Source organism: Mus caroli, unplaced genomic scaffold (genome assembly GCF_978045245.1).
Source record: "Mus caroli unplaced genomic scaffold, Mus_caroli_1 scaffold_8, whole genome shotgun sequence".
In the NCBI taxonomy this organism is placed as follows: Eukaryota; Metazoa; Chordata; class Mammalia; order Rodentia; family Muridae; genus Mus; species Mus caroli.
Window position 1 is genome coordinate 130372044 of NW_028227263.1, and position 108583 is coordinate 130480626.

Consider the following 108583-nt stretch of genomic DNA (forward strand, 5'->3'; position numbering starts at 1 on the left):
ATTGTGTGTAACCGCACCAATTTCTCCTATCCCCTGACTTTTTTTCTATATAAACCCCTAACTTTTGAGCCTCAGGGTCGATTCCTCTGTCTCTTGCGTGAGACACATGTCAGCCTGGAGCTCCATCATTAAACTACCTCTTGTGTTTATATCAAAAGAAAAAAAAAAGAAAAAAAAAAGAAATTCCTTCCAACACATAATAATCAGAACATCAAATGCACTAAACAAAGATTGAATATTAAAAGCAGTAAGGGAAAAAGGTCAAGTAACTTATAAAGGCAGACCTATTAGAATTACACCAGACTTCTAACCAGAAACTATGAAAGCCAGAAGATCCTGGACAGATGTTATACAGACCCTAAGAGAACACAAATTCCAGCCCAGGCTACTATACCCAGAAAAACTCTCAGTTACCATGGAAGGAGATACCAAAGTATTCCATGAAAAAAAAAAAAAAAACAAAACAAATTCACACAATATCTTTTCATGAATCCGGCCCTTAAAAGGATAACAAAGAAAAAACACGCCAATATAGGAGGGATATTAAGCCCTAGGAAAAGCAAAAAAGTAATTCTTCAACAAACCTAAAATATGATAGCTGCAAGAACAGAATTCCAAATTAACAACAAACATAACAGGAAGCAATAAAGACTTTTCCTTAATATCTCTTAATATCAATGGACTCAATTCCCCAATAAAAAGACATAGACTAAAAGACTTGCCATGTAAACAAGACCCAACTTTTTGCTACATAAAGGAGAACCAACTCAGGCATAAAGGCAGACACTGCCTCAGAGTAAAAGGCTAGAATACAATTTCCAAGCAAATGGTCCGAAGAAACAAGATGGAGTAGCCATTATAATATCGAATAAAATTGACTTCCAACCCAAAGTTATCATAAACGACAAGGAGGGCACTTCATACTCATCAAAGGTAAAATCTTCCAAGATGAACTCTCACTTCTGAATATCTATGCTCCAAATGCAAGGGCAGCCACAATCATTAAGGAAACTATAATAAAGATCAAAGCACATATTGCAACACACACAATAATAGTGGGAGAGTTCAACACCCAAGAGATCATGGAAAGAGAAACTAAACAGAAACACATGGAAACTAAGAGAAGTTATGAAACAAATGGGTTTAACAGATATCTACAGAAAAGTTGATCATAAAACAAAAGAATATACCTCCTTTACAGCATCTCATGGTAAATTCTCCAAAACTGACCATATAGCTGGTCAAAAATATTGAAATTATCCCTTGCATCCTATCAAACCACTACAGACTAAGGATGACCTTCAATAACAACATTCAATTCAAGCCAATATTCACATAGAAGCAGAACAACTCTACTCAAGGATAACTTGGTCAAGGAAGAAATAGAGAAAGAAATAAAAGACTTCTTGGAGGTTTCTTAGATATTTTCTTCATTTACATTTCAATTAGTATCATGAAAGTCAACTATACAGTCCCCCTGATGTGATCCTCAATACACCTAATCCAAATTCCTTGCCCTGGCATTCCCATGTACCTGGACATATGATCTTCGCAAGACCAAGGGCTTCTCCTACCACTAATGGCAGATTAGGCCATCCTCTACTATATGTGCAACTAGAGACACAGCTCTAGGAGGTACTGGTTAGTTCACATTGTTGTTCCTCCTATAGGGTAGCATACCCCTTTAGCTCCTTGGCTACTTTCTCTAGCTCCTTCTTCAGGGGCCCTGTGTTCCATCCAATAGATGAAGGTGAGCATCCACTTCTGTATTTGCCAGGCATTGGCATAGCCTCACAAGAGACACCTATATCAGGGTCCAGTCAGCAAAATCTTTCTGACCTATCCAATAGTGTCTGGGTTTGGTGGTTGTTTATTGGATTGAATCCCCTTGTGAGACAGTCTCTGGATGGTCCTTACTTCTGTCTCAGCTCTGAACTTTGTTTGAGTAACTCCTTACATGAATATTTTGTTGGCCAACCTAAGAAGGAAGGAAGCATACAAACTTCGGTCTTCTTCTTCTAGAGTTTCATCTGTTTTGTGAATTATATCTTGGCTATTCTAAGTTTCTGGGCTAATATCCACTTATCAGTGAATGCATATTATGTGTGTTCTTTTGTGATTGGGTTACTTCACTCATGTAGTCTCTCTGGCAAGGATCCACAATGGACAAAAATGTAGATAATAACAGAAAGGTACACAACCCCAACTGATATATCTGAAATAAATCCCTACAACCTAAGAGGCTCACAGAAAAAGTTACAGAAGAGGGTACAGAGTTCCCCCAAATACCAAGGTTCCTGTTGATACAATATGTCTCTCTATGACACAACAGGAAAATAGACACATGAAATTTTAACAGTGTAGTTACCCAAACAAACCAGCATAATGGTACTAGTAGGTATACTAAAGAGGCCAGGAGAAATTCTATATATTTTTACCTTATAAGAAGAAATACTTCATATCAATTTTTGCTAAAATATGGAGAATAGGCTGTGTCTGAAGATGAAATCTCCCATTGATTTTTCTAATCTCAACTGCACACCTCAGGATACATCGTGTAAACCTTAAGTGCATGAACTCAGTAGGTTGACTATATATGTGTGCATATATAAATAGCAACAAATATTAAAGAGATCAAAAATATGGGAAAAGGAGGGAAGGCTTTGAGGGGAAGAAGATGGGCAGTTAATGAACTATGAGTTTCTCAAAAGCAACCACTATTAAAAAAAAAAAAGAAATTCCATGGAAAGGTTCTGTATGATCTCTGTAATTTTTCTGCATATTCAAAATCATTCTGAAAGCTAAATTATATTACTAGACATTTTAAATTAACTTGGATTTCTATGTCCTATTATGTCTTCATGAGTCACCGATTTGGGGTCATGAAATTGGTCTCACAAATTCTGCAGAATGTTATTTGTACAACTTTAAAATTGCTCAATATAGTAACCTTTGGCTGTAGGTGACAATTTTTATTTCTCCCCATCAGTAAATATTTCAAAACACATAAAAGAATGTTAATGATTTTTTACTTGCACTATAAATCTTACCTCTCAGAATTTGTTATAAGTTAAATAGGTGTCCTGGGCTGGAATCCTAACATCACCTAGAAGGAGCTATTCATGATGTCAGACTATAATTGGTTTAAAGTGATACCTCTTCCTGCCAATACATATCAAAAAGTATTTTGGAAGATATTCGTAATAAGTTTGTGGTGAAAGAAGAAGACTTGTTGATATTGACTTACCCCAAGTCAGGTAAGGATCATCAGTAAGACTAATTCTGAAATGTATAAGGGAGATTAGTATTTTGATCCTAATTCATTTTGGGTGACGAGTAGAGTGTTCTATATATTTATGTGTAAAATGAATTGTAAGCATGGAGATTTCTGTGTGTTCCACTCAGACTGACCTATGTGGGCAGAGTAGATCAGCTATGGCACCAGAACAATGATAATGTTCCCTAAAGCAGAATATGCCTTTGGTCCCTCTCTCTGTGGAAGAGATAGAAGAGTGAGAGTGGTGAGAATAAATACAAGAAATAACATTAAGAGATAAAGACATGTAAGTGAGGATATGGGGAGGAGAGGACAGATTCAGGTAAAATTACTATGGACTTTGTCCAGGACATAGAAATAGTCTTTAAAGTCAAGAAAGCAAAAAGCAACATCATGGTAGTTTGGGGTATAGATGATTGCTGTGCGGAAGAAGCACTGAAATTTGAGTAAGTATTAGGTTGCTGACATTGAAAGGAAAATGACACAGAAATTCCATAGGCAGTGGGAATACAGGAAAAAAGGACCAGACAATAACTCTGAGAAGGAAGCTAGAGAAACATCCACTGACAAATGAGCACATAAACACAAATCAACTGTGTGTGATAAATATGCACAAGGGAATTGATTCACCTTAAAAAGTAGAAGTACTCAGTCATACACTGGGGCATGGGTGAGTCTCAGTGACAATGAATTAAATTAAAGGAGGTAGTCTCAGAGGGCATGTGCTATGATTACAACATTCTGAAATATCTGGGATAGTCAAATTCATTCCACCAGAATGTAGAATGATGTTGGCCCAGGGCTGGAGGAGAAATTCCATTGCTAGGTTTCTGTTTACTGTGTATAGGGTCTCTGTTTTGCAAAATGAAGTCTAGAATATGATGAGTGAATATACTTTTCACTTATGTCACATGGACATTGTGTACACAAGTCTGTGTGCTTGAAATTGGGCAGCACTCTAAATTGTATGGGCATATATTCTACTTGAGGCTTTTTCACAAGTAATGTTGAAATGAGTAACAGTCACTTTTCCTTTTCATTCAGGAATGAACTGGCTGATTGAGATTGTCTGCTTGATTCAGACCAAGGGAGATCCAAAGTGGATCCAAACTGTGCCCATTTGGGAACGCTCACCCTGGATAGAGATTGATTTAGGATATCCTACAATAATCAATAAGGAAGGACCACGACTCATATCCTTCCATCTTCCCATCCATCTCTTCGCCAAGTCTTTCTTCAGTTCCAAGGCCAAGGTCAGTGTCCAGTGATTGAGATTTTCTTTGACTAAACACTCTTTCAACTTATTTTACCTGAGAAGTCCTGGAGGTCTTGCTGAAATGTGAAGATGGGATTCTCATGCACTAGGTGATGCTGATGTTTCCCCATCTCAGAGACAGCTCCTTACAGCATGTACTTCTTGGCATCGACAATAGTGTCTTGGTTTGGTTACTGAATACGGGATCCATCGCCAGATGGAGCAGTATCAGTATTGTCTTTCCTTCAGTCTCTGTTCCACAGTTTGTCTCCATTTTTCCTCCCATGAGTTTTTTGTCCCCCACCCCTCTAAGAAGGATGGAAGTATCAACACTGGTCATCCTAGAACTTCATGTGGTCTGTGAATTATATTTTGGTTATTCTGACCTACTGGGATAATGTCCACTTTTCAGTGAATGCATACAGTTTGAATACTTTTGAGATTTGTTTACCTCACTCAAGATGATATTTTCTATTTCTATTCATTTTCTTATGAATTTCAAGAAGTCATTGTTTTTTTATTGATGAGTAGTATGTCATCATGTAAATGTACCACATTTTCTGTATCCTTTCCTCTGCTGAAGGACATCTGATTTATTTCTAAATTCTGTCTCTTATAAATACGGCTGCTATGAACGTAGTTGAGCATGTGTCCTTGTTATATGTTGGAGCATCTTTTGAGTATAAACTCAGGAGTGGGTCCTCAGGTAATAGTATGTCCAATTTCCTTAGAAACCACCAGACTGATTTCCAGAGTGGTTGTACCAGCTTGCAATCCCACCTTTCAGATATAATTTTAATTCCTCTCTTTCATATTTAATTTTTTCATTGATTCATGTTGCATATATATACATATGAACATACATATATATTCCTAAATATATTCCTATGTTTATGTATTCCTATATAGATATATATTTACATGTTTTTAATGTATACAGTATATATTCCTAAATAAATAAATAAATAATCAATAAATTCCTAAATGAATCTGTATATCCCAAATTACTTCAGTACACCTTTCTCAGTCACTAGAGTATTACCTGTATGTGTATTTTACAGGCTTGGCATTTGTTGTTGGATAACCAATTGTTATTGGAATCTTTAGAACTGTCGAATCAGTCTGTGATATTTTACACTACTAATGAACTAGTCATTTTGTTGTTCCATTTTTACAAATCAAATAAAATTAGAAAGGGGGAATTATGATTATAGATTTTTCACTTGTGTATATGTTTTGCCCACAAAAAAATAACAAATGTTTTTAGAAACCCTTAGATATTAGAATATTGCATGTAAATTATGACAGTCAAAAGGTGAGAATAACTTTTGACATTCATTTACATTTTTGTCCATTCTAGGCGATCTATCTCATCAGAAATCCCAGAGATATTCTTGTGTCTGGTTACTTTTTCTGGAGTAACACAAACCTTGTGAAGAATCCAGGGTCTTTTGGAACTTATTTGAATGGTTCCTCAAAGGAAATGGTGAGTAATCTATGAAATATAGGAGGTGGGGGAAATTAGGAGACATTTATTTCATTAATTAATTTGTTTATTAATACATATTATATACTATAAATTTATTTATTTATATTATATCACAATATTCAGAACACATCTCCTCTTAATGACCCCTACTCACAGCTCCTATCCCCATCGTCTTCTCTTCTGAGAAGGGATAGTTGCCCCTAGGGTACCTCCCTACCATGACACAACAATTCTCCCCAGGACTTGGTGTGTCTTCTCCCACTGAGACAAGACAGGGCAACCCAGATAAAGGAATAGGATCCACAGAGAGGAAACATGTTCATGGAGAGACCCAGCTCCAGTTTTTGGGAGATCTGCTCAAAGACCAAGCTATACATCTGCTACATATGTGCAGGACCCCTAGATCTAGCTCATGGTAGCTTTTTGGTTGGTGGTTCAGTTTCTAAGAGTGATAAAAGGTTCAGGTTAGTTGACTCTTCTGGTCTTCATCTGGAGTTCTTAACCCCATTGGGTCCCTCAAATCTTTCTCAAACTTTTCCAAAAGACTTCCACAGCTCTAACTAATGTTTGGCTGTGGATGTATACAATCTCTTTTACTCAGCTGCTGGGTGGAACCTCACTTATTCTGGGCTCTTGTAGGCATGCATATCAGAGTAATAGTGTCATGGATTGTTTCTTGCCCATGGTGTGTGTCTAAATTTTGGCTAGTCAATAATTGCCCATTTTTTCCATCTCTGCTCCATCTTTGTTTCTGGACATCTTCTGTTTAGAACACATTTGGGGTCAAAGGTTTTCTGAATGTGTTGCTATTCTTATCCCTCCACTGGGAATCCTATCTGCCTACAGGAGGTGGCATTTCAGGCTTCATGTCACTTACTGTTAAGAGTTTCAGATAGAGTCACCACCATAGAGACTCTGGAGTCTCCCCAGTTCTAGGTCTCAGAGTAATTTTTTTAAAAAGACAAAGTGAGAGATGACTTAGGTTGGCCTTGAATTCTCTATATAGCTTGGGGTGACCTTGAAGTGTGGTTCCTTCTTCTGATACCTCTTAAGTTCTAAGTCTAAAAGCACCTACTCTATACTCTACTTATTTGATGCTGGAGCTCAAACCCACAATTTTATGTATGATACTTAACTTGTCTTCATCTCTAGACTTTTAATATTCTGTAGGCTCCATTTTATCTCTCTACATTCAACAAGTCTATGGGCCCAGGACTCATAATCATTTCAACACTGATTGTGAAGTCTTTCTGTTCTCACACACCACCACATTACAGGACACAGCCACACACTGCCCCGTGTCATAATATTTAAGCACCATTTGGAGTATCTAGTCTTTACAGACCTAATCTTGATATTGACATCGGTCCTCATTTGAGTATGAAATGGCCCACATAGGCCCCCATATTTCAACACTTGGTTTCCAATTGGTGGCACTTTTTCAGAATGTTTATGAGGCACTGACTGGTTGGAAAAAGTATTCCATTCAAGGTGGGCTTTGAGAGAACAAACACTCAAACCAATTTCAGTACACTCCATTTGTCTCCTGAATGTAGTTGAGGAAATGAAATCCCAGGTTTCCCTTCCTATCGTTCTGCCTGACACAAACAAGCTCTCTCTTCCTTAAGTTGCCTTTGATCATGGTGTTTTATCACAGAACAGAAAAATAACAAATGTTGCTTACTTCCTACCATGCTTTTCATTTGTCAATTTTCTTAGTCTTTTTGTAATTGCTTCTTATGCATCTTATATATTAGCCTGATCATCCAGCATTTTCTTAAATGGCATTTTTCTAAATATTATAAGTACCAATCTCCTATTTGCCTCTAAAATATTTTCAGAGGTGAGGTAGGGGATTCTTGATACACTGTTTTGATTTATATATTTATTAAAATATATTAATCACGTATAATAAGTGTTTTATTATTGATATTTCCATACATGTATACAGGGATTTTGATCTCAATAATAGCCCACTTACCATTCTTGCTTTTTTTCCATTCTAGCTGATTTTATTCCTTTTTCCAACTACCTCTTTATTTTTTTTAATCCTTTATGATATATTTTCTTTATGTACATTTCAAATGTCATCTCCTTTCCTAGTTTCCCCTCTGAAAATCACATAGACCCACCCTGCTCACCCTGTACCCCAACCCACAGAATCCCATTCCAAGTCCTGGTATTTCTCTATACTGGGGCATAGAGCCTTCACAGGCCCAAGGGTCTCTCCTCCCATTGATGACCAACTAGGCCATCCTCTGCTACATATACAGCTAAAGTAACAATCTCCACTATCTGTTTTCTTTGATTGGTGGTATAGTTCCAAGTAATTCTGGGGGTATTGTTTAGTGCATATTAATGTTCATCCTATGGGGCTTCAGACCCTTTCAGCTCCCTGGGTACTTTCATTATCTCCTTCACTGTGGACCTTTTGCTCCATCCAATGGATGACTGTGAGCATCCACTTATGTATTTGCCTAGAACTGGAAGATCCCTCAGGAGAAAACTATATCAGGCTCCTCTCACAAAGCTCTTATTGGCATCTGTCATAGTGTGTGGGTTTGGTGATGGTTTGTGGAATGAATCCCCAATTGGGGCAGTCTCTGGATGGTCGTTCCTTCAGCCTCTGCTCCGAAATTTGTCTAACTCCTTCTATGAGTATTTTGTTCCTCATTCTAAAAAGGATTCTGAGACTCAGGGCTAATATCCACTTATCAGTGAATTCATATCATGTGTGTTCTTTTGCGATTGGGTTACCTCACTAAGATGATATCCTCCAGATCCATCCATTTGTCTAGAAATTTCATAAATCCATTGTATTTTTTAATTTTTATCATATATTTTCTTCAATTTTATTTCAAATGCTATCCCGAAACTCCCCTATACCCTCCCCCAACCCTGCTCACCTACCCACCCACTCCCACTTCTTGGCCCTGGTGTTCCCCTGTACTAGAACATATAAACTTTACACGAAGAAGGGGCCTCAGTTCCCAATGATGGCCAACTAGGCCATCTTCTGCTACATATGCAGCTAGAGACATGAGCTCTGGGGGTACTGGTTACTTCATATTGTTGTTCCACCTATAGGGTTGTAGACCCCTTCAGCTCTATGGGTACTTTCTCTAGCTCCTCCATTGGGAGCCCTGTGTTCCATCCAATAAATGACTGTGAGCATCCACTTCTGTATTTGCCAGGCACTGACATAGCAACACAAGAGAAAGGTAGATCAGGGTCTTTTCTGCAAAATCTTACTGACATATGCAAAAGTGTCTGTGTTGGGTGGCTGACTATGTGATGGTTCCCTGCATGGGGCAGTCTCTGAATGGTCAATCCTTTGGTCTCAGCTCCAAACTTTTAATTCCTTCCATAGGTGTTTTGTTCCCTATTCTAAGGAGGAATGAAGTATTCATGCTTTGGTCTTCTTTTTCTTGATTTTCTTGTGTTTTGCAAATTATATCTTGGGTATTCTACCTTTCTGAGCTAAAATCCACTTATCAGTAAGTGCAAATCAAGTGAGTTTTTTTGTTTTGGTTTGGTTTGGGTTTTTTTTTTTTTTTTTTTTTTTTTTTGATTGGGTTACTTCACTCAGGATGATATCCTCCAGATATGTCCATTTGCCTAAGTATTTCTTAAATTCATTGTTTTTAATTGCTGAAGAGTACTCCATTGTGTAAATGTACCACATATTCTGTATCCATTCCTCTGTTGAGGAACATATTGGTTCTTTCGAGCTTCTTGGCTAATATAAGTAAGACTGCTATGAACATGGTGGAGCATGTGTCCTTATTATCAGTTAGAATATATTCTGGGTATATGCCTAGGAGAGATATTGCTGGATCTTCTGGAAGTATTATTTCCAAATTTCTTAGGCACCAACAGACTGAATTCCAGAGTGGTTGTAAAAGCTTGCAATCTCACCAGTGATGGAGGTGTAATCCTCTATCTCCACTTCCTCACCATCATCTGCTGTCAAATGAATTTTTGATCTTAGCCATTCTGACTGGTGCAAGGTGTAATCTCAGGGTTGTTTTAATTTGCATTTGCCTTATGATTAAGAATGTTAAATATTTTTTCAAATGTTTCTCAACTATTTGGTATTACTCAGTTGAAAATTTCATTTTTAAGCTCTGTATCCCATTTTTTAATGGGGTTATTTGATTTTTTGGAGTCCAGCTTTATGAGCTCTTTGAATAAATTGGATATTAGTCCCCTATCAGATTTAGGATTGGAAAAATCCTTTCCCAATCTGTTGGTGGTCTATTTGTCTTATTGACACTGTCTTTTGCCTTACAAAAGCTTTGCAATTTTATGAGGTCCCATTTGTCAATTTTCGAACTTACAGCACAAGCCATTGCTGTTCTGGTCAGGAAGTTTTCCCCTGTGCCCATATATTTAAGGCTTTTCCCATTTTCTCCTCTATAAATTTTAGTGTCTCTGGTTTTATGTGGAGTTCTTTGATCCACTTAGACTGGAGTTTTGTGCAAGGAGATAAGAATTTAAATCAATTCGCATTCTTCTACATGATAACTGCCAGTTGTGCCAGCACCATTTGTTAAAAATGCTGTCTTTTTTTCAACTGGAGGGTTTTAGCTCCCTTGTCAGAGATCAAGTGATCATACGTGTATGGGTTCATTTCTGGGTCTTCAATTCTTTTCCATTGATCTACCTGTCTGTAGTTGTACCAGTACCATGCACTTTTCATCACAATTGCTCTGTAGTACAGCTTGAAAGCAGGCATGCTGATTCCACCAGAGGTTCTTTTATTGTTGAGAATAGTTTTTGCTATCTAGGTTTTTTACTATTCCAGATGAATTTGCAAATTGTACTTTCTAACTCAGTGAAGATGTGAGTTGGAATTTTGATGCAGATTGCATTGAATCTGTAGACTGCTTTCAGCAGGATAGCCATTTTTACTAGATGAATCCTGCCAATCCATGAGCATGGGAGATATTTTCATCTTATGAGATCTTCTTCAATTTCTTTCTTGAGAGACTTGAAGTTCTTATCATATAGGTCTTTCACCTCCTTAGTTAGGGTCACACCAATATATTTTATATTATTTTTTACTATTTTGAAGCGTGTTGTTTCCCTAATTTCTTTCTCATCCTGTTTATCCTTTGTGTAGAGAAAGGCCACTGATTTGTTTGAGTTAATTTTATATCCAGCTACTGCACTGAAACTGTTTATCAGGTTTAGGAGTTCTCTGGTGGAATTTTTAGGGTCACTTATATATACTATCATATCATCTGCAATAGTGATATTTTGACTTCTTCCTTTCCAATTTGTTTCCCCTTGATCTCCTTTTGTTGTAAATTTCTCTGGCTAGGACTTCAAGTACTATATTGAACTGGTACGGACACAGCCTTGTCTAGTCCCTGATTTAGTGAGATTGCTTCTAGCTTCTCTCCATTTAGTTTGTTGTTGGCTAATGGTTTGCTGTATATTTCTTTTATTATGTTTACTTATGGGCCTTGAATTCCTGATCTTTCCATGACTTTTATCATGAATGGGTGTTGGATTTTGTCAAATACTTTCTCAGCATCAAACAAAATTATCATGTGGTTTTTGTCTTTGAGTTTGTTTATATAGAGGATTACATTGATGGATTTCCGAATATTGAACCATCCCTGCATCCCTGGGATGAAGCCTATGTGATCATGATGGATGATTGTTTTGATGTGTTCTTGGATTCTGTTTGTAAGAATAGTATTGAGTATTTTGCATCGATATTCATAAGGGAATTTGTTTTTGAAGTTCTATTTCTTTGTTGGATCTTTATGTGGTCTAGGTATCAAAGTAATTGCAGATTCTTAGAATTGTGTAGAGTACCTTCTGTTTCTATTTTATGGAATAGTTGGAGGAGAGTTGGAATTAGGTGTACCTGGTATCTGTCTAGGAAATTGTCCATTTCATCCAGGTTTTCCAGATTTGTTGAGCATAGCCTTTTGTACTGGGATCTGATAATGTTTTAGATTTCCTCAGGTTCTGTTGTTATGTCTTCTTTTTTATTTCTGATTTTGTTACTTAGGATACTGTCCCTGTGCCCTCAAGGTATTCTGGCTAAGGGTTTATCTATCTTGTTGATTTTATCAAAGAACCTGCTTCTGGTTTGGTTGATTCTTTGAATAGTTCTTTTTGTTTCCACTAGGTTGATTGCAGCCATAATTTGATTATTTCCTGTCTTCTACTCCTCTTGGGTGAATTTCCTTCCTTTCCGTCTAGAGCTCCTAAGTGTGCTGTCAGGCTGCTATTGAATGCTTTCTTTAGTTTCTTTATGGAGGCACTCAGGCCTATGAGTTTTCCTCTTAGAACTGCCTTCATTGTGTCCCAAAAGTTTGGGCAAGTTGTGGCTTCAATTTCATTAAACTCTAAAAAGTCTTTAATTTCTTTCTTTATTTCATCCTTAACCAAAGTATCATTGAGGAGAGTGTTGTTCAGTTTCCACATGAATATAGGCTTTCAATTATTCATGCTGTTTTTGAAGATCAGCCTTAGTCCATTTTAATGTGATAGGATGCATGGGATAATTTCAATATTTTTGTATCTGTTGAGGCCTGTTTTGTACCTGATTATATGGTCAATTTTGGAGGAGGTACCATGAGGTACTGAGAAGAAGGTATATCTTTTTGTTTTATGATAAAATGTTCTGTATATATCTATTAAATGCATTTTTTCAGAACTTCTGTTAGTTTCCATATGTCTCTATTTAGTTTCTGTTTCCAGGGATCTGTCCATTGATGAGAGTGGTGTCTTGCAGTCTCCCAGAATTATTGTGTGAGGTGTAATGTATTCTTTGAGCTTTACTAAAGTTTCTTTTATTTTTTTTTTATTTTTTTTATATATTTATTTTATTTTGTTTTGGGTTTTTTGAGACAGGGTTTATCTATGTAGCCCTGGCTGTCCTGGAACTCACTTGGTAGACCAGGCTGGCCTCGAACTCAGAAATCCACCTGCCTCTGCCTCCCAAGTGCTGGTATTAAAGGTGTGCGCCACCATACCCGGCTCAAGTTTCTTTAATGAATGTGTCTGCCCTTGCATTTGGAGCATAGATATTCAGGAGTGAGAGTTCATCTTGGTAGATTTTAACTTTGATGAGCATGAAGTGCCCCTCCTTGTCTTTTTTGATAACTTTGGGTTGGAAGTAAATTTTATTCGATATTAGAATAGCTACTCCAGCTTGTTTCTTCAGGCCATTTGCTTGGAAAATTTTTTACAGCCTTTCACTATGATGTAGTATCTGCCTTTTTCCCTGAGGTGGGTATTCTGTAAGCTGCAAAATATTCAGTCCTTTGAAGGGCTGGATTCATAGAAAGATATTGCGTGAATTTGTTTTTCTCTTGGAATACTTTGATTTCTCCATCTATGTTATTGAGAGTTTTGTTGGGTATAGTAGCCTGAGCTGGTATTTGTGTTCTCTTAGGGTCTGTATAATATCTGTTCAGGATCTTCTGGCTTTATTAGTCTCTGATGAGAAGTCTGGTAAAATTCTAATAGGTCTACCTTTATATGTTACTTGACCTTTTCCAATTACTGCTTTTAATATTCTATATTTTTTAGTGCATTTGATGTTCTGATTATTATGTGTTGGGAAGAATTCCTTTTATTGTCTAGTCTATTTGGTGTTCTGTAGGCATCTTGTGTGTTCAGGGCATTTCTTTCTTTAGGTTAAGGTAGTTTTCTTCTATAATTTTGTTGAAGATATTTGCTGGCCCTTTAAGTTGAAAATCTTCATTCTCATCTACTTCTATTATCCATAGGTTTGGTCTTCTCATTGTGTCCTAGATTTCCTGAATGTTTTGGGTTAGGATCTTTCTGCATTTTGCATTTCCTTTGATTGTTTTGTCCATGTTCTCTATGGAGTCTTCTGCATCTGAGATTCTCTTTTCCATCTCTTGTATTCTGTTGCTGATGAATCATCTATGATTCCTGATTTATTTCCTAGGGTTTCTATCTCCAGAGTTGTCTGCCTTTGGGTTTTCTTTATTGTTTCTACTTCCCTTCTTTTGATCTTGGATGGTTTTGTTTAATTCCATCACCTTTTTGGTTGTGTTCCTGTAATTCTGGAAGGGATTTTTGTGTTTCTTCTTTAAAGACTTCTACTCATTTAGGAGTGTTTTCCTGTAATTCTTTAAGGGATTTTTGTGTTTCCTCTTCAAGGCCTTCTACCTCTTTAGCCACATTCTCCTGTATTTCTTTAAGTGAGTTATTAATTTCCTTCTTAAAATCCTCTACCAGCATCATGAGATACTATTCTAAACACGAATCTTGCTTTTTGGGTGTTTTGGGGGTATCCAGGACTCGCTGAGGTGGGTGTGCTGGGTTCTGAGAATGGTGAGCCGTCTCGGTTCCTATTAGTAAGATTCTTATGTTTGCATTTTTCCATCAGGTAATCTCTGTCTCTGGCTGTAGCTTGTTCCTCCTGTGATTCTATTTGCCTCTGTTAGCACTCCTGGAAGGCCAACTCTTTCCTGAGTCTAAGTGGTCAGAGTACTCTCTTCAAGGCACCTTTCCTCTGATATGGAAGGAGCACTGATATCTGGAGCTCAGAACTGCTTCCTGGCTACAGATGAAGGCCCGAAGGGGGCCTGTCCCAGAAGCTATGTTGCTTCTGCAGTTTGCAGGATCTCCTGCACAAACTGGTCTCTGAGGGACCTGGGATACAAAATCAAATTCTTTGTCTTTAATAGCTGCATAGTACTCCATTCTGTAAATGTACCACATTTTCTGTATCCAGTCTTCTGTTGAGGGATATCTGGGTTCTTTCTAGTTTCTGGCTATTATAAATAAGGCTGATTAGCAGATAAAAAAATACTGAAGTAATCCCATACATCCTATCAGATCACCAGAGACTAAGGCTGATCTTCAATAACAACAATAATAAATGAAAACCCACATAAACGTTGAAGCTGAACAACACTCTACTCAATGATAACTTGATGAAGGAAGAAACAAAGAAAGAAATTAAATGCTTTTTAGAGATTAATGAAAAGGAAGCTACAACATACCCAAACTTATGGGCCACAATGAAAGCAGTCTTACGTGGAAAACTGGTGTCTATGTCTTAATAGGGCATTGTGAACTTCCAGGTGTACTGGAAACGGGATACTTGTCCTATAGAAGAACAGGGAACGCTTTGAACTGCTGAGCCTTCTCTCCATATGTACCTTATTAGTTGTTTTAAATGGAATATTTATCTCATTTTCATATATATATATATACATATATATATATATATATATATATATGAATTCATCCATATCTTTTATGTTTTCAAGTATAGTAATATATGATTTTTAAGGTAAACTCTAAAAATTTTCTTAATTTCATTTGTGCTGTGATAATGACTTCCCTTTTGTGTTTTACTCTATTAATTTTGGCATTTGCTATTTCTTTTGGTGAGCTTAGATAAGATTTGATCAATACTCGTTATATTTTGAAGGAAAAAACTGCTTCATCAACTCTCTACGTTGTTTTCCTTGTTGCTGCTCTTTCCTTCTTTAATTTCTACACTGAGGTCCCTGATATCTTTCCAGCTACTAAGTTTGGTGTTTGCTTTGTTCTCTTTCCAAATTCCCATGGTGAACATTAACTACTGTATTAGAAATCATCTTGATTGGTTAATGGAGGAAATTTGAACTTTAAATATCCCTCTTAGTGCTGCTTTCATTTTATTCCACATGTTAAATGCTGTTATGTTTTCACCTTCATTTGATTATATGGTTCCTTTTTTTCTCAACTTCTTTAACATTCACTTGTGAGTTGTTAAATCTCCATGAGTTAGTTTGCATTCGGGAGATTCTCTTTTCATTTACTTGTAACCATTTTATTGTTGCTAAGTAGAATATAAGAAATTATTTTAATTTATATTGGATAATAATTTCTTCATATATATATTTGAGTGATAGCTCCATAGGCTGCTGAGAACATTGTGTATTCTGCACTGTTTTGATTTAGTGTTCTATAGATGTTGGTTAAGCCTGCTTTATCTGGGACATCATTTAATATTGTTTATTTTTTAATAAGATGATGTGTTAACCATTCAGATTGAGACTACTGTTTGTTACTGTATATCTAGTAGTATATTCCGTGTGGAACTAGTTGGACCTGTAATTACAACTGTACTGTCCTCTCCATGTATTATTCCTTTAATTAATATAAAGTGATGTTTATCATTTCTCACCAGAATTGATTCAAGTCAACTATGATTTTGTACATTACATCAGCAATATTTGCTTTTAGTAGTTACATTGGCCTGAAACACTTTGTTTAATCATTTCATTATTAGTTCCCATCTATCTATTATGATAACATACAGCAAATATATTCTTCTCAATTTTTGAAGCAATCTCATAGCCTATGTCATTTGTTTAAAGAATTGACATTAACTTTCTGGGATGGTGCCCTGAGAAGACTTTGGGTGCAAACTCTGAAGCCAGCCCCACAATGCCCAGAGGCATCTCTGCTCCCAAATGTTCTAACACATACAGGATCATAGAATCAGAAGTGAGAAGGACACAACATATGTCACAACACCGGGAGTATCTGGGACCAGCAGGAACTAGGCAGGCAGGAAGTCTTCCAGATCAGTGGCTTGGCCTCTTTCCAGTCTGTCTGGGCCAGTGACCTAACAGATCTTGGGCATAAACTATGCAGCCAACCCCACAACACCCAGAGGGATCTCTACTCCCAGGCAGTGTAACATACCCAGGATCACAGGATCACAGGATCACAGGATCACAGGATCACAGGATCACAGGATCACAGGATCACAGGATCACAGGATCACAGGAGCTTGGTCACACCAGTATCTCAGGTTCCCAGAGGGAGCTTCACTTTCAGAAACTCAGATACACCCAGGACCTCAGGATTACAGGATTCCAGAAAAACAGGGTCACTGATACAGCTAGACTTTGAGAAGTTCTGACACAACGAGGATCACAGGAAGGATGGGATCCAGTCAGGCATATTCAGAGCAGGTAGCACTAGAGATAAACATATGACTGGAAGCAAGCTTAAGAACACAATCAACAGAAAATAAGGTTACATGGCATCATCAGAACCCAATTCTCCCACCATAGCAAGTCCTCAATACCCCCAACACACTAGAAAGGCAAGATTCAGATCCAAAATCATTTCTCATGATGATTATTTAATAAAGGATGTAAATAACTCCCTTACAAGAAATACAGGAGAACACATGTAAGCACCTTGAAGCCGTTAATGAGGAAACACAAAAATCCCTTAAAGAATTATCAGGAAAACATAATGATACAGCCAAATGAAAGTAACAAAACCATCCAGAATCTAAAAATGGAACAAGAAACAATAAAGAAATCAGAAAGGGAGACAACCCTGAAGTTCAAAAACCTAGGGAAAAAAATCAAGAGTCATCACCAAGAGAATACAAGAGATAGAAGAGAGAATCTCAGGTGCAGCAGATACTATAGAAAACATTGACATGACAGTGAAAGAAAATACAAAATGCAAAAAAGCTCCTAATCCAAAACATCCAGGAAATACAGGACACAATGAGAAGACCAAGCCTAAGGAATATATGTATAGAAGAGAGTGAAGATTCACAAATTAAAGGTCCAGTTAATATCTTAAACAAAATTATATAAGAAAACTTCCCTAACCTAAAGTAAGAGATGCCCATGAACATACAAGAAACCTACAGAATTCAAAATAGACTGGACTAGAAAAGAAATATCTCCCTCCCATCACATAATAATCAAAACAGCAAATGCACTAAACAAAAAATTTTAAAAGCATTAATGAAAAAAGGTCAAGAAACATATCAAGCAGGCCTATCAGAATTACACCACACTTCTCACCAAAGACTATGAAAGCTAGAAAATCCTAGGCAGATGTCATACAGACCATAAGAAAACACAAATGCCATAGACAGAGAAAACAAGATATTCCATGACAAAATCAAATTTATACAATATCTTTCCATAAATCAAGCCCTACAAATGATAACAGAAAACACCAATACAAGGAGTGAAACTACACCCTCAAAGAAGCAAGAAAGCAATGTTTCAACAAACACACACAAACATAATTCCACCTCTAACAACAAAAATAACAGGAAGTAACAATCACTTTTCATTAATATCTCTTAATTTGAAAATTAATATTACCAACATATCCTAATTGATTGAAATTAAAAAATATAAATAAGAAATTTGTAAGCTTAAATCCAGTGGCCTCTCTAGTTTGGTAATTGGAGAAATAGGTCTAAAATTATACAATCCATATAAACTTTCTGCTTGTTTGTACATGACTGTATCTTTCCATGTGCTTCTCCTATCTGAATCTCTCTATTAGCACGGTTGTTTGTGTTTTTTTTTTTTTTTTTTTTTTTTTACTACACTATGATTTTCAGAACAGGTTACATATTTCAAAATTATTTATGCAGCCAAAAGAAATAGACAACTAATTTGAAAGATGGCTTATAGGAGAACAGCAAAGATTGAGACGAAATGCTTTGCTTGAATACTTATAATTATTGTATCCATTTTTAAGAAAAGGGTCGTATAAGTTCTTATTCTGAGATGTATGCTTTTCAAAATCATCACAGCAAAGGAACCAGTATCATAACCTCACAGTATATCTGTGCCACCCTCCAAGCAGAACCATTCTACATTGAAACCGTTCATGAATGACTTCATCGATAGACCATCTTAATACACACACCATTACTTAAATGAGTGTAACCTGCTCCTTGTGGGCTAAGAATGAAGACAATCACTCAAGTCAAATAGCTTTGACCATAGCAGGAAATCTGTATCGAAAAATCATGCCTACAATTCATTCCTTAGCACAACTGAATTTTCAACTCTTAGCTTAGCTAATATGGAGGTATAACCTTTCGTTATGTGAGGAACATTGAAGTACAGCCTTATTACAAAGACCTCCAATGTCCAAAAATTGTTCTTATTGTGGGTTTGCACCACAGTATGAACAATATCTTGTTCATTTAAAAAAAGACTAGCAGTGATGTTATTTTTTACTTTTTTATGATATGTGTTCTTTATTTAAATTTCCAATGTTTCCTAGTTTCCCCTCTGAAAATCCCCTATCCCTTCACCCTGCCTACAAGATATCCCACAAACTCTCATTCCTGGTGCTGAAATTCCCCTATACTGGGGCATAGAGTCTTCACAGGACCAAGGGTCTCTCCTCCCATTGATGACTGACTAGGCCATCCTGTGCTACACATACATCTAGAGACACAAGTTCCATAATGTGTTTTCTTTGATTGGGGGTTTAGTTCCAAGGAGCTCTGGGGGTACTGGTTAGTTCATATTGATGTTGCTTCGATGGGGCTTCACCCCTTCAGCTCCTTGGGTACTTTCTCTAGCTCCTGTATTGTGGACTTTGTGCTCCATCCAATGGATGATTATGAGCATCCACTTCAGTATTTGCCAGGCTCTAACAGAGCCTCACAAGAGACAGCTATATCAGGCTCCTGTCAGCCAGCTCTTGTTTGTATCTGCCTCATGTCTGGGTTTGGTGGTTGTTTATAGGATGGATCCCCGTGTTGGAGAGTCTCTGGATGGTCATTTCTTCAGGCTCTACTATGAACTTTGTTTCTGTAACTCCTTTAATGGGTAATTGGTTCCACTTTCAAAAAAGGATTCTGAGATTCTGGGCTAATATCCACTTACCAGTGAGTGCATAACATGTGTGTTCTTTTGTGATTGGGTTACATGATATCCTCCTGATCGATCCATTTGTCTAGAAATTTCATGAAGTCATTGTTTTTAATAGCTGCATAGCACTCCATTCTGTGACTGTACCATATTTTCTGTATCCATTCCTCTGTTAAAGGCCATCTAGGGTCTTTTCAGCTTCTGGCTATTATAAACAAGGCTGCTATGAACATAGTGGAGCATGTGTCCTTACTACATGTTGGAGCATCTTCTGGATATATGCTCAGGAGTGGTATTGCAGGATCTTCGGGTAGTACTAAGTCCAATTTTCTGAGGAACTGCCAAACTGATTTCCAAAGTGGTTATACCAGCTTGTAATCCCACCAGCAATGGAGGAGTGTTCCTCTTTCTCCACATCATCTCCAGCATCTGCCACCACCTGAGTTTTTGATCATAGCTATTCTGACTGGTGTGAGGTGGAATCATGGGGTTGTTTTGACTCGTATATATTTCCCTGATTATTAAAGACATTGAACATTTTTCAGTTGTTTCTCAGCCATTTAGTACTCCTCAGTTGAGAATTCTTTGTTTAGCTTTGTACACCATTTTTAAATGAGGTTGCATAGTTTTCTGGAGTCCAACTTCTTGTATTCTTTATATTTATTGGATATTAGTCCCGTTTCCCCTTTAGGATTGATAAAGATCTTTTCCTCTCTCTTGGTTGTTTTGGTCTTATTTTCAGTGTCCTTTGCATTTTATGAGGTCCCAATTCTCTATTCTTGACAAGCGATTGGTGTTCTGTTCAGGAATCTTTCCCCTGTGCCCATATCTTCGAGGCTCTCCACCACTTCCTCCTCTGTAAGTTTCAGTGTCTCTGGTTTTATGTGGAGTTCTTTGATCCACTTAGACTTCAGCCTGCTATATCTATCTCCTGAGAGGCTCTGCCATGCCTGACAAATACAGAGGCAGATGCTTGCAGCCAACCATTGGAAGGAACACTGGGTTCCCAATGGAGTAGCTTGATCAAAGAATGAAGTAGCTAAAGGGGTTTAATATTCCACAGGAAGAACAACAATATCTACCAACCAGATCCCCAGAGCTCCCAGGGCCTAAACCATCAACCAAAGTGTACACATGGAGGGACTCATAGCTCCAGCCACATATGCAGCAGAGGATGCCCTTGTTGGGCATTAGTGGGAGGAGAGGCCCTTTGTCCAGTGAAGGCTCAATGCCCTAGTGTTCAATGGCACTGTGGGGAGGTAGGGGTGGGTGTGTGGGAGAACAACTTTATAAACCAGTGTGAGAGGGGATGGTATAAGGGGATTTCCGGGGAGGGGGAGGTTACCAGGAAAGGTGATGACTTTTGAAAGGTAAGTAAAGAAAATATCTAATAAAAAGAAAGACAAAAGGAAATATTCCAGAATAAATATATCACAGTTTGCTTGCTTGAAAGAGATGTCCCCTCTATATTTCAGGCATTTGAATATGTAATGCCAAAGTGGTGAATATTTTGTGAGGATTATGAGCTGTGAACTTGCTTGAGGAAATATGTCACTGGAGGTGAGATTTAAAGTTTCAAAACTGGCACCGTTTTGAGTGATCTCTCTCCCTCCGGCTTATGGATTCACATGTGAGATGTAAATTGCTGCTCCAATACTCTGTCTACTTGGATGGTGTCATACTTCTAACCATAGTAATGATGATATACCCTTGTCTCTCTAGATCCATAAGCCCCAAACAAGTATTCCTTCTATAGGTTGCCCTGTTCATTGTGTTTTGTCACAGCAGTAGAAAACAAATTAATACAAGAAAGAGGTGACATAAGTTTTAACATGGTGAGGCAGACACTAGGCAGTGGAAAGTAGTCTCCTTCTCTAAGGCTAGGAGACTTAGTGTTACAAAAAATTGTCATTCCTCCAAAAACAATGTACAGATCCAACACAATCCCAGTCAAAATTTCAATGTCATTATCCACAGAATAAAAAAAAAAACTTGAATTCATACAGAATGGTAAGATGTTCATTCCTACATGGTACATTATACAACCACCTCTCATGCTCAGAGATTATTGCAGAGGAGATGTTGGAATTAATGTAGGAGCTGAAGGTAAAGAGAGAAGTGTTATAAAATGCTGGCTTGTGAGCATGTCAGAGTAAATGCAGCAAGTAATATCATCTGAAGCTGCTTGCAATGGGTCTGCACAAGACTGGCATTCATCAATAATTAGTCATAGGTTGGGGAGGAGACTCATGGAACATCACTAATCCCTGCTGAAGTGCCAGATACTGAGGGATTCTGGGTCATAGGAAGCCACTGTCTTCAGTTGTATACCAACTGAGGTTCCTACTAGGTTTCAATGGGTAGTTCAACTCCACAGTTTCACAGAAAATCCTATTCATGGTCATACTAATGGGTCATGAATAAAGAGATATGAGTGTTTTAAAAAAGAACTATAGGGAATGGAGGTTAATAAAGAGAGAGTGAGATTGGAGAGCGTGAATGCTATCAATAATTAGAATGTAATTTATACATGTATGAAATTTCCAAAAAACAAATTCAGTAATATATTCATATGAAAGCAAATAAAAACAATCACTCACATAATCAAACTGATTTTGGAAAAAACAGTACCTTATTTCAAGTTATACTACAGAGATATTAATTAAAGACAGCATTGGACTGTTACAAAAACAGGCATAGAGATTAATGGAGTAGAAAAAGAAGACAATATGTTAATACAACTGATGGCTCTTTATGTTTGGCAAAATAAAAAAAAATACATTTAAGAAAGACAAGTTCTCAAGTAAATGGTGCTTTGGTAACTGGATTGCTCTATGTAGAAGAGTGAGTTTATTTCTTCCTTTTCATTTTATTTTTTATTAGATATTTTCTTCATTTACATTTCAAATGCTATCCCATTTCCTACATTTCTCTGAAAGTCCCTTATACCCTACCCCTTCCTGCTCCCCAACCCACCCACTCCTGCTTTCCTGGCCCTGGCATTCCCCTGTACTGGGGCATATAATCCCTCATCCCTCAAACATATAAACAGTGACACACATAGTCAGACCAACAGACACAGCCTGACAGACACACACCAATATCAAGTGGATCAAGAACCTCAACAGAAGACTCAAATCTATGAAACTGCTAAAGGAAAAGGTACAGGTAAGTACTAGCTAAATAGGACTCATCCCACTCAGACAACAGGGCAAATAATGGACAAGTAGGACCTTACTCAAAGAAAAGAATTCCATTAACCAGTATAACTCATTTGTCATGTGAAGATGCAGGCTACAGAATGGATGAAAACCTGTGCAATCTACATGTTCATGGTCTGTGGTTGTCTAGAGTCTAAAAGATTTTTAAAAATTCAAAATCCAGGAAAAAAAACTGAGCAAAACCTGTATCATGGAACCTAATAGTGCTACCAAAACAAGAAAAACAATTCCTCATCTCCAATTTTTTAACCATTCAGCATTATTAGCCATCATGGAAATGCAAATAAAATCTACTTTGTGAGCTCATCTTACTCCAGTCAGAATGGACATTGTTAAAAGACAAAATATTTATGAAGCCTTGGGAAAATAAAAGAAAGCATAAATATAAAGGGATGAGAAAGGATTTGTTGCAGGTAATTTGAAAAAGTGTTGAAAGAGAATGCATGGCTAATTATTGTTTTAGTTCTAAGTCTGTTAACACAGTTTTGCTTTTGGTAGGGGCAGTAAATTGAGGTGATGTTGAAATTGTAATATTTAATGTGAAGGTTCAAATATTCTTTTATGCCAATTCTTTTTTATTGGATATTATCTATATTTACATTTCAAAATGTTATCTCTTTCATAGTTTCCCCTCTAAAACTCCCCTATCCCCTTGAACCTCCCCTACTCCCCAACCCACCCACTCCTATTCCAGTTCCTGGCATTCCCCTATACCGGGGCATAGAACCTTCACATGACCATGGGCCTGCTTCTCCTCCCATTGATGATTGACTAGGCTATCCTCTGCTAAATAAACATCTAGAGCCACAAGTTCTACCATTTGTTTTCTTTGATTGGGGGTTTAGTTCCAAGGAGCTCTGGGGGTACTGGTTAGTTCATATTGATGTTCCTCTTATGGGGCTTCAAACCCCTTAAGATTCTTGGATACTTTCTCTAGTTCCTTCATTAGGGATCTTGTGCTCCATCCAATGGCTGATTGTGAGCATCCAATTCTGTATTTTCCAGGAACTGGAAAAACCCCTCAGGAGACAACTACATCATGCTTCTGACAGCAAGCTCTTGTTGGCATCTAACACAGTGTCTGGGTTTGGTGGTTGTTTATGGGATGGATCCCCAAGTGGGGCAGTCTCTAGATTGTTGTTCCTTCAGGCTCTGTTCTGAACTTTGCCTCTGTAACTTCTTCCATGGGTATATTGTTCACCTTCTAAGAAGGATTCTAAACTTATGGGTAATATCCACTTATCAGTGAGTGCATATCATGTGTGTTCCTTTGTGATTGGGATACCTCACTTAGGATGACATCCTCTGGATCCATCCATTTATCTAAGAATTTTATAAATTCATTTCTTTAATACTGCATAGTACTCCATTCTGTAAATGTACCACATTTTCTGTACCTATTCCTCTGTTTGAAGTTTCTGTATAATAACCTTAAAATGCTTAAAAATTTTATAAGAACTTATTTTTAAAAGTAAATAGAAAATGTGGGGAAAGAGAAACACTGGTGGTAGTTCACACTTGTACCATCACTATTGAAATCACTATGGAGTTCACTCTGAAAGCTAAAAACATATTTTCATGTAACCCATCTGTCCAATATTAAGTACATACCCATACTACTTAGATGTATACTACTATATATCTAGGTATATATTGCCATGCAATTAGGTATATAATACTGCAGACTTAGAAGCACACCTAAGTGCACACTACTATATACTTAGATATATAATACTACATCCTTAGGTATATGCTATTGTGTAGTTAGGTATATATTCCTACATACGTAGATATATACTACTAATAGGTAGTTGAACATCTGTGCTCATTTCAACTCTACCCAACCAGTATAGCCAGGTTCAGCCTATGTGCCCATCAACTGAAAAACAGATAATGAAATTGTGATGTGTGTACACTACAGAATGAAATTTCATTCAGGTATAAAAATAACACTTGAGTTTCTTTGGAAAGTAGATACAATTGGAAAATATACTTAATGAGGTAACCTAGGCACAGATAGACAAATAGTATTTGTTGTTAGTCATAAGAGTATCCTACATAACTTCTTATTGTGTTTAAATCAAAGTGCATATAAAGGACAGAAATCAGCAAGGAGACATTAGAAGAACAAGAAAGAGACATTCCCAAATACTTTAATATGAGAGTGAAGGAATGAATATAAGAGTGGGGTGGTATATGCAAAGATAGGGTTGTAAGATGAAGGATATAATTAATCAAAACAAGAATATATGAAAATGCCTTATGGAAACTCACATGTTTGGAAGCTCATTAATATACTAGTCAAGATACCTTATACAGGTAGAAAAAACTGCCTGTAGAAGTCATAGCTTGTTAAATGAAAGCTCCATTGCTGGTGTTGGAAGACATCCCTCCCTAGGAGTTTTTGCCTGGAAAATGCCCGAGGATTCAAATAATATGAGCAATTGTCACTGTTGTCAGCTGCCCATCAAAAAGTAGTTGGTAAGACACTATTGCTACAGACATCCTTATGTGCTTGTCATGGGACATGAAGGAAGAATGCTGGGAGTCAGCTGCACTGTGCCTTCCTGCTGAATAGCCCTCACAGTGTCAGTCAGGATGTTATTAGGAGATTGTCATTAACACTTACTCAGCTGTGGACACTGTCATCTATACTTCAACCATCTTCACAACATATGCTTAATAATAGCTATTGTGTTCTGGGGTTAAACAGTCCTTTTTTTTTATTTTCATTGAGAAGATTTCACATCATGTTTATTCAACATGGTTAAATATCCACATTTTGGAGGGAATAGATCATAGTGTTGAAGCTGTCATTGTTATTCTGGTAAATATATATGATGTGAACATCAACTTGTCTTCTAAATAACCATGATTTTCTGCTAACATATCTCTACCATCACCTTGATGTAAAAATGCTTCTTGTAATAGGCAATGGTAATTTCAGACTAGCCAAAACTCAAAACTAGCCAAAGTGCTGAGAATAAGTACCCTTTTAGTGCTCACCATAAATGAGACATCTATAGCCCATAGTATAAATTTAGGAAACATCACGGAAGAAGGTATGATATAAGAACCTAAAGATGGGATAGAATGATGTGGAACATTGATTTGTAGATATGATTTGGCCACAGCACTCTTGGACTCATATTATCTGTGATTACTGCTCAAAACTTCCAAAAGGTGATCCCTTCAATATCCTATCAAGGAGAGAGGAGGTGCTCACAAACCCCTTACCCATTTCTTGAGGATTTATAGGCAATTATTAGTAGATAGGGGCAGGGCTCATGAGATTGTCCTCTTTCCAGCCTCTATATCATGTTAGTGGCTTCTGATGGAGGGAGGTTATTTTTTAAGTAGATTAGCTATTGATAAGGTACCCATGTTAATAAAAATGACTCCTTTCCTTTATTCCAGTAACAAACACACACACACACATGCACACACAGACACACACAGACACACACACACACACACACACACACACTAAGAAAAGGAATATGAAAGTAGAAAGGAGAGGTAGTAAAACTTCTTGAGTTCCTTATATATATTGGATATTAGCCCCCATCTGCTTTAGGATTGGTGCAGATCTTTTCCCAATTTATTGGTTGCCTTTTGGCTTTATTGAGAGTGTCCTCTGCCTTACAGAAGCTTTGCAATTTTATGAGGCCAAATATGTTAATTCTTGATAATACAGCACAATCCATTGGTGTTCTGTTCAAGAATCTTTTCCCTGTGCCCATATCTTCAAGGCTCATCCCCAATTTCTCCTCTATAAATTTCAGTGTCTCTGGTTTTATGTGGAGCTCATTGATCCACTTAAACTTAAGCTTTGTACAATGAGACAAGAATGGGTCAATTAGCATTATTCTACATGCTAACCACCAGTTGAGCCAACACCATTTTTTGTAGATGCTGTTTCCTTTCCACTTGATGTTTTTGCTCTCTTGTCAAAGATCAAGTGACCATAGTTGTGTGGGTTCATCTCTGAGACTTCAATTCTGTTCCATTGATCTACCTCTCTATCACTGTACCAGTACCATGCAGTTTTTAATCACAGTTGCTTTGTAGTAAAGATGAAGTCAGGGATTGTGATTCCACAAGAGGTTTTTTTTATTATTGAGAATAGTATTGGCTAACCTAGAATTTTTGTTATTCCAGATGAATTTGAAAATTGCCCTTTCTAACTGGGTGAAGAATTGAGTTGGAATTTTGATGGGGATTGCATTTAACCTGTAGATTGCTTTTGGCAAGATAGCCATTTTCACTATATTAAGCGTGCCAATCCATGAGCATGGGAAATGATTCCATCTTCTGTGATTTTCATTGATTTCTTTCTTCAGAGACTTGAAGTTCTTATCCTACAGATCTTTCACTTCTTTAGATAAAATCACACCAAGGTATTTTATACTATTTCTGACTATTTTGAAGGGTGTTATTTCCCTAATTTTTTTCTCAGCCTGTTTATCCTTTGTCTAGAGAGAGACCACTGATTTGTTTGAGTTAATTTCATGTCCAGTTACTGCACTGAAGTTGTTTATCAGGTTTAAGAGTTCTCTGGTGGAATTTTTAGGGTCATTTATATATACTATCATATCATCTACAAATAGTGATATTTTGACACCTTCTTTTCCATTTATATTCCTTTGATCTCCATTTGTTGTCTAATTGCTCTAGATAGACTTCAAGTACTATATTGAACAGGTAGGGAAAGAGTGGGCAGCATTGCTTAATACCTGATTTTAGTGGGATTGCTTACAGTTTCTCAACATTTAGTTTGATTGTGGCTACTGGTTTGCTGTATATTGCTTTTAGTATGTTAAGGTATGGGCCTTGAATTCCTGATCTTTCCAAGACTTATCATTAAGGGGTTTTAGACTTTGTCAAATGTTTTCTGAGCATTCAATTAGATGATCATATTTTTTTTAATTTTTTTATATAGGGGATTATGTTGACAGATTTCTGTATATTGAACCATCCTTGCATCCCTGGGATGAAGCCTACTTGATCATGAAGGATGATGGTTATGATGTTTTCTTGGATTCGGTTTGCTAGAATTTTATTAATTTTGCATGGATATTCATAAGGGAAATTGGTCTAAAGTTCTCTTTCTTTGTTGGGACTTTATTTGGTTTGGGTATCAAAGTAATTCTGGCTTTATAGAATTTACTGGGTAGAGTACCTTCTGTTTCTATTTTGTGGCATAATTTGAGGAGAGTTGGAATTAGGTCTTCTTTAAAGTTCTGATAGAACTCTGCACTAAACCCATCTGGTCCTGGGCTTTTGTTTTTGTTTGGGAGACTATTAATGACTGCTTCTATTTCTTTAGGAGAAATGGGATTGTTTAGGTCATTAATCTGAACCTGATTTAACTTTGGTACCTGGCATCTGTCTAGGAAATTGTCCATTTCATCCAGGTTTTCCAGTTTTGTTGAGTATAGACTTTTGTTGTAGGATCTGAGGATTTTTTGGATTGCCTCAGATTCTGTTGTTATATCTCCCTTTTCATTTCTGATTTTGTTAATTAGGATACTTTCCCTGTGCCAATTAATTAGTCTAGCTAAGGGTTTATGTATCCTGTTGATTTTCTCAAAGAACCAGCTCTTGATTTGGATAATTCTTTGTATAGTTCTTTTTGTTTCCACTTGGTTGATTTCAGCCATAAGTTTGATTATTTCCTTCCACTCACTCCTCTTGGGTGATTTTGCTTCCTTTATTTCTATAGCTTTTAGGTATGCAGTTGAGCTGCTAGTGTATGCTCATTTCAGCTTCTTTTTGGAGAAACTCAGAGCTATGACTTTTCCTTGTAGGACTGCTTTCAATGTGTCCTATAAGTTTGGGTATGTTGTGGCTTCATTTTCATTAAAATCTAAATAGTCTTTAATTTCTTCCGTTATTTCTCCCTTGACCAAGTTATCATCCCATAGAGTGTTCTTCAGCTTCCATGTGTATGTGGGTTTTCTATTATTTATGTTGATATTGAAGATCAGCCTTAGTCCATGGAGATCTGATAGAGTGTGTGGAATTCATTCTATATTTTTTGTATCTGCTTAGGCCTGTTTTGTGACTGATTATATGGTCAATTTTGGAGAAGGTAGCATGACATGTTGAAAAGAAGGTATATCCTTTTATTTTTGGATGAAGTGTGTATAGATAGCAGTTAAATCCATTTGTTTCATAACTTATGTTAATTTCACTGTGTATATGTTTAGTTTCTGTTTTCAGGAACTGTCCTTTGATGAGAGTGGGGTGTTGAAGTGTCCCACTATTATTGTGAAAGGTATAATGTGTGCTTTGAGTTTTAGCGAAGTTTCTTTAATGAATGTGGATGCCCTTACATTTGGAACATAGATGTTTATAATTTAGAGTTCATCTTGTAAATTTTACGTTTGATGAATAAGAAGTGTCCCTCCTTATCTTTTTTGAGAACTTTAGTTTGAAAGTCCATTTTGAGTTGAAGGTGAGGAATTCTCACTTCTTCCTGCACCATGCTTACATAAATACTTCCATATTCCTGCCTTGATGATAATGGACTGAACCTCTGAACCTGTGATACAGCCCCAATTAACTGCTCTTCTTATAGGAGTTGCCTTAGTCATGGTTTCTGTTCACAGCAGTAAAATCCTAACTAAGAAACCCTGTGCTGATCCCATTCCAATATGTTGCTTCTGTTTGAGGACTAAAGAGTCAAATTGTGAAAAGAAACCAGAAGAACTTGTTTCTTGTGCTGATTGTGGCAACAGTGGATACCCATCCTGTCTGAAGTTTTGTCCTGAATTAACCACAAATGTTAAGGCCTTGAGGTGGCAGTGCATTGAGTGCGGGACATGCAGCACATGTCAAGTCCAGGGCACAAATGCAGATAATATGCTCTTTTTGTTATTCCTGTGATAGAGGATACCATATGGAGTGTTGTGACCCACCACTTTCCAGAATGACAAAAGGTCTGTAACCAGTGATGAAGTATCCATGAGTGCATTCACAGGAATGGGGTCACCTGATACTGAAATTAAAATAAGCATCAAAAAAGAAAGTACAGATGTAAGTCTGATGGGAAACAAGGATATCCCGACTGAAGAGGATCTGGAAATTTTTAAGCAGGCCCAGGACTGTCTTGGGGGAAAATAGAGTGTGAAAGTGGAGTGGAAGACTGTGGTCACTACCCCTCAGTAATAGAGTTCAGAAAATATGAAACCCAAACCTTGTACTCCTTGCCTTACCCACTGGAATATGCAAGATTACCAAAGTTTTACCTGTGTAAATTCTGTCTTAAATATATGAAGAGTGAAAATATTTTGCTACGACACTCAAAGAAGTGTGGATGGTTTTGTTCTCCAGCAAATGAGATTTACTGAACGAAAGACCATTCAGTATTTGAGGTTGATGGGAATATGAGTAATATGTATTGCCAAAACCTTTGCTTGTTAGCCAAGCAATTCCTGGACCACATTGTATTATGTTGTTGAGCCATTCCTTGTTAATGTCCTTACAAAAAATGATGAAAAAGGCTGTCATGTGGTTGGATACTTCTCCAAGGAAAATCTCTGCCAACAGAAGTATAATGTGGCCTGCATAATAATCATGCCCCAGCACCAAAGGCAAGGATTTAGACGCTTTCTCGTTGATTTCAGCTATTTGCTTTCTTGAAGAGAAGGCCAAGCAGGGTCTCCCGAAAAGCCACTCTCTGACCTGGGCTGGCTCTCCTACCTGGCCTACTAGAAAAGTGTCATCTTGGAATACCTCTACCACCACCACGAGACGCACATCAGCATCAAGGTCATTAGCAGAGCCACAGGTATGTGCCCACATGTCATTGCCACCACTATGCAGCACCTCCATATGATTGATGGACAGATGGCAGGTTTGTCATCATTAGAAGGGAAAAGTTGATATTGAGCCACATGGAAAAGCTGAAGAACTGTTCCCGACCAAATGTACTTGATCCAGAGAATCTAAGATGGAGTCCAATTTTAATTTCTAATGCTGTGGTTTCTGTGGAAGAGGAGACTGAACGACTAATGGATAAGCCAGCTTCTGGGAGAAGAAGAGAAACAGATCCTGTTGTCTAGAGATACCAGTAGGCAATCATCTGCAAAAGTACAATAAAAAGAGTAAATACCTGCATTCTCCAGAGAGGCGACCAGTGGCCGGGGAGAGAGGACAGTTGTTAGAGTTGTCCAAAGAGAGCAGTGAGGAAGAGGAAGAGGAGATAGAAGATGACAAGGAAGAGGAAGAAGATGAGTAAGAGGAGGAGAGCATTCAGACAGCTCCTGCACGGTTGACTAAGCCATAGTTAGTTTCCATTAAAAGAAAGAGGACTTTTGTAGTAAAGAAGAAAAGAGGTCATAAATGCAGGAGGATCAACAGCAGTGTAACCACTGAGACCATTTCCAAGAGGACAGAAGTGCTAAATGAGCCCTTTGACAACTCAGATGAGGAGAGACAAATGCTGCAGCTGGACCCTACCTGTGGGATCCCAGTGGAGGAGGGGGACAGGAAGCCAGTTCTGAGGAAAGCATTCCAACATCAGCCAGGGAAGAAAAGACAGACAGAGGAAGACGAAGGAAAAGACAATCATTTCTTCAAAAACACTGAGCTTTGTAGAAAAGATGTAGATAATGATGCAGAACACTTGCAAGAAGGCAGCAAAGACAATCCTGAGCCTCTAAAGTGCAGACAAGTGTGGCCAAAAGGAGAGAAGCAAGGGCTCTCCAAGTGGAAGAAAAGCAAGTAGAGGAAGATGGGGTTCAAGCTGAATCTGTATGAGCAGAATAGGAGGAGGAGGAAATTGGAAAAAATACTTTTTTAATTTCTCCATCAGTTATGATAAGTAGCAATGCTAGATATACTACTCTGACATGTAAATGGTTAACTCTTTAGAACTTGAAATACTGATTTCCAGACTTCCTTCCCTTTAGAATTGTTAATGAGTCTCTTTTTCTGAGATGCCTTCCTTTATATTTGGCTTAGCAGATCTCTCACTGATTTTTATTTACTTTCTTTGTTTACACAGTCATGAACAAGAAGAGAGTAAATGTATAGGCCATGGCTTTTTGGACTTCATTTAGATTTTTCCTCCATTTATACTTCTCATGAACCCACTAAGTAAGGAATGGTGCTGCCCACAATATACATTATCCTTCTATATCATCAATTAACAATTAGGACAAAGTTTAAATGCATACACACATGCCAATGGTATCTACATTATTTCTCATTAAGTCTGTCTTCTGGGGTATTTATAGATTGAATCCAGTTTCCTATTTCTTTTTTCCTTTAATGATATTTTCTTTATTATTATCTGGGTTGTATGTGTGCATAGTGTCTGTGTGGATACACACATGTCACAGAACATCAGTGATGACTTGAGGGCAACTTTGTGAAGTCAATTATTTCCTTCTATTTATTCAGGTTACAGAAAATGAGATCTCCTCATAAGGCTTATATGATAGACACTTTTATACCTTGAGCCATAAAACAATCCCTTCATTCCCCTTTGTAAATCTATTCATTTCATTCAAAATTTTGAATTTGTGTTAATTTCTACTTTTACTTGTTCAATAAAGTTGCTCATATCTTTCTTTTAAAAGTGATACCATTAAGAGCTGGAGAGAAGGCTCAGTGATCTATAGTACTGGCTGCATTTTTAGAGGAGTAGAGTCTGGTTCCCCACACTCACACCCCTGTGTAGGTCATGATTTTCTATAACTCCAGATTCAGAGTAACTGACATCCTCCTCTCTCCTTTGCAAATATAACCACACAGACATGCAATCTCACAAACATCGCATAGGCATATACAAAACTAAAAAATAAAATAAATCTTTATTAATGACTTCATTAACTTCAACTTTCTAGGGCTTACTATTCTCTCTGAATCCCCATGTATACAGTTCTAAATTGAGGTATTCTTTTCATTGATCTTCCAACAGGCTACAAAATTAATGTTCTTTGAGTAAACTCAGTTTATCTGTGATCATTGTATAAAATGTCTTTAAATATATCTTTTAACTGTTTGATAACTCCATACATTGTGTTTTTATCACATTCATTCCCTTTCCTGATTCCTCCTGTATACTGCTCTAATTCCATAAGCACCCAACTTTGTATATTATCATTTTAAGATTTAGGTTTTTTATGTCTAGGTGCCTTTTATCTGCATGTGTGTATGTAAATCAAAATGAGAGCATTTCTCATAGTGGCCAGGAGTATAAATTGTCTTCTAGAACTGAAGTTACAGAAGATAGTGAGTTACCATGTTGGTACTGGGAACTGAACCAACATCTTCTGTGGGAGCAGCAAGTGTTCCAAAATCCTGCGCCATCTCTCCAGTCCTATTGCTTTTTAAAACCATCCATTCCAATTAATTCTGCCTATACATTTTTGGGTGTATGAATATTCACTGTAGTTGAATAAACACTCATAAATAAACTGACTTTCTTCAGGAAGTTATCAATCACTAGTAGTTCCTCATACTTGGCACATCATGACCAACCTCTTGCTCCATGCAGGGACTCTGTCTGGCTTAAGCTTACACAGGTCTTGCACATACTGTCACAACTGCTGGGTTCATGTGTCCAACTGCAGTGAAGTGCTCAGAAAACACTGTTTTAGTGAAGTCATCCACCACCTCTGCCTCTATAATATTGCACATCCACATCCAAAATGATCCCTGAACATTGGAGCTAAAGGTTTAATATAGAAGCCAATTTTAGTGCTTACTACTCCCTTACAAACACACACAAGGTCTCTCCCTTACAAACACACACACACACACACAGACACACACACACAAACAAAAACACACACACACACAAAGGTGCCTTATCCCCTTTACTAATTTTGTTGATGTGATTATTAATGATGTCATATAGCTTTGATTCATACATCTATTAGATTTCTGCCAGTAGGTTGCTGTATTGATGGAAATCTTTCTTTCCAACACCATATAAAATACTGTTCTCCCATCTCTGTTATCAAATATTTCTGTTGACTTCATACACCTCAGCAGGAGGCTGGTACTTACAGAAATCACCTCTGGATTGCTGTATTGGTGTGATAGATTTCCCCCAGCACACACCTCTGTCCTTGCACCTTGGCAGTAGAATATCTCATGGCATCAATGGTAAATCTGTGTGGTAATGAGTTTGGTAATGAACTTGATTTTATCAGTTCTCTATTTGTGTATTAACCTCAAACATCATGTTTAATGCTATAAATACAGACTACTTACATTTTTCTTAGTGAAGCTTTCTGCTGCTGCTTTCAGAAAATGAAGACAGTCAAGCAGACCCTGTGTTAGTGCTTTGTAATTGACACTCTACTTCTCCCTGCACACAGTCAGATATGGATCATGGTTTGAGCATATCTGTGGCTGGCTGTCCATGAGAGAATGGGACAACTTCTTGGTACTATACTATGAAGACATGAAAAAGGTGAGCTTACAGTTATCACTCAGTTACGAACAAGAACCTATTATTGAGGAACATTACTGAGAACTGTGATTGGTTTGTTTGTTTTGACTTTTATAAAAATTATCACCTGAAAGAAGTGAACTTTATTTTATTTATTTATTTATTTATTTATTTATTTATTTATTTATCATGTATTTTTGCTCCTGTTTTATTTTCTTTTAAATGTCACAGTTGAAATTTTGGAATTGTATATTTTTATTAAGCTAATAAAAATATATTTTAAAATATGCAACTCAGTATTAGCATTTTTTACTTTATTTTCCTAATTTTTTATAATTAAAGAATTAATTTATTTTTTACACTCCATATTTTATTCCGCCTTCCCATCCATCATCCTACGCTTCCAACATCCCATACCTCCTATCCACTGCATGTTTCTCCATGCCCACGCAACCTGACCGGAAAATACCCTAGGGCCTCCAGTCTCTTGAGAGTTAAGTGCATCATCTCTGAATGAACACAAGCCTGGAAGTCCTCTACTGTATGAGTGTTGGGGGCCTTATATCAGCTGGTTTATGCTTCTTTCTTTGTGGTCCAGTGTTTGAGATATCTCAGGGGCCCAGATTAATTGAGACTGCTGGTCCTCCTAAGGGTAGCCCTACTCCTCAGCTTCTTTCAGCTGTCCCTAATTCAACAACAGGGGACAGCTGCTTCTGTCCATTGGTGGGTGCAAATATCTTCATCTTACTCTTTCAGTTGCTTGTTGGTTCTTCTGGAGTGAGGTCATGCTAAGCCCCTTTTTGTGAGCACTCAATAGCCTCAATAATAGTGTCAGGCCTTGGGAACTCCACTTGAGTTGGAGCCCACTTTGGGTCTGTTGCTGGACCTTCTTTTCCTCAGGTTCCTCTCCATTTCCATCGGTAATTCTGTCATAAGGGAGCAATTATGGGTTATAGTTATGACTGTGGGATGGGCCCACTCTCCCTCATTTGATGCTCTGTCTTACTGATGGAGGTAGGCTCTATGAGTTCCCTCTCACTAATGACTGGCATTATCATCTAAGTTCCTTCCCTTTGAGTCCTAAGAGGCTCTCAACTCCCAAGTCTCCAGTGAATTCTGCAGGGTCCCCCCAATCTCCTAGTTTCAGCGGATGCCTGTTTCCATTCTTTCTGCTGGCCATCAGAGTTTCAGTCCTTTCTCTTTACCCAATACCAGATCAGAAACCCTGTTCCACCTCACTCCCCCATTCCATTTCCCTCTGAGATTTCTCCTCCCTTCCCAGTTGTGAATGCTTTCTTCCCCCTCCCAAGTGGGACTGAGGCATCCTCACTTGGGCACTTCAATTTGTTGGCCTCTTTGAGTTCTGTGAACTGTATCTTTGGTACCTGTATGGTTTATTTATTTTTTATTTTTTTGGTTATCATCCACTTATTAGTGAACATTAACATTTTTGAACGAATCAAAAAATTTACAGTAATTTATTGTAGTTAAATGCCTCTTGAATTTGTATGATATCTTTGGAAGTTAAGAGTAATATACACTCAGTCACTTATTGAAATATATTTGGAACTTTAAACATGATAGAAGTAGAAAAAAATCTGTAATGAAATCCTCTATGAAAGGAAATTGTGACAAGTTCCTGATTAGACAGAAACAGATCCATCGCCAAGAGAAAATACACAGTGTACCTGTGGCTTCATAGAATGAATTAGTGTTCCTTCTCTTTCTATGTTGTGGAATAATTTGAAGAGTACTTGCATTAGGTCTTCCTTGAAAGTCTGATAGAATTCTCCACTAAACCCTTCTGGTCCTGGGCTTTTTTTGGCTGGCAGAATTTTATTGACTGCTTCTAATTCTTTAGGGGTTATGGGACTGTTTACATGGTTTAACTGATCCTGTTATAACTTTGGGATCTGGTATCTGTCTAGAAAATTGTCCATTTCATCTAGATTTTCCAGTTTTGTTGCATATAAGCTTTTTTAGTAAGATCTGATGTTTTTTTTTTTTTTTTAAATTTCCTCAATTTCTGTTATATCTCCCTTTTCATTTCTGATCTTCTTAATTTGGATAATGTCTCTTTGCCCTCTGATTAGTCTGGCTAGAGGCCTATCTTAATCTTGTTAATTTTCTCAAAGAATCAGCTCCTGGTTTTGTTGATTCTTTATATAGTTCTTTTTGTTTCCACTTGGTTGATTTCAGCCCTGAGTTTGATTATTTCCTGTTGTCTACTCCTCTTGTGTTTATTTGTTCCTTTTTGTTCTAGAGATTTTAGATATGCTGTCAAGCATCTAGAGTAAACTTTCTCCAGTTTCTTTTTGGAGGCACTCAGAGCTAGGAGTTTTCCTCTTAGGACTGCTTTCATTGAGTCTTATAAATTTAGGTATGATGTGATTTCATTTTTATTAAATTCTAAAATTTCTTTCATTTCTTTCTTTATTTCTTCCTTGACCAAGTTATCATTGAGTAGAGTGTTGTTCAACTTTCATGTGTATGTGTGCTTTCCTTTCTTTTTTTTTTTTTTCTTGGTATTGAATTCCAGCCTTAATCCATGGTGATCTGATAGGATATATGGGAATTTTTTCTATCTTGTATCTGTTGAGTCCTGTTTTGTGACCAATTATATATGGTCAGTTTTAGAGAAGATATCATGAGATCCTGAGATGAAGGCATATTATTTTGCTTTAGGAAGAAATGTTCTGTAAATACCTGTTAGATCCATTTAGTTCATAACTTCTATTAGTTTCACTGTGTCTCTGTTTAGTTCCTGTTTTTGTGATCTGTCCATTGCTGAGAGTGGGGTGTTGAAGTCTCCCGCTATCATTGTGTGGGATGCAATATATGTTTTGGGCTTTGCAAAGTTTCTTTTATGAATGTGGCTGCCCTTCCATTTGGAGCATAGATGTTCAGAATTGAGAGTTCATCTTGATAGACTTTTTTCCTTTGACCATTATGAAGTTTCCTTCCTTATTTTTTTGATAACTTTTGGTTGATATTTGGTTTTATCCAATATTAGAATGGCTACTCTAGCTTGTTTCTTAGGATAATCTGCTTGGAAATTTGTTTCCAACATTTTATTCTGAGGTAGTGTCTATCTGTGTCGCTGAGGTGTGTTTTCTGTATGCAACAAAGTGCTGGGTCCTGTTTGCATATTTAGTCTATTAGTCTATATCATTTATTGGGAATTAAGTCCATTGATGTTAAAAGATATTAAGGATAAGTGTTGAACGATTACTTTCTGGCTTTTTCTAGGGTGAAGTTTCCCTCCTTCTGTGTGTGTTTTCCATCTATGATTCCTTGTATAGCTGGATTTGTGGAAAGATTTGTGTAAATTTGGCCTTGTCATAGAATATCTTGTTTTATCCATATATAGTAATTGAGAATTTTGCTGAGTATAGTAGCCAGTGCTGGGATTTGTGTTTTCTTAGGGTCTGTAGGAGATCTCTGCAGGATCTTCTAGCTTTCATATTTTCTGGTGAGAAATCTTGTGCAATTCTGATAGGCATCCCGTTATAAGTTACTTGACTTTTTCCTTAATGCTTTTAATATTCTTTCATTGTTTAGTTCATTTGGTGTTTTGATTATTATGGGACTGGAAAAATTTCATTTCTGGTCCAGTCTATTTGGATTTCTGTAGGCTTCCTGTATGTTCATGGGCATCTATTCAGAGGACAGAACTTTAATTATGAAAATGCTTCCATAATATCAGGCTGTAGGCAAATCTGCAAGGCACTTTCTTAGTCATTGATTGAAGATGGAGAGCCCAGCCTCTTGTGAGAGTTGCCCTCTTTTAGTTCTTTTAGAAAACTGGTTGCCTGAGTAAGGTAACCCACTCACAAAAGAACACACACGGCATGTCCTCACTGATACCTGCATATTAGCCCTGAAGTACTGAATACCCAAGACACAAATCACAGACAATATGAAGCACAAGAAGAAGAAAGACCAAAGTATGGATGCTTCAGTCCTTCCTAGAAGGGGGATCAAAACACTCATGGGAAGTGATACATAGACAAAGTTTGGAGCAGAATCCAGTGACTGTCCCATCCAGTGACTGAATTCCTCCAATGGTGAAAAATGCTGTGTAAGTGTAAGCCAAATGATGTGTGATAAAGTGTAAATTATAACATTGAAGTGAGACAAGTCAAACCAAAAAAAGTAAAAGAATCTTATTGAAAGCATGAGGATCAGAAACACACTCCTTTACTCCCTCAGGATTCTCATGAAAACACTTAATTTTTGGCAATGTTATAGAGGTGGTGTATGTGGGAAAGAACCATCCAAGGTCTGTCCATGCTGCTTCAGTCTCCAAGAGTTCATATCTCTTGGTGCACTCAATTTTCTCTTTCTTTTACAGTGTTACAGCTTCTTCTTCTGCTGCTGCGACTGTTGCTTCTTCTTCTTCTTCTTCTTCTTCTTCTTCTTCTTCTTCTTCTTCTTCTTCTTCTTCTTCTTCTTCTTCCTCCCCCTCTCCCTCTCCCCCTCCCCCCCTCCCCTCCCCTTTCATTCTTATACTTATTCTGGGTTCTCTGAGATCTGGAAAGAGGGATTTGATGGAGATATCCATTTATGATGTATCACTCTCTATAATGTATGGCTGTAAGATCCTATATTTGTCTCCATCTACTACAAGAGGAAGTTTCACTAATAATGTGTAAAGAAGGCACTGTTATATGCATATATCAGAATATCATTAGGACTCATTTTGAGAGTATTTTTTTCTTTTTCCATTTTAAGAACATTATTTGGTCTCAGGTCCTTGGTCACCAAACAGTTTAGCATATGAGCTCCATCTCATGCAATAGGACCTAAGTCAAATCAGTTCTTTTTTCCTTATTCCTATAACTTTTGAGCCACTAGTTATCTAACTTGTCTCAAAAGTAGTAAGTACCCACTATAGATAGAAACATTTGTGTCTAGTATTGTGTATATATTTCTCCTTGTGGAGCATGCACAGTGCCTTTCTATATTAAGACACTAGGATGTGAGAGTGAAGGTTCTCTGTAGGGACAATCTTGACATTTTCACATTCAGTATTTTGTATTGGTGTAGTCTATAGCAATATGGGGCTTGCTGTCAATCTATAGAGGGCAATTTATACTCCTAGTAAAAGTGTGGTGGTTTTGTTTTTGTTTTTGTTTTTGTTTTTTGAGAGGAAGTCCCATGGGGTCCATTTGACCAACAACTCAATTAATTGTGACCCAATTCTAGTAATGGAATTTTTCATTCTTTTTCCTTCCTGACATGACATGGGCATTATTTGGGGATTTCCCTTTGATTTACCTTCACATGTGCATAGATTTTAGGAAGTTTCCACTGTACTGGGTTTCAATACCTTTCTCAAACAACTCTTAATTTTACCTGTCTCTCCCTGTACTCCCTTCCACAACCCCCTTTCCTTTGCCCTTTCCTACTTGATTATCCCCCTCCTAGCCCTTGCACATCCTTTTATAATTTGTTCTGTACACTTAATGGTTTGATTATTATGTGCTCAGCAGACTTTCTTACCTGGTATGATCTACTTTCTTCACAGTATTTTTTTCTATGATTTTCTTAAAAATATTTTCTGTTTCTTTAACATGGGTTTCCTTTTCTTCTTGTATTCCTATTGTTCATAGATCTGGTCTTTTCATAGTAGTGACCTAGATTTTCTGGATATTATGTGCCAGTAGTATTTTATATTTAATAAGTTCTTTAATATATTTATTTCTTCTATCATATCTTCAATAACTGAAGGTCTCAGTATATTGTACTTGTTAGTGAAAATTGCCACTAAGATACCTGTTTGAGTTCCTAAAATTTTCATTTTGAGACTTCCTTCAATTTGGATTTTTTGAATTGATTCTATTTCTACTCTGGTGTAAATCAGTTTAATACAATACTTTCCACGATTTCTTTGTGGTTCCATAGAATTCTTTAAAAGATATATTCATTTCCTTTTAAAAGACCACTATCATATTCATACAAGTTGTTTAAAGGATTTTTTTCTTGTGCATCAGCTATGGTAAAATATTCAGGACCTGCTGTGTTATGATTGCTGGAGCCTAGTGAAGATATATTGCCCTGGTTGTTATTGATTGTATTTTTATACTGGCATTTAGGCATACTAGATTAGGAAGATAATAATTCTAGGGGCTGATATATGGTCTTGTCATTATTGTATGGGAGTTTTGTTATCTGGCTTCTGTTTAACTTTGGTTATTATGAGTTTGAGGTGGCCCTACATACCCTACAGGAACTATATTGGGCTACCAGGTAAGATGAGTTTATGGGTTGGGAGATCTGAGAGTTAGGAATGGGATGGGTTGGCCATGGCAGAGGGACTTCTAAAGAGGGAGGAAAGCAGGGTGTTCCACTAGAATCTGCTTAGACAATCTCCAGGGAAGAGAGCCATATGTTGAGAAGAGACCACAGCAGGAAGTTTGGTAAACAGGATTGGTAAACAGGAGGGGATGAGACTTAGGGATTGAATTTGAAGAATGGAGGGAGAGATGAAGATCTGAAGGTGTAACCTAATTGCTTCCTTTGTCGTAATGTTCTGTGGCTTCCTTAGTGTGCACTCTGGAGTTGGGGCATAGCAATTCACCCCCCAAAGTTTGGTGTTCTGCTGCAGAGAAGTATGAGTCTGGGTGGTTGGACTATGAGACAAGTAGGGGAAACTAAAAATCTATCTGCTAAAAGCCTACCTCTTTCCCTGGCCAGAGTAGTTTGTGAGTTCCCGAATGATTTGAGGGAGCAATTTAAGAAGGGAGAGACCTTTGGATCCACTAGAAAGGGAAATGATGCCAAAAACTTTCTGCTGCATAGCTAAGGATGAGAATTGGAGGCCAGGCATGGTGGAGCATACCTTTAATGTCAGCACTTCGGAGGCAGGGGCAGGCAAATTCCTGAATTTGAGGCCAGCCTGGTCTACAGAGTGAGTTCAAAGGCAGCCAGGGCTACACAGATTAACCCTGTCTTGAGAGAAAAAAAAACAAAACAAAACATGAACAACAACAAAAAAAAAAGATGCAAATTGGGCATGGGATCTAGAAAAATAGGGAGAAAGCCGAAGATCTGTTGTCAGCCAACCTACTTCCCTCAAGAGATGGAGAAAAATATATATTTAAAAAAGTAAAAGTGCAACCAGACAAAAATTGAAAGTTGAAACTATTCAAAAATAAATTTGACCTCATAGTGTTATCTCTCAGGAAGCAGGAGGGAGGAACCTGGGAGGGAAAGTGTATGGGGGGACTGGGACGGAGAGGTGAACCTGATACAGTATTGGGTGAAGGAAAAGGACTGAAACTCTGATGCCCAGCAGAATGAATGGAAACAGGCATCCTCTGAAAATAGGAGGTTGGGAGCGACGCTCCAGAATGCAGAATGGTTAGTTCATACTGTTGTTCCACATAGAGGGTTGCAGATCCTTTTAGCTCCTTGGGTAATTTCTCTAGCTCCTCCACTGGGGGCCCTGTGATCCATCAAAGAACTGACTGTGAGCATCCACTTCTGTGTTTGCTAGGCCACGGTATATTCTCACAAGAGATATCTATATCAGGGTCCTTTCAGCAAAATCTTGCTAGTGTGTGTAATGGTGTCAGTGTTTGGGGTTGATAATAGTATGGATCCCTGGGTCTGGCAGTCTCTAGATGGTCCATCCTTTCATCTTAGCTCCAATCTTTGTCTCTGTAACTCCTTTCATGGGTGTTTTGTTCCCAATTCTAAGAAGGAGCAAAGTGTCTACACTTTCATCTTCATTCTTCTTGAGTTTAATATGTTTTGCAAATTATATCTTGTATCTTGGGTATCCTAAGTTTCTGGGCTAATATCCCCTTATCAGTGATTACATATCATGCGACTTCTTTTTTTTTAATTTTTAATATTTTTTATTACATATTTTCCTCAATTACATTTCCAATGCTATACCAAAAGTCCCCCATACCGCCCCCCACTTCCCTACCCACCCATTCCCATTCTTTTAGCATTCCCCTATATTGGGGCATATAAAGTTTGCAAGTCCAATGGGCCTCTCTTTCCAGTGATGGCCGACTAGGCCATCTTTCGATACATATGCAGCTAGAGACAAGAGCTCCGGGGTACTGGTTAGTTCATCATGGTGTTCCAAATATAAGGTTGCAGATCCCTTTAACTCCTTGGGTACTTTCTCTAGCTTCTCCATTGGGAGCCCTGTGATACATCCAATAGCTGACTGTGAGCATCCACTCCTGTGTTTGCTAGGCCCCAGCATAGTCTCACAAGAGACAGCTATATTTGGGTCCTTTCAGCAAAATCTTGCTAGTGTATGAAACGGTGTCAGCGTTTGGAAGCTGATTGTGGGATGGATCCCTGGATATGGCAGTCTCTAGATGGTCCATCCTTTCATCACAGCTTGAAACTTTGTCTCTGAAACTCCTTCCATGGGTGTTTTGTTCCCAATTCTAAGACGGGGCATATTGTCCACACTTTGGTCTTCATTCTTTTTGAGATTCATGCGTTTAGCAAATTGTATCTTATATCTTTGGTATCCTAAGTTTTGGGCTAATATCCACTTATCAGTGAATACATATTGTATGAGTTCCTTTGTGATTGTGTTACCTCACTCAAGATGATGCCCTCCAGGTCCATCCATTTGGCTAGGAATTTCATAAATTCATTCTTTTTAATAGCTGAGTAGTACTCCATTGTGTAAATGTACCATGATTTCTGTATCCATTCCTATGTTGAGGGGCATCTGGGTTCTTTCCAGCTTCTGGCTATTATAAATAGGGCTGCTTTGAACATAGTGGAGCATGTGTCCTTCTTACTGGTTGGGACATCTTCTGGATATATGCCCCGGAAAGGTATTGCTGGATCCTCCTGTAGTACTATGTCCAATTTTCTGAGGAACCGCCAGACTGATTTCCAGAATGGTTGTACAAGCTTGCAATCCCACCAACAATGGAGGAGTGTTCCTCTTTGTCCACATCCTAGCCAGCATCTGCTGTCACCTGAATTTTTGATCTTAGCCATTCTGACTGGTGTGAGGTGGAATCTCAGGGTTGTTTTGATTTGCATTTCCCTGATGATTAAGGATGTTGAACATTTGTTTCAGGTGCTTCTCTGCTATTCGGTATTCCTCAGGTGAGAATTCTTTGTTCAGTTCTGAGCCTCAGTTTTTAATGGGGTTATTTGCCTTTCTGGAGTCCACCATCTTGAGTTCTTTATATATATTGAATATTAGTCCCTTATCTGATTTAGGATAGGTAAAGATCCTTTCCTAATCTGTTGGTGGTTTTTTTGTCTTATTGATGGTGTCTTTTACCTTGCAGAACCTTTGCAGTTTCATGAGGTCCCACTTGTCAATTCTCGATCTTACAGCACAAGCCATTGCTGTTCTAATCAAGAATTTTTCCCCTGTGCCCATATCTTCAAGGCTTTTCCCCACTTTCTCCTCTATAAGTTTCAGTGTCTCTGGTTTTATGTGAAGTTCCTTGATCCACTTAGACTTAACCTTAGTACAAGGAGATAGGAATGGATCGATTCGCATTCTTCTACCTGTTAACAACCAGGTGTGCCAGCACCATTTGTTGAAAATGCTGTCTTTCTTCCACTGGATGGTTTTAGCTCCCTTGTCAAAGATCAAATGACCGTAGGTGTGTGGGTTCATTTCTGGGTCTTCAATTCTATTCCATTAGTCCATTTGTCTGTCACTATACCAGTACCACACAGTTTTTATCACAATTGCTCTGTAGTAAAGCTATAGGTCCGGCATGGTGATTCCACCAGAGGTTCTTTTATCCTTGAGAAGAGTTTTTGCTATCCTAGTTTTGTTGTTATTCCAGATGAATTTGCAGATTGCACTTTCTAATTCGTTGAAGAATTGATTTGGAATTTTGATGGGGATTGCATTGAATCTGTAGATTGCTTTTGGCAAGATAGCCATTTTTACAATGTTGATCCTGCCAATCCATGAGCATGAGAGATCTTTCCATCTTCTGAGATCTTCTATAATTTCTTTCTTCAGAGACATGAAGTTTTTATTATACAGATCTTTCACTTCCTTAGTTTGAGTCACGCCAAGATATTTTATATAATTTGTGACTATTGAGAAGGGTGTTGTTTCCCTAATTTCCTTCTCAGCCTGTTTATTCTTTGTGTAGAGAAAGGCCATTGATTTGTTTGAGTTAATTTTATATCCAGCTACTTCACCGAAGCTGTTTATCAGGTTTAGGTGTTCTCTGGTGGAATTTTTAGGGTCACTTATATATACTATCATATCATCTGCAAAAAGTGATATTTTGACTTCATCTTTTCCAATTTGTATCCCTTTGATCTCCTTTTGTTTTCGAATTGCTCTGGCTAGGACTTCAAGTACAATGTTGAATAGGTATGTAGAAAGTGGACAGCCTTGTCTAGTCCCTGATTTTAGAGGGATTGCTTCAAGCTTCTCACCATTTACTTTGATGTTGGCTACTGGTTTGCTGTAGATTGCTTTTATCATGTTTAGGTATGGGCCTTGAATTCCAGATCTTTCCAAGACTTTTATCATGAATGGGTGTTGGATCTTGTCAAATGCTTTTTCCGCATCTAAGGAGATGACCATGTGGTTTTTGTCTTTGAGTTTGTTTATATACTGGATTACATTGATGGGTTTCCGTATATTGAACCATCCCTGCATCCCTGGGATGAAACCTACTTGGTCAGGATGGACAATTGTTTTGATATGTTCTTGGATTCGGTTAGCAAGAACTTTATTGAGGATTTTTGCATCAATATTCATAGGGAATATTGGTCTGAAGTTTTCTATCTTTGTTGGGTCTTTTTGTGGTTTATGTATCAGAGTAATTGTGGCTTCATAGAATGAGTTGGGTAGAGTACCTTCTGTTTCTATTTTGTGGAATAGTTTGTGAAAAACTGCGATTAGATCTTCTTTGAAGGTCTGATAGAACTCTGCACTAAACCCATCTGGTCCTGAGCTTTTTTTGGTTGGGAGACTATTAATGACTGCTTCTATTTCTTTGGGAGATATAGGGCTGTTTAGATCATTAACCTGATCTTGATTCAACTTTGGTACCTGGTATCTGTCTAGGAACTTCTCCATTTCATCCAGGTTCTCCAGTTTTGTGAGTATAGCCTTTGGTAGAAGGATCTGATGGTGTTTTGGATGTCTTCAGGATCTGTTGTTATGTCTCCTTTTTCATTTCTGATTTTGTTAATTAGAATGCTTTCACTGTGCCCTCTAGTGAGTCTGGCTAAGGGTTTATCTATCTTGTTGATTTTCTCAAAGAACCAGCTCCTTGATTGGTTGATTCTTTGGATAGTTCTTGTTTCCACTTGGTTGATTTCGCCCCTGAGTTTGATTATTTCCTGCCGTCTACTCCTCTTGGGTGAATTTGCTTCCTTTGTTCTAGTGCTTTTAGGTGTGTTGTCAAGCTGCTAATGTGTGCTCTCTCTAGTTTATTTTTGGTGGCACTCAGAGCTATGAGTTTTCCTCTTAGAAATGCTTTCATTGTGTCCCATAAGTTTGGGTATGTTGTGGCTTCATTTTCATTGAACTCTAAAAAGTCCTTAATTTCTTTCTTTATTCCTTCCTTGACCAAGGTATCATTGAGAAGAGTGTTGTTCAGTTTCCACGTGACTGTTGGCTTTCTATTATGTATTTTGTTATTGAAGATCAGCCTTCGTCCATGGTGATCGGATAGGATGCATGGGACAATTTCAATATTTTTCTATCTGTTGAGGCCTGTTTTGTGACCAATTATGTGGTCAATTTTGCAGAAGGTACCATGAGGTGCTGAGAAGAAGGTATATCCTTTTGTTTTAGGATAGAATGTTCTGTAGATATCTGCCAGATCCAGTTGATTCATAACTTCTGTTAGTTTCACTGTGTCCCTGTTTAGTTTCTGTTTCCATGATCTGTCCATTGGTGAAAGTGGTGTGTTGAAGTCTCCCACTATTATTGTATGAGGTGCAATGTGTGCTTTTAGATTTACTAAAGTTTCTTTAATGAATGTGGCTGCCTTTGTATTTGGAGCATAGATATTCAGGATTGATAGTTCCTCTTGGAGGATTTTACCTTTGATGAGTATGAAGTGTCCCTCCCTGTCTTTTTTGATGACTTTGTGTTGGAAGTCAATCTTATCAGATATTAGAATGGCAACTCCAGCTTGCTTCTTCATACCATTTGCTTGGAAAATTGTTTTCCAGCCTTTCATTCTGAGGTAGTTTCTATCTTTTTCTCTGACATGAGTTTCCTGTAAGCAGCAAAATGTTGGGTCTTGTTTGTGTAGCCAGTTTGTTAGTCTATGTCTTTTTATTGGGGAGTTGAGTCCTTTGATATTAAGAGATATTAAGGAAAAGTAATTGTTGTTTCCTGTTATTTTTGTTGTTAAAGTTGGCATTCTGTTCTTGTGGCTGTCTTCTTTTTGGTTTGTTGAGGGATTACCTTCTTGTTGTTTCTAGGGCGTGGTTCCTGTCCTTGTATTGGTTTTTTTCTGTTATTATCCTTTGAAGGGCTGGATTCGTGGAGAGATAATGTGTGAATTTGGTTTTGTCGTAGAATACTTTGGTTTCTCCATCTATGTTAATTGAGAGTTTGGCTGGGTATAGTAGCCTGGGCTGGAATTTGAATTCTTTTAGTGTCTGTATAACATCTGTCCAGGATCATCTGGCTTTCATAGTCTCTGGTGAAAAATCTGGTGTAATTCTGATAGGCTTGCCTTTATATGTTACTTGGCCTTTTTCTCTTACTGCTTTTAGTATTCTATCTTTATTTAGTGCGTTTGTTGTTCCTATTATTATGTGTCGAGAGGTATTTCTTTTCTGGTCCAGCATATTTGGAGTTCTGTAGGCTTCTTGTATGTTCATGGGCATCTCTTTCTTTAGATTTGGGAAGTTTTCTTCTATAATTTTGTTGAAGATATTTGCTGGTCCTTTCAGTTGAAAATCTTCATTCTAATCCACTCCTATTATCCGTAGGTTTGGTCTTTTCATTGTGTCCTGTATTTCCTGGATGTTTTGAGTTAAGATCTTTTTGCATTTTCCATTTTCCTTGATTGTTGTGCCGATGTTCTCTATGGAATCTTCTGCACCCGAGATTCTCTCTTCCATCTCTTGTATTCTGTTGCTGATGCTCGCATCTATGGTTCCAGATTTCTTTCCTAGGGTTTCTATCTCCAGTGTTGCCTCATTTTGGGTTTTCTTTATTGTGTCTATTTACCTTTTTAGGTCTAGTATGGTTTTGTTCATTTCCATCATCTCTTTGGATGTGTTTTTCTGTTTTTCTTTAAGGACTTCTACCTATTTGATTGTGTTATCCTGCTTTTCTTTAAGGACTTGTAACTCTTTAGCAATGTTCTCCTGTAATTCTTTAAGTGAGTTATTAAAGTCCTTCTTGATGTCCTCTACTAGCATCATGAGATATGCTTTTAAATCCAGGTCTAGCTTTTCAGGTGTGTTGGGGTGCCCTGGACTGGGCGAAGTGGAAGTGCTGGGTTCTGATGATGGTGAGTGGTCTTGGTTTCTGTTAGTAAGATTCTTATGTTTACCTCTCGCCATCTGGTAATCTCTGGAGTTGTTATAGTTGTCCCTGTTTAGAGATTGTTCTTCTGGTGATTCTGATTACCGTCTAGCAGGAGACCTGGAAGACAGGCTCTCTCCTCTGAGTTTCAGTGGTTAGAGCACTCTCTGCTGACAACCTCTCCTCTTAAAGGGAAGGTGTACAGATATCTGGCGTTTGGACCTCCTCCTGTCCGAAGAAGAAGGCCCAAAACAGGACCTTTCCCAGATGCTGTGTTGCTTTGGCATGTCACAGAAGCTGTCAACTTCTGTGGTGCACACTCTCACCTGTGCAGACTAAGTTCCTAATTTCGGCGGAGTCCCAGATCCAAGATTGCGCTCCCTGCTTCTGAGGCAGTGGGCTCCCCATGCAGGGCAGACCACTGTCTTCCGGCTGGGAGGGTGCCGGGTGTCTGCGGCCCCAAAAGGGTGCTGCCTCAGCAGCTCTGTGGCTCCCGCCTGTCCCAGAAGATGTCTGCATCTGTGGTGCTCACTCTCACCTGTGCAGACTAAGTTCCTAAGTTCAGCAGAGTCCCGGAGCCAAGATGGCGCTCCCGTGCAGGGCGGACCACTGTCCTCTGGCTGGGAGGGTGCTGGATGTCTGCGGCCCCAAAAGGGTGCTGCCTCAGCGGCTCTGTGGCTCCTGCCTGCCCCAGAAGCTGTCTGCCTCTGTGGTGCTCACTCTCACCTGTGCAGACTAAATTCCTAAGTTCCGCTGAGTCCTGGAGCCAAGATGGCACTCCATGCAGGGCGGACCACTGTATCATTTGACTTCTTTTGTGGTTGGGTTACCTCACTCAGGATGATGCCCTCCAGGTCCATCCATTTGCCTAGGAATTTCATAAATTCATTCTTTTTAATCGCTGAGTAGTACTCCATTGTGTAAATGTACCACATTTTCTGTATCCATTCCTCTGTTGAGGGACATCTGGGTTCTTTCTAGCTTCTGACCATTATAAATAAGGCTGCTATGAACATAGTGGAGCATGTGTCCAAATTACTGGTTGGAACATCTTCTGGATATATGCCCAGGAGTGGTACTGAGGAATTCTCCAGTAGTACTATGTCCAATTTTCTGAGGTACCACTAGACTGATTTCCAGAGTGGTGTACAAGCTTGCAATCCCACCAATAATGGAGGAGTGTTCCTCTTTCTCCACATCCTCGCCAGCATCTGCTGTCACCTGAATTTTTAATCTTAGCCATTCTGACTGGTGTGAGGTGGAATCTCAGGGTTGTTTTAATTTGCATTTCTCTGATGATTAACGATGCTGAATATTTTTTGAGGTGCTTCTGAGCCACTTGGTATTCCTCAGGTGAGAATTCTTTGTTAAGCACTGCACCTCATTATTAATGGGGTTATTTGATTTTTTTGAGTCCCCCTTTTTGAGTTCTTTTTATATATGTTGGATATTAGTCCCCTATCTGAATTAGTATAGGTAAAGATCCTTTCCCAATCTCTTGGTGGCCTTTTTGTCTTATTGACAGTGTCTTTTGCCTTACAGAATCTTTGCAATTTTATAAGGTCCCATTTGTTGATACGCCATCTTACAGCACAAGCCATTGCTGTTCTATTCAGGAATTTTTCCCCTGTGACCATGTCTTCAAGGCTTTTACCCACTTTCTCCTCTATAGGTTTCACTGTCTCTGGTTTTATGTGGAGTTCCTTGATACACTTAGATTTGACCTTAGTACAAGAAGATAGGAATGGATCAATTCGCATTCTTCTACATGATAACAACCAGTAGTACTAGCACCATTTGTTGAAAATGCTGTCTTTTTTCCACTGGATGGTTTTAGCTCCCTTGTCAAAGTTCAAGTGACCATAGGAGTGTGGGTTCATATCTGGGTCTTCAATTTTATTCCATTGGTCTACTTGTCTCTCGCTATACCAGTACCATGCAGTTTTTATCACAATTGCTCTGTAGTACAGCTTTAGGTCAGGCATGGTGATTCCAACAGAGGTTCTTTTATCCTTCAGAAGAGTTTTTGGTAACCTAGGATTTTTGTTATTCCGGATGAATTTGCACATTTCCCTTTCAAATTCGTTGAAGAACTGAGTTGAAATTTTGATGGGGATGGCATTGGATCTGTAGATTGCTTTTGGCAAGATAGCCATTTTTACTATATTGATCCTGCCAATCCATGAGCATGGGAGATCTTTCCATCTTCGGAGATCTTTAATTTCTTACAAAAAAGACTTGTAGTTTTTAATCATACAGATCTTTCACTTCCTTTGTTAGAGTCACACCAAGGTATTTTATAATATTTGTGACTATTGAGAATGGTGTTGTTTCCCTAATTTCTTTCTCAGCCTTTTTATCCTTGGTGTACAGAAAGACCATTGACTTGTTTGAGTTAATTTTATATCCAACGACTTTACTGAAGCTGTTTATCAGGTTTAGGAGTTATCTGGTGGAATTTTTAGGGTCACTTATATATATTATCATATCATCTGCAAAAAGTGATATTTGGACTTCTTCCTTTCCAATTTGTATCCCTTTGATATCCTTTGGTTCTCGAATTGCTATGGCTAGGACTTCAAGTACTATGTTGAATAGGTAGGGAGAGAGTGGGCATCCTTTTCTAGTCCCTGATTTTCCTGGGATTGCTTCCAGTTTCTCACCATTTACTTTGATGTTGGCTACTGGTTTGCTGTAGATTGCTTTTATCATGTGTAGGTATGGGCCTTGAATTCCTGAACTTTCCAAGACTTTTATCATGAATGGGTGTTGGATTTTGTCAAATGATTTACCTGAATCTAAGGAGATGATCATGTGGTTTTTGTCTTTTGAGTTTGTTTATATACTGGATTACATTGATGGGTTTCCGTATATTAAACCATCCCTGCATCCCTGGAATGAAATCTACTTGGTCAGGATGGATGATTGTTTTGATGTGTTCTTGGCTTCAGTTATTGAGAACTTTATTGAGTATTTTGGCATCGATATTCATAAGGGAAATTGATCTGAACTTCTCTATTTTTATTGGGTCTCTCTGTGGTTTAGGTATCATAGTAATTGTGGCTTCATAGAATGAATTGGGTAGAGTACCTTCTGCTTCTATTTTGTGGAATATTTTGTGAAGAACTGGAATTAGATCTTCTTTGAAGGTCTGATAGAACTCTGCAATAAACCCATCTGGTCCTGGGCTTTTGTTGGTTGGGAGATTATAAATGACAGCTTCTATTTCTTTAGGGGATATAGGAGCGTTTATATCATTAACTTGATCCTGATTTAACTTTGGTACCTGGTATCTGTCTAGAAATTTGTCCATTTCATCCAGGTTCTCCAGTTTTGTTGATTATAGCCTTTTATAGAAGGATCTGATGGTGTTCTGGATTTCTTCAGGATCTGTTGTTTTGTCTCCCTTTTCATTCCTGATTTTGTTAATTAGGAATCTGTCCCTGTGCCCTCTAGTGAGTGTGGCTAAGGGATTATCTATCTTGTTGATTTTCTCAAAAAAATCAGCTCCATGTTTGGTTGATTCTTTGAATAGTTGGTTTTGTTTCCACTTGGTTGATTTCCCCCCTGAGTTTGATTATTTCCTGCTGTCTACTCCTCTTGGGTAAATTTGCTTCCTTTTGTTCTAGAGCTTTTAGGTGTGTTGTCAAGCTGCTAGTGTTTGCTCTCTCTAGTTTCTTTTTGGAGGCACTCAGTGCTATGAATTTTCCTCTTAGAAATGCTTTCATTGTGTCCCATAAGTTTGGTTATGTTGTGGGTTTATTTTCATTAAACTCTAAAAAGTCTTTAATTTCTTTCTTTATTCCTTCCTTTACCAATGTATCATTGAGAAGAATGTTAATAAGTTTCCACGTGAATATTGCCTTTCTAAAATTTTTGTTGTTATTGAAGACCATCCTTAGTCAATGGTGATGTGATAAGATGCATGGGACAATTTCAATATTTTTGTATCTGTTGAGGCCTGTTTTGTTACCAATTATATGGTTTTTGGAGAAGGTATCATGAGGTGCTGAGAAGAAGGTATATCCTTTTGTTTTAGAATAAAATGTTCTGTAGATATCTGATAAATCCATTTGTTTCATAATTTCTGTTAGTTTCACTGTGTCCCTGTTTAGTTTCTCTTTCCATGATCTGTCCATTGATGACAGTCGTGTGTTGAAGTATCCCAGTATTATTGTGCGAGGTCCAATGTATGGTTTGAGTTTTACTAAAGTCTCTTTAAGTAATATGGCTGCCCTTGAATTTGGAGCTAGATATTTAGAATTGAGAGATGTGAGGCCCTTTCTTAAGAAAAAACATAAAAAAACCTCAATATACTGAGTGACTGTGTAAGCACATACCTTGATCTCAGCACTATGGAGATAGAAACAGGAGGGTCTGAAGTTCAAGGTCATGATGTTCCAAAAAGCAGTTTAAATTTAACCTTGGTTTTATGAGAACCTCTCCTCCCTAAAAAGAATCCCCAGCCTTTGTCTTTCAGAGACCATAGATGAGCCACATTGCAAGCTCACTCAATATATAAATGTTAAGTGTGAGTCCTTCCTCCTTTTGTTCCATTTCTTTTATTGCCTAATTCCTTTCATGCTCTCTCATTTAATGATGCCCTTTTCACAACGCTTTTATCATCCCCATCCATAGATCCTATTTTTGAATCCTTTCTCTCAGTGTTCTCTGTTTATTGCCCTCATTTCAGTTTCTTCCTCTTTTAGGATACAAAGGGAACCATAAAGAAGATCTGTGACTTCCTAGGGAAAAAATTAGGGCCAGATAAGCTGGATCTCGTCCTCAAGTACAGCTCTTTCCAAGCCATGAAAGAAAACAGGATGTCTTGTTTACATCTCATTAAGGAAGATCTGGTTACTATTGGCTTGAAACTCATGAGAAAAGGTAAAGAGATTGTCTACCTTCAGAATATGTCAGAACATGTGAAGGGCTTGTTGTGCCAATGAAGCTCTAAGTAGTTGTTGAGAATGTACTGAAAGTCACTGCTTATCACTGATAGCTTCTCACAGACATGACAGGGAAGGTTTTTATGGAGAAGATGTGGGTTTAAGACATTCTGCAAAGTTGATTTATTCTGGGAAATAAACTTGAGATTGCAAATGGTCATGTCCAATAACTTCAATGAAAAAAAAATGGGAAAGTAGTCAGTGTTCTATGAGGCATTGTAAAGTTCCCTGTATCCTATTCCTCATCTCTAAAATATAATATAAAAAGTGTAATGCAGGAGACCAAGATATATCTAATATGATAACCATAGAACCACAAAAAATCACATTAACAGCTGGAAAAGATTTTGAACAGGTCAAGATTGCTGCCCAATGTAAGGCAAGATTATACTCCAATAGAATTTTAAAAAGTCTCTAGTGTTAAAATTTGATGTTATTTGCCATCCTATGTTTAGATTACTTTATGTTCATGAACCTTCTCTTCTTTGGAATTTCCTGTCCTGGGAGGGGAATTTCAATCTTCGCTATTATGTGCCAACTGCTCTCTATTCTGTGAGCAGATTTTGTGTGTGTGGTTTCATTTGTGTACAGTTCTAGAGTGACTTTGCCAAAATGAATCAGACCTTGAGGCTCACCCAGACCTAATTAGATAATGATAGGTGAAGAGTAGAAGAAGGAAGGTGTCAGTCATCAGATATTTAGCAATGAATAAAACATGGGTATAAATTAATGAAGTAAAAAGCTATGAGTTTAATTTTCATTATCCATAATTAAAATGTTTCAGTCTTTACCTTCAATTGACTGATTTGGAGTGTGAGATTTGGAAACTAACAATATAAGGATATCAGAAGTTTTGGTAGAAAAAAGGAAATCAAAGTAGTTACCAGATTGTATTTAATCCAGTAGTCTTATTATCCAAATAATAGGAAATTGTGACTGAGATGTAAACATAAAGATATGTCAACACTAGCTAAAAGAAAATGGAAATCTATACACTAAAGATCAAGGCATGTAGAAGAATAAACTGTTCTTGCCAGCTGCCCTCAGAATCGTGCACTCCAGATTCTGTGGAGACATATTTCTCTGCACTAGAAATGAAAGTCTCACCTAAGCAAAGTGGTCTGTTCCTAGATTTCCTATAATGAATGAGAATTTAGCAGAGTTAACACAGTGTAAGAAAATAAAAGTCTGTTATTACATACCTAAAAGAATGAATTAGCTCTGTTATTAGCAAAAGAATAAGGAACCTGGCAAGCAAAATCATTAGCATAGACAAATCAGAGCAGATGGAATAGAATTTAAGACAAAATTCCATGAAGACAACTGTTGTTTCAGCTTTTCCAGGAAGATTCTTTTAGGATGAGACCACACTTGGATTTAATCTCTTCCAAATACAAATACTATTTGTCATGCAGCACAGATGATAGCAGGAATACTTATATAAATACATACACTAGTTATAATATAGTTCTACCAAAATACTTGATAAGACTTCATTAGTCTTTTGAAATTTAATTATCCTAGTGATTTTATGTAGCGTTTTTTTTCATTTGAAGACAGCTTTTTTTGGGGGATTATTTTTCTTATACTAGTGTGACACCAATAGCCAGTAAGCCACCTAACTCTGGAAACCAGGTCACTGATGGGGAACACAAAATACATTACCCACTTGCTTCACTAATTCATTATAGAGAATGATGAAATGGATATGTCTGGAAATAACATTGAAAGGAAAATGTATATAAAGATAATATTTATCTTCTAAATTCCTCTATCAGATTGGTGCCATTTTTGAATCATCAAAATATGAGCAAATAAAAGAAAATGATAAACAAAGTTCATTATTTACCATTAGATAACCTAATTCCCTAAATCATAAAGCATTAAAAAGCTGTATTAAGTGTTAGACTTGCCTGAGCCAGGAGGAATTCACTAGATGTATTTTCCTTATCCTTTAATTGTTCTTATCTCAAGACACAAGAAATTATCTTTTATTGCCTCTGTAGAGCTACTTTGTAAGATTTATCCCAGAGACTCAATCATTCAAGTTATTGAGATGTATCTGGTTTTAAACTCCAAGTGATGATTTTCCACGTGCATTTGTAGTCATTGTAGTTCAATATTTAGACTCTGTAGGAAATGCACACTAGAGAGATATTCAGCCACTGTTTGGTTGACAAGACTTTGTAAAGGCAATGCCACAATAAAGACATGTATAGGAAATATATTCTGGCAAACCTCAAAATTCCCAGCCCTGATTACTTCACAGTACATGTTTAATGGACCTTCAGAAGGCATTATTCAGAGTCAAAAAGGGAAAATGACCCAAAGACAACGGAAGAAACCGGTCATCTTCAGGCCAAAAAGAAAATCATACAAAGATTTATACAATACTCTGATGTGAAATCTGCAGCCTTTAGAATTATGAGGAAGTTCTTTTTCAACAAGAGTTAAGCCAGGACAAGTCCCTTCCAGTAGGAGCCAGCACCAGGTCACCTTTGGCGCGGATTCCGCGGACACCCCCAAGGTCCCCTACAGGACTCTCCACCCGATCTTAAGACCACCAATGAGTGGAACACAACTTCTACTCCTATGCAATTGCTCAGAACCTGAGACAGCATTAGGGAAGTAGAAAAGCTGGCCTGACCAGGGTCACAAGTCCCTTCCAGTCAGCTCTAGCACTTGGTCACCAGGGCTCAGAGTCAGCGGACACCCACAAGGTCCCTAGAGTACAGCTTCTGAGACAGACCCCATTTCAGGCTCCAGACATCTGGGAACCTCCACTGCCAGAGAAGAGATGTCCGCTCTGCCTGGGAGGGCTTTGCCGGAGCTCCTGGGGGATCCATCTTGGTTCCTGGATCCCTCTGAGACTAGTCTGTGCAGGTGAGTGTGGACTACAGAAGCTAACAGCTTCTGTGACAGGCAGAAGCAACACAGCTTCTGGGACAGGTCCTGTTTTGGGCCTTCATCTTCTGCCAGGAGGGAGTCCCAAACACCAGGTATCTGTGCACCTTCCCTGTAAGAGGAGAGCTTGCATGCAGAGAGTGCTCTGACCACTGAAACTCAGAGGAAAGAGCTAGTCTCCCAGGTCTGCTGATAGAGGTTAACAGAATCACGGGATGAACAAGCTCTAACCAGAGACAACTATAACAACTAATTCCAGAGATTGTCGGATGGTGAAAGGCAAATGTAAGAATCTTACTAACAGAAACCAAGACCAATCACCATCATCAGAATGTAGCACTCCCTCCTCCCCCAGTCCTGGGCAGCCCAACACACCCGAAAAACTAGACCCAGATTTAAAAGCATATCTCATGATGATGGTAGAGGACATCAAGAAGGACTTTAATAACTCACTTAAAGAAATGCTCGAGAATACTACAAAGAGTTACAAGTTCTTAAAGTAAAACAGGAAAACACATCCAAACAGGTGATGAAAATGAACAAAACAATACTAGACCTAAAAAGGGAAGTAGACACAATAAAGAAAACCCAAAGTGAGGCAATGCTGGAGATAGAAACCCTAGGAAAGAACTCTGGAACCATAGATGCAATCATCAGCAACAGAATAGAAGAGATAGAAGAGAGAATCTCAGGTGCAGAAGAATCCATAGAGAACATCTACACAACAATCAAAGTAAATGCAAAATGCAAAAAGATCCTAACTCAAAACATCCAGGAAATCCAGGACAAAATGAGAAGACCAAACCTACAGATAATAGGAATTGATAAGAATGAAGATTTTCAAATTAAAGGGCCAGCAAATGTCTTCAACAAAATTATAGAAGAAAACTTCCCAAACCTAAAGAATGACCTGCCCATGAACATACAAGAAGCCTACAGAACTCCAAATAGACTGGACCAGAAAAGAAATACCTCCCGACACATAATAATCAGAACAGCAAATGCACTAAATAAATATAGAATATTAAAAGCACTAAGGGAAAGGGGTCAAGTAACACATAAAGGCAGGCCTATCAGAAATACACCAGACTTTTCACCAGAGACTATGAAAGCCAGAAGATCCTGGACAGATGTTATATAGACACTAAGAGAACACAAATGCCAGCACACGATACTGTACCCATCCAAACTTTCAATTACCATAGATGAAAAAACCAAAGTATTCCACGACAAAACCAAATTCACATATTATCTTTCCACAAATCCATCTCTTCAAAGGATAATAACAGAAAAAAAAAATACCAGGACAGAAACCACGCCCTAGAAAAAGCAAGAAAGTAATCCTTCAACAAACCTAAAAGAAGACAGCTACAAGAGCAGAATGCCATCTCTAACAACAAAAATTATAGGAAGCAACAATTACTTTTCCCTAATATCTCTTAATAGCATTGGACTCAATTCCCCAATAAAAAGACATAGACTAACAGACTAGGTACACAAACAGGACCCAACATTTTGCTGCTTACAGGAAACCCATCTCAGGGAAAAAGACAGACACTACCTCAGAATGAAAGGCTGGAAAACAATTTTGCAAGCAAATGGTCTGAAGAAAGAAGCTGGAGTAGCCATTCTAATATTGAATAAGATCAACTTCTGTAGCCTCCCCTCCCACAGCCTTAATGGTTCTACTGTTTACACCTGGATGGAGCTTCCTGCTCAACCATTTTGCCATGCTCACTGCTGGAACCTGCTGCTTTGCCGTTCAGAAGCCATCACGTGATCACCCTGCTACTAGACCCCAAGATTATTTGGCGGAAATTGGGCCCCTCCCCCTTCCTTTATAACTGAGTGCCAAAATAGTAAAAATTGAACCTTGAACGGAGACTTTTGTCTTAGTTCCTTCCTTATCTCGCAAACTTCCAACCCAAATTTATCCAAAAAGACAAGGAGGGTCACTTCATTCTCATCAAAGGTAAAATCCTCCAAGAGTATCTCTCAATTCTGAATATCTGTACTCCAAATGCAAAGGCAGCCACATTCATTAAAGAAACATTAATAAAACTCAAAGCACACATTGCACCTCAACAATAATAGAGGGATACTTCAACACACCACTTTCAACAATGGACAGATCATGGAAAGAGAAACTAAACAGGGACACAGTGAAAGTAACAGAAGTTATGAAACTAATGGATCTAACAGAAATCTACAGAATATTTTATCCTAAAACTAAAACTTCTCAGCACCTCATGGTACCTTCTCCAAAATTGACCATATTATTGGTCACAAAACAGGCCTCAAAAGATCAAAAAAATATTGAAATTGTCCCATGCATCCTATCAGATCACCATGGACGAAGGCTGATCTTCAATAACAATATAAATAATAGAAAGCCAACATTCACGTGGAAACTGAACAACACCCTTCTCAATGATACCTTGGTCAAGGAAGGAACAAAGAAAGAAATTAAAGACTTTTTAGAGTTTAAGGAAAATAAAGCCACAACACACCCAAACTTATGGGACACAATGAAAGCATTTCTAAGAGGAAAATTCATAGCACTGAGTGCCTCCAAAAAGAAACTAGAGAGAGCACACGGTAGCAGCTTGACAACACACCTAAAATCTCTAGAACAAAAGGAAGCAAATTCACCCAAGAGGAATAGACAGCAGGAAATAATCAAACTCAGGGGGAAAATCAACCAAGTGGAAACAAGAAGAACTATTCAAACAATCAACCAAACAAGGAGATATTTCTTTGAGAAAATCAACAAGATAGATAAACCCTTAGGCAGACTCACTAGAGGGCACAGGGACAGCATCCTCATTAATAAAATCAGAAATGAAAAGAGAGACAAAACAACATATCCTGAAGAAATCCAGAACATCATCAGATCCTTCTACAAAAGGCTATAATCAAGAAAACTTGAGAACCTGGATGAGATGGACAAATTTCTAGACAGATACCAGGTACCAAAGTTAAATCAGGTTCAGTCAAAACAGTCCTATATCCCCTAATGAAATAGAAGCAGTCATTTATAATCTCCCAACCAACAAAAGCATTGTACTTGAAGTCCTAGCCACAGCAATTTGACAATAAAAGGAGATCAAGGGAATATAAATTGGAAAGGAAGAAGTCAAAATATCACTTTTTGCAGATGATATGATAGTATATATAACTGACCCTAAAAATTCCACCAGATAACTACTAAATCTGATAAACAGCTTCTGGGAAGTAGCTGGATATAAAATTGACTCAAACAATTCAATGGTCTTTCTCTACACAAAGGATAAAAAGACTGAGAAATTAATTAGGGAAACAACACCATTCTCAATAGTCACAAATATTGTAAAATACCTTGCGTGACTCTAACTAAGGAAGTGAAAGATCTGTATGATAAGAATTTCAAGTCTCTGAAGAAAGAAATTAAAGAAGATCTCAGAAGATGGAAAAATCTCCCATGCTCATGAACTGGCAGGATCAATATAGTAAAAATATCTATCTTTCCAAAAGCAATCTACAGATCCAATGCCATCCCCATCAAACTTCCAAGTCAATTCTTCAACGAATTAGAAAGGGCAAAGTGAAAATTCATCTGGAAAAACAAAAAACCTAGGATAGCAAAAGCTCTTCTCAAGGATAAAAGAACCTCTGTTGGAATTACCATGCCTGACCTAAAGCTGTACTACAGAGCAATTGTGATAAAAACTGCATGGTACTGGTATAATGACAGACAAGTAGACCAATGGAACAGAATTGAAGACCCAGATATGAACCCACACTACTATGGTCACTTGATCGTTGACAAGGGAGCTAAAACCATCCAGTGGAAAAAAGACAGCATTTTCAACAAATGGTGCTGGTACGACTGGTGGTTATCACGTAGAAGAATGTGAATTGATCCATTCCTATCTTCTTGTACTAAGGTCAAATCTAAGTGGATCAAGGAACTCCACATAAAACCAGAGACACTGAAACTTATAGAGGAGGAAGTGGGGAAAAGCCTCAAAGATATGGGCGTAGGGGAAAAATTCCTGAATATAATAGCAATGGCTTGTGCTTTAAGATTGAGAATCAACAAATGGGACCTCATAAAATTGCAAGGCTTCTGAAAGGCAAAAGACACTCTCAATAAGACAAAAAGGTTACCAACAGATTGGGAAAGGATTTTTACATATATATATATATATATATATATAAAATCCCATATATATAAAGAACTCAAGAAGGTGGACTCCAGACAATCAAATAACCCCATTAAATGGGGTGCAGTGCTAAAAAAGAATTCTCACCTAGGGAATACCGAGTGGCTGAGAAGCACCTGAAAAAATGTTCAGTATCCTTAATTATCAGGGAAATTCAAATCAAAACAACCCTGAGATTCCACCTCACACCAGTCAAAATGGCTAAGATTAAAAATTCAGGTGACAGCAGATGCTGGCTAGGATGTGGACAAAGAGGAACACTCCTCCATTGTTGGTGGGATTGCAAGCTTGTACAACCACTCTGCAAATCAGTTTCGTGGTTCCTCAGAAATTTGGACATAGTACTATCAGAGGATCCAGCAATACCTCTCCTGGGCATATATCCAGAAGATGTTCTAACCGGTAAGAAGGACACATGCTCCACTGTTTATAGCAGCCTTATTTATAATAGCCAGAAGTTGGAAAGAACCCAGATGCCCCTCAACAGAGGAATGGATTCAGAAAATGTGGTACATTTACACAATGGAGTACTCCTCAGCTATTAAAAAGAATGAATTTATGAATTTCCTAGGCAAATGGATGGGCCTGTGAAAGACTCTAAGACTCACAAAGGGAGACACTCACTCAAGCCTCGGGGCAGCCGCGCACCCAAGAAGACACTGAGACCGAACTTAAGATGTATAGAGAGTAAGATTTAATACAGCAACGACAAGAAAGCACATAAAAAGCACATATACCAGATATCTGGGGTCGAAACTCATGCAGCCAGCAAGGTGCAGAGGAGATTCGGCGACTAGCCCAAATTTTCACAGGCTTTTATAGGAAATAGCCAGGGGAAAAGTACAAGTTTTACGTCACCAAGGGGCTTTGCCAAGGGGCTTTACATAACCAAGGGGTCGTGTCCTATATTTTGGCAATGTACTCGATCTATTGGAACATTCTGGGGTAGTACCAGGAGGCCCCTATCTCAAAAATGTTCTTGGAACAGTCCTCAGTTAGGAGGGGTAGGACTAGGTTTGTTCCAGAAGACCCCTTATCTAAAAAATGTTCCCGGAGCAGTTTCCAATTGGGAGGGGGTACCTTGGGGTAAAAAGTTCAGGTGTGTTCCTGGAACAATCTCCAGATGGGAGGGGTAAGAGGACCCTGAGCTGAAGAGTTCATGGAGAGTTCAGCTTTTCTTCTTTCACCTGGAGGGCATCATCCTGAGTGAGGTAACCCAATCACAAAAGAACTCACATGATATATACTCACTGATAAGTGGATATTAGCCCAGAAATTTAGAATACCCAAGATACAATATATAATTTCCAACCTCATGAAACTGAAGAAGAACGAAGACCAAAGTGTGGACACTGTGCCCCTTCTTACAATTGGGAACAAAACACCCATTGAAGGAGTTACAGAGACAAAGTTTTGGGCTGAAGCAAAAGGATGGACCATCTAGAGACTGCCATACCCAGGGATCCATCCCATAATCAGCCTCCAAACGCTGACACCATTGCATACCCTAGCAAGATTTTGCTGAAAGGACCCTGATATAGCTGTCTCTTGTGAAATTATGCTGGGGCCTAGCAAACACAGAAGTGGATACTCACAGTTAGCTATTGGATGGATCACAGGTCCCCCAATGGAGGAGCTAGAGAAATTACCCAAGGAGCTTAAAGGATCTGCAACCCTATAGGCAGAACAACAATATGAACTAATCAGTACCCCCCAGAGATCGTGGCTCTAGCTGCGTATGTATCAGAAGATGGTTTAGTCAGCCATCATTGGAAAGAGAGGCCCATTTATCTTGCAAGCTTTATATGCCTCAGTATAGGGAAATGCCAGGGCCAAGAATTTGGGTGGGTAGGGGAATGGCGTGGGAGGGTATGGGGGACTTTTGGGATAGCACTGGAACTGTAAATGAAGAAAATATCTAATTAAAAATAAATTAAAAAATAAAAATAGTTCACTTTAATTGAAGTTAAACTTTGCATCACCATGGGGCTACATAAAATATTTTTTAAAGGAAAATCAAACAATCCACAAGTATAACATGAGCAACATAGTCTATTATACTGATTTCCCTCCCAACGTGCCAAATGCATTTGAAATTCACTTTTACGATATTGAAAGATACCAAGAGCTTTCTATCTTACAGGGCTCATCCATGTCACTCTCAATCTCTTCAAGGAACAAGAATCATCACAAGAGTGGGAAGATAAGAGATAGAAATCAGGGAGCACTCCAGCAAAATGATGTTTATCAGACTCGACAAGGGTGCTGTAGCCATGAACTATAGATGCAAGACATGAATAAGCCATCTAAATACCCAACTCGGATAGGGATGGGCCTTCTGAAGTCCCACCCCTATCTGAAAAGCTATTGGACACTGATGTCCTGGAAGTGGGGCAGACATCAGTTTGCTTCAGGGATGTGATCCCTAATAAGTTGCTCATGCTCCAGTGAACGCAACGGAACTATGTGCATACTATCAGCGTCAAGCAGACCCTTGGTGGCTTTTAAAAGAATACAGGAAATAGGGGAAAGTGATGTGGGGAAAATAAAAGTAACTGGAGGGGAGAGAGTGGGGGGGTGGATTTGATTAAATCAATTATACACGTGTATGGAATTTTCAAGCAATAAAATTAAAAATGATGAATACAAAATTTCCAAAGTTAAAAAAAAAGAGTTAAGACACCACATGCTAGGGTTATCCTGCCATCTGACATACAAAAGATTGGAGAGATTTTTAGAAACAAGGAATGAAAATAAAAGTGCATCAATAAGGTGCAAAGAATTTGCACACAGGTGAACTTACAACTCCATGTGTGTTCCTCCAAAGATGTGGTTTCTCAGATGGACTGATTTATTCCATTGGGAATCCATATTGAGTTTGTTGAGATGCTTGTAGTCTAGCAACATCTGGTTTGGCTTATCAGGATTCAGGCATGCTGTCAACAACCATAAGAAAACATGTTCGAATAAAGAAAAGAAAGAACCTGAGAGCACAATGAATATTAATAGCTACCCATCTCATTAGATGACACTTTTATATTCATATAAATTATAGTATGTTATTTTAATATGCTGTATCAGTGATTTACATTTTTATGAATTCTTTATATTTTCTTTAATATAGCTCTCTGGGGAATTAAAATTAACTTATGTGATGATACAGAAAGAAAGTAATGTGATAAAGAAGAGAATGGCTTCTATTGTCATTGTTTTTGGATTCAAATACACATCTATCACTGTCATACTGGTAATATCTCAAAGACTAAATTTTCCTCATCAGCAAAATAGGAGCACTGCCTATACCATTCTCAGGTATTCACGAATTTATTTAAAAATCCCACACTGAGTATGTCCAATATGTCTGGCACTCTTTTTAAAATGAACCATTTAGTAATTTCAGAAACATTTTCTATTCAAATATATTAGATACATGTTCTGTGTGTATACTAAAAGCATAAATGCATAGTACACATTACAGTGTCACAGCTAGAAAATAGAGCAAGGATGGAGCCTGCTGTGTTGTAAATGGAGGAAAGATGGTAAGAGAAGGTTACAGTGTCATTAATAAGGAGACAAAGAGCAAGATGTAAATATATGAAATATATTAGCCTTCTAGAGTGAAGGAAGATACAACACAGCGTGAGCGGTTGATTAATCTCTAAGACTCAAACTAAAGACATTCTGGAATGGAGTGGTGAAAAACATTATATGGTGAGAAAACACAGTGCTACACAGCAGGAGCTGAAATTATACAGATCTTCATGCATCACCAAACACCATGGATGAGTGAAACAAAGTCCTGCAATGCCCTCAGCTGGGAGGGTCTGTGTCTACTGTATCTGGTGAGAAAATCAAGACAGCTGAAAGGCTGCTCATAACTGTGTGTATCTGCAGCATTCGTGAACCCACACACACACAAGTAGAAACTACTTTAAGATATTGGTTAAAAGTTGCTTTTAAATTATTTACTTCTATAAGTAAATACTAAGATGTAGACAGAACGGTTGAACTCTGTTTGAATCATTGAGATGATAAACACTTCTGAGTAGGATAGCATGATAGGAACAAGTTTGATGGGAAGCAGGAATAATCTGAGTATATATAAAATGATCAAGCCAGTGTTGCTGCTGTTAGATTGTCTAGGATATAGGTTGGGAGAGGAAATGTAGGACATAATTTAGACAGAGGTAGAAGTTTGTATATATGATCTCAGGACTGAAGAAATTTTCTAGAGAAAATGGTAGTTTTATTTATTAATGCCAGGGACCAGGCTCAGTCAGCATCTCTCAATCCATGGGAATGAAGGTTTCAGCAGGTGGGCATGGAGTCTAAGAGAATTTACAGACAGACACAGACAGAAAAGAGTGTGCTGAATCTGAATGTATTGTCACTAATGGAACACCAGTCTTATATAATACAGAAAACAAAGGAGTAGGATGTCACAGCAGGCAAAGTACATTGAAGTATCTGACACAAAACAGAGAAATGACTTCAAAATACTTACAGGAACCAGGTAATATTTACAGTAAAGATAAAACAGCCCTGCCTAGAGTCAGCTAATGACAGGTAAGGATTTCATACCCTAGTCACAATTTGTGCTACTCCCGTGAGCCTTGTGAAATCTATCACCAGGGGGTTCTGCTCTAGCAGACCTTCTCATGAAAAATGCAATATCACAACCCTCCTATTTCCCAGACCTTGGTAAATGCTTGCATATGAGTGTAACTTGGATGTTCTTTTAAGTATCTGTAGGGAATTCATCACCTTGCTTCTAATATGCAGTGTAACCTGCTATACCTGGCTGTTATGAAGATTCTAAGTATACTTTGCTAAGCTAGCCCTGAGACTTCTAAATCTTTTCCAATAAAATACCATAAGAAAACATGCAAGACCCTCCACAATATTGCAGAAACAAATCTGGGGCATTCTAGTTATGGGAATGCCAAGGTTCCAGGAGGTTCTTTCATTGAAACTGTGCCTCAGGATTGTTTACAGATTTCTAAACCTGTAATGTGAGTCACTACTGGAGTGAATGTAGCATAGTAACTGGGTGATCATTATCAAACAGAAGGTAAAAGCATATGATGGGAAGAGCTAGTGCAGTGTTACAACCATTATTATTCCACCTATGTGTCTCCTTCACATTTTATAGGCACAACTGGGGACTGGCAGAATCACTTCACAGTAGCCCAAGCTGAAGCCTTCGATACAGTTTTCCAGGAGAAAATGGCCGGATTCCCCCCAGGGATGTTCCCATGGGAATAAGTTTTCAAAACATTTTAATATTATATGAACACTGATGTTTATGTTCCTGTTATTTTATATCTTGATTACCTGGATATGGTCATAGAATAAATCCTGTTGTGGAATTGTGAGGGAGATTTTTTAAAAGCTTGTCTTACTAATACTAGTAGTAGCAACAGTAGTGGTGGTAGTGCTGGTGTGTATACCTTTCTGTTTGTAGTACCATCAAAGGCCAGAAGAGTGCCTTGGTTCCGAGGGACCTGCAGTTGCATGTAGCTGTAAACTTCCTTCTTTGGGTCCTAGGAACTCATCTCAGGTCCTCTACCTAAGCCATACAGTACTACTAATATTTCTCCATCTTTGAGAGTCATCTCTTCAGCCTAGAACCATGGAATCTTGAGTCATCATATATTTGTTACTATTATTATTGTCTTGTTGTGTATTATCAGTAAATTCCAATTCACTTTATAGAATTCCAGCTTTAAAACATTTTATTTTCATTTAAATAGGTCATTTATTTGTAGTTTTATTGAATGAGATTGGACATGAAAATTTTTCTAAGTGTGACACTATGGAAATTGCACAAGAATTACTCAGTATTTGTGCATTTATCATACTTTACATGAATACCAGCTTCTTTATTTGCAAGGAAATATATATATTCTTAATGTTTTCATTTGTTTATTTATTCTATTTACATCCTGCTTGCAGCCACCTCGCTACTCTCCTCCCAGCTGCACACTTACAACTTCCTCATTCTGTCCCCTCTCCTCAAAGGAAGGGGGTTCCCTTGCATTCACCCACTCAGGGACAAACCCACCCTGGTGCATCAAATCGCATAGAACTAAGTACAACCTCTCCCACTGAGGCCAGAAAGGGTAGCCCAACTTGGGAAAGGGATACAAAAGGAGGAAACAGTGTCATAGTCAGAGACAGCCCCTGGTTCAATTAGTCTTCATGAGACACACATGAAGACTAAGATGCATACTTGTTACATATGTACAGGCAGCCTAGATCCAATCAGTGCATACTCTTTTGTTGGTGGTTCAGTCTCTGGGAGCCCCCATAGACCCAGGTTAATTGGCTCTGCAGGTTTTCTTCTGATGATCTTGACTCTTCCAGCTCCTTCAATCTTACCCACAATTCTTTCATAAGACTCCCTGAGCTCTGTAGTAGAGGTTGAGAACACAGATGGTCATACATCCCAGAAGTTCTTTTTTTATTTTATTTTATTTTATTATTTTTTTTTTTTGATTTTTCGAGACAGGGTTTCTCTGTATAGCTCTGGCTGTCCTGGAACTCCAGAAGTTCTTGTACAGGAGTTTTTAGGTTTCTTGTTTTGTTTTGTTTTGTTTTGTATTGTATTGTTTTTAACCACATAAAATGAAGAGTTATTCTTCCAAGGTGGGTAAAAAATTCTGTAGGAATTTTTATAGAAGTCTCACTGAATCTATAGATTGCTTTTGGTAAAATGGCCATTTTATCTATGTTAATCCTACTTGTATAGGAGCATGGAAGATGATGTCATCTTCTGATTTCTTCTTCAATTTCTTTTCAGACACTTGAAATTCTTGTTATACAAATCTTTCACTTGCTTGTTTAGAGTCACACCAATGTATTTTATATTATATGTTGCTATTCTGAAGGGTTTGTTTCCTAATTTTTCTTTCTTTCTTTCTTTGAAAATACCTAATAAAAAATAAATTTAAAAAAACAGAAAGTTCTGTTATAAGATGAGAAAACAATATATTCTTTCATGTTTGTGTAAAATATTCTGTACGTATCTGTTAGGTTCTTTTGAGTTCTTTTATTTTTTTTTTAGTTTTTAATATTTTTATTACATATTTTCCTCAATTACATTTCCAATGCTATCCCAAAAGACCCCATAGCGCCCCCCACTTCCCTACCCACACATTCCCATTCTTTTGGGCCTGGCATTCCCCTATATTAGAGCATATAAAGTTTGCAAGTCCAATGGGCCTCTCTTTCCATTGATGGCCGACTAGGCCATCTTTCGATACATATGCAGCTAGAGACAAGAGCTCCGGGGTTCTGGTTAGTACATCATGTTGTTCCAACAGTAGGGTTGCAGATCCCTTTACCTCCTTGGGTACTTTCTCTAGCTTCTCCATTGGGAGCCCTGTGATACATCCAATAGCTGACTGTGAACACCCACTCCTGTGTTTGCTAGGCCCCGGCATAGTCTCACAAGAGACAGCTATATTTGGGTCCTTTCAGCAAAATCTTGCTAGTGTATGCAATGGTGTCAGCGTTTAGAAGCTGATTATGGGATGGATCCCTGGATACGGCAGTCTCTAAATGGTCCATCCTTTCATCACAGCTACGAACTTTGTCTCTGTAACTCCTTCCCTGGGTGTTTTGTTCCCAATTCTAAGAAGGTGCACAGTGTCCACACTTTGGTCTTCATTCTTCTTGAGTTTCATGCGTTTAGCAAATTGTATCTTATATCTTGGGTATCCTAAGTTTTGGGCTAATATCCACTTATCAGTGAATACATATTGTGTGAGTTCTTTTGTGATTGTGTTACTTCACTCAAGATGATGCCCTCCAGGTCCATCCATTTGGCTAGGAATTTCATAAATTCATTCTATTTAATAGCTGAGTAGTACTCCATTGTGTAAATGTACCATAATTTCTGTATCCATTCCTCTGTTGAGGGACATCTGGGTTCTTTCCAGCTTCTGGCTATTATAAATAGGGCTGCTTTGAACATAGTGGAGCATGTGTCCTTCTTACTAGATGGGACATCTTCTGGATATATGCCCAGGAGAGGTATTGCTGGATCCTCCGGTAGTACTATGTCCAAATTTCTGAGGAACCGCCATACTGATTTCCAGAGTGGTTGTACAAGCTTGCAATCCCACCAACAATGGAGGAGTGTTCCTCTTTCTCCACATCCTGGCCAGCATCTGCTGTCACCTGAATTTTTGATCTTAGCCATTCTGACTGGTGTGAGGTTGAATCTCAGGGTTGTTTTGAGTTGCATTTCCCTGATGATTAAGGATGTTGAACATTTTTTCAGGTGCTTCTCTGCCATTCGGTATTCCTCAGGTGAGAATTCTTTGTTCAGTTCTGAGCCCCATTTTTTAATGGGGTTATTTGAGTTTCTGGAGTCCACCTTCTTGAGTTCTTTATATATATTGGATATTAGTCCCTTATCTGATTTAGGATAGGGGAAGATACTTTCCCAATCTGTTGGTGGTTATTTTGTCTTATTGATGGTGTCTTTAGCCTTGCAGAAGCTTTGTAGTTTCATGAGGTCCCACTTGTCAATTCTCGATCTTACAGCACAAGCCATTACTGTTCTATTCAGGAATTTTTCCCCTGTGCCCATATCTTCAAGGCTTTTTCCCACTTTCTCCTCTATAAGTTTCAGTGTCTCTGGTTTTATGTGAAGTTCCTTGATCCACTTAGACTTGACCTTAGTACAAGGAGATAGGAATGGATCAATTCGCATTCTTCTACATGTTAACAACCAGTTGTGCCAGCACCATTTGTTGAAAATGCTGTCTTTCTTCCACTGGATGTTTTTAGCTCCCTTGTCGAAGATCAAGTAACCGTAGGTGTGTGGGTTCATTTCTGGGTCTTCAATTCTATTCCATTGGTCTATTTGTCTGGCACTATACCAGTACCATGCAGTTTTTATCACAATTGCTCTGTAGTAGAGCTTTAGGTCCGGCATGGTGATTCCACAAGAGGTTCTTTTATCCTTGAGAAGAGTTTTGCTATCCTAGGTTTTTTGTTATTCCAGATGAATTTGCAGATTGCACTTTCTAATTCGTTGAAGAATTGATTTGGAATTTTGATGGGGATTGCATTGAGTCTGTAGATTGCTTTTGGCAAGATAGCCATTTTTACAATGTTGATCCTGCCAATCCATGAGCATGGGAGATCTTTCCATCTTCTGAGATCTTCTATAATTTCTTTCTTCAGAGACTTGAAGTTTTTATTATACAGATCTTTCACTTCCTTAGTTAGAGTCACGCCAAGATATTTTATATTATTTGTGACTATTGAAAAGGGTGTTGTTTCCCTAATTTCTTTCTCAGCCTGTTTATTCTTTGTGTAGAGAAAGGCCATTGATTTGTTTGAGTTAATTTTATATCCAGCTACTTCACCGAAGCTGTTTATCAGGCTTAGGAGTTCTCTGCTGGAATGTTTAGGGTCACTTATATATACTATCATATCATCTGCAAAGAGTGATATTTTGACTTCAACTTTTCCAATTTGTATCCCTTTGATCTCCTTTTGTTGTCGAATTGCTCTGGCTAGGAATTCAAGTACAATGTTGAATAGGTATGGAGAAAGTGGACAGCCTTGTCTAGTCCCTGATTTTAGAGGGATTGCTTCAAGCTTCTCACCATTTACTTTGATGTTGGCTACTGGTTTGCTGTGGATTGCTTTTATCATGTTTAGGTATGGGCCTTGAATTCCTGATCTTTCCAAGAATTTTATCATGAATGGGTGTTGGATCTTGTCAAATGCTTTTTCCGCATCTAACGAGATGACCATGTGGTTTTTGTCTTTGAGTTTGTTTATATACTGGATTACGTTGATGGATATCCGTATATTGAACCATCCCTGCATCCCTGGGATGAAATCTACTTGGTCAGGATGGATGATTGTTTTGATGTGTTCTTGGATTCGGTTAGCAAGAACTTTATTGAGGATTTTTGCATCAATATTCATAAGGGATATTGGTCTGAAATTTTCTATCTTTGTTGGGTCTTTTTGTGGTTTATGTATCAGAGTAATTGTGGCTTCATAGAATGAGTTGGGTAGAGTACCTTCTGTTTCTATTTTGTGGAATAGTGTGTGAAGAACTGGGATTAGATCTTCTTTGAAGGTCTGATAGAACTCTGCACTAAACCCATCTGGTCCTGGGCTTTTTTTAGTTGGGAAACTATTAATGACTGCTTCTATTTCTTTGGGGGATATAGGGCTGTTTAGATCATTAACCTGATCTTGATTCAACTTTGGTACCTGGTATCTGTCTAGGAACTTCTCCATTTCATCCAGGTTCTCCAGTTTTGTTGAGTATAGCCTTTGGTAGAAGGATCTGATGGTGTTTTGGATGTCTTCAGGATCTGTTGTTATGTCTCCTTTTTCATTTCTTATTTTGTTAATTAGGATGCTTTCCCTGTGCCCTCTAGTGAGTCTGGCTAAGGTTTATCTATCTTGTTGATTTTCTCAAAGAACCAGCTCCTTGATTGTTTGATTCTTTGAATAGTTTTTCTTGTTTCCACTTGGTTGATTTCGCCCCTGAGTTTGATTATTTCCTGCCGTCTACTCCTCTTGGGTGAATTTGCTTCCTTTTGTTCTAGTGCTTTTAGGTATATTGTCAAGCTGCTAATGTGTGCTCTCTCTAGTTTCCTTTTGGAGGCACTCAGTGCTATGAGTTTTCCTCTTAGAAATGCTTTCATTGTGTCCCATAAGTTTGGGTATGTTGTGGCTTCATTTTCATTGAACTCTAAAAAGTCCTTAATTTCTTTCTTTATTCCTTCCTTGACCAGGGTATCATTGAGAAGGGTATTGTTCAGTTTCCACGTGAAGGTTGGCTTTCTATTATTTATTTTGTTATTGAAGATCAGCCTTAGTCCATGGTGATCTGATAGGATGCATGGGACAATTTCAACATTTTTGTATCTGTTGAGGCCTGTTTTGTGACCAATTATGTGGTCAGTTTTGGAGAAGGTACCATGAGGTGCTGAGAAGAAGGTATATCCTTTTGTTTTAGGATAGAATGTTCTGTAGATATCTGCCAGATCAATTTGATTCATAATTTCTCTTAGTTTCTCTGTGTCCCTGTTTAGTTTCTGTTTCCATGATCTGTCCATCGGTGAAAGTGGTGTGTTGAAGTCTCCCACTATTATTGTATGAGGTGCAATGTGTGCTTTGAGATTTACTAAAGTTTCTTTAATGAATGTGGCTGCCTTTGTATTTGGAGCATAGATATTCAGGATTGATAGTTCCTCTTGGAGGATTTTACCTTTGATGAGTATGAAGTGTCCCTCCCTGTCTTTTTTAATGACTTTGGGTTGGAAGTCAATCTTATCAGATATTAGAATGGCTACTCCAGCTTGTTTCTTCAAACCATTTGCTTGGAAAATTGTTTTCCAGCCTTTCATTCTTAGGTAGTGTCTATCTTTTTCTCTGAGAGGAGTTTCCTGTAAGCAGCAAAATGTTGGGTCTTGTTTGTGTAGCCAGTTTGTTAATCTATGTCTTTTTATCGGGGAGTTGAGTCCATTGATATTAAGAGATATTAAGGAAAAGTAATTGTTGTTTCCTGTTATTTTTGTTGTTAAAGTTGGCATTCTGTTCTTGTGGCTGTCTTCTTTTAGGTTTGTTGAGGGATTACCTTCTTGTTGTTTCTAGGGCGTGGTTCCTGTCCTTGTATTGGTTTTTTTCTGTTATTATCCTTTGAAGGGCTGGATTCGTGGAGAGATAATGTGTGAATTTGGTTTTGTCGTGGAATACTTTGGTTTCTCCATCTATGTTAATTGAGAGTTTGGCTGGGTATAGTAGCCTGGGCTGGAATTTGTGTTCTTTTAGTGTCTGTATAACATCCGTCCAGGATCTTCTGGCTCTCATAGTCTCTGGTGAAAAATCTGGTGTAATTCTGATAGGCTTGCCTTTATATGTTACTTGTCCTTTTTCTCTTACTGCTTTTAGTATTCTATCTTTATTTAGAGCATTTGTTGTTCTGATTATTATGTGTCGGGAGGTATTTCTTTTCTGGTCCAGTCTATTTGGAGTTCTGTAGGCTTCTTGTATGTTCATGGGCATCTCTTTCTTTAGATTTGGGAAGTTTTCTTCTATAATTTTGTTGAAGATGTTTGCTGGTCCTTTGAGTTGAAAATCTTCATTCTCATCCACTCCTATTATCCGTAGGTTTGGTCTTCTCATTGTGTCCTGTATTTCTTGGATGTTTTGAGTTAGGATCTTTTTGCATTTTCCATTTTCCTTGATTGTTGTGCCGATGTTCTCTATGGAATCTTCTGCACCCGAGATTCTCTCTTCCATCTCTTGTATTCTGTTGCTGATGCTCGTATCTATGGATCCAGATTTCTTTCCTAGGGTTTCTATCTCCAGTGTTGCCTCATTTTGGGTTTTCTTTATTGTGTCTACTTCCCTTTTTAGGTCTAGTATGGTTTTGTCATTTCCATCATCTGTTTGGATGTGTTTTCCTGTTTTTCATTAAGGACTTCTACCTGTTTGATTAGGTTATCCTGTTTTTCGTTTTTCGTTAAGGATTTGTAACTCTTTTTTTTTTTTTTTTTTTTTGGTTTTTCGAGGCAGGGTTTCTCTATATAGCCCTGGCTGTCCTGGAACTCACTCTGTAGACCAGGCTGGCCTCAAACTCAGAAATCCGCCTGCCTCTGCCTCCCGAATGCTGGGATTAAAGGCGTGAGCCACCACGCCCGGCTGGATTTGTAACTCTTTAGCAGTGTTCTCCTGCAATTCTTTAAGGGATTTTTGTGCTTCCTCTTTACTGTCTTCTACCTGTTTACCAGTGTTCCTTTGTATTTCTTTAAGTGTGTTATTAAAGTCCTTCTTGAAGTCCTCTACCATCATCAGGAGATATGCTTTTAGATCCGTGTCTAGCTTTTCCGGTGTGTTGGGGTGCCCTGGACTGGGCGAAGTGGGAGTGCTGGGTTCTGATGATGGTGAGTGGTCTTGGTTTCTGTTAGTAAGATTCTTACGTTTACCTTTCGCCATCTGGTAATCTCTGGGGTTAGTTGTTGTCGTTGTCACTGTTTAAAGATTGGAGCAGAAGCTGTGTTCCACTCACCAGCAGTCTCAAAATCCTGTGGCGGGGGTCCTGGGTAGCTGGCGGTACCCCGGTGCTGGTCCAGCCGGAAGAGGCCTGTGGTCCTACTCAGGCCGGTTTTCTGCTTCCCTAACTAATGCAGTCTCAGGTCCCGCGCTCAATTGGATTGGAGCAGAAGCTGTGTTCCACTCACCAGAAGTCTTAAGATCCTGTGGCGGGTGTTGTGGGTAGCTGGCGAGTGTCAGCCGACCCTGCGCCCTAGCTACCTAGGTGCTTTTCTGAACGAAAGAGGCTTGTGGCCCTATGTAGGCCGGATTTCTCTCTCCCCAACCAGAGCAGTCTCAGGTCCAGCGTGATTGGACTGGAGCAGAAGCTGTGTTCCACTCACCAGCAGTCTCAAAATCCTGTGGTGGGGGTCGTGGGTAGCTGGCTGGTGTCAGCCGACCCTGCGCTCTAGCTCCCCTGGTGCTGATCTGGCCGGATGAGGCCTGTGGCCCTACTCAGGCCGGTTTCTGCTTCCCTAACTAATGTAGTCTCAGGTCCCGCGTGCAATTGGATTAGAGCAGAAGCTGTGTTCCACTCACCTTAAGATCCTGTGGCAGGTGTTGTGGGTAGCTAGCGAGTGTCAGCCGACCCTGCGCCCTAGCTACCCAGGTGCTTTTCTCTCTTTTGAGTTCTAATGTTGGGAGCTATTAAGACAACACTATTGTCCTGATCTCTGAATTGGGCCTCTCCCCCCAACAAGAAAAGGGGGTCAAAAGAGGGCCACCAACGGACTGCTCTGGGAACAGCCACAGATTTTTCCAGCCCTAAGTCAGCGCTGGATGTCCTGACCACAAGATGTACCCTGATACCACTAAGTTCCTGCTTCCCCATGTAGTTGCCAAAAGAAAAATTTCCACTACCCCATCCCTCCTGCTGAGAAGTACTTCCCCTTTTGCTTGTGCATTTAAGCCTTGAGCCTTGCTAAATACAGTGAGACCATGATGCTACTCAGACTGCTTTTGTGTGTCGTTCATTGCACAAGGTTCTTGTCTCTCTCTCCCCCCATTTGGTTCTTAGGAGAAGGTCTCCTTGAGACCCTCGAATAACTGGACCTGCTGGACAGGTCATTCTAACATCTGTTTGTTTCATTATTTCTCTGTTGAGTTTCTGTCTAGATAGCATACCCAGTAGTAGGAGTGAGGTGATAGTATTGCACTATTAATATGTGGAGTTTGATGTGTGATTTAAATGCTAGTAATGATTCTTTTATAAATGTGGGGCGCTTGCATTTAGGGAATGGATTTCAGTATTGAGATATCATCTCGAAGTTTTTTATTCTTGGATGAGTATGAAAAGTCGTTTCCAATCTCTGGATTCATTTTTGTTGGAAGTCTGTTTTTTTAGATATTAGAATGGCTGCTCCAGCTTGGTTCTTGGGTACATTCACTTGAAAACTCTTGTCCTAGCCATTTACTCTGAGGTAATGTCTATCTTTGTTGCTGAAGTGTATTTCTTCTGTGTAGCAGAAAGATGGATCCTATATTCACACACATTCTGTTAGCCTGTGACTTTGTATTGGGGAGTTGAGTACATTGATATTGAGAGATATTAATTACCAATGACTGTCAATTCATATTGCAGTAAATTTTCAACCCCAATAAGCCCATGTAGATAACACACAACTCAGTTGTTATGTTTATATTCCGTGTGCTTAGATTGGGGAGATCTACCACTATACCAATCTATTCCCTAGGTATGAGATAGATCCCTTGCTACTTGCAGCTTCTCCAAGCCATGTGGTTCTGTTCCATGTTCCTTCTACCTTTTCTTTCTCTGTCCTTCTTCTCTATCATGCCCTAAACTCCTTCCACTCTCTAAACCTTCCATCCCCAACTATCCCTTCTACTGCCAATCACAGGCTCCACCATTTATTTGACCAGTTAGTATGGGGAGAAGGTTCACATGTGATCTACTAATAATTGAGGTAGCCCCTCTTGGGGAATGCAGAATTAACATCAGACTACAAACAGCACCAGGGCCACCTGTAAGGCAATGAGCTATGCACAGACAGCCTGATCTCCAGTCAAGCTGAGGGCTTGAACCCCAGGGTGACCCGAAGGGTAGTAATTTCCACCTACATGGGTCAGAAGGAGTTCGATCATGTCTCCTGGAGCCCTGGCTCCTGACAAAGTTTCAAAACCCACAGCCTTCACAAGCGTGTGGCTAGCAGTCAGGTAGACAATGTCCCAAGCTTTTGGCATGCTGGCTAGACTCCTCCTCAAACTAATCTAGCAACAGCAAGATAGCTAGCCTATTATAAGACGGGCTGCTTGACCCCTTCTTGCCTATAGCAATGACCAGTCTCTCTCTCTTTCTACCTTTTCTCTTTCCCCCTGCATTTCTCCAATAAAGCTCTAAAATCATAGACTGTCTCTGACTATCAAGGCCCAGCATGCTTGAACAATGGGATAGGCTTTCTCCTAACAAGCCATGTCTAAACTCCTGACAGAAGACCTTCCTATGGAGCAGCCAAGGACCGGACTAAGGACTCTCGCCTGTGTGGCACCTGCCTCTCCCTCTCCCCTCTTCCCTTATTTCTGGGGCCAAGTGCCACCCCAGGGCCCCTATTCTGTTCTCAGTTCCTCTGCCATGTCCACATGCAATGCTGGAGGCTGAGAACCTGGTATCTGAGGCTGCCTCTTGTCCACCATCCACAATGTGGGGTCAGTGACTTAACACAGCCAGATACCCATCCAGGTCCCCGTGAAAAGCATCTGGCAGTCCTCTAGTGTCCACACACCCAGACCACCAGATCTCTGGTGGGACTCGGGAACTCTCCTACTACTCTCTCGAACACACCCACAGCCCGACAGCCATCCACAACATTTTCCCGATTTTGTCCAAAAATAGCCTCTTTTCTCTAAGATATAAATTGACCACAACCATTACAATTATGTGAATTATAAATTATGAGATACACTCAGGCGATCATATTTGTGAATTTAGATGAAGCACTCTACCATCTATGTAAACTTAAAGTACTTACAATATTATACCTGAATTATGTTGTGGTTTTAGCTTGGATTACCATGTGAAAACTATCCCCTCAAATCTATATCATCTCTCTCGATGTTAAACAACTTGAGTTGAGTATGGCACTAGAACTAGTCTACAACCTTGTCAGAATATGAGAACAACTTAAACATTACCTGCAATTACTAATGTGTAGAGACAGTTGACTACCTTCATTCCTCAAAATGTTGGAATATCAGTCTTTGGTGTGCTGACCCAGGATCATCTGACAGACCTATGTAAAGCAGAATTATGAAGGACTTGTTTCCCTCTCTTGTAAGAGCTATCAGTTGATTGTTTCACATAGTGTGTCACTTTCCAACACAGTATTTTTGTCAATAGATGAATTAGGGCAATTCTTGCCCAGTAGGTATCTTGCCACAACTGAAGAAACTCCTTTGTTGCTCAGTTTTTTCTTTGAACCAAAAAGGGGGAGTTGCCAGGAGCACAGATGGCACTAGTCAAATGATCTTTAATAAGGAAATGGCCTTAAATGTCATATTCTGTGTGTTTCTGACACTTTTGAAGATTATGTAAAATATATCTGAACTGTGAAACCTAACTATTCCTAGTCATGTCTATTTGAGTAAATTGAAAACTCTTTATAATAATTAAATCAGAATATAATGTAGTCGTGAGTTTACTATCTGGTCTTTAACTTGTGCTACTTAATTATGCTAAAAAGTTTGTAATGGAGGTTATTAGAAGAACTTGGTCTAAGCCTTGTGTTCTCAGATAAGTTGCATAGGCTCATTGCCTATCAAAGGGTAACAATATTAATTTCAAATTTTGTATCAATATAAGAAATTCACAACAATGAAAACCTTAAATATATATCAATCTTGACATTCTTTTTTATTCATTCAAACAATAGTTTTATTAGATATTTTCTTTCTTTACAATTCAAATGCAATCCTGAAAGTCCCTTATATCCCCTACCCCTGTGCCCTGCTCCCCAACCCACCCACTCCCACTTCCTGGCCTTGGAATTCCCCTGTATTGGTGCATATAACCTATGCAAGGCCAAAGGCCTCTCCTCCTAATGATGTCCAATTAGGCCATCATGTTCTACATATGCACCTAGAGACACGAGCTCAGGGGTAATGGTTAGTTCATATTGCTATTTCTCCTATAGGATTATAGACCCCTTCAGCTCCTTGGGTATTTTCTCTAGCTCCCCCATTAAGGACCTTGTGTTCCATTCAATAGATGTCTCTGAGCATCCACTTCTGTATTTGCCATGCACTGGTATAGCCTAAAAAATGACAGCTATATCAGAGTCACATCAGCAAAATCTTGCTGGCATCTGTAATCGTGTCTTCGTTTGGTGGTTAATTAAGGGATGGATTCCTGGATGGGACAGTCTCTGCACAGTCCTTCCTTCCATCTCAGCTCCAAATTTTGTCTCTGTAACTCCTTCCATGCGTATTTTTCCCCGTTGTAAGGAGAGACAATTATCCACACTTTGGTCTTCCATCTTCTTAATTTTCATGTGTTTTTCACGTTGTATCTTGGGTATTCTAAGTTTCTGGGCTAATATCCACTTATCAGTGAGTGCATACCATGTAAGTTCTTTTGTGACTGGATTACCTAACTCAGGATGATATCTTCCAGATCAATCCATTTGCCGAAGAATTTCATGAATATTTTTAATTGCTGAGTAGTACTCCATTGTGTAAATGTACCACACTTTCTGAATCCATTCCTCTGTTGAGGGATAGCTGGGATCTTTCCAGCTTCTTGCTATCGTAAATAAGGCTACTGTGAACATAGTAGAGCTTGTGTTATTTTTACCAGTTGGAACATCTTCTGGATATATGCCAGGAGAGGTATTGATGGATCTTCCAGTGGTACTATGTTCACTTTTCTGAGGAAGTGTCAGACTGGTTTTACATGCTTACAGAAACTACACATAAAACAACAGACACTAAATCTTATAGAGGAGAAAGTGATAGAAAGCCTCAAAGATATGGGCACAGGGGAAAAATTCCTAACCAGAACACCAATGGCTTGTCCTGTAAGATCAAGAATCAACAAATCTGACTTAATAAAATTGCAAAGGTAAAAGACACAATAAGACAAAAAGGCCACTATCAGGTTTGGAAAGGATTTTTACGAATCCTAAATGTGATAGGGGACTAATATCCAATATATGCAAAGAACCCAAGAAACTGGACTTCAGAAAATCAAATAACCCCATTTAAAAAATGCGGCACAGGTCTAAATAATCTTTAAATTCTGTACCAATGTAGAGTTATAAATAATTTGGACTAATCATAAAGATTTCTGCAGGGTAAGATATGGCTATACAATGTTTTGTTTAAGAGTAAAATTGATAACCTATACCTATTTTTCTATTCCTCTAATTCATATATTACTATATCTCTTCTTTTCCACTCCCATTTCCCCTTCCTTTACCTAAAAAGGAAGGATAGAGAAGAAGAAAGGAAAGGAAAAATCCGTTATTCTATGCTCCTCAATTTCCTCTCAGTCCCAAGCCACGTTTGTGAATTTTCCCTTAAAATGGAAATATATCTATATTTTATAAAATAGTAAGAACCATCTATCCCAAATTAAGTGCCTGGAACAACAAAATTCTTTTGCTAGCTTTTAGCTGAATTAGGGAAAAGAATTCCCTTATGTAGGTCAAAAAGGAAATAGGAAAATTAGTTTTGTCAATGGAGGGCTAATTGGCATCATTTGCGTTCCAGACTCTATGTGTTGAGAAAATTCATAGCTTAGCTGACATCCTGATTATAACATTCTGAATGGCTAGATGGAGAAGCTAGGTGTTCTGCAAATGTCCTGGAAGCAAGTCTTTAGAGGAAACAGCTTCAAAGTAGTTGAGATAAAATCAATCAAGGAGATGTAATGGAAGGTCCCATAATATTGTCAGGCCTGTCTTCCTCCTCTTTCATTCTGCAATGTTTCAACCTTACAACCTACACATAGCTCTGTAAAGAACTTCATATGAAAGGTGTAAGGTGCAAAAATTAATTAATGAATATCAATAAAGAAAGACAATTGTTTTTCCTTAGTGGTTACTGTGATCATATAACCAAAAAAAAAAAAAATATATAAATTTCTATTCATGACATCTTAAAGGATTGTAGGTAACAACAAGTCATGAGAATTTTATACCCAATAGTTGTTATTGGCTACATATAGACATTTAAATGTCAGCTTTTTCTAGAGCTGTCTTCGTGTACACAGATATATAGATCACCTATCTTTTCATCCTATTTTGTCTCTTTCTTCTTGTCTATAGCCAAGATCTTTAGGGGTTCTTCCTTTTTCATCTGTGGGAAGCCATTCTGGACTCCCTGGCCAGCCAGACAGAAATCTATGCCAGGCAATAAGTGGATGGCTCACCCTTAATCCCTGATTGGCTGAGCAAGCCTGCCTGGTGAAGTGATGTGACCTGTGGTGATTGTTTGAGGCATGGTTGTGGCTTGAGTGGATAAAAACGCTTGTACCCCGAAGCACGGGGGATTTGAAGAGAGAAGCTGCCTGAGTAAACTGCTTTGAGAAGAACCTGTGGTTGCGTTTTCCTTGCTGGTCGAGTTGGACCCAACAGTCATTTCTGAATTTTATCACTTTGTTTTGTATGCCAGCCCACGGCCTACATGAACTACTTATACCTGGGAGTAAGGCTGGAGCTGAAAGAGACTTAGACTGAGAGAGAAATTAATGGAGACCATGACACGAGTCTATTCAAGGCCTGCAAATGTACTAAGAGACCGTTCTTATAAGGGGGAAGGCATATTTCCCCCCCATTCCACTCTTGGTACCTGGAGTCATTTTGTCAGCACTTGGTCACCAGGCTGGTTGCTTACTCATGAATGTCTCAGGAAGACAGGTTCAGCCTCTCGGCAGGTAGCAGAATCTCAGGGCAGTTGTCACTTCAAAAAGGAGCCAGCCAAGTCGGAAAGCTGTACCACAGGTGGCACCACCTCAGTTGCGACAAGGTTTGTGCCAGCCCAGTTCATGCTGGGGGAGGCTACAATTCCTCCCTAAATGTATAATAAAAATAGCTGGACTGAGACATAAGATTTATTTATGCTCCCTAGTCCTGCCTGGGAGTTTTGGTGGCTGGTGGTCGCATCTGTTTTAGGATCTAAGATTTTCCAAGCCATTCTTATCCATCAAGGAGAATATATGCAGCTTTTGAAAATAAAATTTTGAAGCAAATCAAATTTTTGTTCTAGATTTTCTGTACCACAATTTTATAGTATAACTAAAACACTAAATATTAAAAAGATATTGCCTCTGAATCATTTCTGGAGCAACAGCTACTCCCCAGAACTGTAAAGCTCATTGTGTGAGAGCAAATATTTGAAGTAAACTTCCCCTGAGAGGCATTAGCTAATGAAAAACTTTCCACTTAGGAAACAATATACAGTGAAAGATTCAAACTCCTAGCTTCTTGTATTAAAGCAGAGACAATAAAAATTTTTCTTACATAATATAAACCTCTATTAACCATACCTAGAGGCAAAATTTTCCAGTGATTACCAGTTCACTAGAAGCAAACCCTTTACAATTATCAAGATGCAAAGGAAAAAGCAAACCTTTAAACCTATAATAACTTTACATGAAGTAGGCAAGCCAGATTGTATTGCCTTTATAAGTCCTACTGTCTGGTTGACCTTTTATAAACATTGAATTGGAACTTCATTAGAACAACATCTGGATAGATCTGCAACAGTGTTCTTTTAGCTAAAGAGAAATTCCCCTGGAGGCAGGGAGAGGCAAGTTTCAAGAACTTCCTTAGGCATACCATTTGCAAAACAAAAGAAAGTCACAATAAGCCTCTCTGAGCCTTCTCTGAGCTTTGTATGGCTTTATGGCCACAGAGAGCTGAATTAGTGCTCTCATAAGATTATTACTCTTGTAATAATCTTAATTAACAATATATGGGTGAGTAGAAAATTTGCGATCAAACTGCAAGCGGCATTCAATGGAACACTGGCAGTTTTAACCATAATTTTAAGTTTCTTTTGCAACATTAGGATATTATCTCCAACCTTGGGAAAGCAATTTTAAAACAATTTATCATCTTTAAAATCAATATTAGAAGCATTACTATCATGTTATGAAATTTTGGCTGCCATTTTATATCTGTGAATGCATGACAGTGCAAATTTTAATGCTTCATTAAAGAGTCATTGTTTTAAATCTTATCTTTAAGTCTACCTTTTATGATAAGAATCACATTAAATATTATCTCAACTAGAAGTATCCTTAGAGACCTACATTTTTGCCTACTTTATGCAACCTGTTTGAAAGACTCCAAACTTGAGTTACCAATTAAAGCTGTCTTGTTACTAATGTTACACATTAAAGACCAGTAAAAAACCAAATGCAGAGGCCACAAGGGTCTTATAAATTTAGACCACTCAAAGAATTTTAGTTTTTAAAGCTAGAATTATAAGACAAAAAAGCACTTTGTCTTTTGCTAAACAAAATAAACATGATTCCAGAGATTTTTCTAGGAAAAAAACAACTATCAGCTTTTTTGCCTTAACACTAAGAAGCTACAGACTCCATTTCTTTAAAAGCATTTTTTTTCAGCAGTGGCTCCCCTGCTGTGTTTGATTCTTGGATAAAGTGTGATCCAGTCTCAGACTCTGCTGAACCAGCAGATAAAGTCTTAGCCATTTTTATTTTCCAACAGATAACACAAAAAACAGTCATCCATACAACGAAACAAAGAGAGACATGAATTGACACATGAACAAATATTGGTGCACCAAACACAAACAACACAGAGAATGTAGAGAACTTGATGTAACCAAATCTAAGTGTGTCTCCTGTAGGGGCCAGATAGTATAGAGCAGGGCATCCCCCGATTTTCTCTCTGTCTCTGGGAGAGTTTCAAAATCCATTTTCCTTTATTTTATTTTATTTTATTTTATTTTTATTTTTATTTTTATTTTTATTTTTATTTTTATTTTTATTTTTATTTTTATTTTTATTTTTATTTTTATTTTTATTTTTATTTTATTATTTTAAACCCTATTCCTCTAGCCTGATGCAGTACTCGACTGTGTACAGCCTTCTGTTCTATTATTTTAAACCCTATCCCTCTTGCCTGAAGGAGCTTTTGAAAACTGTGGACAACTGCCTTATTCAAAGTTTCTAGTCCCCCACATATTTCGCTGTCTAACCTCAGTGGACCCAGCAGCAGTTAACCTGTATCCTATTGCACCTCCAGCAACACCTTTAAAAAATGAAGTTTGAAGCCAGTGTTAACATAAATACCTGTTGCTCACTGTGCTGGATAAGATCCTCTGATACTTCTCGTGGAAGAAGAACATATGGAACATATGGTACCTACATATGTCCTCCATTCACTCTCCCATTCAAAAGACCTCTCTCCTGCTTCTCCTCTTCCTTTCTCCAACCAGGAAGTTCTGCCTATTCACCCAGTGATTGATTCCTTGAAATCTTTGTTCATTAGAGGAAGTTTCACCTGAACTCACCTGAGTATTTCACTCCTTGTTACAGGCAGCCTCCTATTGGGTAAGCAGAATTAGCATCAAAATAAAAACAGCAACAGGGCAATCCACAACAAATGGATAGTAGCTGTAAGGTCCACATTTTCAGGGAAGACTAGGATAGGAGGAGAGAAGGGAGGGGCTGCAATTGGGATGTAATATGAATAAAAAAATAAATTGTGAGGGAAAGAAATGAAACTTTCTGCAGGTGCCAATATCATCTCTGATGGTGTATTCCTCTTCTCACATTAATCCAATGAAGGAATTCAGACCATAAACCAGTGGAATTTAGAAAATTCAAAACCTCTGACACCCTCTCAGAGTGTGGATGGAATCAGCCCTCTTATTGATAATCCTACCCTAGGCTAAACTTATTAATTATGCCAGGGAAGAATAAGATTTGTATCCTTTTATTGTCTGTGTGTTCTTCCCTGGCAATCACACATAAATACATTGCCCAAACCCTCACACTGAGAAAAATAATTTTATTTCTCCTCAGCTACAATTGTGTAACAGCAGAGGGTCATTTCTTATTACCATTGGCTAGCCAGTACAGTGTAGAGACCACCAGAGTAGCCTCCTAACATGACTTTGAAAGTGCCCTTCTTCAAGTTGGAAAAAATGTTAAAATCAATAGCTGGCACAGCAAATACAGGCACCTGCTTTGCAAGTGGGAGGTAATGAGTTCTTTGCATATCATCCATAAAGCAGAAAGGAGTAATAACTCCCCACAGAGTTCTTTTTGTCCTCCATACACAAGTGATGACCCATACCCATAATTTAATTGTATTATATAATATTATATAACATAATAGTTTTATATCAACTTGACACAACTTTTCTTAAAGGAGGGAACTTCGATTCAGAAAATGCCTCCATAAGATCTGGCTGCAGGGCATTTTATTTTATTTTAAAATTTTTACTTTTTTATTTTTAATTATTAACTTCACTTTTTTAACAATCCAGTCCTTACCCTCCTCCCAGTCCTCCCTCCCACAATTCCTCATACCATTCTTCCTCCATTCTTCAAATCCACCAACTTCCAACCTCCAACTGCAGGAGCCCTCTGATATCCCTAATCCCTGGTGCCTCAAGTTTCTCGAGAGTTACATTTATCTTCTCTCAATGAAGCCAGACCAGGTAGTCCTTTGTTGTATATATATGTGTGTGTGTGTGTGTGTGTGTCTATGTGTGTCTGTGTGTGTGTCTGTGTGTGTGTGTGTGTGTGTTGGTGTCACATGCAAGTTAGTGTATGTTGTCTGGATTGATGGATTGATTCTTTTGTTTTAGGGTAAAATGTTCTGTAGCTACCTGTTCAATTCATTTGGTTCATAACCTCTCTTTGTTTCACAATGTCTCTCTTTAGTTTCTGTTTCAATGACCTGTTGATTGTCAAGAGTGGTGTATTGAAGTCTCCCACTATTATTCTGTGGTGTTCAATGCAGGTTTTGAGCTTTAGTGAAGTTTCTTTTATGAATATTGGTACTCTTGCATTTGGAGCAAACATGTTCAGAATTGACAATTTTTCTTAGTGGATTTTCCACTTGATGTATCCATCGTCACACTTGATATATTTTGGTTGAAATTCTATTTTATTGGATGATAGGATGGCAACTCCTGCTTCTTTCCTGAGACCATTTCTTGGGAAAGCTTTTTTCATCCTTTTACTCTGAGATAGTGCCTGTCTTTGTTATTGAGATGTGTTTCTTCTATGCAACAAAATACTGGCTCTTGTTTGCATATCCAATCTGTTAGCTTATGTTTCTTTATAGGTTAGTTGAGTCCATTAATATTCAGAGATATTAAAGAGAGATGAGTGTTGGTTCCTGATATGTTTGTTTTTATGGATGGCTTTCTGTGCTTGTGGTTCTCTCCTTTTGGTGTGGTTGTCAGATGCTTAATATCTTCTCCTTTCTTTGGTGCAGGTGCCTTCCTTGTGTTGATGTTTTCCTTCTAGGATCCTCTGTTGGGCTGGGCTGGTATATAGTATGATTTTGTCCTAGACTATTTTGATTTCTTCATATATCTTGATTGAGTGTTTTTTCGCCTCTAGTAGACTGACCTGTTATTTGTGTTCTCTTAGATTCTGCATGACCTCTGACCAGGCTCCTCTGGCTTTCATAGTCTGTACTGAAAAGTCTTGTGCAATTCTGATAGGTCTACCTTTGAATGTTCCTTGGCCCTTTTCCCTTTAATCTTTTAATATTGTTTTTTTTCTGTGCTTTTTGTGTTGTGATTATTATGTTAAAGGGGGATTTTCTTTTCAGATCCCATTATTTGGTGTACTATAGGGTTCTTGTACCTTTATGGCCAACTCATTCTTTAGATTTGGGAAGTTTTCTTCTATGATTTTGTTGAAAACGTTTTCAGGTCCAATAAGCAGGGAATCTATTATTTTCATGAGACATGATTTTGTGTCACCTTTCTGATTATTCAGGTCTGTTGTATTCAGGGCTTACTGTTGTGAGGGAACTGTGTTCTGATGATGCCCACGTATACTGGCTTCTGTTGTTGATTGTCTTGCATTTGCCTTTTGCCATCTGGATATCCCTGGTGTTTGTTGGTCTGGTGACTGTCTGGAGTTTGCCTCTTTTGTCCCTGGGATACTTCAGGTCTCCTGCACTCTTGGCTATAGCAGACCACCTTGTGTTGGCCTCCAACTTGGGAGCTCTTCACAGGGGTAGAGAAGATGCTGATCTGTTGCACTGGATTCAGTAGAACTCCTGGGAGGCCTTAGGACTGTTGGGTCTTCAATGGAGCATTCAAGATGATGTACAACTTCTCTGAGTTTAGCCAATCCTCAACTACTCTGAGTGCAGTAGATCCTCAACTGCTCTGTGTATATCAGGTTGTCTAGGATGGATCAGAAAATGGTGTCTTCACTGGAGTAGACCAGCCAAGAATCTGCCCCAGCAGAAAGGACTAGGCACCTAATTACTTTCTTTATTTCTTCCATAACCAATTTCTCACTAGGTAGAGTGTTGTTAAGTTTCCATGGGCATATAAGTTTTCTGTTTTCTGGTTGTTATGGAAGACTAGCCTTAGTCCAAGCTGATCTGATAAAATACATGGCATTATTTCAATCTTGTATTGTTTGAGCTTTGTTCTGTTACAGATTATATGGTCATTTTAGAGAAGGCACAATGAGGTCCTGAGAAGAAGGTATATTCTTTTGATTTAGGGTAAAATAATCTGAATATATCTATTCAATCCATTTGTTTCATAACCTCTCTTAGTTTCACTGTGTCTCTATTTAGTTTCTGTTTCAATGACCTATACATTAGTGAGAGTGAGGTGGCACAATCTCCCAATATTATTGTGTAGCCCCCCCCCCCCTGCCCTCCAAGCCTGAAGCAGGCCTAACCAGAACTTGATCTTGCTGCCACTAAGGAGATTACCTAGGGTGGAGTCTTCTTCCCTAGATCACTCTATTGTTCAGCCACTGACTCTGTTCCCCATCAAGACACTACTACCTGCTGAGAGGCTGCTGAGCTATTCCAGAGACTACACCCTATCCTTCACATCTTCACCTGAAGCTGGTTCCAGGCTGGAAGAATGGATTGGCGGAATGGGCGTCCCCCACCCACCCACCTCACACCCCCGCCCCCGTTTATAGGAACATTTGCTATTAAACATTTGAGCTTTGATTAGGAACCTTGACTTAGCTACATTTTTCTCTTGACCTCCTAGTTTCCCTCTCTTATCACCCCTGGCTTGCCAACCAGGTGAAACCAGGTCCATGTGAGCAGCGGGTCAACTTCCAACAGTCTGATGTCCGAACAGAGACCTGAGGAATGACAGAAAAACGCTGGAGGAACACCGCTTGGTATGGAGCTCCATGGGAAGAAAAAGAAAAAGGATCGTATTGGGCACCGAAACAACAGTTACACATGCTAGCCATGTTTTGTGTGAAATAAACACAAGCACACTACACTTAGCCTCCAAGATGACATTTGGATGGTTCGGGAAGATCAAAGATTTCCTAAGACAGGCGGACCAGACAGCCACCATAACTCCCAGGCAGGATTATAGAGCAGAAATAAATTTTATGCCTCAGTCCAGCTTTTTTTAAATATTAATAACAGGTGGCAAATTGTAACCCCCCCCCCAGCCTGAAGCAGGCTGATCCAGACCCTGACCTTGCTGCCACTAAGGAGATTACCTAGGGTGCAGCCTTCCTCCCTATATCACGCTATTGTACATCCACTGCTGCTGTTCTTCTTGAAGACACTGCTACCTCCTGAGAGGCGTCTGAGCTATTCTGGAGACTACACCCTATCCTGCATGTAGCTTGACATCTCTCATGTCCATTCTCTTACCTGATCCTAAAACCCACACCTCCCCCCAGTCCACTCTCTACAAAGTTACAAAGTTCCTTCACTCCATCTGCCTCCATGAATATTTTGTTCCCCCATCTAAGTGAGATTCAAATATCCTCTGATGGCCTTCCTCCTTGTTTCTCTACTTTAGAAGACACAATTTAAAAAAAAAAAACCTAAAAGACAATACAAAATGGGAAAACATGGACTGATTCCTTCTGGATTCCATCTGTACCAAAAACTCCTCCTGTGTCACAGCCCATGAAGTTGATCCTATGCAACATCACTCAATACCCAAATATGTCTGGGAGAGAGCTGAATGCCCAGGAATGCCAAAATACCTGTGAACATTCGTAAGATCACCATTTCTGCTCAAACTCCTGGCCCAAGAGGGACCCACCCAAAGTCATCAGGTCACAGAAAGCAAGTAACAGCCAGGTACAGTATCCATCCAGGTTCTGTCTGCACCCAGAGCTCACCCTGTACCACAATACTCCAAAAACAAATTCTTCCCAGAGAAAACTGGTCTTCCAGGAATACTTACACACAGGCATGCAGAAGGGAAAAGCCACAGTCAGAGACAGTAATACCAGCCTGCAACAGAGATAACCAGATAGTGAGAGCAAAAGAAAGAACATAAGCAACAGAAAACAAGTCTATTTGGCATCATCAGAACCCAGTACTCCCACCACGGCAAGCCTGGGTATCCCAACCTACTGGAAATGCAAGACCCTGATTGAAAAATCACATCTCATGATGATGATAGAGGACTTTAAGAAGGACATAAATAACTCCCCTAAAGAAATATAGGAGGGCACAGGTAAATAGGTAGAAGCACTTAAATAAGAAACACAAAAACTCCTTAAAGAATCATAGGAAAACACAATCAAACAGGTGAAGTAACTTGCAAAAACCATCCATTATCTAAAAAAGGAAAGAGAAACAATACAGAAATCACAAAGGGAGACATCTCTGGAGAAAGAAAAACTTGGCAAGAGATCAGGAGTGATAGCTACAAGCATCACCAATAGAATATAGATAAAAGAGAGAATCCCAAGGGCAGAAAATGTCATAGAAAACATTGACTCAACAGTCAATGAAAATACAGAATGCAAAAAGCTTCTAAACCCAAACATTCAGGAAATCCAGAACACATTGAAAAGAACAAACCTAAGGGTAATAGGTATAGAAGTGAGCAACGATTCCCAAATTAAAGGGCCAGTAAAAATCTTCAACAAGATTATAGAAGAAAACTTCCCTAACCTAAAGAAATAGATGCCCAAGAACATACAGGAGACCTACAAAACCCCAAAGAGATTGGACCAGAAAATAAATTTCTCCTGACATATGACAGTCAAAACAACAAATGCAGAAAGCAAACAAACAATATTAAATGTCATAAGAGGAAAAGGTAAAGTAACATATAAAGGCAGACCTATCAGAATTGAAACAGACATCTCAACAGAGACTATAAAAGCTAGAATATCCAGGACACATGTCATAGTGACCCTAAGAGGACACAAATGCCAGCACAGCTTCTATGCCCAGTAAAATTCCCAATTACAATAAATGGAGAAACTAAGATATCCCATGATGAATCCAAATTTACACAATATCTTTCCACAAAACAGGCCTACAAAAGATAAAACCCAGCACTTTACTGCATACAAGAAATGTACCTTAGTATCAAAGACAGACACTACCTCAGAGAAAAGGCTGGAAAATCAATTTCGAAGCAAATTGTCCAAAGAAACAAATTGAAGCAGCCACTCTAATATTCTATTCTATTCTAATATTGAAGAAAATCTAATTTCAACCAAAAGTTACCAAAAACGATAAGAAAGGACACTTCATACTGGTTAAGGGAAAAATCTACCAAGATGAACTCTCAATTCTGAAAATCTATGCTCCAAAAACAAGGGTATCCACATTAATTTTTAAAAATATATTAAAGCTCAAAGCACATATTGCACATCACAAAACAATAGTCAGAGACTTCAATCCCGAACCATCATCAATTGACAGACCATGGAAATGGATACTAAACAGAGACACATTGAAACTAACAAAAGTAATGGACAAAATGTATTTGACATTTCCAAATCTATAGAATATTTCATTCTAAAACAAATTGATGTACCTTCTTCTCGGCACCCTATAGTAACTTCTACAAAATTAGCCATAGAATTGGTCACAAAACAAGCCTCATCAGATACAAGAAGATTAAAACAATCCTATGTACCCTAATAAATCACCATGGACTAAGGCTGGTCTTCAATACAAGCAAAGACAACAGAAAGCCCACCTACACATGGAAGCTGAACAATACCCTGCTCATCGATAATTGGACAAGGAAAAATAAAGAAAGAAATTAAATATTTTTTAAAATTTTATGAAAATAAAGAAAAAACTTACCCAAACTTTTGGGAAAAAATGAAAACAGTGCTAAGAGGAAAACACATAACTCTGAGTGACTCCAAATGTCACTTTAGAGAGATTATCCTAGGAGCCTAACAGCATACCTGAAACCTCTAGAACAAAAAGAAACAAATACACCCAAGAGGAGTAGATAACAGGAAATAATTATCCTCAGGGTTGAAATCAACGAAATAGAAACAAAAGAAAATATGAAGAATCAACAACACCAAGATCTGTTTTTTTGAGAATGTCAGTAAGATAGATAATCCATTGGCCAGACTCACCAGAAAACACAGAAATACAATCCAAATGAACAAAATCAGAAATGAAAAAGGAGGTAGGACAACAGTGTCTTAGTCAGGGTTTCTATTCCTGCACAAACATCATGACCAAGAAGCAAGTTGGGGAGCAAAGGGTTTACTCGGCTTACACTTCCATGCTGCTGTTCATCACCAAAGGAAGTCAGGACTGGAACTCAAACAGGTCAGAAAGCAGGAGCTGATGCAGAAGCCACGGAGGGTTATTCTTTACTGGCTTGCCTCCTCTGGCTTGCTCAGCCTGCTCTCTTATAGAACCCAAGACTATCAGCCCAGAGATGGCACCACACACAAAGGGCCTTTCCCCCTTGATCACTAATTAAGAAAATGCCTTACAGTTGGATCTCATGGAGGCATGTCCTCAACTGAAGCTCCTTTCTCTGTGATAAATCCAGCTCTGTCAAGTTGACACAAAACTAGCCAGTACAAACAGAAACTGAGGAATTTCAAAAAATTATCAGATTCTACTACAAAGGCCTATATTCCAAATAACTGGAAAATCTGGATGAAAAGGACAAGTTTCTGATAGATACCAAATGCCAAAGTTAAATCAGGATCAGATAAACCATCTAAACAGTTCCATAACCCCTAAAGTAAAAGAAGCTGTCATTAAAAGTCTCCCAACCAAAGAAAGCCCAGGAGCAGTTGGGAATAATGCAAAAATTAATCACGCCTTCAAAGAAGAGCTAATACCATTACTCTTCAAACTATTCCACAAAATAGAAAAAGAAGGAAAACTACCCAATTTGCTCTTTGAAAGCAGAGTTACACTGATACCAAAATCACACAAACACCAACAAAGAAAGAGAACTTTATACCAATTTCTTTTATGAATATCGATGCAAAAATACTCAACAAATTTGTCGAAAACTGAATCCAAGAATACATCAAAATGATCATGATAATTCACCATGATCAAGTAGGCTTCATCTCAAGAATTGAGGGATGATTCATCATACAGAAATCGACCAATATAAAACACTACATAAACAAACTGAAGGAAAAATCCACATGATAATTTCGTTAGGTACTGTAAGACATTTGAAAATATTCAGCATCCTAACATGTTAAAAACTTGGAAAAATGAGGAGTTCAAGGCCCATATCTAAATGTAATAAAGGGAATATACTGTAAACCAGTAGCGAACACCAAACTATATGGAGAGCAACTGGAAGCAATCCAACTAAACTGAGGGATTAGTCAAGGCTGTCCACAGTCTCAATATCTATTAAATATAGTATTTGAACTTCTATCAAGAGTATTAGATAACAAATGGGGGTCAATAGGATATGAAATTGGAAAGGAAGAAGTCACTATTTGCAGATGATAATATATTTAAGTGACCACAAAAATTCGACCAGAGAAATACTACAGCTTATAAACAACTTCAGCAAAGTGGCCATATATAAATTTAACTCAAGCAAATTAGTAGCCTTCCGATACTCAAAGGATAAGGGCTGAGAAAGAAATTAAGGAAATTACTCTCTTTAGAAACAATATAAAATATCTTAGTATGAGTCTAACCAAACAAGTGAAAGATCTGTAGGACAAGTATTTCAAGTCTCTGAAGAAAAAAACTGAAGAAGACCTCAGAAAATTGAAGGATCTCCCATGCTAGTGTATTGTCAGTATTAATATAGAAAAATGGCCATCTTTCTGAAAGCAATATGCACAATCAATGCAATCCACATCAAAATTCCAACTCAATTCTTCACAGAGTTAGAAAGACCAATTCTCAAAATGATTTGGAATAACAAAAATGCAGAATACTTAAAACTATTCTCAACAATAAAAGGACTTCTGGGGAATCACCATCCCTGACCTTAAGCTGTACTGCAAAGCAATAGTGATAAAAAACTGAATGGTTTTGGCACCATTGCTGACAGGCACTTAGATCAATGGACTAGAATAGAAGACCCAGAAATGAACCCACTCACTTGTGGTCACTTGATCTTTGACAAAGAAACTAAAACATACTAGTGGTGGGAAAAAGCTTTTTCAACAAATGCTGCTAGTTCAACTAGCAATCAACAAGTAGAAGAATGAAAATTTATTCATTTTTATCTCCATGTACAAAGCTCAATTCCAAGTGGATCAAGGACCTCCATATAAAACCAGATACACTGAATCGGATAAAAAAGAAACTGGGTGAAAATATCAAATATCTGGGTACAGGAGAAAATTTCCTGAGCATGACGCCAATGCCTAGTGCTCTAAGATCAATAATAGTCAAAGGGGACATCATAAAATTGCAAAGATTCAGTAAGTAAAGGCCACTGTCCATAGGATAAAACCCCAACCAACAGATTGTTGAAAGATCTTTACCAACCCTACATCCAATAGAGGACTAATATATATATAAAAAGAACTCAAAAAGTTAGACTCCAGTGAACCAAATAACCCTATTTTAAAAGGGGGAACTGAGCTAAAGAGAATTCTCCCCTGAGGAAACAGAAATGGCTGAGAAGGTCCTAAAGAAATGTTCAAAATCCATAGTCATCAGGGAAATGCAATTCAAAACAACCCTGAGATTCTACCACACATCAAAATGCCTATGGTCAAAAACTCTGGAGGTAGCAGATGTTGGCTAGGATGTGGAGAAAGTGGAACATTCCTCCATTGCTAGAGGAATTGCCAGCAGGTAAAACCACTCTGGAAATCAGTCTGGTGGTTTTACTCAGAAAATTAGGCATACTATTCCTTGAGAACCCAACTATACCACTCCTGAATGTATGCCCAGAAGATGCTCCAACATGTAATAAGGACACATGCTCCACTATGTTCATAGCAGCCATATATATATAATAGTCAGAACCTGGAAACAACCAGATGTCTCTCAACAGAAGAATGGATACAGAAAATGGGGAACATTTACATAATGGAATCCTAACCAGCCATTAAAAACAGTGACTTCATGAAATTCACAGGCAAATAGATGGAACTTGAAAATACCATCCTGAGTGAGGTAACTGAATCTCAAAAAACACACACCATATATACTTACTGATAAGTGGATATTAACAATCCCATATACATTCACCATACACTACAATACTGGGAATGCTGTGAAGTGCTTGCTGACAGAAGCTTGATAAGGTTGTCTCCTGAGAGGTTCTGCCAGAGACTGGTAAATACAGAGGCAAATGCTTGCAGCCAACCACTGGACTGAGCATTGGGTCCACAATGGTGGAGCTGGAGAAGGGACTGAAGGATCTGATTGGGTTTGCAGACTCATAGAGAGAACTGCAACTGGCCAGACCCTGGCGCTCCCAGTGAGTGGACTACAAACCAAAGTGTACACATGCATGGCTCTTCCCACATATGTGATACATGAAGGTCTTGTTGTCATCAGTGGGAGGAAATGCCCTTGGACCTGAGGCTGATTGATGCCCCAGTGTAGGTGAATGCCAGGGATGGAAGTCGTGAGTATGTGGGTGAGGGAACACCCTCAAGGAGGCAAGGGGAGGAGAAATTGGATAGGGGGTTCCAAGGGGGAAATCTGGAAAGGGAAAACACTTGTAATGAAAAAAAAAATATCTAAAAAAACAATTAAAAATGGGACGGCACATGCACATACCACTCACAGATTGGCTGAGTCAATATTATGAAAATGAGTAAATTAGCAAAGGAAATCTACAGATGCAATTTTTAAATTGCATTCCTTAAAAGAAATAATGCACTTTAAATTTACTTTACTTTCATGTGTGTGATTGTTTGCATAAATGATTCTGTACCTCATACATACTTGGTGCCTATAGAAGCCAGAATAGATCATAGAATTCCATGGAACTATAGTTACAGATTGTTGTAAGTGACATATGGGAGAATAGAATGGAACCTGGATCCTCTAGAAGAACAATTGCTTTGAACCACTGAGCCATATCGTGCCTCCCTTATTTCAGGGTCTGTTTGTAAAATGAAAAATCTTGTCCAACAAGATATGCTTATGCCTTGAATTCTATGAAATACAGATTTCCAATGGTCTAATCTCTTGGTTTTTTCTCCTATCATAATCAGACCTGGTACTTCAAAGGAGACCAATTTGTTAGAAAGGAACTCAAAATAATGCTCTATTTTCATCTAATTTATTCTGTAGTGTTAATGTCCATTCTCCAAAATGATATCTGGTGGAATATCAAAATAATGGGTCTGGACTAGTATTTATCCATAAAAAAAGCAATTACATATTGAGGACTGTTGTTTCCTAAAATTAGTATTGAAGACATTTTGAAAAGGTAGATGGAAATTTTATACATTGGAAGCTTCCTAAAAATGAATAAAAATTACTTAAAAGCTGTTATAATATATGGGGCACACAAGGCCCCAACTAGAAATCATACACTACCAAGTAAAATCTCCATTACCAAGAATTGATAACATCTTGTGAGTTGTTGGATAAATAGGTCTAATGTGACCCCTTAAACATTACAGGCTATTGTCAATGATATTTTTTGTTTACATCAATAACATGATGGTAAGGTCCTATTTCTGATGACATGACATAATTTCTCTCATTGAACATGGAGAAATTGAGCTGGTGTTCAACCAGATGCTTCAGCTTTTTTGGGCAGAATATAAACTAGATTTAAAATGCTGCATTAAAATCAACACAAATACCACACTTGGGTACCTACAATGACTGTTCTATTTGGAAGACAGCACTACAGAGAACAAACAATGCACAATGCTTGTTCACTCACCGCTCTACTTGCTGGTTTTCATTATAAAGTATTCTTCATCATAGAGTGTCAGTTGTACCTTTGTGAATAGAAGCCCAAATCTTGTGCTAATTAAAGAAAATCAGAGTTTTGTTTAAAATGCTTTAAATACCTGCATTAAACTGCATAATTTGCCTAGAATACAGGTACTCTGGATAGCAATCAAAAGGATTTTAATATGAACGGAATCCTTAAGAGCAATAACAACAAAAATAAAACAATTTTTTTTCAAGAAAAATAGACCAATTGATACAAGGTGTCATTATGTGAAGATACTATTTTGAAGGCCTAGGCACAGGTGCCTGTGGAATTTGCCACTGGTTTTCTACTTCATGCCTGGAGAACCTGACACAACAGAATGACATTTGCAGAGTGGAATATTGGAGTAAGAGACCTGAGGTTGATGGCTACAATCACATTCCTGTGTATTAAACGGTTACATTATAATTATTCATACACCTCATTGGTCCAATAGTAAAAAAAAAAAAATAGAGAACAGCATCTCAAAATTTATCTCATTCCCAGTACAGTTCTAAGGCTTAACCATTTTTTGCCATTATTTTCGGGAGGCAAGTCCTTGTTTACAATCTGATGGCATTCACACTGTAATAGTTTCCAAAGATACTGGATGAAGAGGATGCTGAAGGCCATCACTATGAACCATATGGCCACATAAGGACTCTTGCATTTTCCAATTTAGGCACACTTCCAAAGTATTACCAATAGTCCAGTTTTATTTCTGTCCAGGATTCTGTGTGCCAGAGATCAGATATAAGCACACATACATATAAGCATCAAAATTACAGTCAATAGACTCTGAAAATTGAAAATGGAAGGCATAGTGAGGTGGGTGCTGGTCAAGTCAGATCATCATTCTGGACAAGGGCAAAAGAGAATGCCCAGATGCTTCATCTATACTGCTTGTCATTAATAGTTCTAGAAGGTACTGTACACACTATAGGAGAATCTCACATAACAATGAACCCTGTGACCTGCAACAGTGACTTATCTTCAAGAAATATTGCTGCATTAACCATAACTGTTATGGGAATGACCAACAACTGTTTGATTGAATTTAAATCCAATGTCATAAGATGGAACCCACACCTGACACTGGTAATGAAGCCAAGACCCTTATCCTAAATAGATTCCACTAAATCAACATAGCAATAAAATGACTCCTAATGAGATATCTCTAAACCCATAGATCAGTGCATTGCTAAAACCTCATCACATAGGTTTTTATTTTTTTTTAGTAGATGGTAATTAAAACACAGATTCACAACTGGAAATACCCATACACTTAAAAATTGAAGCATCCAAGTCCTAAAGAGGATATCTCCATCAAACCTATCCTGAGGTTCAAGCATCTATGAAGGATATAGAAAGAATTTTAAAAGGCAGAAGTGTGGTGCATCTTCCCTGCCAGATGAGAGTCAGCCTCCAGGGAGAGCTCTGACCCAGGGACACAAGTGAGAGCGACATCTTGTATCCCAGGTCTTTCACAGATCAGCACCTGCAGGAGAGCCTGTAGGCCACAGAAGCAACGGGGTCCCTTTGGGCCTTCATCTTCATCCAGGAAGTATAGCTGAGCTCCAGACCTCTGTGTGCATTCCCTGCAAGAGGACAGCTTGTCTGAAGAGAGTGCTCTGACCACTGGGATTTAGGAGAGAGTTGGACTCCCAGGAATGCTGACAGAGGCTAACAGAACTACAGGAGGAATAAGCTCCAACCAGAGACAGCTAGAACATCTAACAACAGAGACTACCAGATGGAGAAAAGCAAAGGTAAGAATCTTACTAACAGAAAACAAGACCACTCACCATCATCAGAACCCAGTAGTCCCATCACTGCCAGTCCTGGATACACCAACACATCCAAAAAGCAAGATTCAGTTTTAAAAATTTATCTCGTAATGCTGGTAGAAGATTTTAAGAAAGGCATTAATAACTCACTTAAAGAAATACAGAAGAATACTGCTAAACAGGTGGAAGTCCTCAAAGAGGAAGCACAAAAATCCCTTAAAGAATTACAGAAAAAACATTGCTATACAGGTAGAAGTCCTTAAAGAGGAAGCACAAAGATCCCCTAAAGAATTAAAGGAAAACACAACCAAACAGGTGATGTAATTGAACAAAACCATACATGATCTAAAAGTGGAACTATATACAATAAAGAAAACCCAAAGTGAGACAACTCTGTAATAGAAATCCTGGGAAAGAAATCAGGAACCATAGAAGGAAGCATCTGCAACAGAATGAGATCGAAGAGAGAATGTCAGGTGCAGAAGATTCCACAGAAAATATAGACACAACAACCAAAGAAAATGCAAAATGCAAAAAGATCTTAACTCAAAACATCCAGGAAATCCAGGACACAATGAGAAGACCAAACCTACGGATAATAGGTATAGTTGAGAATAAAGGTTTTCAATGTACAGGGCTGGTAGTTATCTTTAAGAAAATTATAGAACAAAATTTACGTAACCTAAAGAAAGAGATGCCCATAAACATAAAAGAAGTCTACAGAACTCCAAATAGACTAGACCATAAAACAAATTCCTTCTGAGCACAACTTGGAGCGATGACAGAATGTAAACATGAAGGAGCATGCAACCCGGGTAGCAGCACAAAGGAAGGTGCCTCATTGGTGCTGGATGAGGAAGGGCCGGGATCACACCCAGACCAACAGCCTTACATCACAGTGTGAAAGGATTTGACATGATCCCCACCCCAGTGGGTCCGACCATTCCTCCCACCCCTTAGGCCCGGCTCCAGGATCCTGGCTGTCCAAGAAAGTGCTGCAAACAAGAATCCGAAGCTGCAGCCTAAAGAAGATGGCGAGCACAGTACTCCACCAGCACCCACGTCTAAGATCTACCCTGAAATAGAAGAACCCCCTGAGTGGTCTTTTCCCCTGCCCCCACCTTATCCTCGAGCTCCCCAACCTGTACCCCAACCCTCTGCTTCTCCTGCCCCTCCTCTGGTCCTGGTCCCTGGTTCCAGAGGAAGAAAAGGTCCCTCAACAGGGATGAGGAGCTGACTGGTCCCTGAAGGACTGGCTGACTCCACTGTAGCGCTTCCCCTTAGGGCTGTTAGGCCACCCCCAGGCGATCAGAATGACTTACAACTTTTACAGTATTGGCCTTTTTCTTCCTCTGATCTTTATAACTGGAAGATTAATCACACTCCCTTTTCAGAAAACCCTGCAGGGCTTACAGGCTTGATAGAGTCCTTGATGTTCTCCCATCAGCCTACTTGGGATGACTGTCAACAGCTTTTACAGACCTTGTTCATCACTGAGGAGAGAGAGAGAATTCTCCTCGATGCTCAGAAGAATGTCCGGAATGATGCCGGACACCCTGTCCAGACCCTGGCCCAGATAGATGAAGGATTCCCCTTGACCCGCCTTCAATGGGATTATAACATGGCACAAGGTAGGGAACAGCTGTATAATTACCAGCGGGCTCTAAAGGCGGGTCTCAGAGGTGCCATACAAAGTCCCACAAATTTGGCTAAGATAAGGTGGTTATTCAGAGGATGACTGAGCCCCCCTCAATTTTTCTGGAGTGACTCATGGAGGCTTACAGAAGGTACACCCCGTTTGACCCTATGTCTGAAGGGCAGCAAGCCTCTGTGATTATGGCTTTTATCAGACAGTCAGCCCCCGACTTCATAAGGAAATTGCAAAGGATTGAGATTACAAGATTATACTGTAAGGGATGTGGTTAAAGTGGCTGAGAAAGTGTATCATAAGAGAGAGACGGAGGATGAGAAACAAGAAAGAGAAAAGAGAGAGAGAAGAGATGAAGACAGGAGAGACAGGAAACAGGAAAAGACTCTGACTCAAATTACTGGCCGCAGTAGTAGATACAGATAAAAGAGACAGGACTTGGCAGTCAGGGAATCTGGGAGACGAGAAATGGCAGGGTCCAAAGAGACCCAGAAGAGATAGACTGCCCCTGGAAAAAGATCAATGTGCACACTGCAAAGACAAAGGTCACTGGGCTCGTGAGTGCTCTAAGAAGACACAGGGAGCAAAAGTACTGTCCCTTGAAGATGATGAAGACTAGAGGAGATGGGGATCGGCCCCCCTCCCTGAGCCTAGGGTAACATTAAAAGTGGAGGGGACCCCTATAAGTTTCTTGGTTGATACTGGTGCAGAATATTCAGTGCTCAAAACACCTTTGGTTAATTAAACAAAAAATAAAAAGACGCTAGTGATTGGGGCCACAGGGCAGAAACCATACCCATGGACCACTTCCCGGATGGTAGACCTAGGAAAGATCTAAGTAATTCACTCATTTTTGGTCATTCCGGAGTGCCCTATGCCCTTACTGGGAAGAGACTTATTGATCAAATTAAAGGCACAAATAACATTTGCCCCCTCTGAACCAGAATTGTCCTGGGGGATTGAGACAACTCAGACCTTAGTGTTGTCTTTACAATTAGGAGAAGAGTATCAAATTTATCAAAATGAAATGAAACCCCCTGAGGGACTACAGGACTGACTGGCTTACTCGATATCCTCAGACATGGGCCGAAACAGGGGGAATGGGAATGGCCAGACTAATTCTTCCAGTAGTGACTGAACTTCAGTCTGGGACCACTCTCATTGGGATCTGACAGTACCCCATGGGCAGAGAAGTGCAGGAGGGCATACGCCCCCATATCACCAGACTGCTCCAACAGGGGATCCTAGTCCCATGTAAGTCTCCTTGGAATAGCCTCTACTCCCGGTAAAGAAACTGGGGACGAATGACTATCACCCTGTACAGGACCTTAGAGAGGTCAATAAAAAAGTTCAAGATATCCACCCCACAGTGCCCAATCCTTACAACCTACTCAGCATGCTGCCACCTGAACGAACCTGGTATATGATCTTAGATCTTAAAGACACTTTCTTTTGCCTGAGACTACACCCTAACAGCAAGCTCTTGTTTGCCTTTGAATGGCGAGACGCAGAGAACAGAAGAACTGGACAGCTCAAATGGATGAGACTGCCTCAGGGAATTAAGAATTAACCCACCTTGTTTGATGAAGCTCTACATCGAGATCTTGCCTCCTTTTGGGCCAACAATCCCCAGGTGACTCTCTTACAATATGTAGATGACCTTTTGGTGGCCGCAGACACACATAAAGAGTGTGAACTGGGGCCTCAGAAAATCCTGGCCAAGTTAGGTGAGTTGGGGTACCGGGCTTTGGTTAAGAAGGCACAGTTATGCTGGACTGAGGTGACCTACCTGGGGTATGCCCTGAAGAATGGGCAACAATGGCTCACAGAAGCTAGGAAGTGGACAGTGACACAGATCACGACCCCAACCACCCTCCCTTTAGAGTTGTTGTTGTCCCGACCCGCACATACTGCTTGCTGATGTTTAAACTGTTCAATTGTGTGTAACTGCGCCAATTTCTCCTATCCCCTGACTTTTTTTTCTATATAAACCTCTAACTTTTGAGCCTCAGGGTCAATTCCTCTGTCTCTTGCATGAGACACATGTCAGCCTGGAACTCTATCATTAAACTACCTCTTGTGTTTATATCAAAAGAAAAAAAAAAAGAAAAAAAAAAGAAATTCCTTCCAACACATAATAATCAGAACATCAAATGCACTAAACAAAGATCGAATATTAAAAGCAGTAAGGGAAAAAGGTCAAGTAACTTATAAAGGCAGACCTATTAGAATTACACCAGACTTCTAACCAGAAACTATGAAAGCCAGAAGATCCTGGACAGATGTTATACAGACCCTAAGAGAACACAAATTCCAGCCCAGGCTACTATACCCAGAAAAATTCTCAGTTACCATGGAAGGAGATACCAAAGTATTCCATGAAAAAAAACAAATTCACACAATATCTTTCCAAGAATCAGGCCCTTCAAAGGATAACAAAGGAAAAACGTGCCAGTATAGGAGGGATATTAAGCCCTAGAAAAAGCAAGAAAGTAATTCTTCAACAAACCTAAAAGATGATAGCTGCAAGAACAGAATTCCAAATTAACAACAAACATAACAGGAAGCAATAAAGACTTTTCCTTAATATCTCTTAAAATCAATGGACTCAATTCCCCAATAAAAAGACATAGACTAAAAGACTTGCCATGTAAACAAGACCCAACCTTTTGCTACACACAGAGACCCAACTCAGGCATAAAGGCAGACACTGCCTCAGAGTAAAAGGCTAGAATACAATTTCCAAGCAAATGGTCCGAAGAAACAAGCTGGAGTAGCCATTATAATATTGAATAAAATTGACTTCCAACCCAAAGTTATCATAAAAGACAAGGAGGGCACTTCATACTCATCAAAGGTAAAATCTTCCAAGATGAACTCTCACTTCTGAATATCTATGCTGCAAATGCAAGGACAGCCACATTCATTAAGGAAGCTATAATAAAGAGCAAAGCACATATTGCAACTCACACAATAATAGTGGGAGACTTCAGGACCCAACAGATCATGGAAAGAGAATCTAAACAGAAACACATGGAAACTAACAGAAGTTATGAAACAAATGGATTTAACAGGTATCTAAAGAAGATTTGATCATAAAGCAAAGAATATAACTCCTTCTCAGCAGCTCATGGTACCTTCTCCAAAATTGACGATTTAATTGGTCACAAAACAGGCCTCAAAAGATACAAAAATATTGAAATTATCCCATGCATCCTATCAAACCACTACAGACTAAGGATGACCTTCACTAATAACATTCAATTCAAGCCAATATTCACATAGAAGCAGAACAACGCTCTACTCAAGGATAACTTGGTCAAGGAAGAAATAAAAAAAAAACTTCTTGGAGGTTTCTTAATTAGAAATTTTGTTAATTAGAAATTTTCTGAGGCTGGTGAGATGGCTCAGTGGGTAAGAGCACCCGACTGCTCTTCCGAAGGTCCAGAATTCAAATCCCAGCAACCACATGGTGGCTCACAACCATCCGTAATGAGATCTGATGCCCTCTTCTGGTGTATCTGAAGACAGCTACAGTGTACTTACATATAATAAATAAATAAATCTTTTTTTTTAAATAGAAATTTTCTTCTTTTACATTTCAATTGGTATCTTGAAAGTCCACTATACAGTCCCCCTGATGTGATTCTCAAGCCACCCAATCCAACTTCCTGGCCCTGGCATTCCCATGTACCTGGACATATGATCTTCACAAGACCAAGGGCTTCTCCTCCCACTGATTAGGTCATCCTCTCCTATATGTGGAAATAGAGACACAGCTCTAGGGGGTACTGGTTAGTTCACATTGTTATTCCTCCTATAGGGTAGCATACCCCTTTAGCTCCTTGGCTACTTTCTCTAGCTCCTTCATTAGGGGCCCTGTGTTCCATCCAATAGATGAAGGTGAGCATCCACTTCTGTATTTGCCAGGCATTGGCATAGCCTCACAAGAGACACCTATATCAGGGTCCTGTCAGCAAAATCTTTCTGACCTATCCAATACTGTCTGGGTTTGGTGGTGGCTTATTGGATTAAATCCCTTTGTGAGACAGTCTCTGGATGGTCCTTACTTGTGTAACTCCTTCCATGAATAATTTGTTGCCCAATACAAGAAGGAAGGAAGTATCCACAATCCGGTCTTCCATCTTCTAGAGTTTCATCTGTTTTGTGAATTATATCTTGGCTATTCTAAGTTTCTGGGCTAATATCCACTTATCAGTGAAAGCATATTATGTGTGTTCTTTTGTGACTGGGTTACTTCACTCAAGATGATACTCTCCAGACATGTCCATTTGCCTAAGAATTTCATAAATTCATTGTTCTCAATAGCTGAGTAGTACTCCAATGTGTAAATGTACCATATTTTTGTATCTATTCACCTGTTTAGGGACATCTGGGTTCTTTCCAGCATCTGGCTATTATAAATAAGGCTGCTATGAACATAGTGGAACATGTTTCCTCATTACAAGTTGGAACATCTTCTGGGTATATGCCCAGAAGAAGTATTGATGGATTTTTCTGCTTGTACTAGGTTAAATTTCTGAAGAACCGCCAGACTGATTTCCAGAGTGGTTTTACCAGCTTGCAATACCATACAATACCCAAGATACATTTTGCAAAACAAGAAAATAAAGAAGTGTCTTAGTCAGGGTTTCTATTCCTGCACAAACATCATGACCAAGAAGCAAGTTGGAGAGGAAAGGTTTTATTCAGCTTACACTTCCATACTGCTGTTCATCACCAAAGGAAGCCAGGACTGGAACTCAAGCAGGTCAGAAAGCAGGAGCTGATGCAGAAGCCATGGAGGGATGTTCTTTACTGGCTTGCTTCTCCTGGCTTGCTCAGCCTGCTCTTTTATAGAACCCAAGATGACCAGCCAGAGATGGTTTCACCCACAAGGAGCCTTTGCCCCTTGATCGCTAATTGAGAAAATGCCTTACAGCTGGATCTCCTGGAGGCATCTCCCCAACTGAAGTTCCTTTCTCTGTGATAATTACAGCCTGTGTCAAGTTGACACCCAGATCCAGCCAGTACAATTGACCCCTTGTCAACTTGACATACAAACACATCACTAGTAAGCCTCAAACCTTAGTTATTATTCATCCCCAAGATCATAATAACTTTAAGATCCCAGAATATTTACATATTAAAAGTTCAATCTCTTTAAAATATCCAGTATCTTTTAAAATTCAAAGTCTCCTAACTTTGGGCTTCACTAAAAATCTTCCTTCAAGATGGAAAAATATCAGGGCACAGTCACAATCAAAAACAACAATCTCCAACCATCTAATATCTGGGATCCAACTAACGATCTTCTGGACTCCTCTAAGGGCTTGGGTCACTTCTCCAGCCATGCCCTTTGTAGCACACGTGTTGTCCTCTAGGCAACAGATACCTGTACTCCACTGCTGCTGCTCTTGGTGGTCATCTCATGGTACTGGCATCTCCAAAACACTGCATGGTCCGTTCAGTCCTGAGCCATCAATTGCAACTGAGGCTACACCTTCACCAATGGCCTTCCATGCCTCTCACAGTGCTGAGACTCAGCTGCTCTGTGTGATCCCTTCATGCCTTCAAAACCAGTACCACCTGGGTGACTCTTACACATTACCAAGTCCAGCCACATCACAAGGTACAACTTTGGCTATCTCTGAAACACAGTCTCTGTGCTTTCAGAAAACATTTCTCAGAAGATGTCACCTCAATGATGCTGGTCTCTTCTTAATCACCAGCTAACCAGCATCAATAGTCCCAGTAATGCCAAGGTTTTGCTTTAATAGTTCTGGTATCTTGTTAATCACAGCTGATCCTTCAGGCCCAATTAACCAGAACCACTGAAACTTCACAATCCAAAATAGTAATGGCCCTGCACATAGTCTTTAATTTTCCCTCTTAAATTTCACAAGCCAGGCCTCCATCTTCTGCACTGTTTTCAAAATTATCTTCCAAGCTTCTAGACAACATCTGACAGTGCTCTTAACACCAAATCTTCTAACCCAAAGTTCCAAAGTCCTTCCACAGTCCTCCCCAGGCCAGGTTGTCACAGGAATACCCCACTCTACTGGTACCAATTTGTCTTAGTCAGCGTTTCTATTCCTGCACAAACATCATGACCAAGAAGCAAGTTGGAGAGGAAAGGGTTTATTCAGCTTACACTTCCATACTGCTGTTCATCACCAAAGAAAGCCAGGACTGGAACTCAAGCAGGTCAGAAAGCAGGAGTTGATGCAGAAGCCATGGAGGAATGTTCTTTACTTGCTTGCTTCTCCTGGCTTGCTCAGCCTGCTGTCTTATAGAACCCAAGATGACCAGTCAAGAGATGGTTTCACCCACAAGGAGCCTTTTCCTCTTGATCACTACTTGAAAAAATGCCTTACAGCTCGATCTCCTGCAGGCATCTCTGCAACTGAAGCTCCTTTCTCTGTGATAACTCCAGCCTGTGTCAAGTAGACACTCAGAACCAGCGAGTACAAAAAGGAAGACCAACGTGTGGATACATCATTCCTCCTTAGGGAACAAAATACCTATGGAAGGAGTTACAGAGACAAAGTTTCAGACTGAGACCAAAGGAATAACCATCTAGAGACTTCCCCAACCAGGGATCCATCCCATAATCAGCCACCAAACACACACACTATTGCATATGCCAGCAAGATTTTGCTGAAAAAGCCCTGATATAGGTGTCTCTTGTGAGGCTCAGCCAATTCCTGGCACATACAGAAATGGATCCTCACAGTCATTTATTGGATGGAACACAGGGCCTCCAATGGAGGAGCTAGAGAAAGTACCCAAGGAGCTGAAGGGGTCCGCAAAACTATAGTTGGAACAACAATATGAACTAACCAGTACCCCCAGAGCTCATGTCTCTAGCTCAATATGTAGCAGAAGATGGCTTAGTCGGGCATCATTGGGAAGAGATACCCCTTGGTCTGGCAAACTTTATATGCCCTAGTAGAGGGGGATACAAGGGCCAAGAATTGGGAGTGGATGGGTAGGGGAGGAGGATGAGGAGAGGGTATAGGGGACTTTTGGGATAGCATTTCAAATGTAAATGGAGAAAATATCTTATGAAAAATACTGGCCTTTACCTCTGACCAGATTTATTTCTTAACAAGAGAAGAATTAAAAATAAAAATAAAAACTAAGATATACCTTCTTAATTGGTCAAAATCTTTAGCAATTAAGGAAATAAAAATTAAACTAGTTTGAGATTTAATCTACTCTAGTCAGAAATAATATGACCAAACCAAAAACTTACAACGAATGCAGGTGAGGTAAATTATTGTAATAATTTGGGAAATGGCGACCCTCATGAACTTAAATGCATTTCAATCTGATGAAGTCTCCCTGAAAATCAGTGTGAAAAATATATCATAAGGAACGGATAAAATATTCCTTGAAAATTGTGAAAGGACTTCATATATTACTCCACAAATAGGTTCTCAGCCATGTTTATTACTGTTCTAATCATAATAACTTGAAAACAAAAACAACTTAAATGTCCTTCAACTAATAAATGACTAATGAAACTGTGGTTCATATGTACAACGAAAATCTACTTAGCTGTGAAAATAAATGAAATCATGAAACTCTTAGAGAAAAAGGTGGATCTAGAAATGATTTGTGCATTCTGGCTTTGAATATGTAACTGTGTGCATATAACTTGGAGTAACCACAGTAACCAGGAAAATTAATAGGAATCGTTTGGAAGAGAAATTCTAGACACTGGATTAGCACACAGGTGTTACAAAGGGAGAAATGGGGGAAATAGTATGGAGTGTATTTTGGAAAAAATACACAGGTCTATTACACAGTAATAGAAAAGACAAAAGGATAAATAATACCAAGGATGTTTTTAAAATGTAGAAAATCCACTTCCGGTCCACTCAAGCACCGGGGTGCCTTGCCAGTGGAGTCTCGGGACACCCACAAGGACCCACACAGGATTCCCCACAGGATCCTAAGACCTCTGGTGAGTGGAACACAGAGTCTGCTCCAATCCAATTGTGCGAGAACTGTGACTGCATTAACTATGGAAGCAGGCAACCCAGCCTGAGGTGGGGCACAAGTCCCTTCCGGTCCACTCGAGCACCAGGGTGCCTTGCCAGTGGAGTCTCTGAAACCCGCAAGGACCCACACAGGAATTCCCCATGGGATCCTAAGACTTCTGGTGAGTGGAACCCAACTTCTGCCAGGAGACAGGTTCGAACACCAGATATCTTGGCACCTTCCCTGCAAGAATAGAGCTTGCCTACAGAGAATACTCTGACCACTGAAACTAAGGAGAGAGCCAGCCTCCCAGGTCTGCTGATAGAGGCTAACAGAGTCACCTGAGGAACAAGCTCTAACCAGAGACAACAATAACAGCTAGCTTCAGAGATTACCAGATGGCGAAGGGTATACTTAAGAATCCTACTAACAGAAATCAAGACCACACATCATCATCAGAATGCAGCACTCCCAGCCCACCTAGTCCTGGGCACCCCAAGACAACCGAAAAGCTAGACCCAGATTTAAAAGCATATCTCATGATGACGGTAGAGGACATCAAGAAGGACTTTCATAACTCACTTAAAAAAATGGAGGAGAACACTGCTAAAGATTTACAGGTCCTTAAAGAAAAAGAGGAAAACACAACCAAACAGGTAGAAGTCCTTAAAGAAAAACAGGAAAACACATCAAAACAGGTGATGGAAATGAACAAAACCATACTAGACCTAAAAAGGGAAGTAGACACAATAAAGAAAACCCAAAGTGAGGCAACGCTGGAGATACAAACCCTAGGAAAGAAATCTGGAATCATATATGCGAGAATCAGCAACAGAATACAAGAGATGCAAGAGAGAATCTCAGGTGCAGAAGATTGCATAGAGAACATCAGCACAACAATCAAAGAAAATACAAAATGCAAAAGGATCCTAACTCAAAACATCCAGGAAATACAGGACACAATGAGAAGACCAAACCTATGGATAATAGGAGTGGATGAGAATGAAGATTTTCAACTTAAAGGGCCAGCAAATATCTTCAACAAAATTATAGAAGAAAACTTCCCAATCCTAAAGAAAGAGATGCCCAAGATCATACAAAAAGCCTACAGAATTCCAAATAGTCTGGACCAGAAAAGAAATTCCTCCCGACACATAATAATCAAAACAGCAAATGCACTAAATAAAGATAGAATATTAAAAGCAGTAAGGGAGAAAGGTCAAGTAACATATAAAGGCAGGCCTATCAGAATTACACCAGACTTTTCACCTAGTTGGCCATCACTGGAAAGAGAGGCCCATTGGACATGCAAATTTTATATGCCACAGTACAGGGGAATGACAGGGCTAAAAAAATGGGAATGGATGGGTAGGGCAGTGGGAGGGGGTATGGGAGACTTTTGAGATAGCATTGGAAATGTAATTGAGGAAAAGATGTAATAAATATTTTAAAATGTAGAAAATCATATTATCCAGTATTTATCTAAAATCACATTAATATGCATATATGTTTGAAATATTAATATGTATTTTAAAGATAATTTGCCATTTGGAATGATAATGTTCTCCACAATAACTATGGACTATATATTAAAAGCCCAATATCATACATGAGAAATATTCTCTAAAGTAGTTTGTAGAATCTGAGAATTCCCCCCAAAAAATCAGCTCTTGATGCCCTTGGTTGCCTCCCAGAACTTGAAGATGCAATTCAGACACACAGTTTGGAGGAACTGATCTAAAATAGCCTGGAAATCTCTTGCCAATGAAGTGGTTTTCATAAAGTAAGAACTTGCTCACTATGCCAGGGAGAGGAACAATCACTCAATCTATGCAGGTATGAAGCCTGTGAGCCAGAAGAATGACTTGACTGCAAGACATCCAAAGAGCAAAAATGGTGGCACTTTTATCTTAGGGTCATCAAAGGCTATACAATTAGACCTTAAGCCTACTCAAATATATGAGAGCCATGTCTGGTATTATAGACATAAATCCAGATGGAAATGGAAAAAGCAAAACCCTATGAGTCTCATTACCAACAGTTCCCTAAACCAGTGTAATTTCCAGCTGTTTTCTAAGTACTTGACCTTATACCCACAGGTTAATGCAGTTAACCCATTGAAAAAGAACTTTCTTTTTTTTTTAAAGATTTATTTATTTATTATATGTAAGTACACTGTAGCTGTCATCAGACACTCCAGAAGAGGGAGTCAGATCTTGTTATGGATGGTTGTGAGCCACCATGTGGTTGCTGGGATTTGAACTCCTGACCTTCGGAAGAGCAGTTGGGTGCTCTTACCCACTGAGCCATCTCACCAGCCCAAAAAAGAACTTTCTTTTTGCAACATGTGGTGACTCTGGAAAGGATCCACAATGGACCAAAATGTAGATAATAACAGAAAGGTACACAACCCAAACTGATATATCTGAAATAAATCCCTACAACCTGAGAGGCTCACAGAAAAGATCACAGAAGAGGGTACAGAGTTGCCCCAAATGTCAAGGTTCCTGTTGATACAATATGTCTATCTTAGACACAACAGGAAAATAGACACATGAACTTTTAACAGTATAGTTACCCAAACAAACCAGCATAATGGTACTAGTAGGTATACTAAAGAGGCCAGGGGAAATTCTATATATTTTTACCCTATAAGAAGAAATACTTCGGGTCTGCACAGGTGAGAGTGAGGACCACAGAGGCAGACAGCTTCTGGGACAGGCGGGAGCCACAGAGCCACTGAGGCAGCACCCTTTTGGGGCCGCAGTCATCCAGCACCCTCCCAGCCAGAGGACAGAGGTCCGCCCTGCAGGGAGCGCCATCATGGCTCCAGGACTCCACCGAACTTAGTCTGCACAGGTGAGAGTGAGGACCACAGAGGCAGACAGCTTCTGACACAGGCGGGAGCCACAGGGCCTCTGAGGAAGC

General features: G+C 38.8%; 3 pseudogenes; 2 read left to right on the plus strand and 1 right to left on the minus strand.

The window, feature by feature from the left end:
• The first annotated feature begins 3125 nt into the window (after positions 1–3125).
• Positions 3126–65113, plus strand: LOC147003533 (sulfotransferase 2A1-like; annotated as a pseudogene).
• Positions 21695–31634, plus strand: LOC147003534 (histone acetyltransferase KAT6B-like; annotated as a pseudogene).
• A 29610-nt stretch (positions 65114–94723) lies between the features above and the next one.
• Positions 94724–95053, minus strand: LOC147003535 (protein kish-A pseudogene; annotated as a pseudogene).
• Positions 95054–108583: the final 13530 nt, after the last annotated feature.